Source organism: Martes martes (genome assembly GCF_963455335.1).
Source record: "Martes martes genome assembly, chromosome: 9".
Lineage (NCBI taxonomy): Eukaryota > Metazoa > Chordata > Mammalia > Carnivora > Mustelidae > Martes > Martes martes.
Window position 1 is genome coordinate 407,333 of NC_137896.1, and position 114,907 is coordinate 522,239.

The following is a 114,907-nucleotide window of genomic DNA, read 5'->3' on the forward strand; positions in this document are numbered from 1 at the left end:
GACCACTTTTCTCACTGGGCATTTCATGTCACTTCATTTCACTTCATTAATTTTTAAGAAATGAGGGCTTTTATTTTTTAAGATTTTATTTATTTGACAGAGAGCGAGCACGAGCAGGGGGAGGGGTAGAGGGAGAAGCAGGCTCCCCGCTGAGCAGGGAGCCCGATGCGGGGCTCGATCCCAGGACCCCGAGATCGTGACCTGAGCCGAAGGCAGACGCTTCACCGACTGCACCGCCCAAGTGCCCCTAATTTTTATATATCTTAATCTCATTTCCACTAGAATATAAAGGTAACTAAAAATTAGAGTGTATGAACGTTAACATTTCCGTGAAAGCAGCAGCGACACAAAGGTTTTTAGGTGAATAGTGAAGGTTGCCTGCTCACACCAGTCAGCATGCGTTCGCGAGCCCGACAGCCCAAAGTAGCGAAGACTGTGTTTTGATAGAAGCCACAGACCTTTACTGTTCTTTCTTGGAGATTAAAGTATTACAGATAAAATCGAAATCCCCCGCGTTCTTCCCCCGGCCCGTTCTTACCGTCTCGCCTGCTGGCTCCAACCCACTTCGCGGACGTCGCGAGCATCGGCGCGCGGTCAGACGCCCTCTGCCCGCCAGCAGGAGGACGGCCGCGCGCCCGCTCGGTCTGTGTCCGCGCTCCCCCGAGGGCTCCGTAAGTGCCGGCGCGGTTGGGCTCCGTAATAACCGGAAGGTGAGTGTGACCACGACCTCCACGTTGCGGATGAGGCATTTGAGACGCGGAGAGGTTAAGCAGCCGCGCGGGGTCGCACAGCGAGTGGTGTGGGCCGGTGCCCCAGCCGGCGCGTGCCGACCCCGGGGGCGGTCCGTGCGCGTGGGCTCACTCCCAGGAGGTGGCCGCTGTGCCTCAGGAACACGAAGCCGGGTTGTTCTGGGCCGGTCCTTTTTGTGATTTCAACAGTGCTACCCTTTGTCGCCCTTTGCGGCACGATGTCTTCATGAACCGTGTTCGGTGTTTATTCTCTTTGACAGGTGCAGGCCTGGTCGGTTTGTTTTAAGGCCCCACCGTGCCTTTGGTGTGCTTGTGACACGGCTGTCTACGCTTCCTTTTATTTCTAGTTCACATCTCCCACCACGCATAGGTACGAAACGTATTTTGTGATGAGAATTTTAGTAACTTTTTTTTGAACCGTTGAAAGGTCGCATTCCCGTGCGGTTGACCTACAGTGCTGTATTAGTGTCCGGCGTGCAATACGCTGGTCCCTTACCCAGTGCTCATCTTCGTGAGTGCTCTTAATCCTGTCCCACCTGCCCCTGACATCAGTGTGTCCTCTAGAGCTAAGAATCCTGTTTCTTGGGGCGCCTGGGTGGCTCAGTGGGTTAAAGCCTCTGCCTTTGGCTCAGGTTGTGATCCCAGGGCCCTGGGATCGAGCCCCGCATCGGGCTCTCTGCTCAGCGGGGACCCTGCTCCCCGCTGCCGCCCCCCTCCTGCCTCTCTGCCTATTTGTGATATCTCTATCCTTCTGTCAAATAAATAAATACAATCTTAAAAAAAGAAGAATCTTGTTTCTTGGTGTGTCTCCTTTTTCCCCTTTGTTCATCAGTTTTGTTTCTTAAATTCCACATGAGCGAAATCGTGTGTGTTTGTCTTTCTTTGACTTCTTTGGCTTACGTTATCCCCTTTAGCTCCATCCATGTCATTGCAAACAGCAAGATTTCATTATTTTTCTGGCTGAGTAACATTCCTCCGTGTGTGTGTGTGTGTGGCACACCTTCTTTACCCATTCATCTGTCTGTGCACACTTGGGCGGCTTCCGAGTCTTGGCTATTGTGGATGTTGCTGCAGTAAACATAGCGGTGCGTGTATCCTTTCAAATTAGTGTTGTTGTGTCCTCTGGGTAGACACCCAGTTGGACCGGCTGGGTCATACAGTCGCTCTGTGTTTTATCTTCTGAGGAGCCTCCATGCCGCCTTCCAGAACCGCTGAACCAGTTTGCGTTCCTGCCCACAGGCTCCTTTTCCTCTGCACCCTTGACAACACCTGTTGGTTCTTGTGTTGCTGACTGGTGGTAGATGGCACCGCATCCTGCTTGTGATCTGCTTTCCCTGGTGATGAGTGATGTGGAGCGTCTTCTCGTGTCTGTGGGCCATTTGTATGTCTTCTTCGGAGAAATATCTGTTCGTGTCTTCTGCCCACTTTTAAATTGGATTATTTGGGTTTTGGGTGTTGAGTTGTGTAAGATCTTTATGTAATTTAGCTACTAACCTTCTGTGGGATGTGTCATTGCAAATATCTTCTCCCATTCGGTAGGTTGTCTTTGAGTTTGCTGGTTGTTTCCTTTGCTGTGCAGAAGCTTTCTGTTTGGATGTAATCCCAGCAGTTTACTTTTGCTTTTGTCTCCCTTGCCTGAAGGGACCTATCTAGAAACATGTCACTACGACCAATGTCGGAGACATTACTGCCTGTGCACTCCTCTAGGATTTTTATGCATTTGGGTGTCACATTCAGGTCCCCAGTCTCTTTTGAGTTTATTTACGTGTCTGGTGTAAGAGAGTGGTCCGGCTTCATTCTTCTGCACGTGGCCGTCCAGTTTTCCCAGCGCCGCTGGTTGGAGAGGCGGCCTTTCTTGTTCCTTTGTTGAAGATTAATTGACCATATAATTGTGGGTTCGTTTCTGGGCTCTGGGTCCTGTTCCACTGAGCTGTGTGTCTGTTCTGTGGCGGTCCCGTACTGCTTTGGTGACTGTGACTCTGTAGTAGGACTCGAAGTCTGGAATTGTGAAGCCTCCAGCTTTGTTTTTCTTTTTCAAGAAAAAACAGCCTTGTCTTTCCCCGGGAGTGCGACAGGACGAGTGTGTCCTCCACCTCCAGGGCCTTGGGATGTGAATTTGGACGTAGTTAGTTAAGATGAGGTTGTTCTGGAGTAAGGTGTCCAATATGACCCGTGTCCTTAGAAGACAGGGACATGGGACATGGGCTCACAGGGAGAAGGTGGAAATGTGGAGGCAGAGACCAGGTGGTGATGCTTACGCGTCCAAGGATGGCCGAGGACTGCCGGCCACCAGCACAAGTGGGGACAGGTCTGGCCACGCCCTCCCACAGAGCCCTGGCGGGAGCTGGTCCACACCTCTGGCCTCCGGGCTGTGCGAGAATCCAGTTCTCTGGGCCTCCTGGTCTGGGCCCTGAGTTCTGGAAGCCCCCAGAAGCTAACAGTGGCCGCAGAGAGAACACGGCAGACAGACAAGGAGCCGGTTTCAGGAGGGCACCACAGCAGGGCGCCGGTCCGGAGAGCTTCTTCAGCCCTGGACACCTCCTCCCCTGAGCTGGTTGGAGCTGGAGTTTCAGAAGGTGGTAGGGCTCCCCGCCGAGCAGAGAGCCCGATGTGGGGCTCGATCCCAGGACCTCGGGATCATGACCTGAGCCGAAGGCAGAGGCTTTAACGCGCTGAGCCACCCAGGTGCCCCTGTTTTTACTTTTAAAAAAGATTTATTTATTTTAGAGAGAGAGGCAGTGGGGGAGTGGCCGGCAGAGGGAGAGGCAGAGACGCCGAGTCCCCACTGAGCACAGAGCCCCACACGGGGCGTGATCCTCTGACCCTGGGATCGTGATCTGAGCCAAAACCGACTAGAGTCAGACGCATCTCCGACTGAGTCGCTCGGGCACCCCTGTTTATTTTTTTTTATTTTTTTTTTTTAAAGATTTTATTTATTCACTTGAGAGAGAGGGAGACCACAAGTAGGCAGAGAGGCAGGCAGAGAGAGAGGAGGAAGCAGGCTCCCTGCTGAGCAGAGAGCCCGATGTGGGGCTCGATCTCAGGACTCTGGGATCATGACCTGAGCCGAAGGCAGAGGCTTTAACCCACTGAGCCACCCAGGCACCCCACCCCTGTTTATTTTTAAGGATGTGTCCTGAAGGGTGCGGATGAGGCTCCCTTGGGATGTCACATCTGGGAAGAAAGTCACTTGAGCTGCTCACTGGCGCTGGCCGTTGGGAGCTGTGTATAGGATTCTGCTCCTGGGCTGTGCCGGCGGTCAGCCTTGAGCCCGGAAACTCCCTGCGGACGGCTGCTGGGGTCCCCCCGCCCGGAGGCCGCCTTGCGGCTGGGCTTCCCGGGACTCTGCTGTGCCGAAACCCCACAGGCGCGTGGGTGTCGAGTGCGTGGCTAACTCGCGTGTTCTTGCCCCCACAGAGTCTGCGGAGCGGCACCACCAAGACTTCCAGATGAACAACCGTAAGGAAGACATGGAAATCGCGTCCCACTACCGGCACCTGCTCCGCGAGCTCAACGAGCAGAGGCAGCATGGTGTCCTGTGTGATGTGTGTGTCGTGGTGGAGGGCAAGGTCTTCAAGGCCCACAAGAACGTCCTGCTTGGCAGTAGCCGCTACTTCAAGACGCTTTACTGCCAGGTGCAGAAGACGTCGGACCAGGCCACGGTCACGCACCTGGACATCGTCACGGCCCAGGGCTTCAAGGCCATCATCGACTTCATGTACTCGGCCCACCTGGCCCTCACCAGCAGGAATGTCATTGAGGTGATGTCCGCGGCCAGCTTCCTGCAGATGACGGACATCGTGCAGGCCTGTCACGACTTCATCAAGGCCGCGCTGGACATCAGCATCAAGCCAGACGCCTCGGACGAGCTTGCGGAGTTCGAGATCAGCGCGCCCCCCGGCAGTAGCACGGACGCGCTGATCTCGGCCGTGATGGCCGGAAGGAGCATCTCGCCGTGGCTGGCCCGGCGCACGAGCCCTGCCAATTCCTCCGGAGACTCGGCCATCGCCAGCTGCCACGAGGGGGGGAGTAGCTACGGGAAGGAGGACCCGGAGCCCAAGGCCGACGGTCCTGATGACGTTGCCTCGCAGTCACTGTGGCCGGGCGACGTGGGCTACGGGTCTCTGCGGGTCAAGGAAGAGCAGATTTCGCCGTCTCACTATGGAGGGAGCGAGCTGCCCTCCGCCAGGGATGGCGCGATGCAGAACCCTTTCTCCGAGCAGGCGGGAGGCGACGGCTGGCAGCCCGCAGGTCGGAGGAAGAATCGGAAAAACAAGGAGACGGTCCGGCACATCACGCGGCAGGTGGAGGACGATAGCCGGGCCGGCTCGCCCGTGGCCTCCTTCCTTCCGACGTCCGGGTGGCCGTTCAGCAGCCGAGACTCAAGTAAGCCTTTTGTTTCTTCTGGGCCCGGGGCGAGAGCCTGTCGGGCGGTGCGGCCCAAATGCCCTGCGTGTCGGTGGCCCTTGGCTGCTCGTTCTGTAGGTGAAGCCGCACCTCCCAGGCTCCCCCGGTGCCTCCCCGCAGGGCCGTCTCCGGTCGCGGGAGACGGGTCCAAGTGCATGGAGTTGGACTTTGGGGACCCCGGCCGTACGATGCCCGTGTCCCAGGCCCACGGGGCCCACCTGAGGTGGGGCTTCTCTAAAGCTGAGGGGTCAGGGGCTGGAAAGGGGGGGTGACGCCTGGCATGGGGTCAGTTTGAAGGGTCCACTTTCCTTCTTAGAGGAGAGCCTTTCGTAAATACCGGGGAGGGGACCTTCATCTTAAAAGATTTAAACATGGGACGCCTGGGTGGCTCAGTGGGTTAAGCTACTGCCTTCGGCTCAGGTCATGATCCCAGAGTCCTGGGATCGAGTCCCGCATCGGGCTCCTTGCTCGTCAGGGAACCTGCTTCTCTCACTGCCTCTGCCTGCCTCTCGGCCTGCTTGTGTGTACTCTCTCTCTCTCTCTCAATCTGGCAAATAAATAAAATCTGTAAAAAAAAAAAATTTAAACGTTAAAATGTTGAAAGGTGGGAGCGCTTCCGATGAGATGATGTGAAGGTGGAGCCTCTCGGGCGCTCGCCGTCCGCGGCCTCCGTCTGGGTTTTCTGTCCAGCAGCGTGGGTCTTGGTCATTGTTGGGGACGTTGAGCAAACCGTGACAGGCCCGTGTTCCAGCCCTGCCGAGAGCTTGCCTTGACCGGGGGCACCCGAAGACCTCTGGCGGTAAAGCGCTCCTCGCAGTGAGGGCGTCTCCTCGTTTCCAACCAGGGCGGCTGCGGTGGTCCAGGCTAACAGACGTGTCGCCGTCTTGCTGTTGCCGGACGTTACCGAACAGTGAGCCCCCCTCGGCCCCGCGTCCGGCCCCCCCGTGAGGGTCAGCGGGCTCTAGGCTTAGCCTCGCTGAGGTGGTCCCCAGTCTGGACGACAGTTCTGTGTCTGTCTCCCAGATGAGGGGGCAGCAAACCAGACAGTTACTGAAACACCAGGTGCCTTCCCTGGTGCTGAGCTCGTGAGGATGGCTGCTGCCTCCCTCCGGCCCCCGCGTGGAGACGGGGGCGCGGTTCCCTCCAGCCCCTGTGCAGTGAGGTGCGGAGGGGTGAGGAAGGGCATCTGGTAGAACAGGGTTGGCCCAGAGCAGGGTGGGGGCATCGCAGCAAGTTCTTGCCCTGGGGAGGGCCTCCAAGAAGGCCAGGAGTCTCCTGGAACGTGGGAGAGGACAGGGCTGAAGGCAGCAAACTGGGGTAATGGGCCTGAAAAACGCCACAGGCACTAAGCACCCTGTCCCCGGACGGCCAGGCGGGTGGGAGGGCCCTGGACGGGCCTGGCTCCGGCTCCACGCGCTAGCTTTTATTATCGTGGCGAGATGCGTATGCCGTAACCGTTGCTTTTTTAACCCTTTCCAAGTGTGTAGTTTATCGGCATTAAATACAAGCACGTTGTTACGCAACCGCCGCTGTTCGTCTTCAAGAGGGTTCTGTCATCCTGAACCGAGACTCTGTACCCATTAAGCAGTACCTCCCCGAGATGCACGTAGCCTGCGTTATTCTCTCTGTCCCTGTGTGTTCCGGACCCTGAGCACACGGCCAGACCCCTGTCTGTTCAGGTTTTCCACCTCAGACTGTCCTGGGCGCTCTCGGATGGGGGCAGCATCCCTGACCCCCATCCACTAGATGCCCGCAACAACACGTCTCCGAGTTTGGTGACAACCAAAAGTGTGTCCAGGCATTGTAAATGTCGCTGACGGGCAGCAACCTACAGCTCTTGGAGTTTAGCCCAGCTGAGACGGTGAAGCTGATCACAAAGCCGCCTGTCTCCCTGCCAGCCGCTGGCAAGGAGGGGTGCACTCCGTGTGCCCCAGACCCGGTTTCCACTCTCACCAGCTCTGACTCAACTCTGAGAGGCAGCAGTCCCTGGCAGATTACTTAAGGACAGATGCTCTGTGTGCCACCTTCTGGGGTGGTCAGGGCCACAATCCTGTCCTGGGACACCTGCCTGGTGGCCGTCAGCCGCCCAGTGGGCTAGGATGCTGGAGGCCGTGCGGTTTGAGGGCCCATCAGCACAGTGAAGAGTGCTCGCTCCTCCGGCCTGTGGGTTTGAGGGTTTAAATGCAGTTGTTAAGCAGAAGGTGTTTTTAGAATCCAACAAGTGATCTCGGCTGCGTACTTTTGTTAATGTCTTAAATCTCTTGGGTTACCAAGGCAACCGCGAATCGCTTCTGGTAGATTCTTCAGAGTTGCAAAGACAAGAACATGAGGTTGTAGGCTCGCATAGGATGGCTTCTGCCTGTGTGGCGGTCGCTTCCTCCTCCAGCCTGGCCCTGGGGCTGGCGTGGAGGTGGGAATTGTGACCCCCCTTGGAGGTCAGTTTGTTTTCACCACGGATCTATTACCTCTTAGCAGAGTGTTTTAACTTCTCACCCTATTTGTAGGAGAAAGGGCCCCATTCCAAGGGAGTGCGTCAGGTGGTAAGTGCAGGTCGTCTGGGGGCTCGGTACAGACGCACGGGAGCCAGCCGCGCCCAGGGCTGCCGGTCCTGCCCTTCTGTGCGTCCGCACCTTGTGATTCCGGGCCTGCTGGCATTTAAGAGTGACTTTTCCATGGGGTGCCCGGGTGGCTCAGTGGCTGAAGCCTCTGCCTTCAGCTCAGGTCATGATCTCAGGGTCCTGGGATCACACCCCGCATCGGGCTCTCTGCTCCGCGGGGAGCCGGCTTCCCCCTCTCTCTCTGCCTGCCTCTCTGCCTGCTTGTGGTCTATGTCTGTCAAATGAATAAATGAAATCTTTAAAAAAAAAAAAAAAGTGACTTTTCCAAGCAAAAGGCCAAGAGCATTTTAACCTAGTGGCTTTTACTTCTGCGTTCCAGCAGTTTGTCCACGTGACAGCTCTGTAAAGTTGTGACCAGACCTGCGCTCCTTCTGCTTGTCCTCCTTGGGCCCTGGCTGCCCCCCTTTGTGTGCGACCCTGAGATGGCCCCAGGCCCCGATGAGATGGATCTGTGGCTGCTGGTTCAGCGGCCGATACGGGAAGAGCCCAGGAGCTTGTCCTAACGTCCCACGTTCCTAAACAGTTTTGAGAACAAGAGTTCCGTAGCCGGACGAGAATGTGTCGGTTTCATAAAGTAAATGTTTGTGCCTAAATTCTTGTAAAGTTGGATCTTGACCTACTGTGATTTTTAAAACGTGCTGGACCCACAGGTGGTCTCCGCAGGCTCCCAGCCAGCTCTACGTGCCCTCGGGGCCTCCTCCCTGCACAGGGGGGCAGGTGTGCTCTCAGGCTTAGGCAGTCCATGCGGGGGCTGAAGGAGGCGCTGCCGAGTGGGCCGTGTGACGGTGGGAGTCTGCCGTCTGCGCAGGGGCGCCGTCCTGAACCACGGGAGGGCTCGGCCGGATTCGCTTGAGGAGTGGGGAAGCTTGTGAGTCTGGGCTGAGCCGCAGGTCAGGTCCGTGATCTGACTGGAGACGTGAAGGCTGGACAGGGCGCCTGGCCCCTGGCGCGTGATGCCCTGGGGACCCTGCACACTTCTGCTGGCGGCTGCCTGGCCACCGCCGACGCTGCACCAGACGGGATCCCGTCTCTTAAGGAAAGGCGTCTTGCTTAGGTATTTGTGTTTCGGGGGCAAAAGAGCCTGAATGAAAAGTGACACCGCAGCTTTGTGGGGCTGGGACTGGGCCCTGTTCCTGCACTCGGGGCTTCCCCCTTGCCACCCCCTCTGCCCCCATCGTCTCCCCAAAAGTTCAAGCTCAGCTGCAGACCGGAGGTGTTTTCTCTCAGGTACGACCAGAGCTCTGTGGGATCCGTCCTGGCTGACCGTGTGGATGTCCGTTGGTGGCGGCTGGGGACCCGACAGAGACAGCGGCCCTCTTTGACGGAGCCCTGGCCGAACGAGGAACACAGGGGCCCTAGTGGGAGGCCCTGCCGCCGAGATGAGAGGTCGTGCCGTGTTCTTTGTCTGGGCCGAGAGGGTGGGACGTGCTGGTGACAGGACCAGCAGCAGAATCCGGGCGCTGGGGCCAGGCCCCGTGACTCCTGGCTCATCCGCGCTCGAATCGTCGTCCTGGCGGAGGGTCCCGCGACCTCGGCTTTGCAGAGCTGGGGCACCTTCTCGTCCCACCCCAAGAAAAACACTTCCTTCGTGCCCGCATTTTCTAGAACGTCGAGTGCATGACGTCTGAGAAGGGCTCCCGCGGACATCCAGCGCCACCCCCGGTTCCTCCAGGTGCAGATACCGAGGCCGGGTGCCTCGGGGCGGCTGGTCCCTGGGGGGCCCCCGCAGAGCCAGCAGGACGCCGCACCCGGGGCAAGCCCCGCAGAAGAGCTGGGGTGTTCGGGGTCGGTGCGGGACAAGCAGGCCCCGTGGTGAGCCCGTCAGGCTGGAGCGGGAGGACGAGGTGCTTCTGGAAGCCCCGTGAGCTGGGCAGCCCTCCGGGCGCCGGCGACAGCAAGCACAGTGAGGGCTCGGGCTCGGGACCCCAAAGGCCGGCTCGCAGGGAAGACCTCAGTGGAGTGTGCGTGAGCCGCCTTGGCTGCCGCTTTGCTGAGCAGCACTGGGATGTGTCCTTGCGGGGAGTGTGACCACTGCATTGTGCTCCAGGGTTGGGCGGCGGGGAGCCCTCCGCGGCTCCCGAGCACGGGGGCCGCCCGTCCGCAGCCCCACTGAGCTAGCGTGCCGGTGCGGGAGCCGGCCTTCGCGGCTTCGTGGTCGGTCCGCAGGTGGGCAGCCGTCTCGCTGGATCTTGTTTTGATTTGAACTTGAGGGCTTTCGTCTTCTTTAACCAAATGCTTATTTTCTTTTGGGGTTTGTAGACCGTGACAGTGATGCCCCGGACTGTCTTCTGACTTGGGGCGGGAACCAGAGCCCGCGGCTGCCTGAGTCCCTCGTGCCGCCCAGTGAGAAGGGGTTTGGTTATGCTGGAGTCTTCAGGGTGAGACCGTGTGCATACATAAATGATACACGTATGTGAGAGCACAGCTTGTGAACCTCCACTGAAATGGAGATTTTTTTTAAAAAGATTACTTATTTATTTGACAGACAGAGGTCACAAGTAGTCAGAGAGGCAGGCCGGGGGGAGGATAGGCTCCCCGCTGAGCAGAGAGCCCGATGCGGGGCTCGATCCCAGGACCCCGAGATCATGACCTGAGCCAAAGGCAGAGGCTTTAACCCACTGAGCCACCCAGGCGCCCCTGAAATGGAGATTTTAAGAGGAGTAGTTTTATTTTAAAGTGTTCATTTGAAAACTTTTATGCCACTTGTTTTTTCCAACTTTGAAAGAATGGAGGTATCAGGACGCCCTGGTGGACTCCGCCATGAAGCGTCTGCCTTCGGCTCAGGTCATGGTCTCAGGGTCCTGGGACCGAGTCCCACATCGGGCTCCTTGCTCTGTGGGGAGCCTGCTGCTCCCTCTGCCTGCCTGTGCTCTCTCTATCTCTCTGACAGATAAATAAAGTCTTAAAAAAGAAAGAAAGAAAGAAAGAAAGAAAGAAAGAAAGAAAGAAAGAAGGGGGGCACCTGGGTGGCTCAGTGGGTTAAGCCTCTGCCTTGGGACATGATCTCAGGGTCCTGGGATCGAGCCCCGCATCGGGCTCTCTGGTCAGGGGGGAGCCTGCTTCCTCCTCTTTCCGCCTGCCTCTCTGCCTACTTGTGATCTCTGTCTGTCAAGTGAATAAATAAAATCTTAAAAAAAAAAGGTCAGATGCTCAACCGACTGAACCACCCAGGGGCCCCGGGGGAGTTTTTTTGGGGTGAAAATTGCCATTCTTTCTTCCTATTTCTTGAAGTATAATATACATACAGTAAACTGTACAGATTTCGAGTTTGAATAATTTTTTGTTTTTCTCCTTAACGTTTTACTGGGGAAATATTTACACTTAGAGAAAAGTTGAAAAAAAAAAACAGAAAACGAGCCCTCCTGCTGCCGAGGTTCCCCACTTAACATTGTGCTTTATTGTGAGCGAACCCTTCTCGTCACCAAAACCCCGTCTTACCCCTCCCTGTGTTTCCCAGCACCTGGGAGGCATCAGGACACTTCCTCCTGAAACAGTCCAGCGAGGCTCTCGACGGCGTTCGGTCTGTTTCCATCTGGCAGGTCCCTTCGCCCACCGCCGCACACGTACCCCCGGTGTGCCTCTCGAGTCCTGACAACCGCGTGTCACCCCCGCAGCCGAGCCCCCGACTCTTGCCGCCGCGGCTCTGCGCTGCCTGCGCGGCCCTAACCCTCCAGACGAAGGCACGTGCGCGCCCGAGCCCCCAGCCGTCCACACCCGCAGGCTCTGCCGAGTGTCCCATGCCCGGACCGCTGCCGCTGTTTATCCAGACCCTTGTCAGCTGACGTCGGGGCAGGGCCGGCGTGTGCTGCGATGAGCAGGGCTTCCGTGGACGTCTTCGGCGAGCCCGTGTGCGGACGAGTGTTTTCGTTTCTCTCGAGCACATACCTGGGGGTGCGGTGGCTGGGTCATGGCGGGTGGGGGGGTGACCTCACCTTCGTAAGGAGCCGCCGGACTTTGCGCCGCGCTTCTGCACCCCTGCCTCTGCCTCGTGTGAGGCATTTTGGTTGCCCCCCGCCCCGAGCTCTGCCGTCCTTTCCGCCTGAACCACCCCAGCGGGTGAGTCTGAAGAGCTCGGACGCGCGCGCCTCGGTCCTGGGGGAGAACCTTCCGTGCCGGGAGCGGCCTCTCCCGCCCTTTCTGCTCCCTGGGCCACCCCTCCCGGCCACGCCAGCCCCGCCACGCGCGCCGCCCGGCCGGCACCGCGCTCTCCGTCCCACTTGTTTCATTTAACTTCCGTTTTCCGATTTTGAGGTGAGAGCAGAGCAGTGACACACTGTGCGGAGTAACGCAGAGGGGCCCCGTGTCCCTGAGGCCGTTGCCCCAAGGCTGGTGTCTTACAGAAGGCCCTCGCTGCCACCACCCGTGTCTGGACACTGACATGGTCCACGGACCTCAGCCACCGCAGGGGCCACCGAGGACCCCGGGGTCGCGACTGACCCCCTGGGCAGCTGCTCATCTGCCGGCATGTCCGTGGTTTTCTGCATGTTTTGAGGTTTGCCTGCGTTGTCCTGGGCGTCACTGAATCCCGCTTCTGGCCTGGTTCCGGCTTCTGGCTATGACCCGTGCTGTGGACTCCTTCACCGGTCGGTGGCCGCTGTGGCTCTTCGGGGGCCTTCCGGCGCGACGAGTGTGCCGCGGCGATGTCCGGGGATGTCTGTGCGCACGTGAGTGTCGAGTCCTCCCGGGTGAGCTCGCGGGGCCACGACCGCCAGGATTCTAAGCTCACGCCGGCTCGTGCGCCGTCCCCTTGGCCTCACACGGTCGCGGACATGCTGTTTGCTTTTCCCCTTGGAAGTGCTTTGGAGGGCGTGGAGCGACCTCTCCCGCGTGCGTGCGCCTTTCGTCTCCCCGGCGGGCCGTGTCGCTCTTTCCGTGTGGTTGTCGCTGTTCCCGCGTCTTTCTTCGTCAGGGTCCGACCGGGCAGCTTGTGCTGGTGGCATAGCCGTGTCCACCGCGACGAGCCGCTCTCCACGCTCCGCTGTCCCGTCCGTTCGCGCGCTCACCCCGCTTCTCGGCCGGCTGGGGCGTTCCCGGGCGTCCTGATCCCAGGTCCCTCAGCAGGGCTGTGACTCGCAAACGCCTCCTGTTCTGGCGCCACGTGTTCATTTAACGTGGTCTCTGGAGGAGCTTCCCGTGCGCACGTTGATGAGGCCCCACTTGCGAGCTTTTTTCTTTCCTGGCTCCCGTGTTTGGAGTCCCATCCCGGCACTCCCCGCCGTGGTCTTCCCAGAAGCGCCACGGGTTTGGGTGTGATGCGTAGGTCTGTGGTTCATTTATCTATTTATTCAATTACATGTATATATATTTCAACTAAGGAGGATTTATGGAGTGATGTGGAAGCTTTTGGATAGTTGAGAAAGCGAGGAAACCTGATCCGAACTTCGATAAAGAAACATGCATCTTAGAAACAGAGAATACATTTTACACATGTAAAGTGAGAAAGTAAATGTTGGGTGAAATGCATACTTAATCCTTCTGAATTGTGTTATGCCCCATTTGGGTCTGGGCTGGGCAGGAGGCACCTGGCGGGGGCAGGGACGTGCGCCCCTCAGCGCACACTCTCCAAAAGCTTCCGTGCGTTCTTTGCACAGTGCACCCACCGGCCACCTGTTTGGCGGACAAGGCGGTGGGCTGAGCAGGGTCGGGCTGTGACTTCCATGCAGATGTTGTCAAATACGCCTCGTGGGCACTTCAAAGAATCGTGGAGATTTGGGGAAGCGTGAGAAACGGGGTGCCCCCCAGACACTCTGGTTGTGAGGTCAGCGCCCTCCCCCCTGCCCTCCTCCGGCCCCCTGGCGGCCTCCCTTCCTGACAGTGCCGTCCCGCAGACCCTGGTGCTCACACAGCTGGAACAGAGTCTTTCCTGTCCCAAATCTGCTCGCACCCTGCTTTGCCGCTAACACGGCCTGACTAGTTTGAGCGTTTAAAAATTTTTCCTTATTTTAATTATAATCTCTTTTCTGCTTTTCAACCAAAGATTGTGAGCTAAATTTTCAAGTGTTATGATGTATCATTTAGGATGTGAGAAATCACGTCCTAACGTATCATAGGACGTGAGAAAAAACACCGTCATCGCCTCCAGAGTGAAACCTGTATGTTTATGTTGACAGTTAGACGTCGGTATTGTTAACTGTTTGCCTCATGTATCACACAGAGGTCCGCATCGGCGGGTGAGCCCGAGCGCCTGGCCCTTGCCCCTGCGCCTGGCGTGTGGTCTTTTCCGGCTGCCACACACACGTGTGACCGCTCTCGTGCGGCGTCCCTTCCTCTCGGGGGCAGGGTCTTCCTGTCCAGAGGAAGCAAGGCCTGTGTCCACATGTGTGTGCAAGTGGTGTGTGCCGCGAGCAGCCGTGCTGGCCTGTGCACACACATGTATATAAGCGAGTACATGTGCCTGTACACAAGTGTGCGGTGCACGTCTGACGCACACGTGAGTGTTTGGAACTCAGCCCATTTTTCAGACGTGGGATCGGATACTTTTGTAAACACAGGAGAGGCTCGGACAGGCAGCCTCCTGGACAGAACCTCCCACACACACGAGGCTTGGCCTGGCGGTTCGGGCCGCCTTGCCGGGACTCGGATTCGCAGGGTGGTTTGTGTGAGGGAGGCACAGGGTTGCCTGGACGCCTGTCCGGGGCACTCCTGTGGGATTCATAAGGGTTAGCAGCCTCTGCATGAGCGTCCTGGGCCTCGGGTTCCATCCACGTGGCAGCAAGTCCGCACTTCGCTCCTTCCCACGCTGAGCGAGAGTCCCCGGCGAGGACGGACCCCCCTGCTCGCCCGCCGTCCCCCGACATCGGGGTTGTTCCTCTTTCTGGTGTGAATACGGTTGCAGTGAGCGCGCATGCACCTGTGTGTTCGCCAGCACACGAGGGGGCTGGTGGTCACTGTGTCTGGTCTCTCGAGGATGCGTCACCCTGTCCCCCAGCAGCTGCACCCCTGGACGTTCTACCGACAGTAGAGAAGGTTTCAGTGCCTTTACGTCCTTATCAGGACGCCACAAGACGCCCTTGTGAGCGTCTGCCTGATCCGCTGGTGGGTGTGAAGTGGCCTCTCACGGGTTCGGGGAGCACGTCCGTGATGACCGATGGTGCTGGACGTTGCTCACTGGTCATTGCTGTGTCTTCTCTGAATGAGTATCTGCTCAGGTCCTTTGCCCGTTTTAAAGCCAATATATTTTTCTTTTTAGTGAGTCGTGAGTGTTCTTTATGTATTCAGGACAGGACCTCGTATCAGACGTATGATTTGTGAGTGTCTTTACGGGCTGTCTTCCCCCTCCCTCTCCTCTCCCTCCCGTCCTCCCTCTCCGCTCTCTCCCCCTCCCCCCTTCCTTCCTCCTCTCTTCTTCATTTTTTTAAAGATTTTATTTATTTATTTGGCAGAAAGAGACACAGCGAGAGAGGGAAGCCAAGCAGAAGGAGGGGGAGAAGCAGGTTCCCACCGAGCAGGGAGCCCGATGCAGGGCTTGGTCCCAGGATCTTGAGATCATGACCTGAGCCAAAGGCAGACACTTGACAACTGAGCCCCCCAGGCGCCCCTCTTCCCTTCATTTTGAGTGAGCTCCACACCCAGTGCTGAGCTCAGGACCCTGAGGTCTCGTGTCCCCCGCGGCCCGACTGAGCCAGCCAGAAACCCTGTCTTCTTCTCCCCGGCCTGCGCGGGCCTTTGAGGCAGAGACGTGTTTCCTTTCCACCAAGCTTATCTCTTGTGGGCCCGGTGGTTTCGGCGTCCTGTCTGAGAACCCGCTGCCCAAGCTGAGAGCGGGCAGACTTTCTAAGAGTTTCGTAGGTTTAGCTCTTCTCTCTGGTCGTTGATCCATTTTGAGTCCGTCTTCTCCGAGGGATGGAAGTCCCGCGGGCGCTGTGCCTCTGGCGCTCAGCCCAGAGCAGAGATCCGAGCGGGTCCTCGTCCTCCTGTGGGGGGAGGGCGCCCCCATCGTGCTGAGTGGAGTCCCCACCGGAGGCCGTCTTGGGGCAGGGGAGGGACGTCGGCGGGCAGGACGGGACACCGGGTGGTCGGGACGCTCGTCACCTCGGCTGCCTCTAAATGAGGTTTCCCCATGGAGGGTCCGAGAATGACCTGCTGCTTCCCCCCCCCAGACGCGGACTTGACGGTCCCAGAAGCCAGCGGCGCCGACAGCCGTGGGGACAGGGCTGAGCTCTTCGGCCACGTGGACGAGGGTCTCCTGGGAGGAGAAGCCAGCTGCCTGGGCCCGCCCCTGACCCCGGAGAAGGAGGAAGCCCTGCACCAGGCCACCGCGGTGGCCAACCTGAGGGCGGCACTCATGAGCAAGAACAGCCTGCTGTCCCTCAAGGCCGACGTGCTCGGGGACGACAGCGCCCTGCTGCTGGACTACCTGCCCAAAGGCACCCACTCCCTGTCCCGTAAGTGCTTGGGGAGCGGCGGGGGCGGCGGGGGCTGGGGGGGTCTGGGGGGAGCCCGACCAGGGCGGGAGGTGGCAGGGGGCCGATGGTGGCTGACGGCTGACGTGTGGCTCGGACAGTGAGTGCTCGAGGCCCTCGCCCCGAAATCGAGGCATCTGAACCGGAACCCTCATCAAGCTCAGACATGCAGGGCCTGGAACGGGGCTGCGCACGAGAGTCGGGAGGGGGGACGGAAGGGGGGACGGGGCCTCCGTGCGAAGGGACAGGCGCGGGCTCCCTCTGCTGGCCCTCGCCCGCCTCCGTGCCCCCCCCCCCCCCCGCGGCAGGAGCGAGGGGCGCATCCTTGCTTCGTCTGCACGGGCTCCTGCCGCCTCCAGCCCGTGTCTCCGGCGGAGTCCGGCGCGGTGCACGGCTCGCCTGGCTCCGGGCCAACCCCGGTTTGCGGGAGCCGATGACAGACTGACTGAGAAGCGGCCAGAGGTACAAGCAGCTGCCCAGCGCCCCGCCCCGGCTTTCCGCCCCCCACTGACACACAAGGGCATTGGCGCCCGGGAGCCCGCGGGGCCCCAGCCGTTCTGGACCTCCGTCCGCGGAGACGCGCGCTGTTTGGTGGCTGCTCACCGGGGGCGCCAGAGGGAGCGAGGTGCGAGGGCCGCGCGGGTGTGGGCGTGCGGACGCGGCAGCCGGTGTGGACGCGGTGGTGCCCTGACCCCCGCTGGAGGAAGCGAGGCTCCCGTGCTGCAGGCTTGGAAGGGCGTCTCTGCTTTCGTCTCGCTCTGATTAAAGACAACAACGCCAGTGTTCTCACAAGTGTATTTCCACGAGCACCGGAAGCCCCGACATTTCAGTGTCGGAGTGGCGCAGTTTGTTCGTGGCTAGTAAAGACACGGGGGGGACCAGTGCTTCTGTCCGCCATCTCCCGCACGTCCTCAAGAGCCTGGCCGCGGCCCGAGCAGCCTGGACGCTGTGCGCAGTTCCCGGGGCTCGGCTGTGAAGTCAGGCCCCACGCGGGGCACCTCGAGGACGGGCTGCCCGGCTCGGGCCTTCAGAGACGTGTTGGGGCCGCGTTGCCCCAGCTGAACAATGCATCCCACAGCTGTTGGGGGTTTAGGACAAACTGGTGTCTGTGAACCCTCGAACGCATGTCCCGACGTGCTGGTCCCGCCCCCCGGCCGCCACTGAGCTTGTGCGGCCAGCCGGGGCTGCTGGGTTGCTGCGAACCCGGGGCTCTGGGGGGCCGGCGGGCCGCTTCCGTGCATCTCCTGGGGGGAGCCCGTGTGGACGCCACTGGGAATTTGTGGCTGTGTGGAGAGGTGGGGGCCCGCTTGTTCAGTCCCCCATAATACGCCGAACGCACGTGGGAGCGCCACGCGTCATGGGCTGTGGGATAGACCGGTGCCCACCTCTGCCGTCAAGGGTGACTTTGGGATGAAGGGTGATTTTCAGTGCTTTTCACTTGTCTTCTGGTCTGCTGGCTTTGCCTCCCGTGCGGGCTGGTGCAAAAGGCCTGTGGTGCATCTGTGCTGGGAACTATGCCAGACCCGGTCTGGACTCCGGGCACCCTCGCTGGACTGCTCTGTCTGGGCCCTGGCCCTCCCCGGGCCCCCTGGCCCCCCTGCAGCAGGTCCCACACCTCAGTGGAGTCCCTGGGCTCTCCTGGATGGGCTTTTGTCTGCGAGCTCCCTCCTCGCATGTGGGTCGCCGGGTACGATGAATACATCTCGACATGGGGCTGAGCCCCAGCGCGTACCCCGGGCATGCCGTGGATGCGCCTGATTGCCGGACTCTTCCCAGTTTGGAGGGAGCAGAGAGAGCCCTCTCCTGTTTATTTTTAGTGCGTCTGTGACTAATTCCTCGTGAAGTCACCTGGTGGGTTTTGGTATTTTGTTATTTCTGTTATGTTTTAATCTCCTTGCTTTTTTTTTTCTTCAAGATTTTATTTATTTATTTGACAGAGAGAGACAGCACGAGAGGGAACACAAGCAGGGGAGAGGCAGAGGGAGAGAGAGAAGCAGGCGTCTGGCTGAGCAGGGAGCCTGGTGCGGGGCTCAGTCCTAGGACCCCAGAATCATGACCTGAGCCAAAGGCAGACACTTAATGACTGAGCCGCCCAGGCACCCCTTAATCTCCTTGCTTTTAATATTCTAACTTCCCCCATTTTTTTGGTAAGAACCTACCGGAGGCAGAGGGACCAGAGAACTTGGTGAGACAATGGGTTATTTTAAAATATTATTTTCTGACATCCTAAGTAAAGTCTGTCTGGTTCCAGGTATATACTAAAATGAGGAATGAAGATACCCAGATAAAAACTTTGTTTCCCCAAACGTTGTGGTCAGCCTTCATCGTGGCTAGCCCCCGTCCCTGGTGGGCAGCCTGGCAGAGTCAGCAGACAGAGGCTATGGTTGAAATGTGGCTGTGGCAGCCTTTCTAGGCACCTGGTTTGGAGACGTGTGTCCCTGCAAAGGGCGCCAGGATCCGCTGTGCGGCCCGAGCCGCCGCTACGTATCGCGAGATTGTGAGAGGGAGCCGAGGCGCCTTCGTTTGCTGTCCGTCTGTCTGCCTGCCCCATGCTGCCCAGTTTACAGGTGCAGTTTCTCTAAGCGCTTGTGGCGAAGTGTCAGGATGGGCAGAAGACCGTGTCGGTCGCCTCTCCGCCACCGCTGCTGGTTTCTGGGTGTGCCCTCGTCTGCAGGAGCGAGTGTCCCCTGAGCACGGTGTGGTAGGGACTGGCTCTGACAACGTGGTCACATGTTTCTGCCCTTTCTGCCCACCGAGGGCTCACCCGCTTTGTTGGGACGGGGCCCCTCGTGCTCATGCTCCTTTGCCGGCTTGCCCAAGCCCCCCGGGCACCCTGCGCAGCGGCTGGCATTGCCGGCCCACGGACGGGAGACTGTGTGTGTGTGCGTATGTGTGTGCAGGGCTCCACGGCACGTCCGAAAAGGCGATGAGAGCAAGCCGGCAAGGTCACCGTGGCCACCGAGCATCCCACCGAGCACGGACGCCCCAGGCTCCAACAGCAGGGGGCCGGCCCTCTGCTCAGGCGGGCACAGGGGCCTCTGTGCTCCCTCCGCAGGTGGCTTGGGAAGGAGGTGGGGCCTGTGCGGTGCTGTCGGGCGCCCCTAGACCCGGGGGTGAGCGTGGGCGGTGCCAGGCCGCTGGACTCGGTCCCCCAGTCGCGGGCGCCTTGAGCTGGTTGTTAACGCTGGATGTCGGGTCCGCATCTCAGCAGGCATGGGCTCGTCGTCGGAGAGACCCGGGGCAGGTGTGACGTTTAACGCGAAGCCGCCCCGGCCTAGGAGGCGCTGTGTGGGGCTCCCAAGGCCCCTGGCGATTCTGTCTGGTCTTCCCAAGAGGGGGAGTGCTGTGGGCCATCAACATGGTCTGCTCGCAGGGGTTTTGTGCAGGAACGGGATGACGGTCCCAGGTATTTAAAGTCAGGGGACCCTTAAATGTGCAGGCAGTGCTGGAGCTGTGACGAGCCGCCGAGACCCAGCTCTCGGGACAGTCTGGAACATTCTAGGGAAGGTCTCGGGGGTCTGGTCACATGGGCTGGGCTGTTGGCTTCAGCAGAGGGTTCCTTTCTGGATCTGCGGCCTTTACCTGGTTAAAGAACCTTGCTCGCTTTCTGTCTGAGCCGAACTCGATTCTCTTACCTCCGTTACGTGTTCAGTGGTAGGCGAGCCCCTGCCTGTTCAGAGTCACCGTTTAGGGACTAGAAACTGTGAGAAACTCCGACTGGGTGAGGCGCGGTTCTGGGTTACAAGTTGTATTTGTGAGCGAGCCGGGGTCTGGGGGGCCTGGACTCGGGCGTCGCCTCCTCGGACCCGGCAGAACGTCCGGCTCCAACGTCTTGGCTCCAACAGCCAAGGTAACTCCGACCTGAGAAGCGTCGTCCCAGATGACTGTCGCCGTTTGACCGGCAGACGCTGCTTCTGAGAGAGAGCTCAGGGTCTCCCCTCCGAGTTAGAGCTGGTGCTGACCCGTCTGAGTGGAAGGATGAGCCAAGTTTGCTCCTGCTCCTCCAGGGAGGGGACACCGGAAGGGTCCTGGGGGAGCGGCGTGGGGGCTCCCCGCACGGGACCAGGGGCTGCCACCGGGCCATGTCGTCCCTTCCCGACCCTCGTGTCCACGGGCTGCCCAGATGTCCAGGAGCGCTTTGCGGGAAACTGCTGAGCTCGTTTCTGTCCTGACTGTGGCTTAGAGAGGAGTCCTCACCGGGTGCGAAACAGGAGCCAAGGACCTGTCCTTGATTCTGGATCGACGCTAGAATTTTGGACAATGCCACTAGCTTCTAGGTAGACGGCCATTGCAACACACCTCGGAGTGTTTTCCAGAAGATGGCTTCTCCAGGCCGCGGGTGTGCGTGTGCCCGTGTTCTGCCCGCGTGTGCTGACTTCCTGGGGTGCAACCCTCTGTCGTAATCGTTTCGCTTCTGGGAGAGAGATCCCCACCCCAAGCAAGCCGCGTGCGGAGACCCTGCTGTCGGGGTTGCTGAGCTGATAGAGACACCCAGACGGACGCCCAGCAAGACGCAGAGCGCCCCGCGCGCGACAGCAAGACCACACGGCCGCGTCTGGAACCCGGGAGCAAACCCACCGGCTGGCGTGCGCTCACGTGCTGAGACTCGTTTCCTGTGTTCCCAGGGCCTGGCACCAGCCCCAGTCCTCCTGGGGGGATGCTGACGGCAGAGCAGAAGCCCCTCCCTCGGGCCCCTCGGCCCTCCACTCAGAGCCCGGGATGCCCGCTCTGGTGAATGGCCAGACCGATCCCAGGACAGCGCCGCCCCCCCAGCCCAGGTAAGATGGGAGGGGCCGCTACGTCCCCCGGTGTCCCGGGTCGGCTGCCCGTGGGGCATGTGTGTGCCCTGAACTCCGCGTGCGCTCACGTGCATCCCTGGTGTGTCCCTGGCGTGGCCCAGGCGTGGCCCGGGCCGTGCTCAGGGGCTGGTAAGGAGTTTCTGTGCTGGAAGCCGCTGTTCCACTCCGTCCTGCTGGCCCAGCTCCACCGGGCGACGGACGCCCAGCTCTGCAGTAGTGACTCCGGTCACGTAGACTGAAGCCGCCCACGTGTGTACACAGGTGTCACCTATGAATACGTAGCATCAGCGACACGTAGCGTGGTGCTGTCTTCGGATGACAGCCGTGCCCACCACAGCGCACCTGCCGTCCGTCCCCGCCCGCTGCCCTGCTTCCCATTCTCCATGCTTGTAGAGTAGAAACACATGTTTGAACAAAGTTAAACACAAGTGCCCTTTTCCACAGAAGGAGGAGGGTTCTCGGGGAACGTCTGCCCCTCGTGGAAAGACATCCGGCTCAGATGGCAGCGGTTAAAGTCACCGGCGCTCGCTGGTCCTGAGGCGGCTTTGTAGGCGGGGCTGGCTGTTTGGGTGACCAGCATGGACTCGGGGGGCTCTGGGACCCCAGGAAGGTCACACGGAACAAGCTGTTCTCTGTTCTTCGGGGCAGAGGGGCTGTTTATAAAAGAAAGGTCTGTTAGTTTCATCTGTCTCCCTGAAGAAAAAGAAATCTTTAAGAAGAGCCTAACCACATGTTTCGACTTTTGAAATTAAGTAAATGATTCCTCTGCAGTCTTTCCCAGCAAGGTGGTTTTGTGGGAGATGTTGTGTTCTGTTAACGAAGAGGATTTTTCCTTTGAGTGTCTGTCCGTTGAGAATCAGTGGGAGCCTTCCTTCCAGATGCGGGACAGGTTGTCCTCGTGGCGACAGGCAGGGGCCTGGCACGAGGTGGTGTCGTCACACCCGAGCACCTGTAACTTGTCTCTGGTTCTAGATCGATGCCCTTGACGCCTGGAGCCTGGGCTCAGCAACGAGGCCTCCTCTGGAGGTGGCCCCGACTGTCGCCCGGGAGGGTCTCTGTGGGGGGCCTCGGGCCTGCCCCGGATGCCTGGAGCCTTCCTCCAGCTCCCCGCATGGCCAGTGCCTCCCCCAGGCCTGCTGGGCTCACCCCGAGCCCCGACAGCCTTTCCATGAAGTCGGCTAAGGAGCCACGAGGGAAGCACCCTATGGACCCCGGTGCCTCTGCATAGGATAGCATTGAGGCTGGACAGACTTGACCCCCTTTCTGCATGGAGCAGAAGTTCCCACGCGCCTCTCTGCTGCGGCCAGGCCTGGTGTTCAGGGTTGGTGGCCACTGGGTGACGGCGAAACCCGTCAGGACCGGGGCAGCTGCAGGGCTTGGGACCAGGCGTCCGTGTGGGGCTTTGAAGCTGAGACTTCCTGGCTCTGCCGCTGGCAGCCGGGTGGAAGCCTTTCAGGTGGGGCCGGCGGCACAGGTGTGTCTCCAGCCTCCCGGCGAGGGCTTGGGGTCCCTGGGGTCGTGTGGGATTGCCAGCTGTGGGGGCAGAAGAGCAGGCCCCCATCCCTCAAGAAAGGAACCAAGTGGCTCTGACCGCATGAGGTCTGGAAATACCCAAGACGGAGCCTCGCCACCGTGTTCTTGGTGCGCGTGTCGCCCGGCATCTCTCTCCAGGGAGACGGCCCCGGGTGCAGAGCTGCTGAAGCGACTCTTCTTTTCGGAAAGAGCTCCTTGTGGTTGCTCTTGTCCACCGTCGCGACCGCCTTGGGTTCCGTGTCTGCCCCCGTACACGGAGCAGGTGGTCGCGGATGGTGGGGCCGGTCCAGGACGCAGAAACTCCCGCTTTCCGAGCCGCACTTGGTTTCCCGGGAAGGAAACAGGCAGCCCTCCCAACCCCTCCGGGCTGCGTCCCCACTGTGGCTGTGGCTGTGGCTGGGTGGAGTCCGGGAGCAACCTCGGCTGCCCCTGCCAGGCCCACTTCCTTCACTAAGGAAGTTCCGAAGACAGAGAAGAGCTGGGTTTCCAGAGAGGCTGAGAGACTTGTTGTCAAAGTAGTAAAGGACCAGTCGAGGTCAAGGTGACCAGGCAGGTCACCCTTCCCAGAGATCAGTGCCTTATGGCTTTATGGAAGTCCCTGTCTCCTGTCTCCTGTCTACTGTCCTGATGGGGTCTTCGAGCTGGGAGGTCCCAGGCATGTTATGTCGAAGTGTGGACACCCTGTGGCAGAAGTGGCCTGTGTAGACGTCTACATCCCGAGCCCACTGGGTGGGGACGCGGAGGCCCGTGGCTGTTTTCCTTCTATTTGCTCAGCGGACTTTTCCCTGGGGTGGACAGCGTGGACCAGCGGCTTCACAGGGGCACCTGCACGGGGGAATGTCTGTCTGTGCTGTCATACTGAAAGGCTTTTGTTAGACTTTTAAGACCGTTGTGGCACCTGCTGGCTCCGTCGCTGGAGCCGGCCATTCTCGACGGCGAGGTTGTGAGTTCAAGCCCCACTTTGGCTATGGAGATTACTTATTAAAAAAAAAAAAAATCTTTGGGCTCCTGGGTGGCTCAATGGGTTAAGCCTCTGCCTTTGGCTCGGGCCATGATCATCTCAGGGTCCTGGAGTCGAGCCCCACGTCGGGCTCTCTGCTCAGCAGGGAGCCTGTTTCCCCCTCTCTCTGCCTGCTTCTCTGCCTACTTGTGATCTCTGTCTCTGTCAAATAAATGAATAAAATCTTTTAAAAAAATCTTTAAAATGTTGAAACAATTAAGACATTTCAGACAGGTTCCATAGTACCTGAAAGAAATAAGTTTGTAAAAAAGAAAACATAAGGAAGTAGGTTGTAGTAGACGGTCCAGTGGTCAGGGCACAAGACCGTTTTAGAAGGGAGAGCTGTCTGACCGTCCTGACGTCTGACCTTGTGCCTGTAGTGCTTCGCGGCCGTCGGCCGTGGGGTTCTCAGCAGGTGCACGTGCACACTTCAGCTCTTACATTTCGTTGATTTCCTCACTGAAACGCGGCTCGCAATTGATTCCGAAGAGTTTTTTAGAAAGGCTTATCGATAGGTAACATAGTCGCTCTGAGCACAGAGAACTTCAGCCGTGAAAGCTTCTTACCCGGGTGTGCTTGCCGGCACGGTGCGGCACATCTAGTGCGGTACATCTGTTCACTCTGGGCCGCTGGGCGTCTCTGCCACGTTCACGTGGTGGAGAGGAGAGATGCCAGGGTCGTGCCGTGGCTGGGCGCGGAGACCGCCGCCCACCGAGGCTACTACTTTACTGATTTAGGTTACATTTAAAATACAGGCTCTAGGGGGCACCCGGCTGGCTCCATTCATGGAGCACATGACTCTTGATCCTGGGGCGGTGAGTTCAAGCCCCACGCTGGTGTCGTGTTTACCAGCCCTTGCCTCCAGAAACAAACCCCAAACTTGAAATCTATAATCTGGTATTGCTTCTTATCAGTCTTGGCCTTAGGCACAGAATCCAGTGCTAGGGAAAAGGCATTGATTTATTTTAAAGAAAACGCTTGAAGAAAACTTTGTGAACTTCTAGTTTCAGCTGTGACGGCTTGTACTGGGCTTACTCTCCGGGCAAAATCTGTTTGAGAATCTGGCTGACACACGCACACACACCCTGGAGACTGACCCGCACAGGTGCGACTCGAAGGGCTGTGCTTTCCGCCCAGATTTGTTTCCGGCCTGTTCCCCAAATCCTGGAGCAGGGCGCTCTACGGCAAGGAGATGGGGGTGTCCTTCAGGGCACCCAGGACAGCTGGGACTGGAGGAGCAAATCTCAAAAAGCAAGAAGCCACGGAGACCGAGCCCCCACATCTGCTATACAAGCCCTCTCAGCTTCTGAGCCTTACACCGAGCAACACAGTGAAACCGCCACTTAGGAGCAGAGCAGATATGCACAGTGGTGTGGCTCCGGGACACAGGAGGGACCGTGCAAACCCAGGGAGGATCAAGGAGACAATGGAGACAGCCCAGGGGCGCCACCAGTCACCCCGGTCAGAGGAGTGTGCGACTGTTCCTCTTGGGGTCATGAGTTCCAGCCCCATGTTAGGTGTAGAGATTATGTAAGTAAATAAAACTTAAAAAAGAAAAAACCCAACAGAACAAGGGAGGCACCCTGGGCTTTTAGCGGAGACCCTGGAGGGGTCACACCTTGATGTGAAAGCCTCTTCCTCAGAGTAAGCCCAAAACCAGATTAGAGCAGCCCCGACAGCAGTTAACATGGAGCCCCACAGGGCAGAGGTTAGTCCTCCCAAGTCGGTCTGCTCAGCAGGAGGGACAGCAACGGCGAGGCCAAGGAAGAGGGGCGGCCCGGGGAGTGCCCCGTGGGCCTTGCCACAGTCTGCGCCTCACAGAAACAGAGTCCCCTGACTTCAGTCCCAGCTGCAAAAGCAGACGGGAAGACACCCCGTACTGACACGTTCAAGGAACATTCTGGAAATGAAAATAAAATGTCTGAAATTAAGAATTCATTGCATAGTCGAATAGCAGTCTGGACACGACCTGCGACAGGGTTAGTGAGCTGGAAGCTTGGGAAACGTCCATGCTGAAGCTTGTAGGGAAAAAGACGAAAGAGGGGACACCTGGGTGGTTCAGTCGGTAAGCGTCTGCCTTCAGCTGAGGTCATGATTCCGGAGTCCTGGAATCAGGTCCTGCATCGGGCTCCCAGCTCGGTGGGGAGTCTGCTTCTCCCTCTGCCGCTCGCTCTTTCTGTCAAATAAGTAAATAAAATATTTTTTTAAAAGAGGAAGAAAACAAAAGAATGGGAAAAAAGCAAAGAGACACGCGATACGGGGTGAAAGTGTGTAACGCGTGTGTAATTGGATTTTCCGCGGAGAAAGGCAGAAACGAGGCAGGACAGCACCCAAAGAGAGCGGTTCGTTTGCCGGGGCTGATGGAAGTCACCGGCCGACAGGTTCGAGAAGCTCCGGAGACCTGGAGCAGAACGAGCGCCAGGACAGAAAACGGTGTCCCAGGACAGGACGGTCAAACTGCTGGAAACCAGTGACAGAAGGAAGTCTTAAAAGCGGCCAGCGAGGGCCGACGCTGCTTCACTGGGAGCCAGGCTGTGACAGTCTTGAGCAGAGGGCCGGGGAGGCCACCGCCCGCACACCTGCCACGGTGTTGTTCACAGAGGGGCTGAGTGGAGACACTGGCGTCCACACGGACCAACCACACGCGCCTCCCCCGCCCCCCAGCAAGCGCGGAAGCCAGCCCTTGCCAGCCGTCCGGCGACAGCAGGAGTGGCCGTGCGTGCGCGTGACAGGAAGCATCTCGATCGTTGAAAACGAGGATCTTGTGGGGTTTTTAACAGAAATCAGAGTATAACACAAGATGCTGGCAGCAGAAAGGGTCTGGGACGGATGAACTCGACTGCTGAAGGCTTCTGGCATTCTTTGTGAAGTCACGTGAATAATGGCAGAAACAGTAAAGCACAACTCAGAGGCTTATGAAGAGAAAAAGACGGACAGCATCTGACTTATTAGAGAAGAGGCACGCAGGGAGGAGTAAAGGACAAAACAAAAACATACTAAGATGGTAGATTTCACGTGGCTACATCCATTATTACACATGGATCGAACACTCCGATAAAAAGATGAAAAAATTTGGTGTGAAAAAAGTTCACTGTTTGTAGGTGCTGTAATTCAGAGATAAGAACCCAGAAAGTGTTAAAGCAAAAAGATAATAAGATAAACCAAGGAAGGACAGCTGGCTGGCTCAGTGAGTGAAGTGTCTGCCTTTGGCTCAGGTCATGATCCCGGGGTCCTGGCATCCAGCCTGAGCCCCACACCAGGCTCCCTGCTCAGCAGGGAGTCTGCTTCTCCCTCTGCCTCCCCATGCCCCTGATCGTGCTCTCTCTCTCAAATGAATAAAAAATCTTAAAAAAAAAAAAAAAAAGGTAAACCAAGGAAACCCCTAAAGGAAGTCTTCAATCTTTTTTTTTTTTTTTTAAGATTTTATTTATCTATTTGTCAGAGAGAGCGAGCACAGGCAGACAGAGAGGCAGGCAGAGGCAGAGGGAGAAGCAGGCTCCCCGCCGAGCAAGGAGCCCGATGTGGGACTCGATCCCAGGACCCTGGGATCATGACCCGAGCCAAAGGCAGAAGCTTAACCCACTGAGCCACCCAGGCGTCCCGGAAGTCTTCAATCTTAACATCAGTGTAAACTGAAGAATTACTACTCAAGGGACCTCATGTAATGGTGAAGGGATCAGTTCTGGGGCAGAAGGAACGGGCCTAATTTTAAAATGTATGATGTGAAAGTTGGCCGCAGTCAAAGGAGAAAGATGAATTCACGTCCCAGTGGGAGACTTTGGACACATTTCCTCCGTAATTGATGGGCCAGCGGACGAGTGACCTTGAGGACAGAGATGATGTGAGTGGCTCCCAGAGATTAAATGAGCCCGAATTTCTGTAGTAAATCCATCTGGTCACATGGGATCACTCTTTTGCTAGATCACTGGATTCAACTTGCTACTTTGCTGGACATTTCCCACCTGCCGTTCGCAGGTGCTGACCTGTAACAACGTAACTAATCTGAAATTGACACGGAATCTCCGGGTGCTGGTGGCCGCTGGCAGGGCAGGTGGGTCTCAGTGGAGTCCGCGTCTTCTCGAGCCCGCTGACGTAATTCCTTACAGATCAGCAGCAGAAAAGATACTGGAATATCCCCCAAACGTTTGGAAATCAAACAGCATACTTTTAAGTAATGCTCAAGTCAAAGAAGTCACAGTGGAGACGGCAGAATATTTTCCACTGGGTGGTGTGACGAGAGAGCCCATCGGGACCCGCAGGACGCAGGTGAAGCAGGGGCAAGGGACCTTGTGCCCGGAGCTGCGCTTAGTCTAATTTTGGGTCAAGGAATGAGAAAAAGGAGAGCAAATTAAAGCCAGAGTAAGCGGGAGTGCACGCAAGAGGACATGTCAGCGAAGTGGAGGCAGACGTGGGTAGAACAGTCAAGAAAGCCGGAACGGGTTAATAAAACTCGCAAGTTCCTGTCAGACGTGACCAGCACGAACAGAAGACCGTGCTAATTGTAAATAAAAGGTATGAAGAAGAGATCACCACTAAGATCCTATAGGTATTAGAGCAATAATAAAATACTGTGAACAATTTATATCAACACATTTGACAAGCTGGGGGAAATGGGCCAATTCCTTAAAACACTGTTGGACTGGGAGCCGAAGGGGGTGTAAGCACGTAGGGCTCCCCCGGGAGCCCTTGGGACTGACTGTGGCCTCCTTGGGACCAAAGGGACCACATGGCTGGTGCAGTGCAAGCAGGCTTAGGGTGGCTTAGCGCTCAACGGCGCGGGGACCACCCCGGGTTGTCTGGTGCTGGGGTGAGTAAGGCAACGTAATGGTTGGTTTGCCTGTGAAAGGCTCACAGTTCTCTTGGAAATGGCCAACCCTGCGAGGGGCGGTCCCAGGGCCCCGACGGCGAGCATCGGGATGCTTGAGGAAAGGCGTGGCTGTCACAGACAGCCGGGGAAGAGGATGCTGGAAGAGGCTGTCCACCTCGTGGCAGAATCACCAGGGAGCCGGCCACAGGCAGAGTCTGCACAGACCACACGGTCTGACCCCTGGCCTGGGCGGAGGCGCCTCGGCCGTGCCCCAAGGCCGGGCAGTCTTTTCAGTATGTGATCCTGAGTGCTTTGGATGTTGAGAAAAACGAATCTTGACTTCTAACTCATACCAGGCACAAAGATTAATTTGGGATGCATCATCAGCCTAATTACAGAAAGTGAATGGTTTTGGAGAGGACGACCGAGGACAGTAGCTTCATGATCACGGCGGTGGTTTTCAAGAAGCTCATAAAAAGCCCTTGTCTAGGGGCGCCTGGGTGGCTCAGTGGGTTAAAGCCTCTGTCTTCAGCTCAGGACGTGATCTCAGGGTCCTGGGATCGAGCCCCGCATCGGGCTCTCTGCTTGGCGGGGAGCCTGCTTCCCCCTCTCTCTCTGCCTGCCTCTCCGCCTACTTGTGATCTCTGTCTCTCTGTCAAATAAGTAAATAAAATCTTAAAAAAAAAAAAAAGCCCTTGTCTAAGTGGACATGGTGAAAATCACAAATTTTTCCACTAAAGATGCTGTTCAGAGAGTAAAAGGACCAGTCAGAGGCTGGAGAAAATGTTTGCAGCAAATATATCTGACAAAAGATTCATATTCAGAATACATGAAACTTTAAAAACATCTGAGAAAGAGGCAGCTTAGTAAATCAAGAAAGAGACCTGAGTGAGCTCGTTACCAGCGGACTCGGTGCCTTCAGTGGGTCGGACATGCAGACGACAGCCTCGCGGTGTGCGTCAGGCCAGAGGACAGAGACCTACAGACTGCCCGAGCCAGGCCTCTGCAAAGACACAGCAGCCGGGATGGTCGTGCGCTGCTGGAGGGGACGTAGACCGATGCGGCCACGTGAAACACCGCCCGCCCCGTCTGCCGAAATGGAACGTGCCAGTTCCCTGTGGCCCAGACAGCCCTCTGTTAGGTGTATGCCCAAGAGGAATGAGAGCCTGTTCAGCAGAAGACGTGTCTGGGAGCCATCTGAGCACCACGGTCCATGAGGTCGGGTGCCCCTTGGCGCACGCTGGTTGCGGGGGGGGGGGTGTCGCACCATGGAATACAGCATAGCAGCAAGCGAGAGCAAGCCACGGCTCCAGACAGCCTCGAGGTGACTTTCGCTGACTCTGCTGAGTGCATAAGGCTGAACCTGAGTGTGTGATCCCACAAATGCGAGGTCCCAAAGCAGATGTCTGGTGATGGAGGGCAAAGCAGTCATTGCCTGTGGGGGGATATCGACGAGGAGGGGACTGGGGGGTGCCTTCAGGGTGCCGGGGCTGTGCAGAGGTCAACGTTCACTGAGCTGCATGCAAGTCAGCTGTATGCACTTCCTGTAGGGTTAAAAAAACCTTTCAAAAGTAGTTTGGACACATCAGAGCTTCACTATGTTCTAACACAAAATAATCGGCAAATAACACCAAAAAAAGCCTAATAAACTTATTATCGGAAAAACGAAGTGGGGTTCCTGTCTGAACCTGTTTCTGAAATGCACTTGAAGTGCATCGTTTGGAAATGACAGTCAGAAGACGAGTAGAAGTGCGATGGTCATGTGAGGGAAGACTCGTGCGCCTTCCGGAGAAGCCGCCCTCGCGCAACCGTCGGCAGATCCTGTCCGCGTCGCCAGCGGCTCCCTGGAGGCTTTGAGGTGATATGAAACGGTTCCGGAGTGTTTGCTTGTCCGGCGGGTCCGACCCTCCTGAGGGGCTGCGAGGGGTGGGGGTGGGGGTCAAGGACAAGCGGCGGCGGCCGAGCGGCCCTCCTACAGATGCGCTTCTGCGACACTGGAGTCAGGTGTCACCGAGCGGCTTGCTCTGCGGAGTCCGGCGCGGCATCGGAACCTGCTTCTTGGTTACAAGCTTCCTGTGCGCGCCAGAGCGCTCCGTCTCAGGGAGGGCTTCGGGTTCGGGCAGAGCGGCCACGAGCGTCTGCTTCGGTCGGACGGGGTTTGTGCTTTTCCATCATTTCAGTGGCGCTGTCACCGCTGACCTTCTCAGGCTCTGTTAGTGTTTATGGGAAGGAAACCGTGTGCTGTGGCGAGTTTTCCGAACACACACAGACTGTAAGTCACAGGTTCTGGAAGTGCTAGGTTCTTTCCAAGAAGAAGTTGTTTCGATCACGACAGCCAATGACGATTCCCCTTCGTGCTCACGGCGCTGTTCGTCCCGGAGGTGGCGGAATGGTGTCCCCCACGCCAGGGCTGCGTCCTCATCCTAATCCCCAGAACCTGTGGGTGTGACCCTATGTGGGAAGAAGGATCTTTGCAGATATAACTACATCAGACCATCTTGGAATATCCAAGTTGGACCTAAATCCAATGACAAGTGTCCTTATAAGAGACAGAAGAGGAGAGACCCAGACACGGAGAAGCCACACGAAGGAGGTGGAGATGGGAAGATGTGGCCACAAGTCCAGCACGCCCGGACCCTCAGGAGCTGGAAGGGCAGGAAGGACCCTCCCTGGAGCCTCCAGAGGGGTACAGCCCTGCGACACCTGGGTCCCAGACTGGCTCCCCAGCTGTGACGGGAAGCTCTGTGGTGCCTTCGACTGCCCCGTTCCTGGTGTCCGGTGGAGGCAGGAAACTAACATAAGAAAATGCCAACATCGTCATCTTTGCTTCAGAAAGTGTGCGTTTTAAGTGTCCGGAGCCCCGCGTGGGTTCTCTTCCCAGCCAGGGAGGGTCCCTGACGAACAGCCACACTCACGCCTGTGCATGGTAGATTGTTTTTCTAGGGAAAAAAGTGAAGCCCTTCTGCATGGAAATCAATTCTTTGTCACGTGTAAGTCCGAGTTGTTAAACACAGAAGGCTGGAATACGTAATTCGGCATTTTAACTTGCGTGTTTATAGAAGCAGAATAGAGGCCATGCACAAATATTCTCAAAAAAGGTTGCTTTAAATAAAATAACGTAAGAGTTCACTTCCTCTTCTCCCCTTCATCCCAGAGTGGGTGGTGCCTTTGCTTTATTTGGTGTAAGATGAAAAGTGGGATCACCGTGCCTCCGAGAACCGCTGGGGAGGACTGGCGGCGCAGAGCCGAGGGGGCGGGCCCCGGCAGGCCTGGTCTGCGGGCCGGCCCGGCTGCATCAGGTGTGCGGGCCGCGGCTTCCCTGACGCGGTCCCGCGGTGGGGGTGCTGGAGGCCCTGCTCCGGGGACCGCAACCTGAGCTCCCCCTGGCTCGAGGCCCTCCCTTAGGAAGGGCAGCTCCCCTCTGGCTGCACGGACACCCCAGAAACTCCTGCAGCTCTCTCCCCGAGCCCAGAGGCCACGCTTGCAGAGCGCGTACGGCGACAGCGGGGACCGATGTCCGTCACACCCGCGTGGCTTCGGGGCTCCTCCCTGCACCTCGGCCGAGGGCAGCAGACAGGACAGCTGCGCGGGGGGGAGGCGGCGGCAGCTCGGCCCGTGCCTCTTCTCAGGCTGTGCGTGGAGGAGGCGAGGAGCGGTGTGCCCGGCGGGGAGCTCATGGACTCGTGCGCGGGCCCGAGCGGCGGGCGCGGCCTGGGCGTCCGGCAGGAAGCTCTCCGCTGGGTCAGTGAGGGCCCCAGACGCGTGCGGGCCGCCGCTGAAATGGCGGCGTGGACAGCCGGCCACCGCGTGTTAGCGGAATGTGGCCTGCGTGACTGTACGTCACCGTTCCAGTCTGCGATCTAGAACCTGTTTGTGCATAGAAAGGAGACTCGAGGTCAGACGCTGAGCTGTTAGCTGAGGTTGTCCTCGTGGGCGGGACGCGGGGCCCACGCGTGCTGCCACGTGCCTTCTGTGCTCCCTGCGGCCTCCTGGTTTTGCTGTCTTCCCCGCGGCACGGCTGCGGCGTCCCTCCCGCCCCCAGCTCCCGCCACACGCACGCACACGCGACCCTGTGCGAGCAAACGCATGGGCGGAGCTTCTGATGGTGAGCAAATGCTGTACTGCCTTGGCCAGGACAGATTCCGAGAGAGGCGTGGGGGGGGTGCAGCGTCCCTCTTGGGGCACGGAGACCACGAGGCGAGCGGGCGGCCAGGCTCCAGGCGGTGGCGTCGGTTGTGAGCTGTGATCAAGTCCACACAGCCTAGCGTTGGGGCCGTGGTGGCCTGAGGATGCCTAGAGGTCATCCTGGAAGGGTGTCCTGTGAGGACCAACTCTCACACCAGGGCCTGGAGCTCTAGGTACACGGTAGGACAACGGGCTCGCACCACCACCCGCGGAAATAAAAGAAATCCGGGTTGCTTGCATATTTAGATGCCCTTTAAGGGTTCATGCAAGAAATACTTTTTTAAAAAGTTGGAGACTGCTCTGGGGCGTCCGGCTGGCTCGGTCATGAAGCGTGCGACTCTTGATCTCAGAGTTGTGAGTTCGAGCCCCACGTTGAGCGTAGAGCAGAGAGAGCAACACTTAGCGTTTCCACACACTGAAGCGGGCGTGTGTTAGAGGCAGAGGTGCAGCGGTGAGGGCCAGCTCGGCATGGGGAGTCCAGGAGCCAGTGTGCTTCATGCCACTCTGCACCCCTGTTGGTGTCGTTTCCATGGTGACATGTCAATGGCTGGGGCATGAACAACAGAATGGGTCTCGGGGCCATGGGCATGGCTCACGGAGATGGCAGTGAGGGCCCCTGCTACTGGGCGGCATGGTGGGCGGCCCACGGTTGTGGGGACAGGTGGTCATCCTTCCAGTAGACTGGCTCCTTCCCTCCTGCAAGAGGGACCCAGGCTCTGAGTCACCTCAGCTTTGCTGGGTCCCGCTGTCTTGGGTTGTGTCACTCTGGGGCATTTGTTTTCTTATCTCTGCCTGGGCACCTCCAGGGGCAGTGGTGACTGTGGCCAGGGCCTGCCACACTTGGACATTTGGTAGGGATCGGAGGACCCAGTGGACGACCGCTGGGCTGATGGTGTCCACACCCCTCCTGGGGTTCATTCCAGCAGCCTGCCTTTGGCTTTGGCCAGTGTTCATGACTGTGGGGACCTTTGGCCTGTGTTTGGGGTGCTGGTGCCATGTGCAGCCGGCCAGGTGCCATCCGGGCTATAGAGTGTGAGAGCCCTGGGAAAATGCGTCTGGACAGGTGTCGACCACCGGGCTCCTTGTGTGGCAGGAAGTGAGATCCCAGGCCCTGGCCGCTCCCAGTGATCCTGGTGAAGTCTGGGACGACTGCTTCCAGGCCTCGAGGTTAATGGGGTTACTGGGTGGAGGCTCTGCGTGTTCCAGAGGGGCTAACTGTGGTGTCTGGGGGTGCCCATCGCCGAGGGCACCACTCAGGATAAGCTGCCCCGTGCTTGGTGGGGCACTGCACAGTGGGTCTGATGCATGGGACCCCAGCCCCCATGATCCCCACCAGGAGATGCCCTGGCGTGTGGGGCAAGGTGCCTCTGAGGGTGTGGCCGCGTCCTGGTGTGCGATGCGGCCGCTGCCGTGCGCTTGAGCAGGTCACAGGATGACCCCTCTGGGGCCCGTGGCATCGCTCCCTGAAATGCAGGCAGAATGGGTGGGAGGAGTCACGCCCGGGACAGAGGCCACTCAGCGGTCCTGCTGCACATTGGGGGCTGACCCGAGCCTCTCACTCAGCTGTGCCCCCAGCTGCTAGACGGCACCTTCCGTCGGACATTAAAAGTGCCGCCGGCCTGCGGGTGCCTGGAGGGGCCAGCTCTGCCCGGTGGCTCCTGGCCCCCAGCAGCCCGCGGGCTTGAGCGGAGCTGCAGGCTGGGGTCCGGACTCCGGCTTCATGTGTCGTCACACTGTCGCTCTCCGTTATGACGGCGTGTGCGGAGCTCACGGGGTCTCAGACACTCACGGCCCTGTGGCCGGCGGTGCTGGAAGCAACGGCCTCCGACCTGCGGCGGGACGCGCGGGCCCTCATGGGGGCGTCTGGGCGGGCTTCGCGGCGGCAGGCGACTCACCGACTTCGCGGGTCTGCTGTCTTTCAGTCAACGAGTTCACCGTGATCAGAAAGAAGTTCAAGTGCCCCTACTGCAGCTTCTCGGCCATGCACCAGTGCATCCTCAAGCGGCACATGCGCTCCCACACGGGGGAGCGGCCCTACCCCTGCGAGATCTGCGGCAAGAAGTTCACGCGGCGAGAGCACATGAAGCGGCACACGCTGGTGAGTGGGGGCGGGGGGTCAGCACGGGGTCGGCGTGGGTCATCACAAGGTCAGCGCAGGGGTCGCAGGGGTCATCACAGGGTCGGCACGGGTCAGCATGGGTCATCACGGGTCAGCATGGGGTCAGTTGGGTCATCACAGGGTCAGCATGGGGTTAGCGTGGGTCGTCATAGGGTCATCACGGGGTCAGGATGGGGTCAGCGTGGGTCGTCACAAGGTTGCATGGGGTTGGCATGGTGTCATCGTGGGGTCAACATGGGTCATCACAGGGTCAGCACGGGTTCGGCATGGGACCACCATGGGTCGTCACAGGGTCAGCATGGGGTCAGTGTGGGTCACCACAGTGTCGCATGGAGTAGGCCTGGGGTCAGCATGGATTGTCATGGGTCAGCGTGGGGTCAGTGTGGGTCATCACATGGTTAGCATGGGTCAGCATGGGTTGTCATGGGGTCAGCATGGGTCATCACAGGGTCAGCATGGGGGTCAGCGCGGATTGTCATCGGTCAGTGTGGAGTCAGTGTGGATCATCATGGGTCAGCATGGGTCAGCGTGGGTTGTCACGGGGTCGGCATGGGTCATCACAGGGTCATCATGGGGTCAGCATGGGGTTGCGTGGGTTGTCATAGGGTCATCATGGGGTCAGCATGGGGTCAGCGTGGGTTGTCACAGGGTCAGCATGGGGTTGGCATGATGGTCAGTGGAGGGTAGTTAGCATGGGGTCCTCATGGGGTCAGCTGGGCCCACTCTGTGCCGGGCTGAGAGGTCCAGGAAGCTGGGATGATGATGTGGGGTGCCCAGAAGGCCATGGGAAGCCCTAAAGCAGGTTCTGCTCTGCAGGGGGAAGGCCAGTTGAGTAGGTGGAGCCATGTTGACCCCCACCCTTTCTGAGAAGCTCCACCCCCTGAGACTTGGGGCAGAAAGCAGGTGGGCCATAGCACCCCCAGCCCCAGAGCTCGGCTTAGCTTTGGCTCCAACCAGGCCTTGGCAAGTGCTTCCTCCCCTGCCGGGACCCCTGCCCTGGGCCCCTCGTGTCCCATGTCACTTCCTCCAGTGCCCTGGCTCCAAGTCATGGTGGGACCCCCCTGGCTCCCCCATGGCCTTGTAAGGGTTGGGTTACCTGGCAGTGGTGGGCACCCAGCCGCCAGGTACTGAACGGATGCATTTGCTCGGTCAAGGAGCGATAGGAGAAGGTCGTCCTTGAAACACGGAGGCAGATTTGCCAAAACACACAGGGCAAGGGAGCCTTGGGCAGGTGAGATAAGCCATGGGGGCCAGGGCTGGACCACAAGGTTGTGCACAGTGTCATCTTCTTGAGACACACACTCAAGGCGGGGTTCAGGGTGAGGGTGGGGCCAGCTGGAGCTTGCAGGGCTGACGTGGTGGAGGCGGACCTGGGTGGCAGATGCCCAGAGCTCTCAGCCTGTGCCACAGGGGCTGGGAGAGGGCATCAGGGTGATGTCATGAGTCTGGGAATCTGCAAGGTGTCAGGAGTTGTCCGCAGGGCTCAGACTTGGCTGACCCTGCAGCATGCTGAGAACTCCTAGGAGGTGTGGGAGGGCTGTATTGGTCGTGGTGAGGGTGACCCAGGGGTGCCCTAGCGCAAGGGCAGCAGGTGGCTGGGGGAGGGCCGGGTGACACCCTCAGGCCTGGCCGCTGGTGAGGGGAGCCGTGTGGATGAGTGGGGTCTTTGCCTGTGTGTGTCCATCTGGGGTGCGTGGGGGGCTCTGCCTCACTTTGGGGTCGCCTCCGGATTTACTCTGCTTGGACCCCCACTGGCTCTCTGCACGGGGCAACCTTACTGGCTGTTTCATCTTTCCAGCCCGGTGGGGGCTCTTATTTGGGGGTGAGGACGCCTAGGAAGGCTCCTGTGAGGCCGGGTGGCCAAGCTGGAGGGGGGACAGCCCCACGAGGTGGGGGGCCCAGCCCCGCTGACGGAGGGATGTCCCATGGCCCGGCCTGCGGTGACCCCCCACCCCCGTCGTGGGGTCCAGCCGCGGGGGAGGCGGTAGCCCCGGCCTGGACGGCAGGTCTGTGAGGCAGTCACTGCGGCTGACTTGACGCCACCGACTGCAGAGCCTTTCGTCCGTGTGGCCCCTCTGCGGAGCCCACCCTGAGAGCCACGGAGGCTCACGTTACCACGGAAACTTGGGGGGACACATGCGCCGATGCCCACACTATTCTACTCAGAGGTGAACAGTGGCTTGTTGGTCGCACTCAGGTGCCGGAGGCTGTCGCTCTGCAGGTTGCGACGGCTTTCCCTGCTGCGGGAGACGGTCCCGTCGGAGGCTCTGCGTGGTCATTGCCGTTGACCTGGGATGGGGCTAGATTTCCACCCTGGGGTCCTGCTTGGGCTTCAGGGAGGAACATAAATCCCTGAAAATGTACTTAAAATGTGTGCAGGTTTGCCTTTTTCTGAGAAGAGGCTCTGTGTCTTCCTCTTTCGTTGTGGGGAGCCCCCGACCCCGAGAAGCTGCTGAGCGTCTGCCAGCAGGTGGCAGTAGGGGCACTTGGCGTCCCCTTGGGCGGACGCCGGTCCCCGTGCAGCGGGAGTCCTCCGGACGGTGGGGTCTCAGGAGCAGCCTCCCATCGAGGACGAGCCCTGGGCTGCCACGGTGCCCACAGCCTCCCTCCCTCCTCCACGTGCTCGTCAGGACCGGTGCCCGACCATCTGGTGCCGGCCAAGGGGCTCCCCGCAATGCCTTCATCGCTCCGGGCCGTCCTGGCACAGCCCCCGGCTCCCGGCGCGGGAGCCCTGGGTCTTGAGGGGCGTCCGTGGACGCTGCCCCCGCCGGCGCACCTGGCCGGCTCCCAGAACCGCTTCTGTCGGGGGAGGGTCGAGGGGGCCCGGCTGGAAAATAGAAAAACGGAAGAGACAAACGGGACGGTCCCGGGGACCGCGTCGTTTGAGGCTCCGTGTCTAGATTCAGGACGTGTGGGGGCCCAGCCAGCGGACGCTGGGTGGCCACGAACCGTGGAGCGGTGGTCTCCGTGGGCGGGGACCGTTCGCGGCCGCCTGTGGAGCCCCTGCGCTGGGCGACAAGGAGCCCTCCGGCCAGGCCGGGGAAGGGGCCCCTTCCAAGGGCCCAGCCCCCGGGACAGGGACCCGTGGGTGAGGGTGTGTTCCGGGTGTGGGGGAGGACGCAGCAGCTCAGCGAACCTTTGCGGCCCTGACACCGCTCGCTGTGTGTTCACTTACTTGACTGCTCTGGAACAGCAGAGAACTCCGAGAAACCGGAGGAATTAAAATTGCAGCCTTCTGCTCCCCGCGCCGCCCGCCCGTCCCCCCGCACTGACTGCCCCCTCCCCATTCCCGACGCTGACCACCTATCACCCCCTCACTGACCGCCCATCCCCCCACACCGACAGCCCGTCCCCCCACACCGACCACCCCTCCCCCTTCTCCTCGTGACCACCCATCCCCCCGCACTGACTGCCCATCCGCGCCCCCTCCCCCGCAGGTCCACAGCAAGGACAAGAAGTACGTGTGCAAGTTGTGCAGCCGCGTGTTCATGTCAGCCGCCAGCGTGGGCATCAAGCATGGCTCGCGGCGTCACGGCATCTGTGCTGACTGCGCGGGCCGAGGCGTGGCTGGGCCCCTGGACGGCGGTGGCACTGAGGGCTCCCCCGAGCTGTTCCCAGGCGATGGGCCCTACCTGGAAGACCCGGACGACCCGCGGGGGGAGGGCGAGGAGGAGCTGTGTGAAGACGAGGACGAGGTGGGCCTGGCCCACGAGGACGCGCTGCTGGTGGCCGAGAAGGAGGACGAGGACTCACCGCGGGGACCCGGCAGCCCCCCGGGCGCACCTGACAAGGACTTCTCCTGGATCTCCTAGGCCGCGGGGCGGGGGCCGTGCCACCCCTCCTGGGGGCGGGGCCGTGGCCGTGCCACCCCTCCACCATGCGTGTGTGTGTGCACACGTGTGCGCGTGTGTGTGTGTGCGTGTGCACGCGTGTTTCCCTAGGGATCTGCTCTCGCCTGGGGCCAGACCACGCTGACCCCCCTCTGTTCTGCTCCCGCCCCCAGGCGCACACAGAAGCCCGCGGGCCCTGAGGCAGGCATGACCCCAGTGATTCGGGGCTCCGGGACCGAACAGGACATTGGGGGGCACAGGGTGGGTTTGAGCAGAGGGAGAGCACACGTTCCCTCGTGTCTGCGGGGGCGAAGGGAGGGTCCCCGGCAGGTACGCGTGACTAGGGCATCAAGGGAGCCCATGTGGCCAGCCGGGCCTCAGGACACACGATGGCCCGATGGCCAGGTCACGGTCGGGGCTGGTCGGGGTCCTGAGCGTCGTCCCCGAGGCCACAGGTCCAAGGGACGTTAAGGAAGGTGTTGCATACATCCGATGTCCAGTGCTGGAGTCCGCCCCCCCCCCGCCCCTGCTCTGCTCGCCCTTTCTCAGCAGCCTGGTCACTGCCTACGGCCACCGCCGCAGCCTTCTGCCGCAGTCGTGGCCGTTCCTCGCGGAACCCAGGCCCAGTGTCCAGGAAGCCCCGGGGCCCTCCCGCCTCTGGGCTTTGGTGCTTCCCATCGAACAGCCGCAGAAGCCCCGGCCAGGGCCGAGGCCTCCCAGGTGCTATCTTCCCGTGGAGGCGGCCGGGGCGGGGGGGACCGACACGCCACGCTCCTCTGGTGCAGGGCTCAGAGCTCCCCGCTGCCGGCCACTCAGGTCCCTTTGGGGCGCCTGGGCTCTCCGTTCCGCGTGCACTTCCTTGGGGAGCCCGGGGCAGCCTCGGCCCCTCGGCCCCGCCGTCGTGCCCAGGCCGCTCCCGCTCACCCCCCCGGGTGCCCTTGCCTTGTTGCTGCTAACAGTGGGGGCGGGGGGACCTGACTGCCACGTGCTGCTCACACCTCCCCGCGTGGGTAACCAAACTTTTGAAGTCGTCAGAGACGTATTTGAGGTAGTTCCATGCAATCACGTTGTTGGCATTATTTTTCTGACGTGACGAAGCCTGGCGTTGTCTTACCTTCCGCTTGTCGGTCCGTCCGTCGTCTCTGGAGATGAGCTCACCGCCTCTTCATGGCTCCGGTGTTTTCGGAGTGAAAAGCGAGGGCCCCGCAGGGAGGACCGTCCCCTGGGCCGCAGGACCCGCCCTGGTCTGTCCCCTTCCCGCCCGGCCGCCGGGAACCGCACTGCTCTACTCAGACATTCCGCCCTGCGCCCGCCCGGCGGAGGCCCCCGCTGAAGACCGCGTTCTCGTTCTCTTTGTCCGCGGGCTGTCAGCTGCCCTGGGGCTGGCCGCCGAGTCACATCTATTCTTTTTAGGTGGAAACAGGAGAATCCCACGAGTCCCTAACTTGGGTTCCGGTGGTGGCCTGGAGTGCTCGCCCGGGGCGGCTGCCGGGGAGCCGGGCACCCCCAGGTAGAGGGCGCGGACGGGGCCGCCCGCATTCCTGTCCTCCGTGGGGACGTGGGGACGAAGCCCGCCCTTCCTGACACGGAAGTGGCGAGGCCAGTGCAGGGCTCTGGGACACACTTCCCTTGCTGCCTTTCACCAGTGAGGCCCCGGGCTGCACCCCTCACGGGGCCCTCAGAACTGTGTACCTCCCCGACTTTCTGACCCCTTTTCTAAACAGACCTCCTTTCTTACAAATGTATTTGGAAACCAGACCTTTGCTACCAACAGTGTCTCTGGGTTTTGTACTGGTCCCACCGCTCAGGCCGTCCCGCCCACACCCTGGGCCACCTCTGCCTCGCACTCAGGACATCTCGCTCTCTCTGACCCGCCCGCTCCCTGCTCCGGACCACCCTTGCTGATGTTTTCGGGGGGTCGCTGTCAGTGCCACAGGGGCATTTTCTTCCTTAAAACCAACACTGTACTGGAAAACCGAGGGCCCCACCCCTGCCCACCCAGTCCGCCGGGCGTGCACCGGGCGGCTGGCCGCAGTCCGTGGAGGTGAACGCGCCCCGCTCAGGAGGCGTGGAGGGAAGACCTGTGATGAAGGGTTTTTTTACGTGACTGGTTTTTTTTTTTAAATCAATGTTTAAACCTAATAAATATTTTTTTATGAAGAGGAAAAAAAATGTGTAGATTACATTTCACGTTTTGTACTTTTTTGTTTGTGTCTGTCTGTATTTTGGTGTTTGCAACACCAAAGTGGAAAATGCAGTGCGTTGAGTGGTGAGTTCTTTGGGGTGGGGGGACAGGGAACCCGTAGGACTTTCGTATCAAGCTCTGGATCCTGACCAGGTTGTATGTTTGGACTCTGGGTTTTGGGAAACGGTCGTAACACTGCCAGGACTGAATAGGGACCTCGACTCGAGACACAGCTACTCCTTCCGACTTTGCACATCTTCCTTTTTAAAAAAGAAACTCTGAGAAAATGCAAAAACTGGAACTTTTTGCAATATGATGAAAGATTATCTTATTTTCGCTCATTCTGTGACGTGTGCGACGCTTAAGAAAGCCATACTTACTGGTTGGTTTTATTTTCTGGGTTCTATACTGTGTTTTGTGTGTGTCCCTTCCAGAACTCCTTGTAGCGAGGGCGCTGTGTGTGCGCTTTTCCTAAATATTTATTTTTCCAACATGCTCTCAACCTGTCAACAAAAGCAAAACAGACAAGGGCAGTGCTTGAAAACTGTTGTTTTCCCCCCCTTGGGGGCCACCTATATTCTACCCACTTTATAGTGATTACCCTACGCCTGTGTTTGTACTGGAGATGTGTTTCCTGTTTGGGAGAAGAGACGTCTGTGATCGGTCGGCAGAAAATCACAGCCTCTGCGGTCTGCAGCCGCAGGGCAGGGGACGGCCCCTTCCGGTCTGCAGGGCCGCTCTGGGCCTGCCCAGGGCTCTCCTTCCTGTGACGGGTCAGTTTCAACCTCCTCGCAAAGCTTCCACTTCCAATAAACTGGGAAACTGCTGCTCGAGCGGACGCCTCCTGAGTCTTTCACGGCGTGCCCTCCTCCTGTGTCAGGGCCTCCCGGGTCTGCCCACCCACCACCCCTGCCGTGGCAGGGTCGCGGTCCCCGCCCAGGACGCAGACGCGGCTTCTGGAAAAACCCAAATCTTTAATTTTTCTCCTTGCCTGGCGCGGCCCAGACTCGAGACACCTGAGCTTCACAAACACGACACAAACGTCACCCCCGGAACCGCTGGGTTAAGTGCGGGCAGGGGAGGCCCCCACGACACCCCTCAAAGTGCATCACAGACCGGTCCCCACAAGTCCATGGGCTGACAGGCAGGGCGGGCGGCCCCCCGCAGGGACCCCTCGAAGTGCATCACAGACCGGCCCCCACGTGGCCCCGACAAGGCCGTGGGCCGGCAGGCAGGGCAGGCGGCACCCCCCACCCGGGGACCCCGGGCCACGGGGCCAGCCACTGAGGTTTAGTGCAAAAGGCTGGTTTCTTCAGAGGCACTTTGAGTGGTGGGACCTCCCCCAAGCCTCGGGGGGGTCCAGGGTCACCAACTTCCCCCACCATCAAGAAGCAGACCCTGTGGCGGGAAGAGCCCTGGGCTGGGGGCGGCGGCAGCTGCTTTCCTCCCCGGCGGAGTCCCCGGGCCGCGGCGCCAGCGGGCGCTCAGTCCAGGAAGCGCTGGCACGCCTTCTTCCAGCGGCAGGCCGTGCACCACAGGTCCCGCCGCTCCAGGCCGTACACCTTCCGGCACTTCTTGGCATCGCCACGGGGCTTCCTGGGGGGGATACAGAGGAGACACGGGCTGATGCCAGGCCACACTCCGTGCCCCCCCCTCCCCCGCACACCTGCCCCGGCCCCTCCCCACACACGCACCTCAGGTTGGCACCAAGCTTGGAGGGCAGGGTTGGCACACAGGTCCTGACAGTGGTGGGCTGTGGCTCTAGGCGGATGGGGGCCAGACAGCCCTGAAAGGAGACACAGCTGTGTCCTCTCCCCCATCCCGAGTACCCTGAGACTCACCCGGAGCGGCTGCCTGTGGCCTCACCCACCTGGTAGGTGTCGTCACCGTGGCACACCTCAGGGGGTGCCCCAGAGCTCAGCACGGGGACCGGGGGCAGGGCCAGCGGGCGCAGCAGGCGGGACAGGGTCGGGGGCTCTGGCAGGTCCAGGCGGGGGAAGGCGGGTGGTGCAGAGGCCGTGGGGGACGCAGGGGACAGGCTGGACAGCCCGTCGGCCAGCACATCCATCTCTGTGTAGTAGAAGTCCTCCTCCCCGTCGCTGTGCTCCGGCTCCGCCTGCCGCCTGCTGGGGACACGGCGGGTGCGAGCTGCAGCCCTCGCCCCACCTGGCTTGGCCCCCCCTCCCCCCCCACCGGCCGGCCCTGCCGCACCCCAGGTGCACCAGGCGGATGTGTCTCTGCATCCCGGAGGCCGTGCTCAGCACCTTCCCACACCTCTTCCACAGACACTGGAACAGGACCTGCACTGAGCTCTGGGTGACAAGGGCTGGTGGTCAGGCCCCGCCGCCGCGTCCACCCCGCCCTGGGGACCGCCTCAGGCTCACCTTCCTCTTCCTTGGGGCAGGTTCCCCAAACAGGAAATGGGCTGCCTCAGAGGGCAGCGGGGGCGAGGGGGTCGATGGAGAGCACGGGTCACCGGCCGGATCCCAGCCCCAGTCTCCGCTGCTGCCACTGCTGCTGGCGCTGTGCCGGGGCCGCCCCAGGGCCTCCTTCCAGGGCTCCGGGCCAGGCTCTGTGGGGACACGCCAGCACCCGTGGTAGGACTTTGGTTCAGGCTGCACTATGGGAGCTGCCCCCGCAGGCCCTTCACTCTAAGCCTGGGAGCACAGTCCTTTGGAGGAGGCAGTGGCCGGGAGCAGCCGGCCCTCACCGCCTGCAGACTGGCCTTCCCGGCCCAGGGACGGGTACACAGACATCCCATGTGGGGAGATGCCTGGCCAGCCGGGTGGAAACGGACAGGTCACAGGCCCACAGGCCTGGGACACTGGCTCTGGCCTCAGAGGCACTGGGGGTCCTGATGTCTGTCTTGGGCCTCAAGAGGTCTATGTAGATGGTGTGAGTCCAGGCAAAGGGGTTCTGCTTGCCCCAGGGCGTGGGCAACTCTAGGGGCCCGGAGAGACAGGGGTCCTGCCCTCCCTACCCAGGCCAGGTGTCGCATGTCGCAGTCTCACCTGGGGCCCCCAGCAGGAGGGGGCTGGTGGACAGACTCGTGAGGGCAGCTGCAGCCATGACCTCATCCAGTCGGGACTGTCCGGTGGGGGCCCTGGAAGAGATGCGGGTGGTGTCCAGAAAGTGCTCAGGCTCCTCCCCTGGCCCAGCACACGTGCAGGCCTGGGCACTTGTGTGTGTGTGTGTGTGTGTGTGTGTGTGTGTGGTGCGCCAGCTCCCTCCCTCCAGGCGCTGGGCTAGAGGCCCGTCTCCACCCCCAGCTCTGGTTACACAGCGCCAAATCTCCAGGAACCAGCAGAAACAGCGCCTGGGCTGGGGTCTCCGTGAAGCCTGACTTCTCTTCAGCCCGGGCTTTGTTCCACGGGGGTCCTTCAGGCCCAGGAGCTGGACAGGGGTCTGAGGCCCCACCTCCTGGCCCAGCGCAGGCCAGGCCAGCCCCGGCCCTCCCCCTACACAAATCGCAGTTGTGCAACAGCAGCTGTGGGCCTGCGCCAGGCCTGGGAGGGAACAGCCAGCAGCCGCCAGGGGAGACTGGGCTCCAAGCGCAAGCCGGTCCCCAGGCCCCAACAGGCCAGGCCGGAGCCCGCCTCTACCTGAGAAGCTTTGGGTGTGGGGCACCCCGGCTTCTAGGCAGGGCTAAGAGATGGCAGTCAGAAGCCCTAGGACTCCTGGACCTTCGGCCTCACGTCAGCGGGCAGGCTCTAGTGCACGGAGACTGACCCGGGCCCCTCCCAGCTCTAAACTCTGGCCCCCAGAGCTGGGGGGCACCGGGGGCACAACATATTGATAATTTCTGCTCCACTCCTACGGCGCCGGAGAGTTGGGGAAGGGGGCAGAAACCCGCGGCCGAAGCCCCCCACGCCCCGTGGGGTGGGGTTCGAGAAGGCACGTGCCCGCGCCCCACCCACCACCCCTGCGCCCACCAGCGCACGTGTGCGCACGCCCACCTCGGCCTGGCGCGCCGGACCCTGGCTCACCTCTGCGCTGGCACCGGGATGTGCGCCGACGGCTTCCGGGGCCCCACCGCCGCCCCCGCCCACGTCCCGGGGGCCCCTAGGTCGGCGGCCCGCGGCTCCGGCTCCCGAGGCGGCACGAACTCCAAGCCCGCAAAGCCGCCGCCCACGGCAGGGCCCTGCGGAAGGGGCAGGCTCAGCGCAGGCAGCGGCGCGGCGGACGGGGGGGTTCCCGGCCCCCGCCCCCCCCACCGGTTGCGGCCGGTGGGGACGGCGCGGCCCCGCCCCCGGCCCCGCCCCCGGCGCGGTGCGGCGGGAATTGCCCCCGGGGCCGCCCGGCCCGGCCCGGCCCTGCCAGGCCCGCGGACACGCGCGGACCGCCACGGCCGCCCCCGCCGCCCCGCCCCCGGGGGCCCGAAGTTTGTGCAGCCCCGACGCCATCTTTGCGGCGAGGGAGTTGGGTCGGCGCCCCGTCCCCCGGTACCTGCGGCGCCGCGGGCACCGATACGGACGCGGCCGCGGGGTCCCGGCCGGCGGCACGGGGCGGGGGGCGCCCGCAGGCCGGAACGGGCGGCGGAGGGCGCTCGGCCTCCATGGCCGGCCGGCCGGGCGCCGAGGCTGCAGCGGCGAGGGCGGACGCTCGGGACACGGCCCCCAGGCCGGGCCGGGCCGGGCTGGCGGGGCCGCCGACCCCCGCCCTCGATCGGCCGCCGCCCGCGCCGCGCGGCCCGGAGGCTGCCGGCCGGCCACGCCCCCTCCGCGCGGCTCGCGCGCCCCGCCTCGCGGCCCCGCCCCCGGCGCACGCCCATTGGCCCGCGCGACGTATCAACATTCCGAGGTGGCCCGCGGCCGCGCCAGCCGCGCTCCCATTGGCTCGCGCCCCCAGGCCCTGCCCCGAGCCGGCCGCAGCCGCGCGGCCTGCAGAAAGGGCCGCGCTCGCGGCGCCGCGAGTGCGGGTCGGCCCCTCGCCCCTGGGAGCCCGGGCTGCCCGTGCGCCCCCACCGCCGGGCAGGGCCGGCTTTCCTGCGGGTCTCGCTGCGCGCAGAGCTGCCGGATCCCGGGAAGGGGCCGCGTCTCCTTGGCGGGCTTCCCGGGAGCGGGTTATTCTGTAACGCACGACTGCCCACCCACCCGCGTGCCTTATGTAACGCCGGGGCCCGGGCGGCGGAGCCCTGCCCCGGTGTTCAGGGTCCAAGTCCCACCCCGGGGCGGTCAGCTCGCGGGCCGGCGGCAACACGCGCTAAGACCGACTTGGCCCGGGAACACCACCCCTAGCACTTGCCTCCCTTCGCCACAGTCTTCCGGAACTGACCAGCCGAGCCCACGCTTCGGGCGACTGGGCCCAGACACCCCGGGCAGGAGGGCCCTTCCAGACACTCCTGCCAACCTGCCCGGGCCTTCCAGAAAGGCAGGCTGTGAGGCGCGGCTGTACCGACCTTCCTAGGCTGCGGATTTATTAAGACCTTGGGAGAGTCCAAGAGGCCACGGCAGCCAGGACCCCCAGGGACCTCACGGGCTGGAAGATTTGGGATCTGGACTTTGTGCTGCCAACTCAGGGCGGGGCGGGGGTGGGGGCAGGGAATGGGGGATGGGCGCTACTTTGGAAGGAGGAACTCTGTGCTGGGTTGTTCAAGGCAGATGGGGAGTTGGAGACCCCAGGTTGAGGCCGGGGAAGCCAGGAGCCTCCACGCCCTGCAGAGGTGCGCTCCTGCTAACAGCCAGAGCTGGAGGGCTCCAGGTGCTCCGTGGGAGGGTCCCCATCTCCTGGATACTCTCATACACGTCTTCAAGGAGGCCATCATCCTTGCCCAGGCCCCTGAGTGGGAGGGTCTTATAGGACTGGTCACTTCCCAGAGGCGGAATTACTCCCCTCCCCTTGGGGTCCAGCTGGTCTGGGGCAGGTCCTGGGTCCCTCTTCTTAGGCTTTCTGACTCTGGAGTACAGGATGTCAACCTGGGGGAGAGGAGGCCAACCCGAGGAGGGGTCAGCACCGTCTACTCCTTCAAGGACCTGCACAGCCCTACCCACCCTACCCCATCCCCTCCAGTTTACCTGGGCAGCTGGGGTCAGCTCCGCCTTCCCCTGCCCCAGGCTTTGGGTGCCTTCTTCTGTTTCCTTGAGCTTCTGGAAACAAGCATACTCAGCCACCTCCGGTCTGGCCTCAGGCCCAGGCCTCCCATAGCTGCTTGTCAGCCGTGCCCCTGCCCATACCACGGGGTTGGCTGCCAGGCTGGCCCTGGGGATTGCAGCCAGCCCCACATTGGAATAGGTGGCCTCAGGGCAGACGGAGGGTAAGGAGGCAGCCGGCATTGCCCGGGGCAGTTCCCAGTGTGAGAAGGCTGCCAGGGGTCTGCTGGTGCTTCTAGACACGTCCAGCCACTGTGGGCGCAGGATATCCATGCTGGCAGGCCGTGGGCCTAGGGGTGGGGTCAAGACAGAGGTTACTGGGGCGGGGGGCAGGGAACCGACTGGGGAACCCCAGAGCAGTTCCAGGGGGCCAGCCCCACCCATCACCCAGGCCCGGTTCCTCCTGGCTTGGCTCACCTCGGCAGCCTCTGGGGCCCCGGTACAGCTCATGCAGTCTGGTGTCCGACTTGCTGAGGGTGCAGAGGTGTTGTTGTCTCAGCAGGGACTGGGGGCAAGGAAGGTTGGTCTTGGTCCTGTGGTGGCCCCGCCCCAGCCCCAGGGACAGCCTGATACTCACTGCTTCTGCTGGCATCACACCACTCCGGGGGCTGGCCTGCCGCCTCTGCACCGGCTTCCTGGAGGCAAGAGTCTCATCAGGCCAGGGAGGCAGAGATGCCGGCTTTTGGTACGAGGCCCGGTAGGGAGGCTCATGCAGAGAACCAAGCCTGCTCGGAGCCCTGCCCCACACCAAACCCAGGCCAGGGATGGACATACCTGTGGCAGGTGGCGCACAGTGTCCACAGCCAGAGGAACAGGACAAGGCACCCAAGGACCCAGAGGGCAGGAGGGGCTGAGAGCACCTGTGGCCCCATCCCGTGAAGCCACAGGTAGCCCTGGGGGTGAGAAGACAGGGGTGCTGGGGCGGAGAGGCTGGGCACCTACCTGGCAGCCCCCAGCTGCCCCTCAAACTGCGGGGCTGTCTCCGCCCCCTGGGGCACTGACTCAGCACACAGGAAACTGGGCTCCGCGGCCCCTCCCTCCTGCAGAAGCACAGAGCCAAGCCCTGGCAGACACCTTCCGCCTCCGGAGGGGGGCTCTTAGTGACATGGATGGAGGTGTGCTCTGCTTGGCGCCAAGTACCTGAGTGGGCCAGGCTGACCCAGATGGCAACCTCGCAAGGCCGTGAGGAAGGGCAGGGGAGTTGCCTGCTGTGGTCACCATAACCTAAACATGGGGCCTAGGAAGGCCCTGAGGTCACACCCCTGGCCCTCTGAGACACAGGCCAGTCTCAGGCAGCGCTCCCCCAGTCGTCCACTGCAGAGCTGGGTTCCAAAGGGGCTGCAAAGGCAGGGGTGGGGTCGGGAGCAGGGAAAGGCTGCTCTGGCCAGACTCCCCCCAGCTCCGCTTGTCCCCGGCTCTCCGCCCTCCCCTCCAACTGTCCCTGCCGTTGCACTGCGTTCTTCCTGGGATCTTAGCAGAGCTGCTGGGCTGGGGTGTCTCCAGACACAGCGCCCAGTCCGCCCAGACCCAGGGAGCGGGCTTACCTCAGAAGATGGTCTGGGCTGCCCAACCTGGTCCTCCCAGACCCCAGCCCTCAGCTGCCCCCAGAAGGGCACTGTGGGGTGTGGGGACCCGACCAGGCTGCAGGCCAGAACAGACCCTTACTGAGGCCCCAGCACAGCGGCTCCTTGTCAGCCCTGTCTGGTGGTGACTGGCCTGGCCGCTTGGGCACCCCACGAGATGGCTGTGTGTGGCCCTTGCCGAGCTCCCCACCTCGCTTCCTGTGCAGGTGTGTCTCCCCGCATCTCCCCACGCAGCCACCCAGTGCTCTGCTGCCATCGCTCCTGCTGCAGCCCGTGCAGGGTCTAGACACCACCTGGTGGGTGTATGCAGCTGGCCAACACCCCTCCCAGAGCCCAAGTCACGTGGTCTCCAGCCCCCAGGAGATTGGCACACGCGGGAAAGGACACAGGCACAGCACGGAAACTGGGCGCCCTCGGGGTCACCAAACCCCGGGGCTGAACCCAGGCTCTCAAGACTTCCGAACACACACCACCAGGTCCTCCGGCCTCATTCGTGTGCTTCCCAGCCACCCATCACTGGCCACCACCTCAAGTCCCACACATCTGTGGGGGTCAGGCAACACGGGGGCACTCGAAGCTCTGATCCTCTTCACAGCTGCTGGCAGGGCCCCACCCAAGACAGCGAAGAGAAGGCCAGCCCTTTGGGCCCTCCGTCTCTGGGCAGGGGGCAGCAGCCTCACTCAGGGCCCCTCGGTCCCGTGCAGAGATCCCTCTATGCCCCAAGAACCCACAAGCCAGCCGAGCCTCCGCTGAAAGACACCAGAACACAATCACTTTAATGTCCTCGCTCAGGAGACCCCCTAAGACACTGGCAGGTGGGCTCAACGGGCAAGGAAGCGTCCAGAAGTGGCCCCTGCAGCCCCAGCTCCATTCAGCAGCGGCCAGCGAGAAGGCTGGGTGCAGGGGTCGGAGTGGGAGCGGGCTGGGCCCTCTTCCGCTGGTGTCTGTTGTTCGGTGACGACAAGTCTTCCAGAAGGCAGCCAGGGGCTGGGGGCCCTGAGCTCTGTCTGCCGCACGTACGGAGGCTCTAGAACTCAGTCATCTTCTTGTGGGTGTCTGCTTTCCTCTGCTCGCGCTGCAGGCCTGCCTCCTGGGCCTGGAGCTGCCCCAGCTCCCGCTGGGCTCCCGCCAGCCTCTCCTGCAGCTGGGCTGCCGTCACACTGTGCCTAGAGAGGAGCCTGCCATTCAGCATGGGCTGCTGGGCCACTGGCACGAGGCCCCCAACTGCTGTAGCCACTGGCCATCCCCCTGCAAGCATCCAGACCCTCCTCAGACAGCCGCCACCCTCCGGTCAGAGCAAGCTCCTGCATGGGCACTGGGGGCCAGATGCCCACAGCAGGGGCTGAAGGCGCTGCCACCCCGAGGTCTGCCCTCTGCGTGAGTTTGGCCCCACACATACCGGCCGGTGTTTCGGGCAAGGGCCTTCTGGATGCCCCGGATGTCCCGCTGGGTCTGCTCGATCTTCTTCTCGGTCTGGAAGAGCTGCAGGCTCAGAGCCCGCTTGGCGCTCTTGCCGGCGCGGTACATCTCCTTACTGCTCCTCCTCCCTGGAGGGGCCACCCCGGCCTCCAGGGCCCCAGGGGCCCGGCACTGCAGCTTTTCGTTCAGAAAGTCAAACATGCTGCGAGGGGGGGGGCGTCCAGCCCCGCTCTCCCGGCACTTCGGGGGCCTCCGGGCGCCAGGCTTGCTGCTCCTGGTGCTCTTCTGCAGGGTCTCTATGCATTGGTCCAGCGACTTCCCTCGAGGGAGCACCACAGCATGGATGGGCTCCACCCGGCCCTCTGCGTGTCGGCCCAGACCTGCGGGCACACAGGGCTAGCGCCACTGCTGCTGGACCCGAGTAGGGCTGTGGCATCCCCCTTCTCTCCCCAGGGCAGCGCACACTCACCCTTGCCAAACTCGTAGCCCATCTTGGCAAGAAGTCTGGAGCCAATGCCCCGTGTGTGCACCTCCCAGCCAGCGAAAGCAGAGCTACAGGTCCCGTGGTCAGCAGCACCGGGTTCCACCACTGTAGGGAACAGGGCAGTGGCATGGCCCCCTGGACACGGAGCACCCTGGGCTCCGGCCGGTGTTTGCCCAAGAGCTCAGCTCTGGCCCAAGGCCAAGATGCCTGGCACCTCGGGCTCTCCATCAATTGCCCAGACCTGTCATTGGCACGAGACTGTAGGGCTGAACTCATGGCAGAGTCTGGTCCAGCCCTGCCCACAGCTCAGAGCCACAGCTCCCCCCACCCCACCACCCTGGTCACAGGGCGGCCCTTCCCCACTCGAACCCTCCCCTGACCCACCTTCTCAGGCGCTGCGCTCCCCTGCGGCCCTGGTAGAAAGTCAGCGCCGACCTCATGGCTCAGTCCTCCCCGCACCCCACCGTGGACCCAGGGGTTCAGAAACTACTAACCCACGGGACAGAGGCTGCAGGAAAGCCTCCTCTCTATGCCCTACCTGACCCCTCGCAAGGGCCGGGTGCCCAAGCTATTCCCAAAACTCTCCTGTCCCTGGCTGTCTGGACCCAGCCTCTCCTCTGTCCACCAGATACCGGGCCGTGTGGAGACCACTGGAAGGCGCCCACCGGCCTCTTTCTGCACACCGACTCTCCTGTCAGCCCTGCCTCGGCACAGGGCTTTGGCGTGTGGGCTGTGGAGTCGTCACCTGCTCATGTGCTCCCTGGAGATGAGGGCCAGGTCTCTGCGTCCGTGGCTCTCAGGGCCTGCCCCTCACCTCCCCAGGCCCGGGTGCCCCCTCCGCAGAGCGCAGCCCGCCTCCCTGCAGTCACTCCCCCACTGTCTGGTTGGACGGTCAGAGGCCCCGCCAACCGGAAGCTCGCAGGGTGACTGCTGGCAGTGCCTCCCTCTCCTGGCTTCTGGGACCTTGCCCGGCCGCCATACCTCTGGCATAGCTGGGGTCGTCCGCGTCGCCACTGTCAGAGTCAGAGGACCCTGTGGGATCCGTGCGCAGTGGGGGCAGGATGCTGTCTCCCTCCACCACGGCCTCCTTCAGCAGCAGGGAGTCAAACTTGACTGTGTAGTAGCCGTTATCCACATCTAGAGGCAGAAGACAGGCCAGGTCAGTGGCCTCAGTGGCGGCAGGAGCACACTGCGTGTTGGGAGGAAGGTGGGAGGAAGGTGGGGCCAAGCTCAAGGGTGGTCTCGCTCTGCTGGGGCATGCAGCCGGGCTCTCCAGGAAGGGCCCTGTCTGACAGGACCATGGCAGCCTCACCGGTTATCCGAGCTGGGTACCAGAGGCCATCCTGCTGCTTGGCCAGACATGCAGAGCCGGCCTGTAGGGAGCTCAAGTCCGGGTCCTGGAAGGGGCGCAGCTCATCCACAGAGACCACCTGCCCGTGGGAGAACCTGCCGAGATAGCCACAGGGGACAGGGGCTCAGACACAGCGCACGAGGGCAAGTGAACCCAGGAGAATCAAGTCCACCTGCCTGGGCGCTCCCGTGAGGGGAGGGGGAGATGGGAGACAAACGGACACACACGTTGTCACAGAAACACGTCCGTTCACACACGTACACACACACACGGGTGTAGGCATACGCACACACACCCCTGCGTCCACACACAGGCATGTACGCAGACACCCACACCCGTGGGCACACACACTCTCATTTGCAGGGTGAATCGGGGTACCCTGAGGACGAGATGCTCTGTGTCACGCTCCAGCTTTCTGGGCCGGAGCAACACTGCGGCGGGCAGACGGCCGCGTGGTTAAAGCCCCCTCGCCTCTCCACCGGCCAGGAGGCCCTGATGCTAACAGCCACTCAAGGCAGATGCGCTTTTGTGTGCACTCACAGGACCGCAAAGTAGGAGAACATGGTGGTGACAGTGACGTCTGACCTTTAGATACCAGTGAACCAGTGAGATCAAAACCAATACCGAGGGCACCTGGGTGGCTCAGTGGGTGAAGCCTCTGCCTTCGGCTCAGTCATGATCCCAGGGTCTTGGGATCGAGCCCTACATCGGGCTCCCTGCTCGACGGGGAGCCTGCTTCCCCCCCCCCCCCCCGCCTGCCTCTCTGCCTGCTTGTGATCTCTGTCTGTCAAATAAATAAAATCTTAAAAAAATATCATAAAACCAAAACCAAGAGAGGAAGGGGAGGGGAGGGGAGGGGAGAAGAAGGCAACAGAGAAAGAGGAAAAAACGTGGGGACAAAGGACTACGAGCCTCAACTCTGCCAAATAAAGGCGTAAAAGACCGACCACACGTCCACGCTCCCGGGCCAGCGCTTCGAAGAGAAACTGCGTTAACCCTACGAGAGCGACAAGGACTGGCACCTACTCCGCGCGCAGAATGGTGCACCCCGCAGGTCCTTCCAGGCGGGGACTGGTGGTGGTGGCACAGGGACCGGGAAGGAAGAGGTTCCGCCCTCTCTCCTGGGGGGACCAAGATGGCCACGGACACCTCCTCCAGCAAGATCCTGGGCAGCTCCTTCTCCGACCTGACCGTCCTCAGGCCCTCAGGACACGGCCAATGACCGCGCAGCACCAGCAGCGGCAAGCCTGGGCCCCAAATGCTCTGCAGCGGTGACTCCGGAAATCCGCGCTCGCCAAGGAGCGGCAGGACGCGTTCCAAAGGGGAGGCCTACACCCGGGACTGACTTCCACCGGAGCCCCCCGGCGACGCTCCCGCAGACGCCGGCTCCGCAGACACGCACGTCCTCCCCACAGCCCCCCCGAGACACACATGTCCTCCCCACACACGCCCCCCACACATGCCACCCCAACACACACGCCCTCTCAGACAAAATCTTCCTCACACACGCCCCCCATATACACACACCCCCCAGACACACACGCCCTCCCAGACACACACGTCCTTCCCACATCCCCCCCAGACACACACGCTCCCCACACAGCCCCCCCAGACACACACGTCCTCCCCACACAGGCCACCCTAGACACACACGCCCTCTCAGACACAATCTTCCTCTCACACACCCCCCAGACACACACGCCCCCCCAGACACACACGTCCTCCCCACACAGCCGCCCCAGACACACACGTCCTCCCCACACACCCCCCCCAGACACACACGCCCCCCCCAGAGGCCCCCGAGACACACACGTCTGCCCCCAGACACACATGTCCTCTCCACACACACAGGCCCCCCGGACACACCCCCACACAACCCCCCAGACACACGTGCCCCCCAGACACACACGTCCTCCCATACACACACCTCCCACAGACACACCCCCCCACACACATCCCCCCAGACACAAACACTCTCCCAGACACACACGTGCTCCACACACGCCCCACCCCTACACATCCACCCAGAGACACACCCCTCCAGACACACACGTCCTCCCCACACACGCCCCCCACCCCCACACATACCCCCCCAAAGACATGCAGGCCCACAGACATTTGCACCCCAAATACATGCTCCCCACAGCACGTGCCTTCTCATAGACACATGCCCCCCCGAAGACGTGGGCTCACACATACCTCCAGACACGCATGCCCCCAGACACACTCCCACAGACATGCGCACTCCTAGACACACACACCCCATAGACACGTACGCCCGCACCTCCCCCCGACACATGTGCCCCCCCAGACACACCCCCCCACAGACAAGTGTGTCCCCACACGCCCTCCCCGCACACACACACAAACCCCCACACACACCCCCTGAGACACAGACCCACAGATACACACCCACAGACATCACCGATTAAAATTTCTCTGCAGGAATCTTCAGTGATAATAGAAGTCTGAAAATTTGGTGTAGTCCTTAACCTGGGAAAGCACGTCGAAGAAATGATTCTAGGGAAATAATAATGAAAGTACGCAAAGATTGGGCTCAAAGGACGTTAACCAAATACAAAAGACTTGGAAATAACCTAAGTTTCCAACCACGGGGCGTAGTTAATGGCCTACCCATGAAATGAGTTAGAACTGCAGCAACGGGCGGGCCGACGACCGGACCGAAGCGGAGCAGCTGGGAGCCGGGGCGAGCGCTGGGCGCACACACGGCTTCCCGCGGGCGGAGGAGCGGCGCCAAGTCAGGAGCGGACGGACTAACGGTTTCACAAGGGGAAGGCTGGAAACTGGTTTCCCGCAGTCAAACGACCCAGCTCAATCACCTACTTCGCAACATTCACAGAAATGCGTTCCAGAACAAACAAAACCTGAACTTGAAAACAAGTATTCAGAATCATAAAGAAGGTTCTGAGTTCCAGCTGTGGCCAAGTATAGAAAAACGAGGTTAAAACTGAGCAAAATGGTCCAAACTCACAGCTTCAGAACTCTGGAAATGCAACGAAACACACTGCTTAGGCATTATTTTTGAAACCGTGCCTAATTTTGGGCTAGAGCGGGAGGTGGGAATGTCTGCAGCCTTCACGGTGGGGGCGCCTCCTGCTTGCCCCTGGACGGAAGTAGGCTGGCGCGAGAGCCAGGGCCTTGGAAGGGGACGAGCCTGACGGAACCGACAGAGCACTTGGAGCGCTCTGGCGGCCGCGGGCCGGTGGGAGTGGCCGCTGCTGCTCAACAGGGTCCCTAGCAGACACCCAACAGGTACTTCAGGACCCCGAAAACCAAACGACCACATAAGGGCTCCACCCTCCAAACACGCCTGCTTCTCCAGGAAACACTGTGCTGTGCCGGGAGCTCCGAGATGCCAGAGTCAAGTGAAAGCCGAGGGAGGCTGGGGGCTGAACTCAGAAGGCGCCCCCAGCCACCAGAGACTGACTAACCGATAGGGAGAAGCCTTCTGGGTGAGTGTTTGAGACTAACCTCTGCCGAAATCACTGGCTGGTCGCTAAAGCAGCACAGACACAGACGTGACTCCCAAAAAGCCAGGCTAAGAGGTAAATATAAACGTAAAGACTTGAGTAGCGATATCAGAAGCTGCATGCTATGAGGGGAACAGACCCAAAAAACATACTAAAATAAAACAAAATACTGAGGAAAACAATTCAGAGTACAGAGTTGTTACAAGATATTATCTGAAATAAAAACTTAGGAGACATGCAAACAGTACAGTGTGACTCACACTTAGGAAAAAAAACAGCTGATTGGATCTGAGTGGGCCCAAATGTTGAATCTTGCAAAGACCTCAAAGCAGAGAGTGTAAGTACGTTCGAAGAACTAAATGAAAATATGATGGCAATGATTCAGGAAATAGCACATCTTAAAACATACAGAGAAAATGTATAAAAGGGGGGCGCCTGGGTGGCTCAGTTGTTAATCGTCTGCCTTCGGCTCAGGTCATGATCTCAGGGTCCTGGGACTGAGCCCCGCATAGGGCTCCCTGCTCAGCGGGAAGCCTGCTTTCACCTCTTTCTCTCTGCCTCCTTGTGATCTCTGTCAAATAAATACATAAAACCTAAAAAAAAAAAAAAGAAAACTGGAAGGATGGATAAAAAGAATAATCAAATTTTATGCTACCTGTAAGAGACTCATTTCGGGATCCAAAACCAACAATACGTTAAAAATTACTAATGTATGTCTTTTGTAAAAGTGTTGTACCTGGGGGGAAAAAAGTGTTGTACCCAAACTTAAAAAAAAAAAAAAAGTTTATTTATTTATTTGACAGACAGAGATCACAAGCAGGCAGAGAGGGAGGGAAGCAGGCTCCCTGCTGAGCAGGGAGCCCGATGCGGGGCTCCATCCCAGGACCCTGGGATCATGACCTGAGCTGAAGGCAGAGGCTTTAACCCACTGAGCCACCCAGGTGCCCCTACATGAACTTTTGAAAAGTGGGGGATGCCTGTATAGAAAATTAGAAAATCAGTAGATTGAAATTTGTCAAATACCCATGAGTCCGTAAAGATATTAGAAATATTTTTCAAAGCCAATTTATTACCTTATCAGGATGAAAGAGAACCAATTCATTATCTTGGAGATGAAATCAAGAAAATAGAAAAATCCAGCATTTATCCTGAATTTTCTATATGAACTGCACCACTGGGTAGCCAAATCGCAGATGGGGAAGGCGGCTCTTCACGGCTAGTGAAAGAAACCGGACAGGAAGACCCCTACTCTGCAGTTCTCGCTCAGTCGGAGCATTAGGCTCTGACCACCGATGGCATCAACGGCTGCTACCGTGACGAGAAAAACTGAGACACCAAGTACGTCTTGAAGAAAAGCAGCAGCATCTAGAGTCTCGCCAAAGAGGGTGAAGCTGCCTGTGGTCAGCTCCCTTGACGCAGCCGCCAGCGTGCAGACGGACGTGCCGGACTGTGCCAGCCGTCCTCCACGATGGGCCAAAGGGCCCAGGCTTTCAGCGAACTGTCAAGCCAGGAAAGGCTGAGAGACTTAGACACAGCCGCTCCGTGAGCAAGACCGCAGCTCGGGGTTCCTAGCACAGGTACAGCCGAGTGACGAGCTGGAACAAACACAAGGAGGCGGCGAGAAGAGAAGCCCGGGATCCTGGTCGTTTGGGAGGAGGGCGCAGGCTGCGTTTGGCTTGAGGTGCAGGGTGGGGCTCTGGGGGGGTGGTTGGCAAACTTGCCGTTGTGAGCTGAGCAGTGACTGGGGGGGGGGGGGCTACAGTAATCCCCACACTAGGTGCTTACTTCCCACATCTGGCCTGGTTCTGCAGCAAGGTGAGGTCAGCATCCACTGTGAGCTCACAACATGTGACGTACGGGTCTAAAATTCTTTGTACATATTAACACATTCCATCCTCCCCACAACTACGAAAGATAGTTCTCGTCTCTGTTTTACAAATAAGGAGACTGAAATACAGAAATTAAGTTTGAACGAATGTAGGAAAAGATGTTGTACCTCACTAGGAATCAAGAAAATACAAACTCAAGCACGATGCCATTTTCCCAGCTTGCAGTAGGCAGGGACCCGCAAGTCAGATAACAGCACCGCAGGCAAGTGCAGAGAGGACGGGCGACTAAGACGTGTGCCTCGTACAGAACCGGACCCTGCACACCCTCTCCGCACAGGTTAGGTGCTAGAAAAATTCCTGGCAGGTATGTAAGAAAACACTTACTAAGATGTTCACAACAAACTGTATTAAAAACTGGAAAACAGGGGCACCTGGGTGGCTCAGTGAGTTAAGCCGCTGCCTCGGCTCAGGTCACGATCCCAGGGTCCTGGGATCGAGCCCCGCATCGGGCTCCTTGCTCCTCGGGGAGCCTGCTTCTCGCTCCGCCTCTGCCTACCATTCTGACTGCTTGTGTGTGCATGCCCTCGCTCGCGCTCTATCTCTCACAGATAAATAAAATCTTAAAAAAAAAAACAAAACAAACCTGGGAAACATCAGAAGGAACAGAATAAATATGGCATACTCGTGAAGAAAATAACACAGCGGCTGAAATGAACCAAAGAGCTCTGGAGACATCAACCCAGATGTCAGTCACATACACACGTGGTGGGAAAGCTGCAAAGTGAGCCACCCTGCGCAACACCGCTTGTTTCAGAAATAGCACAAATACATACTCTCTGTACATGATCAGGTCTGCGAACAGCTAGTGTCTGCTAGAAGGAAACACAACCCAGCTGTGATCCCAGCCTTCCAGAATGGGGAAGGGCTCTGACAGAGGGGGAGTCAAAAACATTTCAACATTAGGGAAAGCAGGGGCACCTGGGTGGCTCAGCTGGTAGGGCGTCCAACTCAAGTTTCAGCTCAGGTCATGGTCTCAGGGTCGGGCTCTGCACTCAGCAGGGAGTCTGCTTGAGACTGTCTCTCTCCCTTTCCTGCCACTCCCCGCCCCACACATGCACATCCTCTCTCCCTCTCACAAATAAATAAGTTGTAAAAAAAAAAAAAAAAAAAAAAAGAGGCAAAGCAAATGTCAGAAAACGGCTCACCAGTCTGGCGATGGTGAGTGGGTGTTGTAGGCTGCATCAGTCACGTCCAGTGCTACCAGAGCATGAAACATGGGAAGGCACAGCACTTGGGGGCCATCTCACAGCTGACCCGCCCGGTGCGAGGGGGCGGGGGCTTGCCGCCCCTCTGAGCCAGGCAACCTTAGTCATAGGAGGGCCCAGCTTGTGGGGCTGCTGCAGAGATGCATTAACTGTGTCAAACCCCGGGAGCACTGCCTGGCCCAGAGAAAGCAGCACAGGGAAGTGTCAGCCAGGGGCATGGGGGACCCCAGAGGAACTAATGGTAGAAAGGACGAGGCGCTTACTGCTCTGTTCCTTGGCTGATGTGTTCACCAGCACTCGGGTGGGTCCACTTTGTGAACTCATCACGTACATTTACGGTTCACGCGCTTTCCTACACGCATGTGCCACTTCGATAAAACTTACAAGGAAGGAAAGAAGTACGGAAAAACGGGTCAAACGACACTCTGGACCCAGCAACAGTCTATAAAGAAGGATGACAGCCAAAGAACTAGATACAGTTTCCCTGGATTATTGACAAAAAAAAAAATTATCCACCAGAAGTTCCGGTAAGTGTTCCCTTCAAAGATGAAAAAGGAGCAAAACCGAAGTTACGCACTTAAGGAAAGAAAGACGTCCTTGCGGCACTGCAGAAACTTCAACTTGAACAAAACGTTACGCTGTTTGTTAGGGGCACGTCCTTAAGCAGTCAGAGACGAAATAACCCAGTAATTTCTAGAACCTGCTTTGAAATAGTCCAGGCAAAGGAGAGCAGGACGGAGAGCGGAACAGACCCTGCCAAGGGTCACTGTGGACCAGCGGGGCATCAGGGGGTGGACAGCCGAGGCACTGCGCTCTCCAGTCCCCCGCAAAGTCTGTGCACCCGGCTTAGGGGCAGCGGCCCCCTTCCTCGCTCACTCGAGAAGTCCAGCAAACGTAAGACCGACCACGGTGCTGTGGGAGCCCACGGGCCCGCGCTCTCTGCTGGCCACCCACCGCCCCCCGGCGCCCGCGGGCGGGTGCTCGCGCCCCCCAGGGCCCCGGGGAGGCGGGTTACCTGCAGTGCTCCTGGAAGCGGCACTTTCCCTCCAGGAAGAAGGGGCAGGGCTTCAGCGACTTGTGCGTGGGGTAGAGATAGAGCACGCGGACCGCCGCGGAGCCGTCGCCCGCCGCCTCCGCGCCCACGATCATGGCGTTGTGATACTCCAGCGTGCCCCAGGGGCTGTGGAAGGGGGCGTTCACCTTCCTCCCGCTCCACTCCTCCTCGTCGTCGTCCTCGCCCTCGTCCTGCTCCTGCTGCTGCCCGCGGGCCTCGGGCTGCGACTCCCGCTCGGGACCGGCCTCCAGCTCCGCCCCGGGCGCCGCAGGCCCCTCCACGCCTTCCGCCACGGCCTTCTGGAAGGCCTGGTACTCGGCATCGTCCGGGGCCGCGCGCGGTCCGTCCAGGGCGGCCAGCAGCTTGCTCTTCCTCACGGACACCAGGCTGGCCTCGGTGAGCGCGATGAGCTCCTTCAGGTCCCCCTGCAGCCGGCGCAGGTCGGCCAGCTCGGCGGCGTCCAGGCCGGCCCCCAGCGCCCGCTCCACCTGCCGCAGCTGGCCGTCGTAGGTGCGCAGCGCGCTCTGCAGGCTCTCCTCGTCCATCCCGCTGGGACGCGGCGCGGGGCGGGAGCCGGGGGCCTCGGCGCGGGGCCCGGAGCTGCAAGGAGGGCAGCCGCTGAGCCCCGGGCCCGCCGCCCTCGCCGCCCGGCCACCCCGCGGGGCCCACGGCCGCGCTCGGCGCTGCTCCCCACGGCCCGCGCAGCCGACGCGGGGCGCCTCCCGTCTCGGGGGCGAGAAGAAGGGCCGGGGAGCTTCTCGGCGCCCGGCCCCCCGCCTCCCACCCCGGCCCGCGGCCCCGCCCCGCGCCCGCTCCGCGCCGGCCGCGGCCTCCCCGCCCCCGGCTTCGGCCCCTCTCCGCTCGACCTGTCACCTCGGGCCCCGGCCCCGTCGCCCCAGATCGCGCCCCCGCGCCCGGGCCGGGCCCCTCCTCCGCGCGGGCTCCCGGCTGCCGCCATAGAGTCCCCGCCGGCCTCACCGGCTAGAGCGGCCGCCGCGCCAGCTTCCGCCCTCGCAGCCCACCGGCGCTTCCTGCCGAGCGCCGCCGCCGCCGGAAGTGCCGCGCGCGGGGAGCGCCGGGATGCGGCGCGCGGGGAGCGCCGGGAGGGCCCCGCCCCCCGCGGGCGCCGGCCTGCGTCCCGTCGGGCTGCGCGCGAGGTCGGCGCGGGGTCAGCGGAGGTCGGCGGGGTCAGGAGCGCGGCGGCTCCGTGGCCCCGACGGGCGCGAGGTAGGCCGCGGGGGCTCGTCGCCTCCTCCCGGGCGGATGGGGCCGGGCCACGGGGCCCGCGGGCGCGGCGGGGGCTCGCAGACGGGGCTCCGCCGCGAGACCCGGTGTCCGGCTGGGCGTCGGCGGTCGGGCGAGGGGCCCGGGCGACCTCCCGCCGCGGCCGGTCCGCGCCCCCTGCCGGCCGCCCGGCCTCTGGGCCGCCGCCCCGCCAGCCCCGCGCAGCCCGGCCTCTGAAAGCCGCCGGGGGGTTCCCGCTGGGAGTCTGCGGGGCACCTGCTGGGGCCGGGGCGGGGGGGGGGCGGCCCGGTCGGGGGAGCCGCCGAGCCCGGGGAAACCTGACGTCTCGGCCGGGACGGGGACCGGGACCTGTTCCGTCTCCGGGAAGCTGGGTCCGCGGGGAGGGGCGGGGGTGGGGTGGGAGCGACGGCGGGGAGCCGGGCGGGGGGCGGCCCGGGGAGGAGATCAGGGGGGCCCGGGGGAGGGGTTGGGGGCGGGGCCTGGAGGCCCGGGGGGGAGGAGATCAGGGGGGGTGGGGGCGGGGTGTCGCCCCCCTCCCCCCCGCCCACGGCCCGTGTCTCCGCGCAGGGCAGGATGTACACGCTGCTGTCGGGGCTGTACAAGTACATGTTCCAGAAGGACGAGTACTGCATCTTGATCCTGGGCCTGGACAATGCCGGCAAGACGGTTGGTGCTTGATCGCGCCACGCTCCCTCCGAGGGCCTTGGGGATCCGCACAGAATCCGAACCCCGCTACAGGCCGCGAGCCAGCGTCCCCACAAGTTGCTGTAGGAGAGACCCAAGGAGGGATGTTTGGAGGTTTGGGAACCGGGTTTGAAAGGATCCAGCCCTTATGTCCGTGGGTCTGACTCTCTTTTCAGACGTTCCTGGAACAGTCGAAAACCCGTTTTAACAAGAACTACAAGGGGATGAGTCTGTCCAAAATCACGACCACCGTGGGTTTGAACAGTAAGGGGGTCCCTCAGGGCTGTGGGTTGTGGGGCCGATCCCTGAGGCGCATGGTCAGCAGTTCCCTCGGGCCCCACTATCTGGGAGCCCAGAGTGGCTCCTCCCTCTTCTGGAGCCGGGAGGTGGCGCATTGGAGACCAGGGCCCCGGCCTCACCCGTCCTCCTCTCTCCCCAGTCGGCACTGTGGACGTGGGGAAGGCTCGCCTCATGTTCTGGGACTTAGGGGGCCAGGAAGAGCTGCAGCCCCTGTGGGACAAGGTAAGACACGCACCGCACAACGTCCCCAGCCACGTGCTGCCTGTCCCTCGGGGCATTTTTCTCCAGGCAACATCCCTCCACCGTTCTCCTCTTCCTGGGAAGGCCACAGAGATCTCTCGTTTCTTCCCCGTGAGCAGCTTTGTCGCCCACTTTGTTCTTGGGGCTGCCCCCCGGTTCTGTTCCAGCTCCCGTGTCCTTCCCCTAAGAGCGAGGACACGCGTGGTCCCTTTGGACTTAGAGATTTTGCTGGTAATCACCCCAGGACAAGACAAAGGGTGGCTGAGAAACGGACGTGGGAAAGGAACCGTTCCTGCGGGATGCTTAGCGTCCCCACTGGGGCCTGAGTCTCCTTTGCCGGGCCCCTTCTCTCTGTTCTGCTTCAGGACCTGTCGTCTGTGGCAGTCTCTGCCCCATCAGGAGAGGGTGTTCTCGGAGGCGAATAGCCGCCGCCTCCTCCCTGACGTAGGATTGGGGCATTTCTGGGACCCCCAGTGTGATGCTCTTCCTCCCGCACGCTGTGGTCATGTCCGCTCGGCCGTGCGCTGGGCAGACGTAGCCTCCGCCTTAGGCAGCCCCGTCTTGGTGGGTTGGTGCATCCAGCACCGGGGGCACAGGTGGGCCTGTCCCCACGCTGGCGGGACTGGTGCGCGCGCCCCGGTGCTGGGGGTGCAGGCGGGCTCACGCGACACTTAGCAGTTGTCAGCGTGCGTAGAGCTGAGCGCCCAGGTCCTCAGTCTTGCTGTGACTGTGGCAGCCGGGACCCCGTCACCTCCTCCCAGTCTTCCTCTGAAGTGACGTCTTCTGCTCTGGCTTCCTGTGGTGGCGAGAAGGTCCCCAGCAGCCTCTGTGGCCATTTAAGTTGGACCGAGGCAGAGCGAAGCCGGGGCCTGCTCTTCTGAACCGAGAAAGACTCGTGTGGGGAGCGGAATGGGACCTGACGCTCTGTCCCAGGCCGGGGTCTCCGGAGCAGATGCTGAGACGGAGTGGGGGGGGGGCGGGGGACGTGCTGAGGAGCAGCTCCTGGGATCGGAGCCAGGAGAACGTGGACGGGCCAAGGCAAGGGTCAGCTCAGGTGGCTGGGCCAGCGGGGAGCCCTGGCGAGCACGGCTCCTCCCAGCTGTGCCCGTTAGGCCAGGCTGAGCAGGACTCCTGCCGCCTGGTGGGGCACCGCGGTCGCCGCCTTGGGCAGCTGTGATCTGGGGTGGGGGCTCTCGGTTCAGGTAGGTTGTGCAAGAGGCAACAGGTTTGTGTCCTGGGTGCATTGCCCGCCGCTTGCACCCACAGCTCTGACCGGGCCCTGGCTCCTCCAGGGCTGCTTCCTCGGGCCAGGCTGGAAGGGGGAGACGAGCCTTGCAGCTGGCGGCGGTCCCCTCCCTAGCTGCTGCCGCTGCCGGTGGCTCCCAAGAGGCCCCTGACTGCCGAGCGCCCCTTCTCTGCTTGACTTCTGGGTTCCTCGGGAGCTTCCCGGCCCCTGTGGAGCGTGGAGCGGGCGCCCTGCCTCCCCTGCTAGGCCAGGGTCTCCGCTGGCCCCTGAACCCACGGTGCCCGGTGCGTCCCACAGGCAGCCAGGGTGTGTGACCCCGCAGGTCTCTTGCTGAGTCTTCAGTGAAGGGGTGCCTTGGGGGTGACCATCCCCCAACCTTCCAGGGCCCAGAGCTGTGGGGGGGGGGCAGCAGAGCCCCCTGTGGGTCACCAGGATGGATGGGAAATAGAACTCATGCGCCACCACGATTCCCAGATGCTGCGGGCTGGGGCCTGGTCCCCTTGCACAGTCTGGCGCCGGGACGCTCGTTGGGCTTGTCGTTTCGTCCCAGGCAGATGACTGGCAGACCTTTCCTCTGCCCACTGCCTCCATGCAGGCTGTGTGCTGCTGCCCGTGGGTCTGTCCACGTACCAGCCTTGGGCCACAGCTCCCCACGGGGACTGCCGTGCCTGCCACGGGGAGCACTTCTGGCCTCTGTCCCTCCAGGCCACATCTGAAAGATCAGCGTGTGGCCACGGGTGAGGGTGCCCTGGGGTCGAGGCAGCTTGCTCTGCTCTCGGTCCTGCTCACGCTTAGCCCCAGATGTCCAGCTCCCGTTGCCCTGAGCGCTGCTAGGCCATCACGTGACACCGGTCTGCCTGGCCGGGTCACGCACTGCAGGGCTTGTGAGGTGATCCTTGCTCCAGCCTTGCTGCCGGCTTCATGCAGTGGCCCTTCCCGCCTGGACACCTCTGCTGTCGGGTCGGCCAGCTCCCCATCGTCAGCAAGACAGCTTGCTGCCCAGAGCCCCTGCACGCCCCCGTCCCTGGGCACCAGCCACCGTGTGTGTGACTTGCAGCCTGCAGACCCTGGATGGCCACCCGTGTCGGGCAGAAGCGCAGATAGGAAAGCCTGTCTCACGTGGGGCTGGGGGCCGTCAGCGTGCCCCGGTTACACCCTGAGAATTTCCCGAGGCTGTTAGGCGTGTGTTCAGCTGTGCTCGGCTTGCCGTTACGTTGTGTGCGACGTGTGGATGCCCCAGGTTTCCGGACGCTCGTGACCGCTGGGGCGGCGGTGCTGCTGTTGCTCTTGTCTGCTTGGTGACGTGCCTGCTTCCGGTTTTCTTTCTGATTGGGACAGGCGGTGGGCTCACCACGTGCGCAGCTGCACCCCCGTGTCCCACACTCCATACCCCTCACGTGCCCCACTTGGTGCATCGGTCCGGTTTTGTCTGCACAGAACTCTTCCCAGGCCTCGGGCTCTGGTCCCACTGCTCTCTGCGTGCCCAGGGCTGACCGCTGTCCCGGCCCCAGTCCAGCACACAGAGCTCCATGTTGCTGGCCCTGTCCTTAGCCCTGCCTCTCTCCTTGGTGGCCTTTCTGTAGCGCGTTGGTGGTATGGCCACCGGGCTTGCCGTCCACACTGGCACATGACCTGGCTAGTGCCCTCCCCGTGCTTCCAGAACTGCATGGGGACCAGCTTGGTTTGGGCTCCAGCTCTCAAGTCCTGTCCTCCTCCTCCAGCCACCATCAGGCCAGCAGTCACAGGCAGTTTTTAGAAGCAGATGCTGAAGTGGAGTTTGGGGGCACAGCACCCGGGAGGTGGACGGAGGGTTTTGGCCACCCCCTGCCCAAGGTCAGCAGGCCCACTCTGAAGGAGTCTAGGGCTGCGTCGCCACTCTGCCCTACCCTCCCACCCCCTGAAAGCTCCCCAGAAGGGCTTTCGAGGGCCCCTGGGTGGCTCAGAGGGTTAAAGCCTTTGCCTTCGGCTCAGGTCATGATCCCAGGGTCCTGGGATCGAGCCCCACATCAGGCTCTCTCCTTGGTGGGGAGCCTGCTTCTTCCTCTCTCTCTCTGCCTGCCTCTCTGCCTACTTGTGATCTCCCTTTGTTGAAAAAATTTTAAAAAGTTAAAAAAAAAAAGGCTTTTGAGTGCGGGGGTGGGGGGTGGCCCAGCGCCTGTGGCCCAGCACTCCTTTCTTCCCTTCCCCAGTACTATGCGGAGTGTCACGGCGTCATCTATGTCATCGATTCCACGGACGAGGAGAGGTTGTCTGAGTCCAAGCGAGCGTTTGGTGGGTACAACCTGGCTAGGGCTGGGAGGGGGGCGGGCAGCAGGCAGGGCCAGTCTGCCCATCCCGTGTGTCTGGAGCTGGCCTTGGCCAGAGGTTGGGTCCGCACCAGGCAGGTGGGGCCGTGGCCAGGAGTGAAAGCAGGTGCTTGCGGAGAAGTGGGCAGGCCTCTCCGCGCGGGCGCTCACCACCACTTTCCCGCCTAACCTCAGAGAAGATGGTCACAAGTGAGGCGCTGGACGGCGTCCCCATACTGGTGCTGGCCAACAAGCAGGACGTTGAGGTGAGCCTCTCTCGTCCCAGCACCCCCCCAGTGTGGTCCCTAGAGTCAGTGGGCCCTATCACTGGGGGTTGCGGGACAGGGTGCCTGCCCTGGACACCCCAAGCCACACGTGTCCCGGGTGCGCAGAGCCCTCCCAAGGTGCGCCGGGCCTTCTCTCCGCAGGAGGGTGGACGTGGCCTGTCTGCCCCTGGCCTGGCTGCCGGCAGGGTGGGGACATCCTGTGCGGGACAGGATCCCAGGGTGGGAGTCACGTCTGACTTTGGCTTGTCTGCAGGGCAGTGGCTGCTTCGGGGCCGTCTGGGTGGGGGGTGGGTGCTCTGTGGGGCCTGTTTCTGCAGCACCTGTGCCTTCAGGTCGGGGGTGCTGGAGGTCACTTACATCTGCCCCTCGTGTCCTGTGGACCGCCCGTGCCACCTGCTCCGTCCTCTCCCCGACCACTTGTTGCAGGAGCCCTCTAGGCAGAGAAGCCCTGAGCCCAGCCCCTTGCCACCAAGACCACGTCCTGCCCCTGGGCTAGGGCGTTCCCTGCAGTGCCCGGGACCCAGCCCCTCACTGCTTCCCCTTCCCCCAGACTTGCCTCTCCATCCCCGACATCAAGACTGCGTTCAGCGACTGCAGCTCCAAGATCGGCAGGCGCGACTGCCTGACCCAGGCCTGCTCGGCTCTCACAGGGTGAGTGCGGGGCTCTCGCCCCGGGGGCTGCGGGCCCTGCGGCCCCCCTCTCATGCCTGCTGTCTCCACAGCAAAGGGGTGCGTGAGGGCATCGAGTGGATGGTGAAGTGCGTCGTGCGGAACGTGCACCGGCCGCCGCGGCAGAGGGACATCACGTAGGTGTGGCTGGTGGCCACCGGTGCCCACGACTCCTCCCTGAGTGCCCGCGGAGCGCTCCCGCGGGCTCCCCGACGCCAGTCTTGGGGGTCGAGTTTGCTTTGCTTTCGGCTCTTCATTTGCTTTGTTTTCTCTTTAAGACAAACTTTTCCCTGTGTCCGTGCAAGTGTAGGTATCAGGAGGCTTTTGCCGAGGGATCAGGGCAGCAGGACCCCCACGTGACCCCTGCCGGGACCGCTGGGGGTGTGTGCCGCAGCAGCCCCGCCTGCCTTTCCCAGGGGTCCAGTCCAGAAACGGGCTTCCCCGGAGCTGCCCTGTGTAGCCGCCCCCGCAGAGGAGGCTGTTGGGTCATGACTGTCCTCGGCCTCTGTCCCCTCTGGCCCTGGAGATGGGTTGGGGGCTGGTGTCCTCTTGAGGGAGGGAAACCTGGCTCACTTTGCTGGAGGCCACCGGGGCCCTGGGTTCTGGGCCCTCAGAGCAAGGCACAGGACGTCACCTCCTTTGGATCCCCAGCAGGAGGAGCAGGAGTGATTGTCTCCTCTCTGTGTGTCTGTCACCAATCTGGGACAGCCAGTTGCTAGTGTTGGGAGTGGAGGAGGGCACAGTGGGGGGTGCTGGGAAGGTGGGCTGGGTTCTCTTGGAGCCCAGGTTGGTGCTGTGCTGGGGCTTCATTCCCAGCTGGGGGTGAGGGGCAGGGTTCCCATTCCGTCTGGGGACAAGCTGTCTCGAAACCGACTTCCAAGCGTGTGCCCGGTAACCGGATCTCTGGGTGAGACGGGTCCTCGGGCCACTGCCTGCATGGCCCCTGCTGGAGCTGTCCATCGCCCCTCCAGGAACCCAACCCTGGCCGTGGACTCATGGTTGGCTAGCCACAGTGACCACAGCACCAGGGGCCCCAGGCTGGAGCTCTGACCAACCTGGGCACTGCCTTCCTGCTTCTTTGGGAACGGCTGAGCCAGAGCCGGGGATCTGGTGGCTTCCTGTCCAGGTCTGGTCCCTGGCGGGGACCCTGTGAGTGGTTGCTGAGAAAGGCTGAGTCAGGGCTGGGCTTGGGGGGGTGGGTAGAGCCCGCAGGTGAGGTGACTCATGGGCTCCCGGGAGTTGGGGGGCAGGCACGGGCTCCAGGGCCCATGGGACAGGCTGGGAGTCCCCCAGGCTGCACCTGGTGCAGTCCAGCCCTTGCCTGAGGGGAAAAGCCCTGTTTCCCAGAAAAGGCGGTGGGTCGCACCCAGCCCGGAGGAGGTTCTTGGCTGGTTCCCTCCTGGGAAATCCCCTGCGTCCTGGGACTGGGTGGAGTTCAAGTGGAGGGGCGGGGCGGGGCGGGGCGGGTGTGGGGCGAGGGGAGTCTCCTGGCGGCCCAGGGCAGGGGCTTCCGCGGGCCAAGCTGGGTCCTGTTCACTGCAAGAGCCCTATACTGGGTGTGCCCTCCCACCATACTGTCGCAGACTGGCATGACCTGGGGGGTCAGGGAACAAGCCTCGGGGTCGCCACGGTGCCCACAGCAGGAAGGGACGCACTTGCTACCTGCTGGCCGTCTCTAACGCTCCCTCCCACCGAGGGTCTGTTCCATTTGGGGTGATCAGCGGCCAGAGGAAGTGCGTGGAGCTTGAGAGCGCTTGGGGGGCGGCGTCCCCACCAGAGGTGCCGCCGCGCACACTGTAGACACACACAGGCTCACACGACGTTGTACAAACAGCTTCATAAAAATAAACCTTGTTAGCGCAGCAGGAGCCTAGAAGCTCGCCTGAGGTTACTGTGGTGCCTGCCGTGGGGGTGATGCCACACGGGGCCAAAGCTTGGGAGGAGAATAAATAGGGGGCAGGGGGCTCAGTGCGCCCAGAAGCGTGTGCGGACACTGCGCTCCAGTCCGGGCAGCCTGGCCTCGTGCAGCGCCCGCAGCAGCCGCACCCCCAGCGCCCCGGGCTGCGCGGCCCGGAGCTCCGTGAGCTGCCGCCGCAGCCTCAGCTGCAGCTCCGCGCGGCCCTCCCTCGGGGCCGCGGGACCCTGGGCCTCTGGGCCCCCCAGCGCCTGCCACAGCCGCACGAGCCGCTTGGAGGACATGTCCTGGAAAGCCACGAAGTCGATGACCGCACGCTCACACTCTTCAGCCCCTGCGGGGGAGTCGGGACGCGGTAGTGAGGGCCTCCACGTGCCCTGGGGGACGCCCAGCGAGGGAAGTCCCTGCCCATGAGTAGGTGCAGGGGGCCCCAGGGTGTGGGCTTGAGATGCCACAGCAGTGCTGTGTGACCTCAGGAAAGCAGTTTACTCCCTGGGACTCTGTTCCCTCTGGGGCGGGGGAGGGGAGCATCAACCCCCCGACCCTGTTTCCCGGCCCCCCCTCCCCGCCCCTTCTCCTGCTCACCTGGCCCCCCGGGCGCCATGGTGCTGAGCGGGAAGCCCGTGCAGCTGGTGCACAGGGCATCATGAGAGGAGGAGCCTGGCACGTTGAGGACCAGGCCCAGGGCGGTACAGTTGCGGTGGGGCAGGCACGGCTCTGAGCGCGAGCTGCTGGCCGAGAAGGTGCCGGGGGGACACGGCTGGCACTGTGTGTTCTGGGTGGGGGTTCCTGGGGATGAGAGGGGAGAAAGGGGTCAGGGGAAACGGCCGCTGTCCTCAGTGGTGGCTGACATCCTGGGTCACCACCCCACCCCCAGCCCCGCTGCCCACCAGGGACAGCCACGCCGGTGCCAGGCGGGCAAGGCGCGTGCTCCAGGCAGAAGCCGGCGTGCGCGAAGAAGCCGGGGCGGCAGCGGCAGGCACGGTTGTGGGTGGCCTGGCAGGGCCGCGCCTCCTCCTCGCGCTCCCCACAGATGACGTTGCAGTAGCGGCAGCGCTCCAGGTAGTTCCAGAACTGGGTGTAGTGACGTGGAGGGCACGCGCCGCACACCGTGGGGCTGTCCCGGCGGCAGGGCTGCTGCACGAAGGTGCCTGGGGGGCACTGGCTGCACACGAGCCACTCCTGAGTCTCCACGTCCCGCCACGGGTAGGTGAGCTCGCCCGCTGCCTCTGCAGCCAGAGCCAGCAGCAGGGTGGGCAGCGCCCACGGCACGGTCAGGGGCAGCGGGCCCCACCTCTCCAGCATCCCCATGGCCCTCGCTGGGGCAGCAGCTCGGCCTCCCGCAGCGCCAAGCGGTGGGGACACTGGGACGGCGTGCCCAGGCATCAGCAGCCCCCCCAGCCGCTGCCACCCCACACTCCAGAGTGGGGCTGCAGTGGTGGCCTTTATAAACTGGCCTTGTCACGCCCTTGGGGGAGGGCTCGCCACCTCCAAGGGGCCTGTGTCCTGGTTCTCAGCCACGTCACCACTCCCGTGGTCCCTCCCTCCCCAGGAAGCCCCCTTTTATCCTCGGCTGGCGCCAGCCTGCTTGGGAACAGAGTCCAGGACCGGGCCCGGGAGGGCGCTCCCCACACCAGATCCGCCAGCCAGGGTGACGTGGGGAGTCCCAGCCCTCAGCGTGCCCTTGCGCGGACAAGGCGGGAGGGGGACCCCACTCACATGCTCACATCTTCCTTCCCAGCACCCTCAGGCCCCTCGCCAAACCCTGATACAGTGTCAGTGACTTTATTACGCAGCCGGTCATCTGATTAAAAGCAGGTCCACTGCCCACACACTGGTCCCGCAGGAGAGGCGGGGGCGCACAGCCCCCCAGCTTCCTGGCCTGGGCTCGGGACTCAGCAGCGGGGCTCCAGACGCTCCACCCACCAGCCCACAGGCCCGGGAGGTGAGCCAACCCGCCCCAGACCCGGGGCCGGGGGGGGGGGGGTGGGCTTCAGGGCATCTAGGTGAGCGCAGACCCCGTGGAGAGGCCCGTGTCCACAGGGTGTCAGCCGGCCACGGGGTCTCCACACTCACTGGGGCTCTGGCCAGAAGACCTGTGCGATGCTCTGCTTCCGGGCGGGGGCGTGACAGGCCGGGCATGTTCTAGAAGCCTGTGGAGACACAGGAGTGCTGCCCAGACCGCCCCCCCACATCCCGGGCCACCAGGTTGGGGACAGCTGTTGGATGTGTCCGCAGGGCCCCACTGCCAACCTGGAGGAGCTGACGCCAGCAGGCCCGGCAGCGGTGGAAGTCGCAGGAGGGGCACTGGAAGGGGACCGTGTCCTCCGCCCCGCAGCCAGGGCAGGCCAAGCCTGCGGCAAGGGGGCCGCCGTGAGCTCGCGCCGCTTGTCCGCCCCACCCCCACCCCCGCAGCCAGCATTCCCGGCAGCCCCTCCTGAGACCTACCCCACTCCGATGGGGCGTGCCTGCGGGGGGCGCTGGGGGGCTGGCTGGGCGGGAGGAAGGCGGAAATCTTGCTCTGGGTCGTCCCACGCTTCTCGCGCTGAGGGGAGCCTGGGGACAGAGGAGCCAGTCGGACGGGCTTCTCTGCGGCCCGGCCTGCTGGGCCGAGTGGGGCTGGGGGACGCTCGATTACCTGGCCCGGAAGCACTGTGGGCAAGGTTGGGAGGCACGCTGGGGCTCCCCTCCTGGGGGCCCGGCACCCCAGCACCTGTGCTCGGGGCAGCCGGGCCCATCAAGTCTGCACACGTCTGCCGGAAACGGTGCTTGTGGTGGGGTCTCAGGAACATGCCAAACCCTGCATGGGGGGGGGGGGTCAAGATCAGCCCCGCCCCCAACCCCTCCCCCACCTCCTCCCGCCAAGCTCCCTCGGCGGCCACTTGCTCTGCAACAGGGGCAAGTCCTCGGGCCTGGACGTTGTGAGGGCGGCCACCACAGCCACCACCTTCTCGAAGTCACTGTCCTGTTTGTACGTGGTCAGTGCCGCCAGGAGCTGGCTGCAGCCCGCGGACCCCAGGGCCTTCCGGACATCTGCCAAGTAGGCGCTCACAGCAGGCTGGCCTTGCTTCTCCGCCCCGGGGGCTCTAGGCCCCTCCTTTGGACAGCTGCTGGGGTCTCCTAGTGAGGAGGTAACAAATCTTGGACCACGCCAGGGGTCTGGGGGCCCAGAGAGCTCCACAGGCATCCTGGGAACTCCTGCAGAACCAGGAGACCCCCCCCCCCAACGAGGGTCTTCAGTTCTGTTTCTGGTTCAGGGACTGGTACCTGCGGGGGCCGGCCTGGGGACCAGGTGGGGCCTGCCTTGGTTCAGGTGCTGTCCGGGGTCCAGCTGCCCCACTGCACCCTGAGCCAGGGTCAGCTTGGAGTCACACTCCTTCCCTCCTGAAGGCACATGGACATACAAGGAGCTATCCACCTGGTCCCCAAGGGTCTGGAGTGCTCCCCGGGGAGAAGGCAGGTCTGTCCAAGGGAAGACTGAGACCCACGATCGTCCTCAGACCACAGAAGTGGGACCCAGACCAGAGCCAACTGCTGGTAGGGGGCCAGCAGAGACACACTCCAGTGGACACCGAGCCCAGAAAGGAGACACGTGACTCTCAGGCTAGACAGTCCCCTCCTGGGGGCCAAGGGGTCTAAGCCAGGTCCCCATGCCCCCTGTTCTTGAGAAAGTCTCTGCTCAGGGGTCAGCCAGGCTCTAGAGGTGCCGGGCCCGGCATGCTTGTGAGACTCGCAAGGGGCTGGGCCTGGGCCGCACATGCCGGGGCAGGGGGCAGGGGAGACCCACGGGCAGTTGTCCGCCCTGCTCTCGGGGGATGGGTCTGAGGGACCGGCTCACCGCTGGGGGTCTGCGCTGCCGGGGCCCACGGCCTCTGAGGAAGGCTGCGCTCAGGCCGGGAGCTACAGCCGCGGCCCGTCCGCTGGAGGCACAGCTCCTCAAATCGCTGCTTGTGGTGCGGCCGCACGAACTGGTAGAAGCCTGTGGGGAGGGGCGTCTGGGCCTGTGGGCTCCACCTTGCTGAGCGGGGGGCTCTGGGATCATGGGCCGCCCACCCCAACCTTCTCTAGGGAGCAGGGACCACCGCAGACCCTGGCGCCCACCCCCGCCCCAACAGCTACGGTGCTGCCCCCCAGGGCACCTCGGAGCAAGCTGTGCTTCTCGGGGTCCTCAGCAAGGAGTGGGCTGAGGCAGGCCAGCAAGGCCTCCAGGTCGTCAGAGCCCTTGTAGTCCCGCAGGGCCCTGGTGAAGGTGTCGAAGCCGGCCGGGCTCAGTGCCTGCTTCACGGCCACCATGAAGAGCTTGGCTCTGCCGGTCTGCGCACCGGCGGCCGGGCCCTCCTGCCGGACACGGGACAGACGGCCCATCAGGCGGGGCTGCGGTGCTTCCCCGAGGGGCCACCACTAGCGCAAAGAGCGACTGCTGAGAAGGGTGCCCCAGTTCTGGGGCCCGGCTGGGAGGCCAGGGATCGCGGCGGCTCCGGTTGAACACAGCCCCGCCCCTCAGGAAGCAGCAAGTGTGGACCCAAGTGTGGACCCGCCCCCCCCAGGCCAGGGCCTCCCGCTCCTCTGCCAAGCCCCCCTGCGCCCACGCGGCAGACGCCCCGGCTCGGGGGCAGCCAGCTCACGGAAAGCGGCACTCGGTGACTACGGGGGCCTTCACCCATCCCTCGGCCGCCTCTGTGCGGCGCATCTCGGTCCTGACGTGGGACCCTCAGCAAGGAAGCCCGGAAAACAGGAAGGAGGGGTCCAGGCCCGACGCCAAGGCTCCTGGCACCCTGCCCACTTCCCGACGGCAGCAGTGCCCCTCCCGGCCCTGCCCAGTTCTTCCCAGAAGCCAAGGAACATGGACAAAGCAAGCGGTGCCCGGGGCTTTCCGGAGCTTTCCCGGCTCGGACTACCTCTCCGGCCCCTCAGTGCTTTCCTCGGAGGCCGCCTGGGAAGCAGACCCTCCGCGCAGCGGGGCGCGGCCGCACCCACACGTGAGCGCTGCTGGGGGCAGCCGGCCCGGCTGCAGGCCCCATACCAAACCCGCCTAAGGGCCAGGGCCTGACCTCTGTCTGCCGGACGCAGGCATGCCACCCAAAGGCACTCTCCCGGAAAAGCAACACCAAGTGCGAGGCCTGAAGCTGGGCACAAGCGCGTGGGCCTCAAAAGCACGGGGAGCCGCCGCAGCTCGGGGACACGCCGTGGCGCCCGGCAACGTGAAGGAGGTCAGACAGGGCAGTGCTACTCGGCCGGGCACAGGCTGCTGCTGAGAGCTCCACGGGGCTCTGAAACGCTCCCCGAGCAAACCGAGCGACAGACTTGGAGCCTGGGCGGCGGGGCCCTGGCACAGAGCCGCCCAGATGCCGGGAGCAGCAGGAGACCACGCAGCCTGAGCCCGGGGGCGCCAGGAGGTTCTGGGAGCCGCCGGGACAGGCTCATCCAGAAGAGAGGAGGCTGACAAGATGCTCGTTGGCTCGTTCCAGCCAGAGGCAGGGGCCGTGCAGGCCTTGGGGAGCCAAGGGCACGGGGCCTCAATGTGGCCCGGGCAGGTAGCAAGGAGGCCCCCCGCCACACGCTCCAGGGCCAGCGCGGGGAGCCAGGCAGCCCGTGGCTCCTGCCCCGCACCCTGTCCCACATGCGCGCTGCGGGCTCCCGTACCTGGCGGCCACCGACCACCCTGATCTTCCTCCTCCCTGCTCTCTGTTCCTGGGCAGGCCTCTTCGCACAGGGGACGCGCACAGCAGAGGGGTCTTGTGCCTGAGGGTGACACACTGTGGTCCCGGCCACGCCCTCCAAGCCCCCAGAGCCCCCCGAGCCCCCCCCTCCCCGGACACACTGCAGGGGCCCACAGCTGGGGAGAAGGGCCCTCTCCTGAGTCAGCACCACTAGCCCCCCTCGCGGGTTGCAGGCTCAGGCGCCTGCTGTTACCAGGGACTGGAGGGCGTGGTCGGCAAGGGGGGAGGGCTACACCTCCTGCTGAGGCTGGGCTCACCGCAGGGCCCAGGGGGCAGGGAGGGGCAGGGAGGTGCCCAGCGGCAAGCGGGGTGCAGGGAGCCTTAAGTCCGGCCAGAGCGACTGGCTGAGCAGCTGTGTCCCCTGACAGCTCAGGGTCCCAGAAAGGGCGGGCCTCTGGTGCGGCAGGAGCCGGACAGCGATGGGCTCAAGTCAAGTCCCGAAGAGCCCGCGGGGCCGCACAGGGGGAGCCCCAGCTGAGGGCCGGGAGCAGGGCAGGCGCGCAGCGTGGCCAGGAGGTGGCAGAGTTGGGGGGCGGTGTGCCCGTCTCTGGAGACCCCGTACCTCCTCCCTGGGGGAGGCCTCGTCCGCAGGTCCCCCGGCCCGCTGCTCGCTGCGCTCTAGGGCGGCCAGCAGTCCCACAGGCCTCCGCTGCGCGAGGCCCTGCGCCCGCTCGTACTCCACACACAGGCTGCTCTCGGCATCCCCCGCGGCTGGCGATCCTGCACGAACACGGGCATCAGCAGGAGAGCCCATGGCTGGGGGCATGGTTCAAGTCAGGTCCCCCCCTGCCGCCAGCAACACTCAGGCTCAGCCAGGCACTCTGGTCATTGGGCCACAAGTGCCACCAGCCCCAGGCCCCCACCCTCCAGGGCCCCTCACCCGCCATGTCACCCAGGCACACACACCCGTGGGTCTCCGCCTCAGGCTGGGGACATGCACGTCCAGACTCTTGGCTTTCCTGGTGGAGAGGGGACCAGGCGACACGGCCACTGTGACAGCACCTTGTCCCTCATCCAGACTCGGGGCAGCAAGCAGTGGGGCTGGCACGGGCATCTGCACAGTCACAGGGAGGTGAGGGGTCCCGCACAGACCCTTCCCCAGGGGAGGGCGCGAGCATATGGCCAGCTGGGCGTTAGGAACTCACTGTTTTCTGAGCAGCACGGAAGAACTGGGCCACGTCCCGAATGATGTGGCCAAAACTGTCATACACCTTGACGTGGGGGCGCACCCAGGAAGGCAGCTGGGCTCTGGCGTCGGGCTGGGTGAACCTGGCCAGGAGCTGCTGTCAGCTCGGGAGCTCCACCCACCACCCCACCCCCCAGCCCAGGCCCACACCCAGCCGCGCCAAGGGAAGGACCAGTGCGCGGCGGGTGCCCAGAGGCTGCCCGGCAGGGGTCTTGTGCGAGCTGGGGAGAGCCACACCTGTGGTCACAGAGGAAGATGGCCCCGTAGTCATGGCGATGCCGGATCACCCGCCCGATGGCCTGATTCACAGCCCTGGACGCCTGCTGTCGGTACCACTCGTGCCCCGAGAGGAGCTGTTGCGGGGGGGGGGGGGGGTTTGGTCACGAGGCCTTCAGTCCCACCTACCCACCCCCACATAAGCCTCTGGCCCCTCACCTGGCCTCCAGGCCCACCAAGGCTCTTCAGCTCGTCTAGGAATTGCATCTTGAGAACCACCCGGGGGTCCATGCGTGGAGGGTACGGCAGGCCCGTGACGATCACACCTCGGCCGTTCATGTCCGCGAAGTCCAGGCCCTCGCTGGCCTGGGGGGTAGTAGGCACTCTTCCCCCATCTGCCCGTGCCCAGAGCCTCAGAGGCATAGGCACCCACATGTGGGCAGGGAGAGGGAAGCCTCCCACCCTGGTCCAGGCCCTCCGTGGGATTCACAGCCCCCAGGGCCTCTCACACTCGCAGGACCCCCTGCCATCCTTCCCACCGGCAGCCTGAGAGGGGCATTCACTCCCCCCCCCCTTTTTTTTAAATTTATTTGACAGAGATCACAAGCAGACAGAGAGGCAGGCAGAGAGAGAGAGAGGAGGAAGCAGGCCCCCTGCGGAGCAGAGAGCCCGATGCGGGGCTCGATCCCAGGACCCTGGGATCATGACCTCTGAAGGCAGAGGCTTTAACCCACTGAGCCACCCAGGCGCCCACTCCCAATGCCGAGAGCCACTGCCTGGGGACGACTGCCCAGCAAGGGACGAGAGGGCTACACCATCCTGACACATGCTTGCTGGACTTGGGGCCCCGGGGAGAGGGTCAGACTGGCCCATCTCACCATGTCACAGCCCCCAGGTCACGCACTGAGAGCTTCCCTCAACACAGGCACCCGACGGGCCGGTGAATGTGGGACCCAGACCCTTGGCAGCCTCACCTTCCCCCGGCACACGGCCAGGAAAGAGGCCCCGCTGGACCCAGGAGCCGCGACTTGTTTGTAGTAGGCGTCCACCACCTGGACAAAGAGACTAGTCGGCTCCTTCCGTTTGCAGGAGCGAGACCCCAGGTCTCACCCCCCGGGATCAAAGGCTGTCCGGCTGCGAGGTTCCGGCCAGCAGGGTTCCGGCAGCTTCCTCACGGCACGGGTTCCCAGGCCGACCCAAGAGCCTGCTCAGTGTTTCCCAGAAAGCATGGGGGTCCCAGGGCCGGGGGGCAAGGGAAGGGGGAGCCTTGCTTCGGTGTCGGCCCCAGACACAAGGGCCTGTGGTCATCACCCCCACGCCCAAACCTCCCGAGAGGAGACAGGGCAGGTCCACGCGAGCCTAGCGCTCGCCAGAGCCGCTGGTCAGGGACAGTGGCCAGCCCAGGGTAGCCGCGAGGGGCCGTGGAGCCCCGACCGCTCAGACCTCTGAGAAGCCACCTTTGCTCCTCGGCTCCACAAACACAGGCTTCAGGGCCTCCAGCTTCCTGGCAAAGTCACGGGCCTGTGCGAAGAGATGGGGAAAGGAGCAGCCGTCGCGCCTGCCGCACCTCAGAGCGGGGCGCGCACCCCAGCCCTGCCAGACCCGGGGCCGCCTGGGGCTCCCCTCCCGCCCCAGGACACACAGGAGGGGGACGCACCCGCCAGAACTCCAGGCTCTTCTCCATGACAGGGTAGGAAGGGAAGAAGACCAGGAGCCCGTGGGGGACCACGCGGGCGATGTTGCCTGGAAGGGCCGTGGCTCTGCTCAGCCGGAGGGGCGTGGCAGGGAGCCCCAGGCACCCCGGAATGGGGTGGGAGCCCAAGACAGAGCTCAGGGCTTCCCACAGGCACTCACCTAGTGCCTTACCCAGGGAGGACAAGCACGCATCTGAAAACCTGCACAAAGCCAAGAGCCCACGGTCACAAGGGCCCTGGCAAGTGGCCCACAGCCTGCCCACCTCCTCATCCACCAGGCCCCCTACCGTTTGTCAAAGGCAGAACTCAGCTGGGCTCCGTCGGGGCCTTTGGGGACAATTCCCACCCAGATCTGCTGTTTGCTGATGACGTGTGGGTTCTCCAGGCAGACGGGGAAAGGGCTGGGAGCAGCAGGGCGGCCCCTGTGAGGTCCTGAGCCCCAGGATCCTCAAGCCGAGGCTGGCCTTGGGACCCCCACCCGCACAGGGCCTGGGGAAGCCCTTACATCTGCATCTCCAGAGCCAAGGAGGACACGGGGGCCAGTGTGCCGCTGGTGAGGATGATGGAGCGGACGCCCTGGCGGACCAGCTCTCGCATGCTGTGGCCGGGGCTGAAGCACCAGTAGCTCAGAACCTTCCCTGTGGGACGGACGAGCGGGAGGCTGGGCTGGCCGCGCTGGGCCCGGCAGCCCGCACCCACGGGTCTGAGCAAGGGGGGCCCTGCCTGAGCCTTGAGCTGAGTGCCCCAGGCGTCCTGGGCGTGGAAGCAGATCCAGAGCGGGCACCCAGGGGCAGACACCGGCATCACCTCTAGAAAGGATGGCTAACCCCAACCCAGACTTGCACAGAGACGGACACGTGGCTGGGGGCACAAGGGACAGGCACAGTGGCTGCCATCACAGGCCACTGGCCGAAGGACACGAGAAGGAAGCAGAACCCAACCTCCGCTCGCCGAAGAGGCAGCAGGAGCCCACGTGCGCCCGGAGGCGGGTGCCAGCAGTGGCGGCATCGTCCACGTTCACCGGGAGCCTGTCACCACCGGCTGCCGGCCGGTTCTGGAAGCTTAGGGCATCGCAAGAGCACGAGCAGAACGACTTCAAACGGGCCTAAAGTCCAGGCTGGCGCACGGGGCCGCGGGAACACTTCCAGTAAAGAACAAACCACTTTCTGGGGCTAGACAAGCCTTTTCCGCCTTCGGGTCGGGATCGGCCTGTTACAGGGAAGGCTGTGGGGGCTGGGAGCCGTCCCTTCTCCGTGCAAGGCCCGGGGACAGGGCCGGCCCTCCCCATGCTCACGCACATCCTAGCTTCTCAGTGAGGTCAGTAAGGAACCGACTTCCTAAAAACGCCCAGCCCGGGGAGCGGCTATTTCTGAGAACTTACGTGCTCTGTGAGCTGCCCAGAACACGGGACGCCACACCCCACCTGCCCGCGGTGCCTACACACCCTGCTCATGTCTGCGTTCCACGGAGAGAGAACTCAGATGTGGGGGAGGCCTCGGGTGCTGGCACGAACCACTTCCTATGACCTCACAACCAACGAGTGAGGGGTGCACTGGCCTCCCCGGCTCTCACGGAAGCTACTTCCTGCTCTGAGAGGCCGTGACCCGCCAAGGTCACACCGTGAGCCTCCCTGGTTAGCGCTGGCCTTGTCCACGTTCCCAGCCCTGCTTTTCCTGTGCAAGGGCATGGCTCCAAGAGAGACTGCAGCCGGCAGGTCTGGAAGGGGCGTGTGGGTGGGGCTGGGGGTTAGGCCTGGAACACAGGCAGGCAGGGCTGGGCCACCACTGATGAGTGGCCAGGACAGGAGGCACAGCTGACCTTAGGACCCACCGCCCGACATGTATCCTGCAAACCCCACTCAAAACGCCAAGTTGCAGGGCGCCTGGGTGGCTCAGTGGGTTAAGCCTCTGCCTTGAGCTCAGGTCATGATCTCAGGGTCCTGGGATCGAGCCCCACATCGGGCTCTGTGCTCGGCGGGGAGCCTGCTTCCCCCTCTCTTTCTGCCTGCTTGTGATATCTCTCTCTGTATCTTTAAAAAAACAAAAACAAAAATCTCCAAGTTGCAATGGGTGCTGAACTCTGCCTGGGGCGGCCACGACGCTCACCAGGGCTGGAAGCCATGGGGACAGACACCTTGGCCAGGAGAGACCAGCTACACCAGAAGCCACAAGATGTCTGGCACAGACCCCACCCTCCTGTGTCACAAGCAGCCCCAGCTCTAGGACATGCAGAAGCTGGTAAGACCAACAACATGGAGAGAGAATGATGTGGGGCGAGGCCTGACCTCACAGGGGGGCCAAGAGAACCGGCGCCGCGGGAACCTGGGGGACCATCAGACACAATCATGGGGCCCGAACCCACCCCTCCCGGGCCTGCTGGGTGGGACGGCAGGCACTCAAGCAGCACACCTGGGGTGACGAGAATGTGCCCAGGCCCCCTGCGGGCAGGCCCCATGTGTGGGGGACCGACCGCAGCCCAGCTCGGCAGCCTCCCAGCAGGCGAGTCCGGGCAGGCTCTGGGCCAGCGGCCCGCACCGAAGTCTGTCTCCAAGGGCCCTGGCAAGGCGCGAGCTGGAAGGTCACTTGGAGCAGGTGCACTCAGGGCAGGGGCCTGGAGACCCTCAGCGAGACACACGGCTGCGCTGAGGCGGAGTGGGGAGTGGGTTCCTTCCTCCCCCCGCAAGGGGCAACCGTACCTTGCTTTCTGGGCGCTGTGGTGTTCCAGGCATCTGACCGCTGAGCCTTCCTCTGGTGCCCGGCATCAGGGTGGATATGTACCTGGAGGGACAGAATGGACAGGTACCCTGAGACCCAGCCCAGGAATCCCACGTCCTGGGAGCAGCCCCCACCTTGTAGGACTGAGACCCCCACCCAGAGCTCCCTGCCCGGGAGGCAGCCCCTACCTTGTAGGACTGAGAGACCCCAAGCCCCACCATGGAACCGGGCACGCCCTCAGCGGGGTCTGCAGTGAACACAATCTGGAAAGCAGGTGTAGGGGACAATGTCAGCAGGACACAGCGGAGGTCCCCACACAAAGGAGATGGACGCTCAGGGCGCGGTAAGCCCCTGCCCCAGCCCTGAGCGGCCCGCACCCTCTTGGGGGGGGGCTCACGTCTGCCTGTCCTCTCCCCCATCCCTGCAGATGCCCTCCTCGGCAGCCGCTCCACATGCTCTCATGGGGTGCAGGCCCGGGGCAGTCGGGGGGCCAGGGGAAGGACCTAGTTCACCCCAGAAGTAAAAGGATAAAAGTGACCCCGAACTCCAGGAACTGGAGCCGTGCCCTCGCCCGGGGCCGAGCTGAGAACACGCTGCTGCCGGGGACACGCCGCCTGGGGGGGCAGGCACGGGCGCTGCACGCTGCAGACACCATCGTGCTCTGCTTAGAATCCCCACAGGAGCAGGGGAGACTTTCGGAACTAAGAAGAAAACTAAGTCAGACAGCACCCTCAGTGACCGACAGAAAAATCAGGAAGGGGTGCCCCGTCCTGCCTGTTGCCCGGGCCCGCGGTGGGGCCGTGCCGGGGGCCTGAGGACCACTGGCTTCCTGTCAGAGCCTGCTCAGCGGGGGAGCAGGTCCCACGCCACCCTGCGGGCCGGTCCTGTCCCTCCTGCAGCCTCCAGCCCGGGTCGGCCGCAAACGCCCGTTCTCGGGCTCCCTGGCGACGGGGATGTGGGGAGGCGCAAGGCTTCAGCCGGGCAGTCCCTCGCGCATTCACCACAGCCCACCGACCCCCCGAGGTCCCAGGCTGGCCCAGGGCACCCACCTTGCCCCAAAGCCGGCTATGGGGACTCCCCCCGGCAGGAGGGGACACGGCAGAGCGAGACGCAGGCCCACAGGCAGCACCAGGTGGCCATGGACACTGAGGCATCTGCCAGGCCTGCCGAGAGCAGCTGCCAGAGGAAAGGCCTAGCGCACGGGGTAAGGGGCGCTCTGCCCCAGCGCGCAAACAGGCGCTCTGGGCGGGGAGGGCCAAGGGCCTGACTGCCAGGAGCTGCAGACGGGGGCCAGGGGGCCCAGAGACCCGACAGTCACAAAGGGCCGTGGCTCCAGGCAGCAGCAGTCTGGGGTGCCTGTTGTCCCCTCACAGAAGTGCTGGGAGGACGGCAAGGCAGAGCCTGGCACCTTGGGGACAAGGCCAGCCCTCACATCACACTCGAGGGCACGGAGCCCCGGCGCTCAATCATAGCACTGGCAGGGTCTCGGCAGGTCTGCAGGACGCACCCCCTGGGCTGCGGGGTCGCCCCTCCCAACGGCCCCCCCGATCTCCAACGTCGGGCAGTACAGCCGCCACAAAAGAGGCCGTGCCTGGACCCGGGGCCCTCCCGCCCTCCGAGCCCTCACACAGCAAGGGGCACCCCGGGGGCTGGGGCCTCCCCGGCCAGGCCCCGCAGCAGGGGCACAAGTGCCCGGCTGGCAGTCACTCACACCACATAGCATGGGGCCTCCTGTGTCGTGGTTTCACTGAGGACCTCTGGCCACCAAAAGTCCTCTTCCAAAAGGCCTAGCTAGGCGAGAGAGGGCCCTCAGCCGGGCTGGCAGCCACCCAACCAAGGGAAACAGAGACTGGCTCGTCCACTTGAACCAAGGAAATGGCTCAGCTGGGCCCGAGAACGGCTGGACACAGGTCAGCACATTGGGGGGCAGGAAGCAGTCATGTCCACAGACCCTGAGGTGTGTCCTGTCCCCACTGGTTGCCTGGCCAGGGAAAGAGACGGTCTGCATGTGGCAGGAGGGGCTCAGCGAGCCCTGGGGGCTGCCCCCACCCCAAAGTGGATCCCAGAGAACATGCTGATCACGCCTGCCAACTCTGAACGCCAGGCCCATGGGCCCCACCTGGGTTCCTAGGCATTGCCCAATGCACTCACCCTAAAAATCTGAATGTGTCTCTGCGTGGGCAGGCCCAGGGACCAGATACGGGGTTGGGCAGACAGAGCCTATGCCCCTTCATTCTCTAACTGGCTCATGCTTTCACTTTCCTCTGAAAAGCTGGTTCAAGAAACAACTTGAGGGAGCACCTGGGTGGCCTCGTTGGTTAAGTGTCTGCCTTCGGCTCAGATAATGATCTTAGAGTCCCAGGACTGAGCCCTGGATCTGGCCCCCTGCTGAGCAGGGTGTCTGCTTCTCCCTCTGCCCCTTCCCCTGCTCCTTCTCTCTCTCTCAAATAAATAAATAAAATATTAAGAAAAAATAGAAGAAATAAGTTGACAGAAAGCGAGGGCAGATGGCAGGGTAGCAGACAGTAAGCCTATATGAAAACCAGGGGACTCTGCCAGGCCCTCGTCCCGCCTGCCCCCGAGCCCCTATCCCGGACAGGACTGACCAGAACAGCCAAGCATGGCCTCTCCCCCAGGGTCCAGCAGTGTGCCTTCAGGGCCAGAGGAAACACGTGCCAGGAGCCGTTGATTCGAAGCCCAGGTCTTGCCCCACCAAGGCCGAACCGGTAACGGCTCCAGGATGAGGCACCCCGTAACTACCGTCAGGAAAAAAGATGCCGCGTCTTTGCTGCGAGGCCGTTCCCACCTGGATGATATCCGAGAGCTTCTGCAGGCCCGCCGTGCTGGTGAACGGCCCCGTACCTGTGCAAGCAGCAGCTGCTGGCCATCCCACACCCCCACCAGGGGAGCCACCAGACCCCTCCCCCCTTCAGGACCCACGAGCAAGCTCAGCCTCAACCCCGTGTTGGTGTGGGGCGCGCCCTCGGGGGTCAGCGGGATGAGAAAAAGAGGCTCTAGGGTCAGGCAGGGCTGGGACTGCCAGGCCACCCCCGGGGCTGGAGGACAGCAAGGCTGGTCAGAGATGAGAACAAGACCCACCCAGCAGAAAGGGGCCCACAGTGCAGCCTCAGGGTGGAAACAGGATGGGGGAGGGGGGACAGTGAGGAGAGAGGCTGGTGGGACCCGTGGCCCACTGGCCCACCACGTCCCTCACTGCTCTTCCTTTAAAGGGGCTGACCAGGAAACAGAAACGCTGGGCTGTGCTTTCTAAAACACGCCCGTCCAACGGCACTGATGCCCCGACACCACGGTCAGGAAAGGAGCTTCGGGGGTGACATTCCCGCGTGGAGCTGTGGCAGGCTACGGCCCCAGGTCAAGGCCCGGTGTGGGGGCCAACACAGTGGCAGCTGCAGGGCGGGCTGGGGACTCACGTCCTGCCAGGTGCTGGATGATCTGGTCCAGGGAGTCGAGGATGCAGCCTTTAGTCTGAAGCGTTATCTGGGCCTCGGCAAACAGCTCGAAGATGTAGCTGTGGAGGAGAGAGGCTCAGGCAGGGCCCGGGCTGGGCTCAGGAGCTGCTGACAGCCAGAGGCCTTTGAAGTTCCCGTCCCTCAGCCGCCCAAGCGGAGCCCTCTCCAGGCCGAACCCAGAGGTGAGAGAGGCCTGTGCCCTCGGGAGCCCTGAGTGCGGAGGAAAAGGCAAGGCCCCCGAGGGCAGCTCTGGGAGGCAGGCGAGTCCTGCCGTCTGGGCCTCGGAGGCATGGGTGAGGCTGGTCGAGGAGCCTGGCTCATCTGTGAAACAAGTGGGAGCCCTGCGAGGCTCTGAGCACAGTGCAGCAGACCGGCCTGGGAAGAAGGCAGGCAGCAGTGCTCCAGCACATTCTAGAACATTCCGTGCCTCCAGAACCCGAGCCCAGATCAGAGCTACCACCAACCCCAGGACGTGATCCCTTGTCTACCTTTGGGAGACACACCCAGCCACCCTGTGCCCTGGTCAGAGCCCTCCCGGTCCACGGAGGCTGCAAGGTGTGGCTGGCGGGGCGGGGTGGGGGGCGGCCGGGCCAGCAGCCACGCCTGCGTACACAGCACCCCCGAGACTCCCAAGACAACCTAGCGCACAGACGGTAGCCCCTCACGGGCCGCCGAAACCCACCCAGACCTCCCAGGCGTGGGGGCGGGGCAGGTGGACCACAAGGAGAGCCTGGCACACCCACTCTCCTTTACCTCCCTGGCTTGGTGACACCGCTGTGGTTCCCAGGCAGCTCAACAGCATCGATGGCCCCCTCCAGGCGAAGCAGGATCGCTGCGGGGCAAGGTGTCCATCAGGTGTGCCCCCCCCCACCGTGAACTGTGGCGTCCGGTGTGCCCCCCCAGCTGTGGCGTCTGGTGTGCCCCGCCCCTGCCAGCTGTGGGGGAGGGGCAGCACTCACCCTTGAGCTTTGCGACGTCTTGCAGCTCCAGGTGCAGCCCTGGGGGAGCAGCAAACGCATGGTCACGGGCTACTTCCACTCACTGGGCCCCAAAGAGCAGGCATCGGGCTGGGTTCCTGCCTGTTCCTCCAAGTAGGCGTGGCACAGAGACAACCACGGACAAGCACACGAGGCTCTGAGATCCCCACAGCCTGAACGTGGGCCAGCGGCAGCGGTGCAAGCGCAGAGACACGCTGTGGGCACGCTCACGTGTGGGGACACGCTCCCTGGCCCGGTTCACTGGAGACCCAGGACAACGACTGAGCCAGCAACAAACAACGGTCCCTGTGCCCACATGGTGGGTTCTCGAGAGAACACCTCCCAGGAGACGAGACCAGGGTTCCCTGGAGATGTGGCTTATGGCCAGGGTGGGACAGGAAGCGTGGGAGGGAGTGAACAGCATCCCGACCCCCCATCAGCGCCTGGCGGGGCCATGGGAATGGCTGAAGAAGGGGCCCCGAGTTCAGCGACGACGAGGCTTACGGTGGACTGACACCATCGTCTGTTTAAACACAAGTACACTGATGACATTAAGAACTACGCTCCTCCTGAGGGGAACAAGGGATAGACCACAAGTCAGGATTCAATTCAAACTCCCAAACCAGAAAACCGGAAAAATGTCCAGCATCCACCCAGCCTTTCCTGTAATAACAGTGCCACCAAGCAACAGCTGCGGCGAAGAGCATCTTTATAAAAGTGTCCCTCCCAGTAAACGGTGTGACACGGCTGGCGCATCACCGTCTCGCCTTCCCCCAGCACGGAGCACGATGACGTTCCTGCGGACACGGTGAGAACCAGACCCGGCATCCCAATGGGAAGACAAGCCACCCCTCGGCCTGGCCTGTGACGAGAGGCCTCAGGAGAAGCCACGCCGTCCTCAGTCTTCCGCCACGGGGGCCCCTCGGCGTGGCCCTGCCGCCCGCCGGCGGTGCGGGCCGTCTCCCGGGGCCCGCCTCGTGCCTCCACGCCTGCTGACCACCGGGACGTCTACTCTGAAGAAGCGTCTCTTCTCGGCTTTTGCTTGCTTCTAACTGGGTTGTCTCCTCCTCGAGTGGTAAGAGTGTCTGAATGTATGCTGGATACAAATCCCTCATCAGACCCATGACCCGCCAGAAATCCTTGCCGTAGCAGGGTGTGAGAACGTGCTGTCCGTGTGCTCTCCTCCCAAATCCCAGAGCCACCCCCCACCCCGGCAAACCCAGGAGAAAAGCAGACACCTCCCAACTAAGGCACATTCCACAGAAGGCTTCACCGACCCTCCCCCCAACTGTGGAGGTTATCAAGAACAGGCAGGTGCGAGAGACTCAGACCAGCATGGGCTGCGGAGGGTGGCTAGCGCCCTGGGGTTTCCTGGAACAGAACAAGGACATCACCCCATTAGAACCGCCACTTCCAAGCCAAAATACGCATTCCTCAAACAACTGGAAAAAACGCTCCATTTCACTTCTGAGAGAAAAGCACATCAAAACCGCACTGAGAGCCGTTTCCATCTGGGAGACTGGCACATGTGCCAAGGCCAAGGTCGCACCCTGCTGGCCAGGCCGCCCAGCCACCACACAGTCGGGGTTCAGCAGCACAGTGGCGCGCTTCCCGGCCGCCCCCAGCCCCGATTCCCGGAATGGACCCAGGGTTGCGTCCGCCCCAGGTCACTCGGAGAGCCCTGCTGGTAATCACGGAATGCTGGAAACAACCCAGTGTCCCACAGACGGACCCAGGAGCCCCGCTGCAGGGAGGCGGCAGCTGAGGAAAGGGGAGCTTCTGGGGGGGGGGTGTTCTGCAGGACGCATGAGGAATGAACACAGCCAAGTGCAAGTGCACTTAGAAGGGACAGCATGGCCCCATGTGCAGCAGAGAGGAGTAAACAAAATATGTTCATGTCCGCTCCTTCTGGGGGGAAACAGAGCCCAGCAAGGACAAACCAGAACGTAGCAAGACGCTTCCCTCAGGTATCTTGACTTCCAGAACCACGGCCACGTGTCAGACACCCAAGAGCAACCCAACTAATAAAGTCAACAAGAAGCAGCGCGGAGTAAGAAACGACCCTAAAATGACCACAAAGCGGCAACGGAGGGCGGGGGGCCAACCAAGGACACCGCAGCATCGTCGTCTGACCAGTGCTCAGACTCAGGCCAAGAAGGCACCAACACGCCGCTCCCGGAAGCAAGCTTTCCTTCCTCACGGTGGGCATCTGCTCTCCGGAAAACTGCAGAACCTTCCAGGACTGAACCGACAAATGAGATGACGAGGAATTCTCACTAGCACAGGAAGGACGGAGACACTGATGAGGCTGGGGAGGGAGCGAGAGCGAGACGCGCGGCTCTGGACAGCGCGGGGGCGAGCGCAGGAGCTGTGACGCTGCACGAGCGGGCGGGTCACTCCCATGCTGTGCAGGTGAGCAAGTCAGAGCCCGCGGGCTTCAGAAATGAGAGGCATCCAGACGTGAGACCCGTCACTGCAAACGTTATAGCAATCATTAATTCAGGGAGGAACTGCTCACGGATGCCACAGGCTGCTTAGGAATCACAAAAGGAAGAAGTAACTTCACAGCAGAAAAACCTGGCAGTCATCACCTCACGGGGTGATCAAAGTGGGCATCCATGCAGGGGCCGACTCCACACTGAGCAGGTAGCCCGACGCGGGGCTCGATCCCAGCATCCTGGCAGCATGGCCTGAGCTAAAGGCAGCTGCTTAACTGACTGAGCCACCCGGGTGCCCCTACTTTTCATTTGTATACAGGAAAGTCTATACTGCCTGAGAAAGTACAGAAAGATCTTCAGAAAATGCTGGATTGGCTGGGTGGCACCTACTTCCTGGTCTGTGAGGTCCCAAGAAAACTCTGAAAGAAGTCCATACTGTCCCCAAACGATGACCTGAAGGGCGGGCCCTGGGAAGACTCAGGCCTCCAGGACCCCTGAGAGCACCTTGCGGCCCGTCTCTCCGTTCCCACCTGTAAGCTCACCTGGGTTGGCAGTCGCGCTGAACTCCACGTGGAGCTCGCCCTGCTGGGCTGCCTTGGTCTGCTCCTCCAGAACCTGGTCTAGGACATCCAGCCCCGAAGCCAAATCATGCGGGGTCAGGTCAAAGGACGCCGTCTCCTCGCACATCTTCTCCTGGAAGTCCAAGCACATCCATCAGGCTATGGCCAAAGGGGGGCAGGGACTCGAGGACCCAGGAAGCCGAGGTGGGGGTAGGGGTGCAGGCTACTGGAAGCCCCACCCCGCGGTCCCTAAGGCCAGGTCACACACTGGTCCAAAGACAGCCAAACCACCACACCAATGTTTGAAATTTCATAACTGGAAAATTTCCATTTAGAACAGAAATTTCTGGGGGCACCTGGCTGGGTCTGTCAGAAAAGCACACAACTCTTGAAGATCTTGGGGTCATGAGTTTGAGCCCCAAGCTGGGTATAGAGGTTATTAGAAAAAATAAACTTTAAAAAAAATATAGAGATTTCTGGCTTTTCTCAAAACTCAGACATGGCCCACTAGACCCATGATACCATCCCTCATGATAACAAGTGCCTGGAACCAAGTGGAGGCCTGAGGGCGGCTGCTGCTGTCCCGGGACACTAGGCTCCAGAGCACACAAGTGGCCTTCCTCCCCTGTCCTGCTCAAGAGCAGCCATTCCTGGAAACACAGGGCCCGAGCAGAGACCACAGCAATGCAGTAGAAGGGCAGAGGTAACAGGGAGGGACCGGCTGTGATCACCAGGGGGCAAGCATCAGGTTAGGCGGCCACCAAGGGACAAAGAGAACGAGACCAAGCAGGGTCTGTGAGAGTTTTGGATGGAAAGGGGCCACAGGGCTGGCCAGCACATCCTGCTCAGGCCTTGGACAGAAAGGCCTGCACTGCTCTCTGCAGGGACACAGGGGAGGGGAGGTGGCGGAAAGACCACCTGGATACTCACCACATTGTGAGCTTCGTCAAAAATCACAACTGTCCCCTTCAGGTCAATGCTGTGGGCTCGGCGACTCTGCAGCAAGAGGGGAAGGGTGCTCAAGGCCGGCAGGGGAAACCCCCTCAGGCCATGCCCACCTGGATCTCCCCACCCACTGAGCTGGACGTCAGGTGTCCCTTCTGGCGACATGCAGCACAAGGGATCCGGCGTGCGACCCCACACCGTGCAGCCGCACAGCCACGGGATGGAGGAGGCCCAAGTAGGGCTTGGGCTGGTGCTGACTTGGGGCAGACCTGGGTGGGATCAACGCCAGTATTTCTTTACTTTAGCTACTTTTGAGGTCCAATTCTCATAAAAATAAAGCGTCCGTTTTAAGTGTGCAGTTGGGTCTTGACAGACGCGAGCACTGCGTTGTCAGCACGCAGGAGAGTAGACCAGCTCCCCTCCCCCTACCCGAGGGCTCTGACCATCCTTGTGAGTGGGCATCAGGTCTGCCTTTCCTGGGCTGTCCTGGAAACAGTCAGGCAGCAGGGCCCATCTGACGGCCCGTGGGCAGTGTGTTCTGAGACCCATGTGTGTCGCTGACTTGGGGCCACAGCTAAGCCCTCCTCACGGCTCGTGGTGCTGTTTCGGGGACACCTGCTGCCGATGGATGGGGCTGTTCCTGGTGTGGACCACAGACAGCAAGGCTCTGGCCCTGTCTGCTCCCGTCAGGTGTGCTACCAGAGCGGCACCCCACCTCACGCCGCGAGCGGAGGAGCCCGGCATGGCCCTGCGTCCTCGGTGGACACTGGTCACCGGCCTCCTTCCGGACACTCTGGTGGGAGCACAAGGCCATCCCCCTATGGTTTTAACCTGCATTTTCTCCAGACCAGCAGAGCTGTGCATTCTCCATGCATAGGCTGACTTGGCCGCCCCAGCTAACTTCCTCTGGGATGGCTGGTCGAGTGACGGAGATGCCACCCAGAATCGGGCGCAGTCCACAGTACCACGAAAACTCTCCCTTTGTGACTTGCTGCCATTTTCTTAATTTTCCACTCCTCTTAGGAGTCAAGGCTTTCGATCGTGGTGAACTCCAAAGTGGAGTTCTCTGTAGCCGGCGCGCGGTGTGTGTCAGCGAGAGCCAGGCCCGCCTCCCGGCTCCGTCCCGGAGGAGCTCTGCGCATCCGGCTCTTCCATCCGGGTTGTGCAGGGTCAAGGAGCTGCTGAAATGCATTCTCTTCCAAACAGACATCCCATTCCGGCGCCAATTTTTAGAGAAAAAAGTCCCAAACCTTTCCTCTTCCCGCTGAAATACCTAAGAAAGCTTGCCGAAAACCAACTGCCACCCATGTGGGCGTGTCTCGGTGGCACTGCCGTGCGACCCTGGCCAGCAGCTTGGTCTGTGCACTGCAGCCCGTCCTGGAGCCCCCCACCTCCGGCCTCCGTCATGGCTGCCTTGCCCCCTTCCACCCCCTCCCATTTCAGGTCAGCCAGATAATTGCCTCGTCAGGCCCAGGGCGCCTATGCTGGGGTGGGGCCGGCCAGGCGCCAGTGCGCCCCACGCTCTGCGCAGGGTCCCCGGACCGTTTTAGAGCCACCCTCAACCGTGCCCACCCTCCGCTTCCCCCCGCTCTCTCCACGGCCCCTGAAGGCTGCCGTTCCTCGGAGACATCCCTGCCCTGTGGCACCGACCCCAGCCCCTGTGCTCTGCTCCTCCCCCCTCCCGCCGCCGCCGAGCACCAGCACCGCCCGCGCCAGCTAACTGCCCGCACCACGGTCGTGCTGGACCAGGAAGGCCCCGGGCAGCGAGTCGTCCACCCTGTTGCGGCAACACGAAGGCCGAGCCGCTGCGCACCTGGGGCGCGAGGCCCGCATTCGAGCAAGAGGGGTGTGCAAGGGTGGGTGGACACGTGCATCTCAAGAGACGGCTGCAAGGGAGGCCGGGACCACACGCTCAGGGCTGCCTCGCCTGGCCGGCCTGGGAAGAGACAAGCCGAGCCGCCAGGACAAGGCCAGGGACTGGCCTCAGATGTAGCCACCAGGCTGCCTCACTCCATCAGCCCACCCGCTCCCAGAGAGCTCGGAACGGCAGACCCACGGCCCCACGCTGGCGACAGCTGTCCCCAGACCAGGGAGGGAGGTGGGGGCCTCGCACACACGCCTGCAGCTCTGCAGGTCTCAGACATTGAACCCACGGAGGCTCCGGCAGTCCCGCACGAGCCCAGGGACGCCACCTGATACCAGCAATCATCAGCCGCAGGGGCCAAGACCTCACCTTGGCGTCCAACAAGTAGTTGTACGGCATGAAGATGATGTCGGCTTGCTGCTTCAGGTTCCGAGATAAGTAGTACGGGCACAGGCTGTGGAGGGGAGGGAGGCACATGCTGGAGCCACGAGGGAGGTCCAGGCCCTCGGAGGGGCTCCCCCTGGGCGGCGGCCAGGCTGCACGCCGTGCCCTCTGACAGGCAAGCAAGAGGAAGGAGCCCGGGGCTGCACGGGGGCTCAGACGGGAGCCGGCGCCTGGGGACTACAGGACGGCTCACCGCGTTACGGTTCACGCCACAAGTTTTCAACCATGGCAGCAGATCACCTATTAAAAAATCAACATAAACAAAAACCCCAATCCTACTCCTGGGTAGAGAACATGGCAATGAGAAAGAAAATGCTCAGTCCTGTCTTAGCACAACTCGAAGCCCTGAAGCCATAAGACATCGACACAAAGATCAGAAAAGCAAGTGGGTTCTGTGGAAACCAGATGAGTGGAGAAGATCAGCACCATGCCCACTGGCTGCCGGAAGCCGAAGCGAGTCCGTCAGGAGGCCGGGGTTGCCCGTTGGCGCTGTGGTCACCTTGGCAGGAGGGACAGCCTCCCTGCTGCCCCGGTATTCAAAACCACTATTTTCGCACCAAACAACCATTAATTTTACAATTAGTCAAGGGAGCAAAGCAAAGGGAGTGGCGTGCTCGGGTTCGTCATGGCAGAACCTGTTCTGGAAGGACAGACAGGTGGCTGCTGACTGGCCGCAGGGCTCTTACCTATGCTTATTCCCACTTCTGACCAGGTCCTCGATGTCCAGGATGGTGGTAGTTAGCTCCTGCTCCAGGCTCTTCTCTGAAGACACAGGCGAGAACAAAGACATGTCCTCAGGCCCAATGAGGCCCCCCAGAGGGACACCCAGGCGGTGACCCTCCCTCCGGGCAGGACTAGGGCACCCAACCACCTAGGGACTCACCAGAGAGAATTCCTGCCCTGAGAGTCTGGGTGACCTTGGAAGGGCCCCAGACCTGAAGTAACCCTCCGGGGGCCCAGCTCTCTACCTTGAGAGGGAGCTGCTGGCCTGAGACCGAGCAGTAGCAGGACAGGGGACCCCGGGGGACTGAAGGGGGGTGCGCAGCCCCTCAGCCTGTCTCTAGATGCCCTCAAGGCTGTGCCCGGAAGCACCTGTCCTATAATCAGGCTTTGGTCTGGCCACAGTTAGCTTTCTCTCTTCGCTTCCCCCCAGAGGTCAGCAGTGCAGAACACAGATCTGAGGCCTGAGGGAGGTGGGAGGCCCCGAAGCAGAACCCACTCAATGCCCGACAGACCCACGATGGCCGCCCAAGAGAAGCACGACTCCCTGCCGGCTGCGCAGGTGGCCTGGGCCAGAAAGGAGCTAAGAAGGGGCCCCAGGAACCCCCGAAGAGCCGCCTTCACCCTCAGGAGCCCACACCCAGGCTGGGAGGCCCAGGGCTCTCCTCGAACACACAGCCCAGAGGCCCAGGTCAGCCTCCTGTGGAAACCGGCTCCAGGCTCTCGGCCCCACTGTGGCAGGTACTGGGCCCGGCCCTTCCCTGCAGAGGCTAGAACACACCTCGGTGGTGACCTTGGTGGTGTCCGAACCCAAAATGCCCCCTAGGGACGGCAGGGAGAGAAGAGCTGTGCGCCCAACAGCCCAGCAGCAACAGAGCAGCCCATCTGCGGGCTCTGCCGCAGGACAGCCTGGAATGCAGCAGCCTTCCTGGAAGGGAGGGGGCGACAGGAAGGGGCGGCGGAGGCTGAAGAGGAGGGCGCGGTGAAGGGGCTGCAGCCAGGGAGGACCCCAGGACACAGATGCTGTAGGCAGCGAGCAAGGCCCTTCGCCTGCTCCCCCAGACAGAAGCCAAGCAGAACGCCAGCTCTGCACCTTTCTCCTTCCTCCCACGTGTTCCTCTCCTCCTCTCAGACCCCTTCTGGAGTCTGCTCACTGCCCCCAAGGGCTGGGCAGCTGCTGGCATTGCCCCCGCACATCCCATGGCAGGGGGCAGAGATGGCTAAGACACAGCAAAGACGCGCAGCGGACCTCCGACAGCGCGTGCAGCAGGAGTGCAAGCAAAGCGGGGAGGCTGGGGACCAGGGCATGACCAATGGAGCCTGAAGCCAGCGGCGACAGCGTCCTCACTTTGCCATGCACCGGGCACAGCAGGGGGAGGGTCTGCAGCCCAGGAGGCCAGCACACACCTGCTCCCGCACTGCCTCCACTGTGGGCCAGAAGTGCCCCTCAGTTCCCACCCCTCCTCTGGACTCCTGACCCTCCCCCCACCCCTGTTCCATCACCCACCAAATAAGGTAAGAGATGCTGCAGGTGAGGACAGTACAGGTGAAGACAATCCAAGAGTGCGGTGGTGCCAGTGTGGGGCGGTGCGGGTGTGGGGCAGTGCAGGTGTGGGGCGGTGCGGGTGTGGGGCGGTGCGGGTGTGGGGCAGTGCAGGTGTGGGGCGGTGCGGGTGTGGGGCGGTGCGGGGGAACAGCACTGCAGGTGAAGGCTGGAGAGCAGAGAGCTGAGCCACAGCTGTGGAAAGGGGATGGAACAGTTCCCAGCAAGTGTTGCTCAACGGCTCCGGGACGGGGTGAACAGGATACCTGCAACCCACCCCTTTGTCAAGAATGTGGACAGAGGCAGCCACAATGGGGCAAAAAGACACGACTCCACCGAGCACCGCAGGCGCGACCCGCAGGCCTATGCGACAGCGGGACCAGGCTGGGAAAGCAGTGGACAGAAGGAGGACAGAAAGTGGACAAAGCATGGGGGGAAAACACCTTGGAGCCATCCTGACACCCACAGGCCTCACACAAACAGAGCAAAGCAGAGCAACTCAGCCAGCAGCCTCCTGGAGCGGGGCACGAGCCACCACCAGGCCACAGCGGTGGGCGGCTGCCCTCGTGCAGGGTCTCTGCGGGCCAGGCCGGTCCCCAGTGCTTCCCATGTGCTCGTCACCACTGTGCCGAGGGTTCCCGGTGCCACCAGACCAAACAACACAGCCAACAAGAAGGCGGTGAGCAGTGAGCTCCAGGGACAGGGCCCAGGATGCCTACTGCTGGAAGGTGAGAGAGTCCCAGCTTACTGGGAGCAGACACGGCCCTGGCATGCCGGGCACCCCAGACCCCAGCATTAGGGCTCTGTGAGTGCCCTAGGGCCTCTGTCACTCCTATGCCAGGATCTGAGTCCCAGCCCTGAGACAAAGAAGAGGAAACCCCGACCCCACCAAAGCACGACGCCTGAGCCATAGAGCCCTGGCTGTGTTAGGAAACGTAGAGACCACAGCCCAGAGAAGCGCCCCCACGGGGCTTCCGGCTCCAGCAGACCTTCAGATGCAGAGGCAGCCGCGTGATGGAAAAGCAAGACCTGACAGATGTGGAGGCGAGGGGGGCCAGCCCTCCACTCTGGGCAGAAGGGAGGTGCGCACCAGGGATCAAGGGCCGTGGGCACCTGTGGCCACACACATCAAGCTATGCCAGGGCCAGCTGTCATCACAACCCTGGGCCAGTCACTTCAGCCACCTCCAGGAGAGGCTGTCCTCCCACGGCACCAAAGGCTGGCGGACTGCCCGGACTCGGGGAGAGCCACACCCATGCTGTGCCCTGCCGCACCCCAAAGACACACGGCAAATCAGTAAAAGGAAAAGTCTGTGGACGGGTCCGGGAGACCAGGCACAGATTCCAGAACCCCCTCCCGGCTATCTGCCCCAGAATGAGCTGAGACCGTGTGCGAAATGCTGTCTCCCGGGAAGCTCGCCAGACGCCCAGCGCCCAGGGCATCTGCTGGGGCCAGTCATGTGGGCACCCCTGGCTGGCGGGCGCCCAAATTCCAGACTCCCGGCGGGGAGGAGCTGCTCAGCATCAACCCCGTTGTTGGCACAGACAGTTTAGGCCCGGAGAGCCCCACCCCTCAGGATGAGAATCCCTGAGATCCACGCTCCCAGACAGCGGCGAGGCTAGCCTGGCCAGGAGGCCCCTCTGAGACGGCAGCCTTCCCTGCCCTGGCCTTTCTGCACACAGTCCAGCACGGGTCCACGGTCCGGAGACGGTGCCCAGCACCACCCCACCTCACCCCCTCACCTCGCTGAACCAATGGGGCCAGTCTGGAGCCCCAAAGCGGAGAGCCAGCAGGCCACAAGGCCTAGGAGGCAGCACACACTCTAGGCCCACCTGGCTGTATGCGGACCAACCGGCAGGAGTGGCTTCCCCGGATCCCCTTACCTTCTACGTTGTTGTAGAAATGACAGGAACGACTTGCTACCTTCTTTCGGCACAAGTGAATCTGGGACATAAAGGAAGCAGCCCCAGCTAGCACAATGGTCAAGGAAGGGCAAGAGTGCTGGGCCAGCCAGGGGACATGCTGCCGGCGGTGCTGCCCGGCATGCGGGGACTGTGCCCAGCCCCGACCAGCTCTTTACCGGGCCCTCCCCAAGGGGCAGAGGCAAGGGCTCTGAAAGCACCAGAGAGAACGGCGTGTGCCCCAGAAACCCACCTGCATGTGGCTGCTCTCCTGCTTCTTCACCTCGGGGTGGATGCACAGCTGCTCCCGGGAGCCCAGCACGCATACCCTAGGCCTGGTAGAATACAGACTATGGGGTCCGAGAACCAGGGAGCAAGAGCCCCGATGCCATCTAGCAGCATGAACATGGGTGTGTGGGACCCACGGGGAGTGCGGGGAGACGGGGCTCACACCTGCACCAGGTAGCCAGAGGGAGGGGCCACGGCCACAGCGGGCCGGCCTGAGCAAGGAGACGGGGTGGGGGAAACGGGCAGGCGGGAGGAGGCCACGCTGACTCCGTGCCCCCCATACAGGAGGCTAGCGCAGGACCCCAGGACTCCTACAGCTCTGCCGGGCTCCAGGACGAGGCAGCGCCTCCTTTCCCCTCACACGCCCGCCACAGGGACCCACACCCACAGGGGACACCACATCGCCTTCCAGGGGCTCGGGGCGCACCGGCGGGGAGGGTTTTCTCTGCAGCGCGGGCGGCACAGACAGCCTGACCTCACGCGGTGTGGCGGGCTGCAGCGGAGCGCGGGGGGCTCTGTGGTCCAGAGGGGGCTCCAGGCAGAACGCCACCATCAAACCAGCTCGTCAAGGTCAACCCCCCATAAGTCAGAGGCAGGGGTGAGCAGCGCCTGACCCACCGGTAGGAGGTGTTCCGAAGCTCGCCGATGGCCTGAGTGAGCTGCGAGTGGGTCCTGGACGCGTAAACGATCTTCGGGATGTCCGCGTAGCAAGCTGCCCGGACACAAGGAAGCAGCACGGGTCACGGCACCACGGGACGACGCTCTGGGGAGCTGCGGACCCGGGGGCACTCGGCTCACTCAGCCCGGTCCCGGGAGCGAGCTCGGGGGCTTTCTGCAGTTCTAGTTCGGCCACAGGGCTCTGCCCTCAGGCTCACAGCGCCCGCCGAGGAAGAATGTCCCGGCTACGACGCCCCTCGCGGAGCTCTGCAGAGCTTCACCAGCCCTCTCTATTCCTTCGCTGCCTCTCTGGGGAGGCCCAGAGGGGCTGAAGGGAGCCTCACCTGGGGTGTCTCCATCTGAAGTGGCAGCCCCCCAGGACGACAAGGTGTGATCGAGGAAGAGCTCCCCGGGCGCCCTCTCAGCAATCCTGCGGGCCGAAACGGCGTCGCGGAGGTGCTCCCGCCAGGCCAGCACGCTGCAGAGCAGGCACAGCGTCTTCCCCGTGCCGGTGGGGCTCTCCAGGATGCCGTTGACTTTCTGAATGGGGTCAGCAACGAGGTCAGGGGAAGCAGGGAGCACTGCGGACCGCACGGCCCACCGGGACGAGGCCGGCAGCCGGACAGCGGGACGGCTCTGTTCAGGCCGAGCCCACCCGACGCAGCGAAAGGCCTGCGGAACGGCCGGCAACGTGACCCACTTCCACTCTCACCCGAAAGCCAGTGGCTACGGGTTAATTCAGCACTGGTTAGCGAACGATGCGCACAGCGTTACTCAAAACTCAACAGTATTTCTCAGCCTAATGTACAGTAAGCTGACCGGTTAGGCGGCTGCCAACACGGTGCCGTTCTGTAACTTTGGACACAAAGTTCCGCCGAGCGGAACCTGATGACCTATATACACCTCACGCGGGAGCCTGAGCAACAAGCCTGGGGAGACACAGGGGCAAACCGGCCAAACTGTGCTGCCGGCTCCTGGGAACGGGCACCGGGCTCCTCCCTGCAGGAGTCCAATCTGTGCGCACACAGCAGCCGGGAGCCGCGCTGCAGAGTCAGCCCGTGGGGGCTGGGAGCTCGATCAGGGCACGAGACAACAGGCTAAGGAAGCCACAGAAAGCTACCTGCACTCCTTCTGCCTTCCGGCACATTCCTGAGCTTTACAGACCTTCCAAAATGAGGATTAGGCACTGGCTATCCCTCCAGGTGCGAACACTACTTCCAGACCCTCAAACGGCCGGCTCCTCCCCACACTCGGCCTCAGCTCAAATGCCACCTCCTTAGAGGGACCCTCAAGGTGCTCCCAGGCCTACGGCCCCCAACTCTTCTTCAGCGCCAGAACTGTCTTTTTCTACTTGTCTGTCATCTCTCCTAGAACGCCGGTGCCATTTGTGACCAGTCCTGTGTCCAGAAAGAGGCCTGTGACCCCACGGGGCTCAGCAGGAGTGAGCGGAAGGCGGAAGTCCCTCCCGTGAGGACTTCGTGGAAGCTCTGGCCACGCAGACCCACTCCCAGGGCACGCGCGCCAACGTCCGCAGCCCTACCTTCTGCAGACACTCCAGGACCTTGCTCATGTACTCCTCCTGGCACTTGTACGGCTGGAAAGGGAAATCCACGGTCACACCACTCAGGGCTATCTTGGGCATGCTGGCCCGTTCGCAGGAGGGCACAGAGGCTGGCTGGCACACGGGCTGTGTGAGTGTGTGAGACAAAGTCTCCTCGGAACGTCTGGGAATCTCAGCCGCTGCAGGTAAGTGACGCCAGCCCACGGCACTGCGACACGCCACTGTCCCCAGGAAGCCCTATGGCATAGAGATGGGGACAAAACTGTGGGCAGCCTTTCCCGAGTACCAGGCCACGCCACCGGTCAGGCAGTCCCGCCGCGTACGAGGTCGGAGGGCAAGCCTGCGACACCCTAACATGAGGAGTTTGGGGACAGGAAGAACCTACAGGTGGGCCCTGCCTTGCTCTCCGGGCCCGAAGCGGCTCCTTCCCGCTCGAGGCGAGACGCGCACAGCCCCACGCGCTCTGCGGGCAGCAATTCGCTTACCCGCACCAGAGCTGTGACAGGTCAGATCCCCGGCCTGGGGCGCCCTGGGCACCGGGGCCAGCGGACAGTTCACCCGAACACTGACGGCCCCTCCACCCCACTCGGCCGGGACCCCCGTCCCCCGCTCGGCCCGGACGCCGTCCCGCCGGGAGACCCGGACCCCCGGATCCCCGGCCCCGCGCCGGGGCCCCCGCCCGGAGACACCCCCCCCCGCCCCCGCCGGGACCCCGCCCGGAGACCCGCTCCGCGGAGCGCGGGGCCCCGCCCACGGGCACTGGAAAACCACCGGCCCCAGAATGCAGCGCGGCAGAGAGACCGGCGCGCGGGCCCGGGGCGGCGCGGGGTCTGCCGGGAGCTGCAGTTCAGGGAGGCGCGCGCGCGGGTGAGAGAGCCGGTTCCGGAGTCTCTGCGACCCGCGGCTCACGACTCACTTATCTCCGCGGACAGCCTCCCGCCGCCGGGCTGCCCGGGAATGTTCCCCAGTTCAGCCGAGGCCACCGCGTCCCCGCCGCCGTCAGCCGGCTCGGACCGGGCGGGCTAGGAGGCGCCGTCGTCCCGGAACGCGCCGCGCTTCCGCCCCCAGTTCCGGTCCGCGGCGCGTGGTTCCCGGCGGAAACCGTTCCGCAGCAGAGGGTCCGCGCGCTCGGTTCCGGCCGCACCCCGCCCCTCCCGCGGACGCCGAGCCCGCGGGCGGAAACCCGGGCTGCGAGCCGTCTCCTCCCCCGACGCCGCGGCCGCCGGAGCCCGCGATCCGCGCCCCGCCCCGGGCCGGGTCCCCGGCTTGCCCGGACGACGGCGCAAGCCTGCGGGGGCGGTTCCCGGGGTTCCCGTCCCGCTTCCCTCGCGGAGGGCTGCTCGGCGGTCGCGGGCAGCGTCCGGGGGCGGCGCCCGTCCAGAGGCCCCCGGCGCGTTCCCAGGGGCGCCGGGACGCGGCCGGCGCGACCCCGCGCCCTGTCCGCTGCGCGCGCGAGGGGGCCCCGGGCTGGCCCGCGCCGGCTGGAGGCCGGGTCTGTCGCGGACCGGGGAGGGCCGGCTGCTCCGCGCGCGCTTGTCCCCCGAACGGCCCCGAGACGCGTCCTCTCCCGGTCCCCGCTCCACGAAAGGACGGGCGGGCGGCCGGCGGCCTTCCCGAAGCGCGGCTTCCGCCCCTCGCTTCCTCGGCGCCCGCCTTCGAGAGCGCAGGAGGCCGAGGAGGACGAGGCGGGACCCAGAGACCCGGCGGCCCCTGGGTCGGAGCCGGAGCTGAGGCGTGCGCTGCCCCGTCACGCGGGGGACTGCCCAGCCCGCAGTCCCTGGTAGCTTACAAGTGCCACGTTCCGAACCTAACTGTGAAAGGTGAGAGGCGACGGGCGCCAAGGCTGGCCGCAAGCAGCCCCGCTCAGCAGGCCCAGAGGTCTCGGTCCAGTCAACACATCCGGATGGAGAGCCTGTCCTCGCAGGTCTGTGGGTTACCTGCGGTGGGGCAGGCACTGTGTGGGCCACAGAACAGATGTCCACCCGCCCCACGCCCGCCGTGTGTGCACCCGGACGTTCACATCTGCTGGGCCGCTCCAGCCGGACTGACCCTTAGGTCTGTCCGTGTCTGGGCCTCCCTCACCCCTCTGCAGGCTCCTGGGGTTTCCCAGGTTTACTCCTGGCCCAAGCACTTAGTTGCTCCTGACCCCTGTGGCTCTGTCCCTTGAGTGGGAATGACACTCTATCCGTTTCACTTCCCGGGCCCAAAGGGAGACGAGAGGGTCACTGCAGGAAAAGGGCCCACCATCTGCGAAGCTCTCCCTTGGGGGATATCAACCTGATCTCTAGGCCCAGAGAGGAGGGAGTCATGACCCCCACACACTCACCGACTGTCTCTCTCTTCACCTGGAGACTGGCCTTATGGCTGTATCTTACCCACGAGAAACAGAGCCACCGAGAAGTCAGAAACGCGCTCCCAGTCGCACAGCCAGTGGGTCTCAGAGCTGGGGTTGGCACTCATCTCTGTCTCACTTCAAAGCCTTTGTCCTAGGCCTCAGCATCCCATTTATCCTCTTTTTCTGTCCCAGAATTGACTTGTCCTTTGGGATGCTCCTTGGGGCCTCCCAGACCAATTCCTACCCCACCGTCTAAGACGTGCTTCACCTCAGCACAGACCTGGGCACACAGAAGGCACCTCCCAGGCTTCAGAGGCTTTAATGACGAGCTCTCCAGCCCCAGCCTGATGTGGGGGTCCTCCTCCCCTGCTGTGCCGACCCTGGGAAATGGGGCATGTCTCCACATACCCCCAAGCCTGCACAAAGCCAAGCTGGGGCAGCGAGTCCAGGAGGTAAGCAAGGAGTAGATGGGCATAGGCTGCAGTGTCCCCCCGTCTCCCAGGCTGGTCTCTGCCCTCCCATCCTCCCCTCCCTCTGACGGCTGCAAGCCCCTACCACAGCCAGCCAGTCGTTTGCACACACTCTTGCTCAAGCGCACCCGCTCTCTCTCTCTCTCTCTCTCTCGCTCACTCTCGCTCTCTCTCCCCCCTCTCCCTCTCCCTCTCTGTGCCCGCCTCCCGCCCTCCCTCGCTCCCTCCCCTCCCCAGCACTGCAGCATTCGCCGACTGCAGCTCCAGCCGCCGCCCGAGCCTCCTTGGCCTTCCGCAGCCGCCGCCGCCGCCAGCACCATGGCCAGCACTCTGTCCGGTAGGCGCCGGGGACGCGGACATCCTGGGGCGGCGGCGGCGGGTCTGAGCTGAGGCCATTGTCTCGCCTCGCCTGAAGCCGGGGTCGGTGGCGGACTCTGTTTTCACATCTCCGACCTCACGCTCCACAAGGGTGCGGGGCGCGGCCCGGCCGAACCCATAGGAGCTGGGGTTCAGGGCCAACGGGTTGGGAACACCTGGTATCCCGGGCAAGGATTGCGGCGCAGGGGCAGCCAGCGTAGGCCAATGGGCAGGGGCCGCGCCCAAGCGAGCACCCGGGGTGAGGGTGCATTTCCCCTTCCGTGGCCGCCGTGCCAGGCCGGGCGCTACTGTGGCAGGGTGGCTCCGAGGGCCCCTACGCGGGTCCGTACCCCCCAGGTGGGCGCGCCCGGCGGGGGGGGGCGGTGGGGGTGGTGGTGCAGACAGCGTCCCCTGAGACACCTGTCTACCGCAGACCCTGGTCAGACCTCGCCTTCACGAGGGTGGGGGGCAGGAGGGTAGGACCCTTTGCAGGAGCCCTAGCCCAGGGCTGGCGGGCCCAGGCCCTGTCTGCACCAATGGAACGCCCTGGGGGCTGGAGGGACGCTGTGCAAGGGCGGGGGTGGAGAAACCCAGCGGGGAGCGAGTGGAGCCGCACCCGCGTCTAGTGTGGTCGTTCACACACACACCCCTCCCGCCCCCCCCCCCGACTCCGCCTCGCTGCTGCAGGCTTGGAGACCGCTCTCTGCGACATGGTGCCACCCGCTCTGGACGAAAAAGCCACCGCCCTGTGCGCAACAGGGTTTGGATAGAGGAGGGGCCGCTGCAGTTTTCAAACCCTCTCAGCAAGGAGGGGTCTGTCCCTCCCTCCCCCACCGCCCTGCCTCCCAAGCTGCGGATCCCCTGCACCCAAAGCTGCGACCCTCCTCCCTCCCTCCCGGCCGGCTTCAGGTGCCGCTCCGTGGAGGGGTGGACACGGGGCAGTTACTGGCTGCGAGGGAGCTGCAGGGGACCCTGGACGGGAGGACATGGGGCTTGCTCCCCCCAGGAGCACTCTGCCCTGTCTGGCTGCCCCAGGGACCAACCGCATCACTGCACTGCCTGTGGCCAGGGACATCTGGGCAGCAGCTCCCCCACCTCCACCCCATTTCGTCCTGGACCCAGAACTCCACTCCCAGCCCGCTTTCCTCTCCCTTCTGGGGGTCCCCTCTCCCTAGCTAGCCGGATTCTCTCTGGAGTGGACACACAGTTGGCAGAGCTCCATGCACTCATATGTGCCCTGCCCTGACCAGCTTCTTGGGCCCTCCGGGTTCCAGACCCCAGGTGTCTTCTGCTCTTGTCGAGGAGGGACCATGTGCGTCACTGCCCACACCCCTCCTGCGTGCAGTCCGTGAGGGGCTTGTCCATCTGGCCTTCATCTGCGCTTTGCCCTCTCCTCTTGATCTCCTCAGAGATACTGGGCTCAGCTTTGGGCAGGAACTGATGGTGGTCTGTCCTTCCCACGGCCAGAGTGCTAGCCCAGTTCCCCGCTGAGGCGGGATTTCGGGCCCTGGCTCAGGGTCTGTACCCAGTGGGGGACAATGAGCAGCCACTGGTGGGAGATGCCCTCAGCCTTTTCTTTCTAGTAAAAGCCTTACTCAGTGGGTCTCATTCCTGCCCTCCATCTGACAGGGAAGCAGACAGATTAGGGGGTGAAATGGTGCGGCCGAAATCACGGTGCTGATGGCCACCAGAGTGGGCACAGGTGCACTGACCTCAGAGCCTCCTTACACCAACCCTCCCTTATTTGCCAGGCTTTGGGGCACTGCTGACCCATGCTTGGTCCCAGGATTTTTCTGGGTGTCCAGGTTGCTGTTGACGTGAAAAGGGAAACCATAAGTGTAATCAACGCCGTCCAGCACGGCCACTGCCTCGCAGGTGTGCCGGGAGCCAGCTGGAGAACTGCCCCAGCCAGAGTCACGCAGGGACAGGCCTTCCCTGTTTTACCATTGGGGCCGCCCCAGATAGAGTACAGCCCACCTGTGTGTGTCTGGGCTCACCTTCATTGCAGTTCCATAGGTAGGTGAGCAGACCAGTCATTGTGGCCAAAATCAGTTAAGTGAATCCCAGCTATGACTTCTGTGTTAACAAGCGTCTCTGATTGGAGCAGCCCCTGGTGCCTCAGTGGCCTGTCTGCCCACTGGTGGGCTTTGTTTGGTCTTGGGGGCTGGGGAAGGGTTCCCAAGGGAAGACCCATCGTCCGCTATGACCTTGCAGTCACCACAAGGTTGACCTCAGCTCTCTCTTCCTCTGTTGACTTTCCCACCACCTTTCCCTTGAGCGCCTGCTGTCGGTGATGTCACTGGGACTCAGCTGGGGAGATGTGACCGTCTCTCGGTGTCCTTCCCAGACACTCGGCACTGCACACACTTTTGTCTCCTCATGCAGCTCCGTTGAGCTGAGAGGCCTTGGCCCTGCTACCTAAGCTCTCCGGGCCTCGTGTAGATGGGGTGAACGTGTTGGCACCCCCAGTTCTGAGAAATGAACAAGGTATTTCAGGAAAGCTGCTTGGCTCAGTGCCTCACAAGAGCTGGGTGCCCAGTCCCTGCCGGGCAGCGTCACTCCTGCACACATTTCCCAGGATTTCCTCCCCAGAGAGGTGGGTCTGCCGGCAAGCTCTGCTGTGCTGGGAGTCGGACTAGTGAGAGGGGTAGCCTGGGTGGCAGCGAGCTCCATCTGTCAGGAAGCAACTAGCAGCACCCTCCAAGACCCTTCTAGGGATGAGTGGGCGTCTGTGGGTGCCCTGCCCTCCCAGTTCTCGATAAACACCCTCCCACCCCACCACCATGAGACACCCAATAGGAAAGTGTAGTCAGAGACTGGGCTCATGACCAGGCTCCCATCCTGTCATGCTGTGTGACTCTGAGCAGGCTCCTTGCTCTGTCTCTCTCCCTCTCTTTCCACAGTAGAAAGGACTCGGACAAGGGCTGGCTGGTCTGGAGGGTCAGATGGGAGTCTGGATGGAGTGTGCCCACCTCGCGGGTGCCCTGTTATGGTTACCATTCCACTGTAGGCCAATTGGGTGCCTACGAACTCATGCTCACCTAGGATCTAAGCATCCAGAAAGACAATGTGCATTTTTGCGTATTTAATATTTAATAGGAAGAAGAAGAGGAAGATGAAAGGAATCCAGTTCATGCCAGAGATTTGCTTTTAATAACTCTCCAAAATCAGTGATGGGGAAGGAAGAGAAGGGTCCTGGTGAGAGGGAGAAACAGCCTCCAAGCTGTGGAGGGGCTTGAGCAACCCTGTCTGTGGAGAAGGGCCCAGATGGATCTGAGCCTCAACCTCTTCCCTCTGGGATGAGACCTAACACTTAAGCCCCTCCAGCTCTGAGGACACAGGCGTAACCAACTTCCTGTGTGAGGAGCTGCTGGGCCCGGCCCTGCTCTCCAGCCCCCTTGTTAACTCTCTGCAGACTTGCCAATGTCCCCACCTGCTGTCCAGTCCCCTCCGACCTGCAGCCAGACCACATAGCAGGTCTCACTTCCAAGCCCCCGTCTGGGGGACTGCCCCTTCCCACTTGGCTACTTACGGTGAGTCTTCTGGGAAGGAAGGGCCTCATGGGCCATCAGCCCAGGAGAAACCAGCCTGGAGAGTCTCCATGACCATCAGACGAGGAGCTGCACCCCACTACCACCTGCAGGACACAGTCAGGCCCTCACTTCCTAGCTGGACACTGGTGCCCTGGGCTGGTCCATGCCCTCAGAGAGTTCTGACTTCAGTCTCCAGGAGCCCCCCCATCCCTCTCCCCTCTATCCTGACAGTGCGGTGCTCGCACCTGCCCAAGCTCCACGTCCTGCCCCCGAATTGCTACTAGCCTCCCTTCGTGCTGAGGTGACCGGTTGGAAGGGAGCTCTCTGACATTTGCCTGCAGATTTCTTCCTCTGTAATGAAGGTGCAGGTCATTCCCGGGAAAACTTCAGGTTCAAGGCAGAGAGGAGCTGAAGCAGCTGTGAGGCCCCACGCTGCTGGCATGCACGGTAAACCCATCTGGAGGTTTCCACATGTGGTGAGGAAGGGCTGCCTGGAGGGCCAGAGAGGCAGTGTCTGTTGCCAAGGAGGTGCGTGGTGGCGAGGGGAGACCAAGCCCCTTCCTTCCTGGCCTCTCCCAGGATCCAGGTGTGCCCCACCCCCGACCCAGACCCCCTCTTGCTCCCCTCCTGCCCCTCCCCCTGAGCACAGGGCTCTCTTATTTCCCAGCCTTTCCAAAGGCCAAATACCTCCTGGTCCGCTGCTTCGGAAGAGCTGGTTTTGCCTGGTCTCCCACCCTCCAGCTCCCCGGCACGTGTAGTGTGAGCTGTGCCTCTGCCTCCTTTTTAAACTGACCTCTTAGGGCCCCTGGGGGGCTCCCTCGGTGAAGTGTCTGCCTTGGGCCCAGGTCGTGATCTCGGGGTCCTGGAATCAAGCCTGCCTTGGGCTCCCTGCTCAGCGGGGAGCCTGCTTCTGTCTCTGCCCCTACCCCACTTGTTCTCTCAATCTCTCTCTCTCTCAAAGAAAATCTTTAAAAAACTTTAAAAAACCTCTATGATTCTAATAAATAAATAAACTTTTAATAGCACAAGTAATGCACAAATAGGTTATGCTTGTAAAAAAAATGAAGCCAAAATCCCCTCTGAAGCGGCACGCATCTGGCCCACTTCCTTCCCAGCCTCCTGGAGCAGGTGACCAAGCCGGTGACCAAGGCGTAGATCTCTGCCTGCTTCCCCTCCATGTCCGCCCCCTTTTTAAAAGGTTTATGACAGAGCCACAGCGAGAGAGGGAACACAAGCAGGGGGAGTGGGAGAGGGAGAAGCAGGCTTCCCGCTGAGCAGGGAGCCCCCCCGGGCGCCCCACCCCCACCCCTTAAAGACTCTTCTTGCTGCTGGCCCAGGATCCCTTTGTGCTCCCTTTACCATCTCTTGGGCTGTCTCCCAAAGAGCCTGGGTCATCAGGACATTTAGATCAAATACCATCATTCTCTCCTCTGGTTGTGAGGAAACCCTGCTCGCCACGAGCTGCTCTCTGACAAGGGCCTGGTAATTTCTGTCCTGTGCCCTGTTTCTGCAACATTTTCCCCAAGTTCACATTAACTCAATTTAAAACACCGTCTTGTGTGAAATTTGATCAGGAAGTTGTTTTTTTTTTTTAATAGACTTTATTTATAGGGGCATCTGAGTGGCTTGGTCAGTTAGGCGTCTGCCTTCATCTCAGGTCACGATTCCAGGGGCCTGGGATCTAGCCCCACATTGAGCTCCCTGCTCAGCGGGGAGTCTGCTTCTCCCTCTCCCTCTGCTCCCCCCCCCCCCACTGCTGCTTGTGCTCTCTGGTTCTCTCAGTCAAATAAAGCTAGAGCAGGGAGCCCAATGTGGGGCTCGATCCCAGGACCCCAGGATCACAACCTGAGCCCAAGGCAGATGCTTTACTGACGGAGCCACCCAGGTGCCCCAATGAGGAACGTTCTTGCCCAAATTCATGTCTACTCCTTGGAAGACCGCTTCATGGGAGCCAGACTCCCTCCCTGGAGTGTCTGTCTGGAGACCTGTACCAGCTTCTCCGGCTAGGGAGGTGGGAGGACGGATCCCTGAGTCTCCTAGTCTCCAGGACATGTTGGGGTGGTGTAAAGCACACAGACCACCTGGGATTCCACTTGAGGGGCTTTGGGCAAGTCACCCCGGCCACTTGGGCCCAGTGTCATCTCAGTGGAGCCCAGGGACGGTCTTGGGCTCGAAGACTGTTAAACATTAGTGAGATACTGGGCCAGCGTGTCTACCTAGGGGCCTGGCTTTTCCTGAGTAGACCACAAATAGCTCAGTTATTGCGATTCTGACAGTGGGCTTCTCCCCTTCACCGGCCTGAGCTCAGCAGACAAGCTTACCTCCTTTTCTGGTTGGGCACCAGGGGGCACCTGCTGTGGGGACCCGAGTGGGCGCCCGCTCTGCAAGGCTAGAGGGCGGGCTTTGGTGCTGAACGGACAGCTCCCCACCCTTTGGCTCCAGAGGGACCGCGAGTGTGTGCCTGATGACTGCCTGGTTTCACCTGGGATAGCTGCAATGCTGCTATCAGGGTAGATGGCGGGGAAGGGGGGGGACGCCACACAGGAGGAAGTGTGATGGCTTCACCCAAGTGTACAGACCAAGGGCTGCCTCCATCTGTGCTGGCCCAGTCGTGAGTGTGCTGGTTAATATCTGCGAGAAGGAAAGCAGAGAAAGGAGGGAGAAGTACTGGGAGGGCCAGGGAGGGTGGGTCAGGAAAATGCACAGTGACAAAGGGTCACAGAGACATGGAAAGAGAGAGAGAGAACCGAGCCAGGAAGACAGAAGGATGAACAGAGACAAACACACAGCGATGTAGAGGAATGAGATAGAAGTGCCAAGAGAGGAAGGGTGGCAGGGCGCCTGGTGGCTCAGTGGGTGAAGCCTCTGCCTTCGGCTCAGGTCATGGTCTCAGGGTCCTGGGATCGAGCCCCGCATCGGGCTCTCTGCTCAGTGGGGAGCCTGCTTCTCCCTCTCTCTCTGCCTACTTGTGGTGTCTCTCTCTCTGTCAAATAAATAAAATCTTTTAAAAAGAAAGAGAGAAAAGGGAAGGGGGGGTACTAGGAGAACAATGCAGGACAACCCACAGGAAGGTGTGGCCAGGGACAAAGTCAGCTTCTAGGAGTGGGGACAGGGAGAGGAGAGATGTAGAGAGGCAAGAGAACAGAAAAGGGAGCGAGATACACAGGCTTCCAGAGAGACAGCGTGGGGAGTACTGGGGAGGAAAAAAGGGAGGCAGCCAGGGTGGCAAGGTCCGGAGGTGGCCCTGGCGCCCTCTCATGCTGGCCTCATGCCCACAGCCTACAAGGAGAAGATGAAGGAACTGTCAGTGCTGTCGCTCATCTGCTCCTGTTTCTACTCACAGCCACACCCCAACACCATCTACCAGTATGGGGGTGAGTGTGCCCTGGGCTGCCGTCCGCTCCTGCTTGGTCACTGCCTGCCTCCTCCTTTCCTTGCTCTTTGCTCCCATGGCTTCTCCAAGCCCCCGCCCCCCGCCCCAACCTCAGCTCAGCTGGCGTCTGGAGAGGGGGCCTCTGATGAGAGGCAGACTTGGGGGCTTAGGCCTGGGGGTCCCACATGAGCAGCTGTGCTCCCTCCCTTAGCCCTCCACTTGGATGTGTCCTGGGAACACGGCCCCTCAGAATCCTGAAGCCCCATCTGGTCTTGCAGACATGGAGGTGAAGCAGCTGGACAAGAGGGCCTCTGGCCAGAGCTTCGAGGTCATCCTCAAGTCCCCTTCTGACCTGTCCCCCGAGAGCCCAGTGCTCTCCTCTCCCCCCAAGAGGAAGGACACCTCCCTGGAGGAGCTGCAGAAGCGGCTGCAAGCAGCTGAGGGACGAAGGAAGGTGAGGGCCTCCCCCCGGCCCCCGGGTCCTGATCAAGGTGGCTGGGCAGACGGCGTCACTGGCACAGACAGGGTCCCCGAGGCACAGGATGCTCCAAGCCTGCTTGGCTGTTGGCCTGGAGTGGAGAGGGTCTCATGGCTCCTGGACCTCCACTTGGGGGATCAGAAGGGACAGGAAGGTGAAGGGTCCCCAGCTGGAGAGGACAGCAGCCAGATACTGTTGGAGGGGGTGTCCTTGGCCATGGCCAGGAAGGGGCCCTGGGACGTGAGTCTGGGCTGTCATCCTTCTCTGGGGTAGAGAAGAAAGGGATTCTCATGTGTTGAGGGCCGCAAGCCCACACCTGCTGGGAGCTCAGAGGGCCCCTGGGAGAAGGGGGGCATGGGCCGAAGGCTCCCTCCCTGTCCCTTCCCCTCACACCAGCCCCATGGAGACGGACACACAAAATACTCTCAGCATGTAGTCCTGGTGTCCGAGCCCACTGGGCAGGGGTACTGGCCCCAAATCCCTTAGAGCATGTCCCAATGAAATCTGGGGACCCAGGCCTCCTAGGGTTAACTAGCAGTGACTGGCATGTGGGTGGGCCCAGCAGCCTTCTGCAGGAGGGGACAGCCCTTGCGCTCGGACCCGACCCGGACCTCTCCCCCGGGCTCCGGGCGCCCCCTCCTCCAGTAGGGTGGACAGTGCAGCAGCACTGGCTGTCCCAGTCTCTTCGCTCCAACTAGTCCCTTCTCCAGCAGCCCTGGGGACCCTCCCACCGCCCCCCCACCTCAGGGAACTCAGGACCCAGTGCGGATCAAGCACCTACTTTGTGCTCAGCGGGCAGGCATTTGAGGAGGAGGCCGTGCGGGTTCCGTGACGGCCCCTGAGTTTTGAATTTGCTCCGCTCCTCGATTCCCTGAGCGCACCCCGGGCGTGGGGGGCGGGGCGGCGAGAGCCCGTCTCGCCGCCGGGCGCCCTCCGCCTAGCAGGAGGGTCAGCTCCGCCGGCCGAGGACGGACGGAAAGGGGGCGCAGCTTCCGGTGTGTCCGGGGCTGGGGGTTCTCCGGGCGCGCCCGCGGACCTTGCGGGGCCGAAGGCCAGAAGTCCAGGCAAACCGAGACCCGGTGAACACCCTGCCGTCGGCGGGGCCGTGGAGACCTGAGCTCCCCGAGGGCGTGCGTCGGGCGGGCAGCGGGGCAGGGCGACGGGCACGGGGCGGAGCCCAGACCGCGCGCGGGGAGGCCGGGCGGCCGGGGGCTGGGGGCAGGGGCCCGGCCACCGCCCACGCGCGCCCCCGGCCGCCCGCGCAGACGCAGGAGGCGCAGGTGCTGAAGCAGCTGGCGGAGCGGCGCGAGCACGAGCGCGAGGTGCTGCACAAGGCGCTGGAGGAGAACAACAACTTCAGCCGCCAGGCCGAGGAGAAGCTCAACTACAAGATGGAGCTCAGCAAGGAGATCCGCGAGGCGCACCTGGCGGCGCTGCGCGAGCGGCTGCGCGAGAAGGTGCGCGCGCGCCCGGGGGCGGGGCGGGGCGGGGCGGGGCGACGCCGAGGGGCGGTCCCGGGGGCGGGGCTCCACGCGGCGGGGCGGTGCCCGGGCGGCCGGAAGGAGGGGCTCCGCCTGCCTCTGCGGGACGCCTCGGGCCTCGCGGGAGGCCCCCGGTCCAGCCCCGTGGCGGGGACACGGCCGGGAGCCGCTGCTTCCGAAGTGCCCCGAAAGACGCGGGTTGGCGCTAGAACGGGGGAGGCGCTGCGTTAGGCGGGGGGGCCAGGGCAGCCCTAGGAGCCCCCTCCTTGGCGGGCCCTTCCCCCGCGCCAGCAGCCCGGCCGCTCCCGGTCCTGCGGGGAGCAGCCCTGAGTGAGGCGAGGCCCCGCCCCGGCCGGAGCCCCCTCGGCGTGGCCTCGGCTGCAGCCCACCGGGAGGGACCAGGCTGGTGCCGGCGGGGCGGGGGGCGGGGCACCCAGAGCTTGCAAGCCCGAGGAAGTTCCGCGGAGTCCCGGCTCTCCCTCTGGTCTGGGTGCGACCCCAGCCGCACTGAGGGCGGCCTGCGCACTCAGGACGCGCTTTGAGGGGAGGGCGTGGGCCTCCCCCTGCTCTCTGTTAAGGTGTCCTCGTGGGTCGCACTTAGGAGGCTCCCTGAAGCCTGAGTGTGGGGCGTGGGCCCCGCCCACCCCCCCACCTGTCCTCGCACCCACCCCCCCACCTGTCCTCGCAGGAGCTGCACGCAGCCGAGGTACGCAGGAACAAGGAGCAGCGAGAGGAGATGTCTGGCTAAGGGGCTGTGGACCACAGGCGCCTGGATCCTGAGAGGCGACATCAGCGACATCAGCACACGCGGGCTCCGGTTTCGTCTTGTCCCACTTCGTCTAGATGCAACTTTTGTCCCTGCACCCTCCCTCCCTCCCCTGCACTCCCAGCTCCTGCTTCTCTTTCCGCTCCGAGCTGTCCAGTCCTGCACAGGCTCTCCATCAAGGAGCCACCCCGGCGTGGCACACAGTCCCTCGGTTCAGGCACCAGGCCAGGCAGTGGCTGGGTCCCCCGTTGGTGGCCCTCTTAGATGTGGTGACAGCCTCAATAAATCCCGTGGTGGTAGCAGGAACATGTGGGTCCTTATGCTGGCTTGTCCTGTGAGCACCTTGTACTTCGGGCATGTCCTCTGAGCCAGCTCCCTGCCGCTGACAGGCTAAGGTGACACCGCCTGCCAGGCCTTCAGTGGGAGGGGGCAGAGCACATGGGAGGGGACGGGGGAAGAAAGAAGGTCCTCTGGGTCAGTCCTGGGAGCCATCTGGGCAGTGGAATGTTTTGGAATTAGTGCGTAGGGGTCCTCTGAGACCACCTAGCCTGCAGTGGGCAGCTTGGGCTGGCCTGGGAGGTTTAGTCATTGCCTGTGGCTGGAGTGGGGAGTGAGAGGGTGGGATGTGGCCCAGCTGGAGTCTTCAGGGGAGCCGGCATTCTCCACCAGGGACCCATGAGCCAGTGGCCATGGTCTAGAGGGTTGTGGGCTGCACGGACACCCCTTGGTGGACCCTCCTCTCAGGAATGTTCACCTCCTAAGAGCCTCTGGCCTAGTACTGGTGTGGGGAAAGCCCTCCTCCATCACCATTCCTCTTCTCCCCGTAGGCTTTACGGATCCTTGGAGGACCCCATTTTTAGAGCCCTTTGGAGTCTTGGCCCCTTTCTGTGCCCTAACCCTGGTAAAAAAAAAAAAAAAAAAAAGATGCTCCCATGGTGCTCTGGGCCGTGGGACTTTCAGGCTCAGCTCTGGACAGGTGTGGCTAGGTCTGAGTGAGTGGTAGCTGCAAGTGCCCCTCAGGGAGCAGATGGCGGGGGCGGGGGGCGTAGGGGACCAGCTGCTTGCAGCCTCAGATGGTGGGGGGCGGGGTTCCCAAACCACCTTCCTGCCTGGTCCATCCTTGACGTTCTTGACCTGTGGCCCTCTCTGGCACTAGGCCTTTCCTGCCAACACCTTCCTGGACTGGGCTCCTTCTCCTCCGTCAGCCTAGGGGGACTCTCCAGATTCCCAGTGCTGGCGTTTAAGGACTGTCACCTGCTGCCCATGAGGGTGGTGTCCAGTCCTTGTGCCCCATCCTCCATGGCAGCCCCACTCCACAGCTGAGGACTGAGGGCAGGGTCCCTGCTGACCGTCCTCTGGGTGGGAAGCATGAGGAACAGACTGCAAGGACCCAGAGCCAGGGCTTTAGAAGCCAGGTGGGTGGCCGCCCCCCCCCCCGGTGTCCCCAGCCTCCATCCTATGGAAGCCTGTGCCGGTGGACTGCCAGGGCCCAGTCAGAAAGCACAGCTGGGCACTGGCCGCTACCACAGGCTTTGGGGGAGGCAGGGACCGATGCCCACCCTCCCTGTCCCACCCACGGTCTCCGGGGGAATGACAAGCCAGAATTGGAGCCCCACTGTCCCCCACGTGGCTCCTGCAGGACTCAGAAAGGGACATGGAAAGAGAGTGGAGGGCTGGATTTCTCTCTGCAGTGGCCGCTCTCTCATAGTGGAAGCCTAGCGTGATACGTACCCATCTCATCCACGTAGTGAAAGTGAACTTAAATGAAATCAAATGAATGATTAAAGACAAAAACCCGAACCCTGTGTGTAAGAAGTGGCTGAACCGTCCTCGCGAGCACTCTGCGTTTGTGGGTCAGATCGGGTGTAGGGCCACTCCCGGCCAGTGCAGGGATGTGACGCACAGAGCTCTGGACTGAAGCCAGTTGTCACGTGTGTTCTTACCACAACTGCCAGTAGTTCTGATGCTGATGGAGGCCTTGAGGAATGAGTGTGTATATGACACACAAGCCTGTTTTCCTCTCTGGAGCACCAGGAGACAGTGGGGGTGTGAGGGAGGGGGCAGGTGGGGCCCGCGCGCAGCTCTCCCCAGGGCCGGGCGCTCCTGCTGGCCTAGGCTCCAGGCCTCAGGCTGCTGCTTTGGGGGACACACGAGGGTCTGACATCTGAGGCTTGTCCTTCTCACTGCAGTGCCCTGTGGATCTTGCTCAGATGTGGAGTGCGTCCTAGTGGTCCGAGCAGGCCGCTGGGGTGCACCTCGTGGCTCTGTGGCCCCCACTGGGCCGCTGATCATTCACAGACACAAATCTGGCCCCAAGGTGGAGCCCTAGAGTGGCAAAGAGAGTAAGCAGACAACCTGAGTCACACTGGTGGCCCGCCTGTACCATGGGGCCCAAACCCACTTGGGGTGCCCAGCGGGGACCCCTCTGCTAGGGAGCAGGCACGTTTGTTAGATGTCCAAGCAGGCTATGCCCAGGCATCCACATGGGCCTCAGGACCAGGTCCCAGATAGGTCCCTGCTCCCCAGGATCCAGAGAGATCCCGCACCTCTCCCCCACACTCACCGACCTCTCCGGGGGCAGGCATACTCCCCCAGGCTCCAGGGATCTCCCACCATATTTCCTCCTTCCCCTGCCCAGGGAGAGGTGAGAAAGTCAGAATCTGGGACCCAAAGCCGCCCAGGAGACAGAGACCTCGGAAACCAGCCAAGAGGAACAGCTGGGAGAAAGGAGGGAGAGGAAGCGAGTGTGTCGAGCGTACATTTATGAGGCGTGAGTTCTGTGTGCTGCTCTTCTGGGTACGCAGACGCATGCCACATACAGGCACACAGCCTGGCATTCCCAGAGGACCAAGCTGATCACAGGCCAGGCTTCTCAACTCTTAGGGGACCCAAAGCAGGCATTACGGGGCAGATGGCATTTGTAACAGTCACCGCATGGAGCCTCTGACTTCGGGCAAGGATGGGGAATCCTTCACAGACAGATCATGCTTTTCTTAACAACCACGACAACAAAAAGCAAAGATGGGAGTCCTTCTGGGGAGCCAATCCTGTATTAGCTATCCGCACTGTGTCACATGTGACCTCAAGCAGTGGCGTCCCACCACGTCCTTAAGCCAGGAATTCAGGAGCTGGGCTGTCTGGCTCAGGGACTCCCCCAAGGTTGCAGTCGGGACATCGGCTGAGGCTCTGGTCCCCCCAGGGCCGGACTGGGGTGGAGGGTCCTCAAGTCAGCTTTCTCACACGGAGTCAGCAGGCGACCTCAGGTCCTCCCCAGGGCTGCGTGGGCGTCCTCAGCCCACGGCCGCTGGCCCCCAAGGGCGAGCCATCAGAGAGGGACGGGGGCAGCTGCATGAACTCATCTCGGGCAGAGTCCCACACATTCTCTGTGTCAGGAGTGCCCCCCGGGGAAGAGCCCGTGCTGGCGGAGTCAGACACCGCCTGTGAGGCAGAGGGACGTAGAGAACCCGTGTGCATCAAAACCACAGCCAGCGGGACACCTTGAGTGACCCTGTGTGTTCTGGGCACGGTTGGTGTTCACTCGGAGTGTGGGGGCTGCAGCAGGCCAGTGTCCCAAAATACAGTGTCCAGCAACACAGGCAAGATGGTAGCCTAGAAAGCCACGTGTCCACACAGGCCTCCCGCAGCTGCTCTCTTCCTGCCCGGCAAGCTCGGCGGAGGCTGCGGAAGCTGGGGTGGAAAAGGGCAGCACAGGCCACGGTTCTTTCTCTCTTTGCCGAAGACATTCAGCTGGTTCCCATCTACAGCTGTGTCCGGGGACTGCTGCAACAGCACCACACACTGGGGGCTGAGAGCATCAGAAATTCCATCTCTCACCAGTCTGAGGCCGGAAGCCCCAAATTGAGGTGCCACAAGGCCATGCCTCCTCTGAAGCCTGGGCCAGAGGGTCATCCTGGCCTCTCCTAACTCTGGCTTTGGGAAAGGCAGTCTTTCCACCACAAACAAAACCACTTAAGAATGGGTTTTGGGGGACGCCTGGGTGGCTCAGTGGGTTGGGCGGCTGCGTTCGGCTCGGGTCATGATCCTAGGGTCCTGGGATAGAGTCCCACATCGGGCTCCTTGCTCAGCAGAGAGCCTGCTTCTCCCTCTGCCTGCCTCTCTGTCTGCCTGTGCTCACTCTCTCTGACAAAAACTAGGGTTCCAGGGCCTGGAACCCTAGTTTCCAACAAATAAGGAGCCAACAGAACTTGTACCAGACAACCTTCCCTGCTGTAAGCTCAGCGAGTGATCTGTTGTCCTGCTTGGGTGAGCGCCGCCAAGTGAGCACCCTCAGGCATGCCCCCCGCTTTCAGTACTCCAGACTCCGGGGGATTGGGTCTTCTCGCTACAGCGCCGGAGGGGTACGTGCTCAGGGACCAGCTGCCCTAGCATACCGTGTGTGTCTCTTCCTTGAACGAGTAAAGTTGCTGTGTCAGCATGTGATCTCATTGCGCTTTCCTTGGCAACTCCAATGCCAGGATGCAGTGGGCACAAGTGTCTGGACTCTTACCCAGACGACTGGCGCTGTGACAAGCTTTGCTCTCCTTCACGTAGCAGGGGTCCTCCCCTGGGATGGGGAAGCAGAGCTGGACACTTGCAATCTTTGGCGTCCCTTGGCTTGTGCATGTGTCCTGTCAATCTCTGTAGTCACATGCCTCCCCCTCTTTTTGTGTGTCTGTCTCTGTGGGACACCAGTCACTGGATTTGGGCCCTCCAATCCAATATGGCCTCATTTTAGTTAATTACACCTGCAACGACCCTATTTTCAAATAGGGTTACATTCTGAATTACTGGGAATTGAGATGTCAGTGTATCTTCGGGGGATACAGTTCAACCAAAAACAGAAATTGTAGATATGTAACTCATAGCTTTATTTTTTCGAAGTCATCTCTACACCCAATGTGGGGCTCAGACTTAGGACCCTGAGTTTAAGAGTCCCACGCCCCACCAACTGAGCCAGCCAGGCACCCCATATAGTTAACTTTAAAACATTCACACATTTATTCATGTGCTCAGCATTTTAGCGAGTTCCTACTACATGTGCTCCTCACTCGAGAGAATGTTGTTGATTCAGAAGCATAGCCCGCCCCTCCCGCCACGAGAATGCTCATGCTAGTCTGTAAGACATTATGCACGCACAGTGATTTAT

General features: G+C 62.2%; 7 protein-coding genes across 21 annotated transcripts; 3 read left to right on the forward strand and 4 right to left on the reverse strand.

The window, feature by feature from the left end:
- The first annotated feature begins 1,016 nt into the window (after nucleotides 1-1,016).
- Nucleotides 1,017-41,460, forward strand: ZBTB46 (zinc finger and BTB domain containing 46). The gene is made up of 5 exons (XM_080814473.1): nucleotides 1,017-1,119; nucleotides 4,167-5,135; nucleotides 15,874-16,158; nucleotides 34,423-34,598; nucleotides 38,057-41,460. The coding sequence occupies exons 2-5, from the start codon at nucleotides 4,199-4,201 to the stop codon at nucleotides 38,429-38,431; spliced, it is 1,773 nt and encodes a 590-aa protein (XP_080670599.1). The 5' UTR covers nucleotides 1,017-1,119; nucleotides 4,167-4,198; the 3' UTR covers nucleotides 38,432-41,460.
- A 128-nt stretch (nucleotides 41,461-41,588) lies between these two features.
- On the reverse strand, nucleotides 41,589-45,288 carry SLC2A4RG (SLC2A4 regulator). 4 transcript variants are annotated; one of them, XM_080814607.1, is made up of 8 exons: nucleotides 45,081-45,288; nucleotides 44,621-44,775; nucleotides 43,646-43,737; nucleotides 43,019-43,206; nucleotides 42,846-42,922; nucleotides 42,505-42,757; nucleotides 42,329-42,420; nucleotides 41,589-42,230 (listed from the first exon to the last, which is right to left on the reverse strand). In XM_080814607.1, exons 1-8 carry the CDS (start codon nucleotides 45,189-45,191, stop codon nucleotides 42,119-42,121), a joined length of 1,080 nt encoding a protein of 359 aa, XP_080670733.1. In that variant the 5' UTR covers nucleotides 45,192-45,288; the 3' UTR covers nucleotides 41,589-42,118. The 4 variants fall into 4 exon arrangements, with proteins under 4 accessions (XP_080670733.1, XP_080670732.1, XP_080670731.1 ...); XM_080814606.1 differs by having other exon boundaries at nucleotides 42,505-42,760; XM_080814605.1 differs by having other exon boundaries at nucleotides 42,846-42,946.
- Nucleotides 45,289-46,018: 730 nt separating this feature from the next.
- Nucleotides 46,019-47,695, reverse strand: LIME1 (Lck interacting transmembrane adaptor 1). Its single transcript, XM_080814658.1, has 5 exons — nucleotides 47,498-47,695; nucleotides 47,301-47,358; nucleotides 47,141-47,228; nucleotides 46,649-47,013; nucleotides 46,019-46,549 (listed from the first exon to the last, which is right to left on the reverse strand). The coding sequence occupies exons 1-5, from the start codon at nucleotides 47,593-47,595 to the stop codon at nucleotides 46,226-46,228; spliced, it is 933 nt and encodes a 310-aa protein (XP_080670784.1). The 5' UTR covers nucleotides 47,596-47,695; the 3' UTR covers nucleotides 46,019-46,225.
- A 1,355-nt stretch (nucleotides 47,696-49,050) lies between these two features.
- On the reverse strand, nucleotides 49,051-60,250 carry ZGPAT (zinc finger CCCH-type and G-patch domain containing). Of its 3 annotated transcripts, none has more exons than XM_080813226.1 (7): nucleotides 60,178-60,250; nucleotides 59,161-59,799; nucleotides 51,522-51,655; nucleotides 51,191-51,346; nucleotides 50,195-50,314; nucleotides 49,706-50,105; nucleotides 49,051-49,472 (listed from the first exon to the last, which is right to left on the reverse strand). In XM_080813226.1, exons 2-7 carry the CDS (start codon nucleotides 59,742-59,744, stop codon nucleotides 49,334-49,336), a joined length of 1,533 nt encoding a protein of 510 aa, XP_080669352.1. In that variant the 5' UTR covers nucleotides 59,745-59,799; nucleotides 60,178-60,250; the 3' UTR covers nucleotides 49,051-49,333. The 3 variants fall into 3 exon arrangements, with proteins under 3 accessions (XP_080669352.1, XP_080669354.1, XP_080669353.1); XM_080813228.1 differs by lacking the exon at nucleotides 60,178-60,250 and adding an exon at nucleotides 60,066-60,148; XM_080813227.1 differs by lacking the exon at nucleotides 60,178-60,250 and adding an exon at nucleotides 60,073-60,110.
- A 60-nt stretch (nucleotides 60,251-60,310) lies between these two features.
- On the forward strand, nucleotides 60,311-66,459 carry ARFRP1 (ARF related protein 1). Of its 3 annotated transcripts, none has more exons than XR_013967337.1 (8): nucleotides 60,311-60,426; nucleotides 61,012-61,110; nucleotides 61,305-61,392; nucleotides 61,568-61,650; nucleotides 65,104-65,185; nucleotides 65,400-65,465; nucleotides 66,037-66,137; nucleotides 66,209-66,459. XR_013967337.1 is itself a non-coding variant. In XM_080812584.1 (8 exons), exons 2-8 carry the CDS (start codon nucleotides 61,018-61,020, stop codon nucleotides 66,294-66,296), a joined length of 606 nt encoding a protein of 201 aa, XP_080668710.1. In that variant the 5' UTR covers nucleotides 60,311-60,426; nucleotides 61,012-61,017; the 3' UTR covers nucleotides 66,297-66,459. The 3 variants fall into 3 exon arrangements, 2 of the variants coding, with proteins under 2 accessions (XP_080668710.1, XP_080668711.1); XM_080812584.1 differs by having other exon boundaries at nucleotides 65,395-65,465; XM_080812585.1 differs by having other exon boundaries at nucleotides 60,356-60,426; nucleotides 61,012-61,211; nucleotides 65,395-65,465.
- Nucleotides 66,460-67,990: 1,531 nt separating this feature from the next.
- On the reverse strand, nucleotides 67,991-97,592 carry RTEL1 (regulator of telomere elongation helicase 1). Of its 3 annotated transcripts, XM_080812575.1 has the most exons (39): nucleotides 97,454-97,592; nucleotides 96,948-97,205; nucleotides 95,752-95,947; nucleotides 95,369-95,462; nucleotides 94,716-94,797; nucleotides 94,445-94,505; nucleotides 90,985-91,060; nucleotides 90,224-90,308; nucleotides 87,976-88,041; nucleotides 87,028-87,178; nucleotides 84,030-84,068; nucleotides 83,824-83,902; nucleotides 83,032-83,129; nucleotides 82,407-82,462; nucleotides 79,789-79,863; nucleotides 79,582-79,663; nucleotides 77,392-77,524; nucleotides 77,174-77,287; nucleotides 77,047-77,087; nucleotides 76,850-76,935; nucleotides 76,636-76,713; nucleotides 76,167-76,244; nucleotides 75,412-75,558; nucleotides 75,214-75,329; nucleotides 74,936-75,059; nucleotides 74,697-74,844; nucleotides 74,353-74,510; nucleotides 73,714-73,812; nucleotides 72,210-72,408; nucleotides 71,909-72,049; nucleotides 71,338-71,454; nucleotides 70,957-71,190; nucleotides 70,709-70,870; nucleotides 70,519-70,626; nucleotides 70,324-70,424; nucleotides 70,147-70,223; nucleotides 68,961-69,299; nucleotides 68,656-68,859; nucleotides 67,991-68,404 (listed from the first exon to the last, which is right to left on the reverse strand). In XM_080812575.1, exons 2-38 carry the CDS (start codon nucleotides 97,047-97,049, stop codon nucleotides 68,715-68,717), a joined length of 4,287 nt encoding a protein of 1,428 aa, XP_080668701.1. In that variant the 5' UTR covers nucleotides 97,050-97,205; nucleotides 97,454-97,592; the 3' UTR covers nucleotides 67,991-68,404; nucleotides 68,656-68,714. The 3 variants fall into 3 exon arrangements, with proteins under 3 accessions (XP_080668701.1, XP_080668702.1, XP_080668703.1); XM_080812576.1 differs by lacking the exons at nucleotides 67,991-68,404; nucleotides 68,656-68,859; nucleotides 70,324-70,424 and having other exon boundaries at nucleotides 69,259-70,223; XM_080812577.1 differs by lacking the exons at nucleotides 67,991-68,404; nucleotides 68,656-68,859; nucleotides 70,324-70,424; nucleotides 71,338-71,454 and having other exon boundaries at nucleotides 69,259-70,223.
- On the forward strand, nucleotides 97,072-110,067 carry STMN3 (stathmin 3). Of its 6 annotated transcripts, none has more exons than XM_080812578.1 (9): nucleotides 98,189-98,892; nucleotides 99,496-99,755; nucleotides 100,011-100,110; nucleotides 100,818-100,943; nucleotides 104,005-104,110; nucleotides 106,942-107,037; nucleotides 107,315-107,490; nucleotides 108,780-108,971; nucleotides 109,684-110,067. In XM_080812578.1, the coding sequence occupies exons 2-9, from the start codon at nucleotides 99,691-99,693 to the stop codon at nucleotides 109,741-109,743; spliced, it is 921 nt and encodes a 306-aa protein (XP_080668704.1). In that variant the 5' UTR covers nucleotides 98,189-98,892; nucleotides 99,496-99,690; the 3' UTR covers nucleotides 109,744-110,067. The 6 variants fall into 6 exon arrangements, with proteins under 6 accessions (XP_080668707.1, XP_080668709.1, XP_080668704.1 ...); XM_080812579.1 differs by having other exon boundaries at nucleotides 99,577-99,755; XM_080812581.1 differs by lacking the exons at nucleotides 98,189-98,892; nucleotides 100,818-100,943 and adding an exon at nucleotides 97,072-97,153.
- The last annotated feature ends 4,840 nt before the right edge of the window (nucleotides 110,068-114,907 follow it).

What these genes read in the sequence shown, in the direction of transcription:
- ZBTB46 (XM_080814473.1), top strand. Translation starts at nt 4,199, where the DNA reads ATGAACAACCGTAAGGAAGACATGGAAATCGCGTCCCACTACCGGCAC. An exon ending in GTTCAGCAGCCGAGACTCAA is followed by an intron (nt 5,136 to 15,873) that starts GTAAGCCTTTTG and finishes TCCCCCCCCCAG; the next exon opens with ACGCGGACTTGACGGTCCCA. An exon ending in AGGCACCCACTCCCTGTCCC is followed by an intron (nt 16,159 to 34,422) that starts GTAAGTGCTTGG and finishes GCTGTCTTTCAG; the next exon opens with TCAACGAGTTCACCGTGATC.
- SLC2A4RG (XM_080814604.1), bottom strand. Translation starts at nt 45,191, where the DNA reads ATGGAGGCCGAGCGCCCTCCGCCGCCCGTTCCGGCCTGCGGGCGCCCC. An exon ending in CCTCCTGCTGGGGGCCCCAG is followed by an intron (nt 43,207 to 43,645) that starts GTGAGACTGCGA and finishes GTGTCCCCACAG; the next exon opens with AGCCTGGCCCGGAGCCCTGG. An exon ending in AAGCTTGGTGCCAACCTGAG is followed by an intron (nt 42,231 to 42,328) that starts GTGCGTGTGTGG and finishes TATCCCCCCCAG; the next exon opens with GAAGCCCCGTGGCGATGCCA.
- LIME1 (XM_080814658.1), bottom strand. Translation starts at nt 47,595, where the DNA reads ATGGGGCCACAGGTGCTCTCAGCCCCTCCTGCCCTCTGGGTCCTTGGG. An exon ending in GTGTGATGCCAGCAGAAGCA is followed by an intron (nt 47,229 to 47,300) that starts GTGAGTATCAGG and finishes CCTTGCCCCCAG; the next exon opens with TCCCTGCTGAGACAACAACA. An exon ending in GGGCCCCAGAGGCTGCCGAG is followed by an intron (nt 47,014 to 47,140) that starts GTGAGCCAAGCC and finishes CCCCACCCCTAG; the next exon opens with GCCCACGGCCTGCCAGCATG.
- ZGPAT (XM_080813226.1), bottom strand. Translation starts at nt 59,744, where the DNA reads ATGGACGAGGAGAGCCTGCAGAGCGCGCTGCGCACCTACGACGGCCAG. An exon ending in CGACCCCAGCTATGCCAGAG is followed by an intron (nt 50,315 to 51,190) that starts GTATGGCGGCCG and finishes TGTTCCCTACAG; the next exon opens with TGGTGGAACCCGGTGCTGCT. An exon ending in GGGCTACGAGTTTGGCAAGG is followed by an intron (nt 50,106 to 50,194) that starts GTGAGTGTGCGC and finishes GTGTGCCCGCAG; the next exon opens with GTCTGGGCCGACACGCAGAG.
- ARFRP1 (XM_080812584.1), top strand. Translation starts at nt 61,018, where the DNA reads ATGTACACGCTGCTGTCGGGGCTGTACAAGTACATGTTCCAGAAGGAC. An exon ending in GACCACCGTGGGTTTGAACA is followed by an intron (nt 61,393 to 61,567) that starts GTAAGGGGGTCC and finishes CTCTCTCCCCAG; the next exon opens with TCGGCACTGTGGACGTGGGG. An exon ending in TGCAGCCCCTGTGGGACAAG is followed by an intron (nt 61,651 to 65,103) that starts GTAAGACACGCA and finishes TCCCTTCCCCAG; the next exon opens with TACTATGCGGAGTGTCACGG.
- RTEL1 (XM_080812575.1), bottom strand. Translation starts at nt 97,049, where the DNA reads ATGCCCAAGATAGCCCTGAGTGGTGTGACCGTGGATTTCCCTTTCCAG. An exon ending in TCCTGGAGTGTCTGCAGAAG is followed by an intron (nt 95,948 to 96,947) that starts GTAGGGCTGCGG and finishes GACCCCATTCAG; the next exon opens with AAAGTCAACGGCATCCTGGA. An exon ending in GCAAAGGTGGCTTCTCAGAG is followed by an intron (nt 76,245 to 76,635) that starts GTCTGAGCGGTC and finishes CTCTTTGTCCAG; the next exon opens with GTGGTGGACGCCTACTACAA.
- STMN3 (XM_080812578.1), top strand. Translation starts at nt 99,691, where the DNA reads ATGGGGCATGTCTCCACATACCCCCAAGCCTGCACAAAGCCAAGCTGG. An exon ending in TGGGGCAGCGAGTCCAGGAG is followed by an intron (nt 99,756 to 100,010) that starts GTAAGCAAGGAG and finishes TCCCCTCCCCAG; the next exon opens with CACTGCAGCATTCGCCGACT. An exon ending in CAGCTGAGGGACGAAGGAAG is followed by an intron (nt 107,491 to 108,779) that starts GTGAGGGCCTCC and finishes CCGCCCGCGCAG; the next exon opens with ACGCAGGAGGCGCAGGTGCT.